The sequence below is a fragment of the Phycodurus eques genome, chromosome 2 (genome assembly GCF_024500275.1).
Source record: "Phycodurus eques isolate BA_2022a chromosome 2, UOR_Pequ_1.1, whole genome shotgun sequence".
NCBI classification, from domain to species: Eukaryota; Metazoa; Chordata; class Actinopteri; order Syngnathiformes; family Syngnathidae; genus Phycodurus; species Phycodurus eques.
The window spans coordinates 28507839-28652017 of NC_084526.1; the positions used below are offsets into that span (position 1 = coordinate 28507839).

Here is a 144179-nt window from a genome sequence, read left to right on the forward strand (position 1 = left end):
ACGAAAAACTGCACTTCAAAGCACGCGGCTGTCAAACTCCTGAAGTTTGCAGATGACACCACGGTCATCGGCCTCATCAAAGACGGTGACGAGTCTGCATATTGACACAACCTGGTGTTGAACACGCTCAAGACTGTAGAGATGATCGTGGACTTTAGGAGGCATCGTTCCAAGTTCCTGTGAATTACAGTCTCTCAGGACCAGAAGTGGGAGATCAACATCAACTCCATCCTCAAAAAGGTCCAGCAGAGGATGTACTACCTGCGGGTTCTGAGGAAGCACGGCCTGCCACAGGAGCTGTTGAGGCAGTTCTACGCAGCGGTCATCGAATCAGTCCTGTGTTCTTCCATCACAGTGTGGTTTGGTGCTGCTACAAAAAAGGACAAACTCCGACAGCAACGGGCAATCAAAATTGCTGAATAGATTGTCACTAACCCCCTACCCACCCTTGAGGACTTGCACGCTGCCAGAACTAAGACAAGAGGATGCAAAATCTTCTTGGACCCATCACATCCTGGTCACCACCTCTTCCAGCTCCTTCCCTCAGGTAGGCACTACCGAACAATGCAAACTAAAACAAGTAGACATTCCAACAGCTTCTTATGTCTTGCCATTAACGCCTTAAACAATTAACTTACAATTCCATTGCAACATGCTGTCAATGTTTTGTCTTGAAAAAATTTCTTGTGTGTTTTTGACATGGCAAATAAATGATTCTGATATGGTGTCATTCATGGTTGGCCTGAAGGAAAACAATTATTGAAATGAGCTGTCTCTCATGGCATAATAGAATATGAGAACATGTTTGCAAATCTACCTACGAGACAAGCAAGCCCGAATTGGCAAGGTCAAAGCTTGATTCCATGTAACATGCAGATTGGTTTACTATCGATGCATGTGAATGACAGCCCTCACCACACCAGATTTGAGTTCATGTTTGTGACGGTTTCTCTCAAATCTAAATTGCATTCTAAATTAGTGTACACATTTACTTGAGCCCAGGCATCCTGTTGATTTGCATGCACTGCAGCACAGACTCTTGCATCCCTATGCATAACTGATAACTGACACAACATAACTAGAAGCAATATTTCCTGGCAAAGCAAAATGCACAGATTTAATTTCAAGTCCATGCAGTAATTCTTTATTTAATAAATGGTCCTTATAGCCATTATTACACATTTATCACACATCCAAGCTGAATGTAAAATTGCACAGTCCGCACAAATAAAAGTCCTCACAGCTCTTCAATTTTCCACATTTTGTCTTGTACAGACTTATTCCAAAAAAATTATAAATTTATTTTGTCTCAAAATTCTTCACACAACACCCAAAATGTACTGCACCCCAGCTACCTTTCTCACTATGTTGGATACCAGTCAAAATTGGTAGGGTTCTTGCTTTCACATAGACAAACTGAATGTGACTTTCAGCTTGTCCCATCAGCGGTCACCACAGCGAGTCACTCACATGATTTGTTTTTACGTGAAAAACCCTTCCTGACTCAATCCACACATTTTTTTCATCCGGTCTCGGGATCGACAGTGGCTGGGTACTTAGGCACTGAACCTGTACCGTCAGCAGAAGGCAGGAGCAAGTACCGCTACACTACAAGTGTGCTTCGACATAGAAAAATAATCCCCGAAAAATATTAATTGAGATAGTGGACATTATCTTGTCATCAACATAATCATCATCAATAATGCCTATTCCACTAGTTTGTGGACAGTGGACCTCAACATTTGAGATTGCATACTTTTGTAACCGATGGCCCATGACTTCTTGAATCAACCAACACTTTCACTATTGATTTCTTGCTTCAGCGTCTTACTCTTATGTGAGAAATCACCCACTGCAGCTCTGACATAGTATAAAATCCATCGAGGCAACTGAATGCAATTCTTCACATTTGCCAAGGATAAAATGACCCATCTTGGTTGTCTCCTATGTTTATAGATGGTCTGACAAAAAAAAACAATCTCAATCTATCCACTTTGCAGTTTAAAAAATTACAATATTTTTCATGTTCACGTTTTTATTACCCTTTAACCCACTATGCTAGGCACTCTGCCACTACTGTATACATGCATTAGCAAACTTAAAACTAAACTGTAAATTGGTAAACTGTACAAACACTTTGTACAGTAACGCTAATAATACACGAGAAGAAGAAGAAGTGTTCAGGCTGGTCACCAATATTATAGACGACTAAAGTGATGTACATTACGATTCATGTAAATCATGATCTGGAGACAACATGGCAATGCCGCAGGCATTTTCTATTTACTGCATTGAAAGCCAATGTAACATTAGAATAATTGAAAAGTTTTTCTATAAGAAAAAAAAAAAACTCAATATTATTGCCCGAATAAAGAGAGAGGCATAGTTGTACCATTTGTGAACAAGATATATATCCAGCTGGCATGATGGACGACTGGTTAGCACATCTGTCACACAGTTCTGGGGACCAGGGTTCAAATCCCGGCCCCGCCTGTGTGGAGTTTGCATATTCTCCCCGTGCCTGGGTGGGTTTTCTCCGGGCACTCCGGTTTCCTCCAATATCCCAAAAACATGCGTGGTAGGTTGATTGAAGACTCTAAATTGCCTGTAGCTGTGAATGTGAGTGCGAATGGTTGTTTGTTTCTATGTGCCCTGTGACTGGCTGGTTTAGCGTGCACGGCGCACGTGACCGATGCGCTCGTGCACGGCTTTGTTGACATCAGACTAACCTATAAGTCGTCTTGTATTTGTTGAATAGTAGTCTGCAATTATGTCTTGTTAGAAGATGGCTGTGTGTTTTGGAAATTATATAGTTGTCCCAAAATTCCCAATTGCCACCCCGACCCTGGAGGCAGATATATTTTGTACATAAATAGGCTATGTATACATACAGTATATGCATATATACATACATAGTACAGTAAATCATACAATGGGAGGAAAAGGTATGTGAACCCTTGGGAGTTTCTTAAATTTCTGCATAAATTACTAATCATAAAATGTGCTGCTAATCACAAGAATAAACAGAGTCTGTTTAAACTAATACCACACAAACAATTATATGTTTTCATATTTTCAATAAAAACTCAAATGTAAACATTCACAGGACAGGGAGGAAAAAGTAAGTGAACCATTGGATTTAGTAACTGGTTGACCCTCCTCATGCAGCAAAACCACAGTCAAACATTTCCTGTACCTGCAGATCAGACATGCATGACAATCAGGATGTATTTTGGACCATTCCACTTTACAAAACTGTTGCAGTTCAGCAAGATTCTTGGGATATCTGGTTTGAATAGCTCTCTTGAGGGCATGTCACAGCATCTCAATTGGGTTGAAGTCACGACTTTGTATTTTTCTTCTTCTGAAGCCATTCAATCAGATCAACAAGTAAAACAATAAACTGAATAGCGCTAACAGGTGAGTGGTCCAGAGAAAATGTGAACATAGATGATAGAACTGATATTCTAAGATGTCTTTGTCACTCTTTTTAGGAAAGTATCTGTTTCTCTATGCTTTGTTTTATGTTTCTGTTTACAATTCCCTACAATGTTCAAAAAACTGGTGCTTACTTACCACATCATCTCAGAAAACTCACCACTCTAGTACTTATATTGACAGTTGGCAAGCCTAGTGTTTGATCATATTCAAAGACCAAAGGCATCCCTCATAATCCCACTCCACCCGCTGCCATTCTTATTTCTCTTTCACGCTTTCAGTGTTTTTGTTTTTTATCCCAGCTCGATCCCATGCACTCTTGTTAGCTGTTTGTGTTTTGAACAGTTTAAATTGCCACAATGTGAGAGCATGTAGCAGATATACACAACAGAAGAAAATTGAGCACAAAAAAAATATTAAAAATACATTTAATTAATTCAATCTAAGAATTAACCTAAGCTATAAATCAGAATGGCAAGTGAAAGCAAAGAATAAGTCTACTTATAAAAGAATAAGTCAAGGTGTCAGCAGTAATCCTTGTTAGGGTAGGGCATCGTTTGAATTCTAGCAATTCTGGTTCCGATTCTGGCTCCTCATTTCCATTCAGGTTCCAAACAATTCTCAATTGCTATTCTTTTAGGGGATGGTAAAAGTTTGCGTCGTTTAAACCAAGGGTTGTACTACACTAGGCCAACTTACTTTCAACAGTGGGTGGCAGGGCAGGAGGCGAGAAGCAGTAGTTCGTTCTCATCTCTCATTTCCTTGTTTCTAACCAATTGGACATCATTCGGGAACATGTGGCGCTGAGTACAGATTGTTCCTGTTTTGGTTCTAAATGTGGAAAGGATTCTGTTGCTGCTCAGTGCAGGAGTGAATCTATTCTAGTAGGATACAGGGCCAATGGGCACCCCGAAAATCCTGAAAATCATAGATTTTTTCTTTTTTTTTGCTTTTTTACCTTCCTGGGTGTTTTTAGATATACAGTCTTGCTTTTTTTTTTTTTTTTTTACCTTGCTGTGTGTTTTTACATATATAGTCTGTCTAAAAAAAAATAAATAAAAAAAAAACATTTTCAGGGGGTACGGAAAGTTTTCAGACCCCCTTAAATTTTTCACTCTTTGTTATATTGCAGCCATTTGTTAAAATAATTTAAGTACATTTTTTCCTCATTCATGTACACAGCAGCCCATATTGAAAGAAAAAACTGTATTAATTCTGTTTTTATTTATGTTTACCACAACGTCCCAACTTCATTGGAATTGGGGTTGTAGATGAGCTCGGGCCCATAGAAGCTGGCGGCGTTTCTGGGTGTTGTTGATAAATGGCTTTTGCTTTGCATAGTAGAGTTTCAAGTTGCACTTACGGATGTAGCGCCGAACTGTATTTACTGACATTGGTTTTCTGAAGTGTTCCTGAGCCCATGTGGTGATATACATTACACACTGATGCCGGTATTTGGTGCAGTGCTGCCTGAGGGATCGAAGGTCACGGGCATTCAATGTTGGTTTTCGGCCTTGCCGCTTACATGCAGTGATTTCTCCAGATTCTCTGAACCTTTTGATTATATTATGGACCGTAGATGATCAAATCCCTAAATTCCTTGCAATTGTACGTTGAGGAACATTGTCCTTAAACTGTTCGACTATTTTCTCACGCAAATGTTCACAAAGAGGTGAACCTCGCCCCATCTTTGCTTGTGATTGAATGAGCAATTCAGGGAAGCTCCTTTTATACCCAATCATGGCATCCACCTGTTCCCAATTGGCCTGTTCACCTGTGGGATGTTCCAAACAGGTGTTTGATGAGCATTCCTAAACTTTCTCAGTCTTTTTTGCAACCTGTCCCAGCTTTTGTGGAACGTGTTGCAGCCATATAAGTTAATGATTATTTGCAAAGAACAATCAAGTTTATTAGTTTGAAGATTAAATAGATTGTCTATGTAGTGTATTCAATTAAGTATAGGTTGAACATGATTTGCAAATCATTGCATTCTGTTTTTATTTATGTATAACACAACGTCTCAACTTCATTGGAATTCGGGTTGTCAGATGGACTGATGCAAAGTGGAAAAGTGTTCTGTGGTCCGACGAGTCCACATTTAAAATTGTATTGGGAAATTGTGGACATCGTGTCCTCCGGGCCAAAGAGGAAAAGAACCATACAGACTGTTATGGACGCAAAGTTCAAAAGCCAGGATCTGTGATGGTATGGGGCTGTTTTAGTGCCAATGGCATGGGTAACTTACACATATGTGAAGGCACCATTAATGCTGTAAGGTACATACTGGTATTGGAGAAACATATGCTGCCATCCAAGCAACGTCTTTTTCATGGACGTCCCTTCTTATTTCAGCAAGACAATGCCAAACCACATACTGCATGTGTTACAACAGCGTGGCTTTGTAGTAAAAGAGTGCGGGTAGTAGACTGCCCTGCCTGCAGTCCAGACCTGTCTCCCCTTGAAAATGTGTGGCGCATTATGAAGCGTAAAATACGAAAACGGAGACCCCGGACTGTTGAACAGCTGAAGCTGTACATCAAGCAAGAATGGGAAAGAATTCCACCTACAAAGCTTCAACAGTTAGTGTCCTCAGTTCCCAAACGTTTATTGAATGTTGCTAAAAGAAAAGGTGATGTAACACATTGGTAAACATGACCCTGTCCCAGCTTTTTTGGAACGTGTTGCTTGGAACGAGATGCAGCCATAAAATTCTAAGTTAATGATTATTTGCTAAAAACAAAAACGTTTATCAGTTTGAACATTAAATATCTTGTCTTTGTAGTGTATTCAATTAAATATAGGTCAAACGTGATTTGCAAATCATTGTATTCTGTCTTCATTTATGTTTAACAAAACTTCTCAACTTCATTGGAATTGGGGTTGTATATATAGGAGTGAAAAGGTAATAGCATTCTGATTGAGATTTTAAAGCAGGAAAAAAACATGAGCAAGTCAGATATAAATACAACAAATAATAAAAGCATTTGGTCAATGTAGACATTGACCAAATGATCCATAACAGGGCGGGACGGTGGCCGACTTGTCACAGTTCTGAGGACTGGGGTGCAAATCCTGACCCCACCTGTGTGGAGTTTGCATGTTCTCCCCGTGCCTGCGTGTTTTTTTTCCGGGTAGTCCGGTTTCCTCCCACATCCCAAAAACATGCGTGGTAGATTGATTGAAGACTCTAAATTGCCCGTCAGTGTGAATTTGACTGCAAATGGTTGTTTGTTTATATGTGCCCTGCGATTGGTTGGCGATCAGTTCAGGGTTCGAAAAGTTCGAAAATGGCTGGCATAAGCTCCAGCACGCCCACGACCCTAGTGGGGATAAGCGGTACAGAAAATGGATGGATCCATAACACTTAAGACCCCTTCATGCCACTCAACTACAGGAACATAAAACTGGTTATTTACTGATTAGCATACCATGTTGAGACTATATATAGAGACTATAATTTGTTTATATATATACTATATAAACAAATTATATGTTGGGGGGGTCAATTGGTATTATTTACATCTGAATCTATGTCAGTTTTTCCGTTTTACGAGTTTCCATCCATCCATCCATTTTCCGAACTGCTTCTCCTCACTAGGGTCACGGGCGTGCTGGAGCCTATCCCAGCTATCATTGGGCAGGAGGCGGGGTACACCCTGATCTGGTTGCCAGCCAATCGCAGGGCACATACAAACAAACAAACAACCATTCGCACTCACAGTCACACCTACGAGCAATTTAGAGTCTCCAATTAATGCATGTTTTTGGGATGTGTGAGGAAACCGGAGTGCCAGGAGAAAACCCACGCAGGCACGGGGAGAACATGCAAACTCCACACAGGCGGGGCCGGGATTGAACCCCACTCCTCAGAACTGTGAGGCTGACGCTCTAACCAGTCATCCACCGTGCCGGTTTTACGAGTTTGTAATAACTAATTTGAATATTATCATATTGAAGGTGATCTCTTCCCCCCAATTTGATAATGCCCCATTTGGGTATATTGCCTAATGCAAACAAAAATAATGAAGTAATAAATCTGGGGCTGTTTTCATTGAACACAAAGTTGATATACTTGCAGGAAGCCTGCATGACATATTCTGTTGTATGAATGGCAACAGGTGATACACAGGTTTGTTGTACTTCTTTCTACCTTGTTCATTATCTGTCACTGGCATATATAGATGAACAAAGACATATTTGTAATTAATAGCGTCTGCCTCACAGTTTTGAGGACCGGGGTTCAATCCCCGGCCCCGCGTGTGTGGAGTTTGCATGTTCTCCCAGTGCCTGGGTGCGTTTTCTCCGGGCACTCCGGTTTCCTCCCACATCCCAAAAACATGCGTGGTAGGTTGATTGAAGACTCTAAATTAGACGTAGGTGTGAACGTGAGTGTGAATGGTTGTTTGTTTCTGGGTGCCCTGCGATTGGCTGGCGAGCGGTTCAGGTTGTACCCCGCCTTCCGCCCGAAGACAACTGGGATAGGCTCCAGCAGGCCGTGACCCTACTGAGGATAAGCGGTAAAGAAAATGGATGGATGAATGGATAGAAATGTTCAGACAAATTCAGTGAAATTTGATCATTTCCGGCAGCACCGCTTATGATTTCTCACGGCACACTGGGGTGCCACGGCTGGGAATCACTGGTCTAACGGTACAGCCGTTAGACTGCTCAAATCTCTTACTCTCTAGGAATGTCTATGATTGTTTTTTACCCACCTTACAATCTAAGTTGATAGAGAGCAGTTAAATATGTGTTTCGTAACTTTCAACCTATAGTTGTTAACACATATTTGGAATTACACAAAAAAAATAAAAAAAAATAAAAAGCACGCACCCACATGGACACCAATACAGACTAATTACCACTAGATGGTGTTAATGTTTTTTTTCCCTCAGTTCTGGAGTTCCACAACAATCTAAGTTCATTAGTGAATGCCATAGATGTATTGCAAAAGTCAGTAAAACATAAAAGGAGTCTGTTGGTAAACTCCAAAAGAGTATAAGTTCTTGAGTTTTTGTATACCAAAAGAGTAACTTTAGAAGCCCCTGCACCTCAGACGCTTTACCCTACACAGTTAGCCAAATATCACTGTATAGGCTATTGCAGTGATTCTCAAAGTGTGGTACAGGTGCCACTAGTCGTAAACGGGCTGAATCAGAACCACTGAATACAATGTTCATACTGTTGAGTTGTGTATAATGTTATGTTATGCATCTTAAACTCTTAATCCAGCACAGTAGTACATCAAGTACAAGTTTGTATTTAATATTTTTATGAATGTTGTTTATAAAATTTAGGTAAAGTTTTTATTTGCAATGCATTTTAACTAAATGCAACACATTTTAATTTAATTATTTTAAAAATTAAAGGCGGCACGGTGACCGACTGTTTAGAGCGTCAGCCTCACAGTTCTGAGGACCGGGGTTCAATCCCCGGCCCTGCCTGTGTGGAGTTTGCATGTTCTCCCCGTGCCTGCGTGGGTTTTCTCCGGGCACTCCGGTTTCCTCCCACATCCCAAAAACATGCATGAATTGGAGACTCTAAATTCCCCGTAGGCATGACTGTGAGTGCGAATGGTTGTTTGTTCCTATGTGCCCTGCAATTGGCTGGCAACCAGTTCAGGGTGTACCCCGCCTCCTGCCCGATGACAGCTGGGATAGGCTCCAGCACCCCTGCAACCCTAGTGAGGAGAAGCGGCTCAGAAAATGGATGGATGGATGGATAAAAATTAAAGTACTGCACTTTTTTTTTTTATATTCCTATATTTAAATGCTGTGTTAAGGTTCAAACTGTGCAATATGTTACAGTGTCTTACAATAATATTAAATACATATTTGGGAATAAAACCTCTACCTTGTTTTTTGTTGAACACTTGGACCCACTGTGCTACTGTATTTTAATGTTTGTCATTGTGGCGGTACTTGGAGAGTCAAGTATTTTTTGAAGAGGTACTTGGTGTAAAAAGTTTGAGAACCACTGGTCTACTAGATTAGACTGAGAGTTGGATTTATTTATTTTTTTACCATGGAGCGATTGTGTGGCCTGCGATTGGCTGGCGACCAGTTCAGGGTGTACCCCGCCTCTCGCCCGAAGATAGCTGGGATAGGCTCCAGCACACCCGCGACCCTAGTGAACATAAGCGGAACGGAAGATGAATGAATGAATGAATGATTGTGCCTGTGGAGATGCACTAATACTGGGATAATGTGAACCGTGTATTTACATATTCAAATAAGCAATTACATCGCAACTGCTAAAAAAAATAACAACAACAACAATACCTAACAATAACAATAACTCTGAAATGAAAATGTTATTTTTGGTAAAGGTAGGGAATAAAGGAAGCATGATAGATGTTGTTTGCTATGTGAAAAACAATGTAACACCACCATGCACTTCTTATTGAAATACTGTATACTGCAACTGTTGTGCACACCTCCTGATGTGATGAATACAACTCATGCATATACACCTTCTGAGAGCCTACAAACATGAGTGCAGCAGTGATGGATCCATTCTCCATCTCCATTTGTTGTGATTCACCACAGAGGGAAGGCATGGCACCATTCTTGGGGGGGGGGGGAGAGTTGCAGTCTCTGTTTTGCTTACAGCTGCTTTGATATCACCTGGAGGGAAGGGGGGCAGGGGGTGTGGGGGGGGGGGGGGGGGGGTGTTAGATTTTTCAAACGGAAGACTGAAAAAAAATGTGTAAGGGAGAGTAAAAGAGAGTAAAGACATAGTGTGCTGAGGGTAAATTCTTTTCATGTTTGACAGGAAGCAAAAAATGACCTTCCATTTCCTCATCATCTAAAATACCATCCCATATGTGAGGCCCCAAATTTGTCATCTTGGCTCCCTGTCATCTTGTGTCCTGTTTTTGATTGTGACAGTTGAGCAGGAGGATTGCAAATGTCTATATGACAATGCTAACTGTCTAGGACACAATAGTCATTCAGTCATTCAAACAGTGCATCCTGCTTGGTTAACATCCAGAGGGATGGTGACTGAGCTGAACGCATTCTGTTGTTCTTTTAAATTATTGTTTCTGATTTTACAGAACAGCAAGGAGTGAACCACATGGCTAATTTCCGTAAGAAACCTGGAGAGGAATAGAGACACTGTTGTGCAGAATGCCCCTCCCACCATAAAAAAAATATTTGTGCCATTTTGGTATTTTAGGGATACACGGCATGGCATCGTCTCCTTCTGTTCTTGTTCTCCCTGCTCCTTGTGTCTCCCAATCATCTTGGGTCATTGTCAAATGTCGTTCAACGATTATCTTTTGTCATGTCATGGCACCCTTAGTCCGACACAGCCGATTGTCAGTTATATTAAAACAATTTTTTTCATTGCCTAAATACAACCAATACAGTACAAAATTGTTTTAACCTTTTTTTCGTGGCCTAAAGCACATTACACATGTATGAAATTAATGTAAATAAATATATAAAAGCTTGAACAATTTATTGAAGTTTAACAACTCCATTCAGGATTTGAACCAAGCCCTGCTGTTTTCAAGAGCGCAGCGAGCCAGTGCATGAGCCACATGGCTAATTTACATCTGATTTGCATGCTTCCTGGCGCATGTAAATTAGCCATGTGGCTCGTGGTGCTAGTCCATAACTTGCATTCAATCAGGGTCTGTTCTACTGTCCATATTTTTTTGTGATTACCCCTGATCCCCTGCCATGATTCCCTTTGCTTGGGTCCCTCCCCAAAAGTAATACCCATGACCTGACTGAGGATAAGCGGTACAAAAATTGGATGGATAGACGACGAAAAAGAATAGCTGTCGTGGGCTGTTTTCTATGTCAGAATTAGAGAATGAAAACGAGCTTTAGTGGCCAAGTATGTTACAAGACATAAGGAATTTGTCTCCGATAGTTGTAGCCACTCTAGTATGACAACAAACAGACACTATGATGAAATATATTATATAATATAATATTATATAATATGTAATATAATAATAATACAATATATATATTGTCATGGTCTGTGCCCTGCAGTTCCTTTTTTGAAACTTGGGTGGCGCTTTGTGTTTCACCGTTCCCTCTCTCTCTCTCTCTCTCTCTCTCTCTCTCTCTCTCTCTCTCTCTCTCTCTCTCTCTCTCTCTCTCTCTCTCCCCAACAATCATCACCTCCTCGCCCACGCACCTGTTATAAATCAGCACTCATCACTTCCTGCATAAAAGCCTGCCAGATCCAGGAATCCAGCGCCAGGGTATTGACGCTCGTCCGTGGTACACAGGCCGACTCTCATGATTCCTGTTAGATATATTTTAGTAGTTATCATTTATTTGCTTAGCTTGCATTAGTATTTTGCATTAGTAGCTTGCATTAGTATTTTGCATTAGTAGCTTGCATTAGTATTATGGACAATATTTAGATAGAAAGATGTCTCGCCTTCAAGAAGATGACTCAGCAACATTTGATGGAAGGGCGCCTTGACCAAGGACGTGATCGGATGTGGTCGGGGACGGGACAGGTGTCGTCTGGTCCTATGTTTTGTGTTGTGTCTTAATGCTTAGAACATTATGTCATGTAGAACCCTCCTATTTTCAAATAAATGTAGGAGCGACGGGGGAGATTGTTTAGAGCGTGTTGAGAGGCTGTAACCTGAACAATCTCCCATGCGCCCTCCTCATGAGTAAAATGACCAACGTCTTCATTCCTTTTGTGTTTATTCATTATAATGTTTGGTAAGATAAATCCAACAATTCCTTTTCATGTGTTTGAATGATTACTTGGCTACCCGCAATTGCACTGATCCTCTTGTGTTCTCCTCCGTCCCCAGTGCTCCTTCCGTGTCTCCCGCTTCACTACTCGCTTCAGCCATGCCGTCAAGCTCTTCCACCTGCTCCTGCTTCCTGCACATTACCTGTTCCGACGAACCACCGTCACTCCTCGGATATCCTACCCCTGAGCTACTACCTAATAAACCATTCTCATCGACTTCCTCTGATTCCGTCTGCTTTTGGGTCCAGTCCTATATCATACGATTACCAATCGTGACAGAATACGCTGGCCTAAAAAAGGACCCAGCAACAAGAAAGCACATAAACAGACAGGACAAAGCTCTCCGCGAGATGATGGACTCTTTAAACACTCTCTCACAAGTATCCCTCCTGTCCACCGGCAACCCTCCCGTGAGTATTCGTTCCGAGCCCGCAGCCTCCAACCAACCCCTCCTCCTGTACAAAGAGCCTCACATTCGCCCACCCGGACCCTACTCTGAGGACCTAGGTTCATGTGGTCATCCATCCATCCATTTTCTACCGCTTATCCGAGGTCGGGTCGCTTTAGCAGTAGCTTTAGCAGGGACGGCCAGACTTTCCTCTCCCCAGCCACTTCATCCAGCTCTTCCGGGGGGATCCCGAGGCGTTCCCAGGCCAGCCGAAAGACATAGTCTCTCCGGCGTGTCCTGGGTCGTCGCCGGGGTCTCCTCCCAGTTGGACATGCCCAAAACACCTCACCAGGGAGGCGTCCGGGAGGCATCCGAATCAGATGCCCCAGCCACCTCATCTGGCTCCTCTCGATGTGGAGGAGCAGCGACTCTACTCTGAGATCCTCCCGGATGACCGAGCTTCTCACCCTATCTCTAAGGGAAAGCCTGGACACCCTGCGCAGGAAACTCATTTCGGCCGCTTGTATCCGGGATCTTGTTCTTTTGGTCATGACCCACAGCTCATGACCATAGGTGAGGGTAAGAACGTAGATCGACTGGTAAATTGATAGCTTCGCCTTTTCGGCTTAGCTCCTTCTTTATCACAACAGACCGATACAAAGTCTGCATTAGTGCAGACGCTGCACTGATCCGCCTGTCGATCTCCAGTTCCATTCTTCCCTCACTCATGAACAAGACCCCAAGATACTTGAACTCCTCCGCCTCCTTCTTGTGGTCAATACCTCTTAAATTGTTCCCTTGTATTCAATCTGCAACCGCTGCGAAATGCTACTGATAAATCCAAAATCGCATTCATCATCAACCTCCTGCGCGGAAGAGCGGCTAAATGGGTAACCGCGCTGTGGCATAATTCCCCCTCAGTACTTCGACTCCTTTTCGGCCGAACTTAAGAAGGTCTTCGACCACCCCGTTCAGGGCGGGGTGCCACTCGACGCCTCCTAGCCCTCATTCAGGGCTCTAGAGCCGTAGCTTCCGATTCCATTGAGTTTATGATTCTAGTGGGTGAGTGTGGGATGATGCCCCGTTAAGAGGTATTTTTTTAGGAAATTTTGGAGAAGCTAAAAGATGAGCTCGCAGCCAGGGACGAACCCACCTCATTCGAGGAATTAATTTCACTAGCAATAAAACTCGACAATCGCCTAAAGGCAAGAGCAAGGGAGAAAGGGGTTAGAGCACGCAGTTTAGCACCTTCCGCGGGCACAGCGCCTCTAGTTATTCCGCCGCATCCTGAACCCCCGGCTGCCTCCTCATCACCCCCAACTGCATTGGAGGAGCCTATGCAACTTGGCAAGACCAGACGAGACCCTCAGGAACGTCAGCGCCGTTTCAATCAACGGTTATGCATCTATTGTGGACAACCAGGCCATTTCATCGCCACATGCTCCTTAAAATCAAAAGACAGGGCTTTCCACGAACCGAGGGCGCTGTGGTGAGCCAGACCAACACTTCGCCCAGCTCTCCCTTCCACATGACATTTTCCTCATTTATTCTTGGCTCAGATTGCAAAACTCCGGTTCCCGCCCTCATCGACTCCGGCGCCAACGGCAACTTTATTCACGAGGGCTTGGCATGTCAACTCCGGCTACCCCTCGAATCCTTCAGGTCCCGAAGAAAGTCACTGCCATGGACGGACGACTCATCTCCCCTGTCTCTCAACAAACGGCACTGTTCACACTACTCATCTCAGGTAATCACAGAGAAACTATCGAACTATTTGTCACTCCTTCCCCTGAGAGCCCATTGGTCCTCAGTATGCCCTGGCTCACAAAACACAACCCCGCCGTCGATTGGACCCACCTGTCTATCACTGGGTGGAGTCCTTTCTTCCACTCCCATTGTCTTCTCTCGCCCGTTCCCCCCTCCAGCAAACCTTAGCCACCTGCCTCACCTATCGATCTCTCCCAGGTTCTGGAAGAATACCACGACCTCTCTCCAGTGTTCAGTAAAGATCTTGCCATCTCACTACCCCCTCACCGCCCCTATGACTGCGCTATCGACCTCTTGCCGGGAGCCCCTCTCCCCTCCAGTCACCTCTTCAACCTTTCCCACCCTGAGAAATAGGCTATGGAAGACAATATCCATGACTCCATTGATTCTGGACTCTTTTTTATTGAAAAGAAAAATACCACTCTCCGCCCCTGCATAGACTTCCGTGGACTCGACATCACCGTGAAAAATAATTCCCTGTTGCCCCTCATTGACCCTTCATTTGAACCCCTCTGTGATGCCAGATATTCACCAAATTGGACCTGCGAAACGCATACCATCTCATCCGGATTTGAGAGGGGGACGAATGGAAAACTGCTTTCAATACCCCCTTGGACACTTTGAATACCTTGTCATGCACTTTGGGTTAACCAATGCCCACGCAGTTTTTCAAACCTTCATTTACAATGTCCTCCTTGATATCCTCAACCGGTTCGTCTTTGTCTATATGGACGATATCCTCATCTTATCCCCCTCTCCCGAGGAACATCACCAACATGTCCACCAATTCCTCCAACGCCTACTTGAGAACTGCCTTTTTGTGAACCAACCCAGTAGAACCGGAACCCATCCTTCCTTCCTCCTGCTTTGTTGGGCCAGCCACTTGGGAGATTGAACAAGTGGTAAAAAAGGCTCAGAGAACCCAACTGGATCCCAAGACTGGACCACCAGACCGGCTTTTCGTGCCCGATTCTGCACGCTCTGAAGTTCTTCAGTTGGCCCACAATTCCAAACTCGCCTGTCATCCCGGAATCACCCGCACCATCCAGTTCATCCAACAACACTTCTGGTGGCCCAGCCTGGTTAAAGACTCCAGAGAGTTCGTCCGAGCCTGCTCCGTCTGTACCCGAGGAAAAACTTCACATCTGCCCCCAGCTGGTCTGCTACGCCCCTTACACATCCCGAGCCACCCTTGGTCCCACATCAACTTGGACTTCGTCACCGGCCTACCCCCCTCTGAAGGTAACATCATCCGCAGCAGGACGCAAGGAACGGAGAGAAGAGGAGGAAGCAGGCCCGAGGATTGACACGCCCCCACCAGCAGCCAGAGCGCGGGACCCAGGCGCGCGCCAGCTGGCACCGCTCCAGCACCCAAGGAACATGTGCAAGTCACCATCACACCACCAATACTCCCCGGGAGGTCACCCCAGTGGTTCCCCCCCACCCCCGAGATCGGGAAGGAGTGAAGAAACTCCCGCCCCCACAGACCTTGGAATCGCAAACACAGGGACAAGAGAAGAAGATCCCCACTCCATGCATGTGTCCTCTCACCATGCAAACCGATCTAAAATGTGTGTGAAAATTAAAATTAAAATAAATAAATAGAATAATAATAAAAACACAACAAATAATATATAATTCAATTGTTTACTTTCACACTTATGAAAATAGTCTTGTTATTGTCAAATGGCACCCTACCTTGACAAAGAAATCGAAAAGTCTAGATTTAGCATGTTGAGAAAAGGTGACCAGCTATCTACGTATATATGTAATTGATTTGTTCATTCTGCTAATATATTTTCTAAAGCAATATATTGTATGATGAGATTTAGGCACTGATTGATGTTCATAGCTTGTTTGTTTTTCCAGTTTAATAGAATTGTTTTCTTAGCGGTAGCTAACGCGACAAGTAATGATTGTGAATATTTATTAGGGAGGTCGATTATGCTTAAGTCGCCAAGTATGCACAATCTTGGGGAAAGTGGAATCCTGCAGTTCAAAATATACGAGAGTTTTTGTATAACCGAAGACAAAAAGCATTGTATTGGTGTACATTCCCATATAGCATGGAAATAAGTGTCTGGGGTATTTTTAGAGAGAAGCCCATTTTATGCATAGTGTACTGAGTAAAGTGTGTTCTATGGAGTACTTTAAATTGTAGATTTGTGTTTTTTTGTCATTCTGAACATCCATCCATCCATTTTCTGAGCCGCTTCTCCTCACTAGGGTCGCGGGCGTCCTGGAGCCTATCCCAGCTGTCATCGGGCAGGAGGCGGGGTACACCCTGAACTGGTTGCCTGCCAATTGCAGGGCACATAGAAACAAACAACCATTCGCACTCACAGTCATGCCTACGGGCAATTTAGCGTCTCCAATTAATGCATCTTTTTGGGATGTGGGAGGAAACCGGAGTGCCCGGAGAAAACCCACGCAGGCACGGGGAGAACATGCAAACTCCACACAGGCGTGGCCGGGGATTGAACCCGGGTCCTCACAACTGTGAGGCTGACGCTCTAACCAGTCGGCCACCGTGCCGCCATTCTGAACATATTGTTTTTGTTTTTTTTTCTTCCCATTTGGTGATTGGTAAGTGCATTGATTTAGTACATGAAATTAATTTAGAAACTTTTGAGAGATTTATTTTAATTAGCGGGAGAAGCTTCACTATTTGCTTGACAAACTCCGGCAGTTCGAAGGTGCTCTGGAGTGTTGGTATTCTTTTTTTTTATTGCTGCTTTTAAATTATTGTATTGAAGAAAGTTTCCGCCTGTTATTTGGAATTCGTTCATCACATGTCCTAAAAACATTATTGTTAAATAGTTGTTTTAGGTGGTCAATTCCATGTTTTTCCCATGTACTAAAATGAAGGGGTATATTATTAATTTCGAAATCTGGATTATGACAGATTGGGGAGAGCATACTGAGATCTGATTGAGATCCGGTAGATGATAAACCTTGCCACCAAGCTGTTAAGTTGTGTTGATCAAATGATTTGTGGTTTTATTCTCTCTTAATAGTAAGTCTTTATGTATCCTGTTTTATATTATATTGTCTTGTAAATGTATTTTACTGCTTTTTTACATCATGGCCAGGGGACTACAGATGAAAACTAGCCTTCTGGCTAATTCTGGCTTTTTTAACCATGTGTATTTCATGTGTTTTATGAAATTGCATTGTCCCCTTTCAAATAAACTGATTAATAATAATAAGGTGGATGTGATTATTGGGTTCTTGAAGAGTTTATGGCGTTTAAGATAAATTAAATAAATGAGAATTTTGGGAGTTTAATGTTGTTGCAGTCTATTTGTTCCAATTCTAGCCAAGTATCATACTCCTCATTGTGCTGCAACCATTAGATAAGGTATTGTAATTGGTTAACTAAATAATAGTGTTTAAAGTTGGGAGTGGCCGGCACGATGGACCACTGGTTAGCATCACAGTTCTGGGGACTGGGGTTCAAATCCCGGCCCCGGCTGTGTGGAGTTTGCATGTTCTCCCCGTGCCTGGGTGGGTTTTCTCCGGGCACTCCGGTTTCCTCCCACATCCCAAAAACATGCATGGTTGGTTGATTGAGGACTCTAAATTGCCCGGAGGTGTGAATGTGATTGCGAATGGTTGTTTGTTTCTATGTGCCCTGCGATTGGCTGTCGACCGGGTCAGGGTGTACCCCGCCTCCCGCCCAAAGATAGCTGCGATAGCCTCCAGCAGCCTGCGACCCTAGTGAAGATAAGCGGTAAAGAAAATGGATGGATGGAAGTTGGGAGCATTTCGGCCTCCCTCCTGTTTACTTTTCTGAAGAGTGGATAGACTAATTCTATTTTTCAATTTTTTGAATAAAAATGTATTACAGCAGAATCTAAGGTTTGAAACCATTTGAATGTGGTCTTAAATGGAATCATTGAAAATAAATAATTTATTTGAGGTAAGGTTTTCATTTTTATTGTAGCTATTCTTCCCAGATATAGGCAAGTTATTCCACCATTTTAAATCAGCTGAAATTTTTTTCCAGAAGTAGTGTATAATTTAGATTGGTTAGCTCTGTGAGTTTTGAAGAAATATTAATACCTAAAGAGTTAATGTTTCCTGTAGGAATAGGGTAATCTGGGATTTGCAGGAGTCCATGAGTTTGCTGTTATTGGGAGTATTGTTGATTTTGTCCCATTGATAGAGTAGTCTGATATTTGTGAAAATGTTTTAATTAGATTGAAGACTGCCTGAAGAGAATACTTGGGTTCCTGTAAGATTCGACCTCTCAATACAGCTTTCCCGCTTTCCCACAACAGAAATGGGGATATGGTTGTGGAGTCGTTGAATTTAAAAAATCATCCCATTCGTTCCTCACGAAATTTTCAAAATCCAGGTGCTTCAATAGGGACGTGTTGAAGTGCCATTATAGGGGGCGGTCCAAACTTGATTCGACTTTTAGATTCTGAGAAATTGGTGCATGGTGGCTGCTGATGATTGGATGTATTTTTGGGGTAATTCTTCGAGCTGCCAAATTGTTTGAAAGAAAAAAATCTATTCTTGAGAAAGAGTGGTGAACCGACAAGAAAAATGTGTATTCTATTTTTGTGAACAAGACCAACATTGTCCATATACTGCTCTAGTATATTGGGGCTTTGTGGCTGATAGCTATTTTTGAGATTTGAGCGACATATGTCAAACTCAGGCCCGGGGGCCAAATTTGGCCCACGATGTAAATATATTTGACCCGCTAGACCATATCAAATGTGTATTAGAGCTGGCCCGCCAGTATATAGCACATGATCCACTAACATTACAAATCCCAGAATGCTTTGCTAGTGTGTTGGCCCATCAGTCTGGACCGTCAAGCGCCCCTTCCCTTTCTGTTGCAGTCTTTAGCAATTATGCTACCAGTCTCCTCGAGCAAATTTATACTTCCCCTTCCCAAAAATGGCCAAACGAAAGATGAAAAACGGTTATCTTCCAAGAGAGGTGGGAGGCAGATTGTCTGTTCACTAAAGTAAAAGACAGACCTGTTTGTCGTGTGCGGAGCAACATGGCTGTAACAAAGAATATAACATAATTGAATTAATGTTTTTTTTTTTTAATGCCCTTTTATCAACGCCGAGGCAGGGACTGTTAATAGTTTGAAGTTTGGATTTTTATTGAAGGACATACTTTTTTTTTGGGGGTTGTTTTGTTGTTGGCCTTTGAAAAAAGATTTACATCAAAAAGAAAGGTAGTTGGAGATAGATAAATAGAAGATGGAGAGACAGAAGATTTAATTTTATCTATTTAAATACATAACAACAAACAAATACCACTGATGTCTTTTATCGCAAATTTGATTTCTCTTGTTTGTAATATTAAAATTTGTTTATTCCAGATTCAGTGTTTAAGCAAAATTTAAGTTTGTTGTCATATGATAAACCTTAACGTTATATTTCTGAAGAGAAGGGAAACCTGCACATCGCAGTGATTTTTAATTAAATATTGAGTTTGGCCCGCAATGTTGTCCCAATTTTTTATTTTGGCCCACCGTGAATTTGAGTTTGACATCACTGTATTAGGGGATTTAGTGTGAGGTTAAAATCACCTCCCATGATAATTGTAGAACTGGCTGACAAGTTTAACAAGTGCGAAAAGAGCATGTGAAAAAAGGCTTGATCGTCTTTATTTGGAGCGTATACATTGACGATTGTGTAAAGCTTGTTAAATATTGTAGCCTGTATGATTATATATCGGCCTTCTGGGTCTGGTACTGTACTATTTATTGTAAAAAGTAGTATTTTAGTATTGAGACTCCTCTTTGTCTACAGTTATAAAAGGCAGAGATAACCTGAGTGAAATTAGAGTCAATAAGGCATTTTTCTTCTGACTCAGTAAGGTGCGTTTCTTGTAATAGGAGGAGGTCTGTTTTACATTTAGTGGTATAATCCATAATCTTAATTCTCTTTGCCTGCGATCGAATGCCATTGACATTCCATGACACAAAAGTTAAGTGTGCCATATAATGGGTGCGTGCATCATAATTTTAAATAGATTTGGTACTATGCATTCTTTGTTTTTGTTTTTTTGACAGTTTACGGGAGATTTTTTGGTATTGTGTTGACAAATGTTATTTAGAGAGGGTGATAGAGATGCTGTATTTAAGTAGTGCAAAGCCAGGGTACATAGAAGGGTTACGAACAAACACTGAACACCGAAAACAAACAGTGACAAGGGAATAATATGGTGTGTGGTGGTTGTTTCTAGTGTGCAAGAAGAATTCTGAGTGACTTGTGTGTTTAGTGTGTGTGAAAACAAGCAGAGCAGAAAAGCAGAGAGATAGGAGGGAGGATTCATGCTGGTGGCATGCATGATTCCCTTTTTTTGTTTGTCTAAGCAAAAGTGGAAATAATTAAACAAAATACAATACACTTTTGACAATTCATATCGACAACACATCAAAAGAAATACTTATCTAGAAGAGTTTGTGACGCTGGCATCACGAAACAGTTGGCCGTCGACATATAGCTTATCGACAACTAGCCACGCTCGTTTGCCTTTTTCATGGTGAGTCTTCATCAAGGGGTACAAAATATTACGCCTCTCGTTGATTTCCTTGGGGAACTGGTCGTTGATTCCAAACGAAGTCCCTTAGCTCCCGATCTTTTGATTTTACAAACACTTTTTGCTGAAAGTGTTCAAACTTTGCATTGATGGGACGTGGTCGGTTTCCTGGACGAGGGCCTCCCAATCGGTGGACACAGTGAAAAGTAATCTTGTTGACTGTATTTTGCTGTATCTTGAGTGCGGACAGCATACATTTTTTAATCTGGGGTTTTCCGGAGCCTTTTCTGGAATGCCGGAGAAAAAGAGATTGTCGCGCATGCTTCTTGATTTAATGTCCAATGTAGTTTCTTTCATGAGTTTATATTCCAGTCTACGAGTTTGTAGTTCTGCTGACGTTGACATCATGTTTGATCGAAGCGCAGTATTATCTAATCTTAGCTCGTTCACTTGTTGTTGCATTAATTCCAAGCTCTTTCTGAGTTTGGGGATCTCCTGGCGAAGCAAATCAAGTTCAATCGACAATTTTGTTGTCAATTGAAAGGAGGACACTCGTCTGTATCTCTGTCGAATCACGTAAATCGTCAGTTGAAGTGGAAGAATCAGCTTTTTTTTCTCTTCAGCGGCAGCTCAACGCGATGGCTCGGATCCTCCATTGCAGACGAGCGGCGTTGCCGTAGCTTCGCGGATGGCAAGTGGCTCTCTACAAGTTACCGCTGCTAGCAGAGCTGGTGAAGGAAAAGAGAAAACAAAGCGAAAAAGACCGTTGAAAAAGACCTTGTAGTAGCTGTTTTTTCAAGACTATGCAAGGGGCGCCGCCGTGTTTTTTGTCTTTGCAAATCACGCAATCTCTCACGTTGTCACAGCATGCTCCCACTCCGGTCACAGCATTGTTTCATGTCCTGTTCGTGACTGGTCAGTGCAGAGGGGAAGTGAGAGGTGTGATGGTGGTCATCGGTGGTGCGGCTGGGTGGGTGTGGCGTGTGAAACTGTACTTTCCAAATCTGAAAGAGAAGGTATTCAAGTTCTCAGCCAGTTCTTTATTGTTCTCCGCTTGAGGGTATGATCGCTTGTAGTTGGCTAGTGATTGTAATCTTAGCCAAACTGACGTAAAGTCGTAGACATGCAAACTGGTTTCCAAGATCCATCCATCCATCCATTTTCTGAGCCGCTTCTCCTCACAAGGATCGCGGGCGTGCTGGAGCCAATCCCAGCTATCATCGGGCAGGAGGCGGTGTACACCTTGAACTGGTTGCCAGCCAATCGCAGGGCACATACAAACAAACAACCATTCGCACTCACATTCACACCTATGGGCAATTTAGAGTTGTCAATTAACCTACCATGCATGTTTTTGAGATGTGGGAGGAAACCGGAGTGCCCGGAGAAAACCCACGCAGGCACGGTGAGAACATGCAAACTCCACACAGGCGGGATTGAACCCCACTCCTCAGAACTGTGAGGCAAACGCTCTAACCAGTCCCACACTGTGCCGCTGGGTTTCCAAGATTTTCTGCATAATTTCTCTTTGCGATGATGATTTCTTTTGTCAGCTGCTTTCTGGCCTGATTGTACAAGGCTCCGTCCCCACTCTGATAGGCGTCCCCTTTAGCCTGGCGAAGTTGATGAAGTTTGCCAGTGAACCACGGCTTATTGTTATTGAATGTGCGAAATGTCTTTGTTTGTACACACACGTCTTCACAGCAGGTGATGCAGAATGTAATAGTGTCCGTATATTCGTCCAAACTGCCAGCCGAAGTTTCAAAGACAGTCCAATCTGTGCAGTCTAAAGAGTCTTGTTGGGATTGCAGCCTACAAGAACTCCACTTGGAAAGTGAGAAGCAAAGAAGATTCTGTCTTGGTCTGCATTTGCAAAATGTAATGGAATAAAACCAGCAGGTAAGCCACACCACATGGATGCAAATTGCATTTCGTCCGACCCACTCCTGTTTGAGATCTTTGTTCCTCTCAGTAGAAAGGGTTTTGTAAATTCAAAAGGTGTAGGGAAAAAAAGTAATCCACATTGCATGTACAGCACTGAAGATACGTGTAAATTGGCAGAACTCAAGTTGTTTGTGAGTAATAAAAAATAAATCTACCCGTTGAAGTTCAATATAATCAAAATTATGTATCATTATATAATTAATAATCAGAATCAGAATCATCTTTATTTGCCAAGTATGTCCAAAAAACACACGAGGAATTTGTCTCCGGTAGTTAGAGCTGCTCTAGTACGACAACAGACAGTCAATTGACAGAGAACACTTTTGAGACATAAAGACATTGACAAAAAAACAGTCACTGAGCAATAAAGGGTTGCTAGTTATCTGGTAATGCCCGTACATTTTTGATTTTGATTTTTATGACAATTGTGCAAAAAGATGCAGAGTCTTCTAGCAGTTAAAAATACTAATATTGCAATAGTCCGGTGCAATGACCATTGTGCAAAGGGCGCCAAGACTTCAAGCGAGTAGTGCGATAATCTGGGACAATGTTGACTGTGCAAATGTTGCAGATACTCCTCAATCAGTGTGCAAATGGAGCAGATGCTACTCTGGCATGAGTGGCCAGTATTGGTCAACAACAGATGTGCAAATAGTGCAGCGTGCCGAGACTACTACGTGAGGGGCAGGTGTGGCGAAGGATACCTCCTGAAGTCCACAATCATCAGTCTTGAGCGTGTTTAGCTCCAGGTTGTGTCGGCCGCACCACAGCTCCAGCCGCTCCACTTCCTGTCGATATGCAGACTCGTCACCGTCCGTGATGAGGCCGATGACAGTGGTGTCATCTGCAAACTTCAGGTGTTTGACAGCCGGGTGCGTTGAGGTGCAGTCGTTCGTGTAGAGAGAGAAGAGCAGCGGAGAGAGGACACAACCTTGGGGCGCCCCAGTGCTGATGCTGCGTGTGGATGAGGTGGCCTCCCCCAGCCTGACCTGCTGTGTCCTGCCCGTCAGAAAGCTGTAAATCAACTGGCAGATGGCAGGTGAGACGCTGAGCTGGAGAAGCTTGGATGAAAGGAGTTCAGGGATGATGGTGTTGAACGCTGAGCTGAAGTCCACGAACAGGATCCTCACGTAGGTCCCTGCACTGTCGAGGTGTTCTAGGATAAAGTGCAGTCCCATGTTGACTGCATCATCCGCAGACCTGTTCACTCGGTAGGCAAACTGCAGGGGGTCCAGCAGATGACCTGTGACACTCTTGAGGTGGTCCAGCACGAGATGTTCAAATGACTCCATGACCACAGATGTCAAGGCGACAGGCCTGTAGTCATTTAGACCCGAGATTGTAGGTTTCTTGGGGACTGGAATGATGGTGGAGTGTTTGAAACAAGATGGTACTTCGCACAATTCCAGAGATCTATTAAATATCTGTGAGAAGACTGGAGCGAGGTGATCCGCGCAGACTTTGAGGCAGGATGGGGACACATGGTCTGGGCCTGCCGCTTTGTTAATCTTTTGTTGTTTGAAGATGCGTCTCACATCCTGTTCGTGGATGGTTGACGCAGAAGTCGGTGGTGTGATTGTGGTCGGTGGTGCGTCTGGGTGGGTGTGGGGTGTGAACGTGTCCTTTTCAAATCTGCAGTAGAAGGTATTCAAGTCGTTGGCTAGTGTGCTATTGTTCTCAGTTTGGGGAGATCGTCGCTTGTCTTTGGTCAACAATTGGAATGCATGCCAGACTGATTTAGAGTCGTTAGCGCTAAACTGTTTTTCCAACTTTGCTGCATAGTTCCTCTTTGCAATGTTAATTTCTTTAGTCAGCAGGTTTCTAGCGCAATTATACACGGCCCTGTCCCCGCTCTGATATGTGTCCTCCTTAGCTTGGTGAAGCTGCTTAGGTTTGGCAGTGAACCATGGCTTGTTTTTGTTGAATGTGCGAAATGACTTTGTTGGTACACACACATCTTCACAGAAACTGATATAGGATGTGACAGTGTCCGTATATTCATCCAGGCTGCCAGCTGACACTCCAGTCTGTGCAGTCTAAACAGCTTTGAAATTCCATCTTTGCTTCATTGGTCCACTTTTTCACTGTTTTCACTGTAGGCTTCGCGCATTTAAGTTCTTGCCTGTACGTCGGTATTACGTGAATTAAGCAGTGATCAGACGAGCCCAGGGCTGCACGAGGTATAGCACGGGATGTGTTATTTAGCGTAGTATAGCAGTGGTCTAAAATTTTATTTTCCCTGGTAGGACAGTCAATGTGCTGCTTGTATTTTGGGAGTTCGTGGTTGAGTTTAGCTTTGTTAAAGTCCCCGAGAATAATGAGGTGTGAGTCCGGGTGTTTTTTTTTTCAATTTCATTGACGTAATTATAATCTTTACCTGGTGAGTCTGTTGTGTTGTTTGACGTGTGTAAATAAAGTTCTTAATTTGCCTTTATGTTAATGCATATAGAAATGATTGTTCAATATTTTAATGACAATATTTTTAATTTGCATGTTCAGCATTTAGTTACACCACTCTTATTTGAGTAAATGTTTTTGCTACTCTACACACCTCTTGGCAAATTGTGAATCAACTGTTTTAAATGTTAATGACAAGGGGAAGCAAGCTACAAGAATGTCTGCTGGTTTTGGTGTGCAGTGCTTGATAGTGCCAACCAGAGGGATGGAGCTGAAAATGGAAGTATCTGGTGTGGGGTGAGCCCAAGAAAATGTTGCCTACCTTTTCTTAGTTAGCAGCGTACAAGTCCTCAAGAGTGGGTAGGGGTGTACCGAGGATCCTTTCTGTAGTCCTAACTGTCTGTTAATTCCAGTTGTTTGGGTGATAATTTTGATTTATAAAGCTAGTTGAATCACACGCCTTTCATGTCAAATTCACAAGAAAACAATTGCCAGGTTTGCAAAGCCGGTGCCATGAGCAATGTCTTTTACCTCGCCTCGAGTGGGTACACTATGTAAGTGCAGTGGTGGAAGACAGAAGAGGTTAACTTGAGATCTGTCTGTCACCATGACATCCAAGCTGACCAGAGTGAGCACTGACCAGATGTGGATAGTTTGATCAAGTGGAGCGCTATCAGACCACCCACTTGGGCTGACATAAGCTGTAAGGCCAAAGCGTATTAGGAGGCAGGGGGTCCACAGGGACCACAGAGACACTTCAGAGTAATAAACTCATCAGGGGAGAGACAGATACACCTGTTCTCTTCAGGGTAACTGTGATGGAGGGTACAGAGAAGGATGGGTTCAAGAAAGGTTGGTACAAGAAAAGTATGATGAGAACAAAAATACAGAGGCAAATTAACTCCCAACCACATGGAAAAGTTCAAGTCAAATATAGACACTTTACTAGGTCAACGATATAAATTGGTTGATTATTTTCAACGATCCTGTAACTTATTCTTTCTAAATTACCATTAATAATGCAGTGACCTATATGATTTAATCGTTTTGCTCTATTTCTACACAAAGTAGATCATGTTCTTTCTCTTTCTTTTTATCCTAAATGCACACAGTACAGAAAGAAAGTCAGTGTTGAGGCATGACTATACTGACTATCAGTTGAAAACAATATAGTGTAATAACACTGGAAGTACTAACGCAAACTGTACTTTTCATGACATTTATAAGACATGTTCAGCTGAATGTGAAATTATGAAAACACAGATAAACTAATTTCAACGTTATTCCCATGTTGCTAAAACAGGTATCCATCATTTTATTTTGACAGCAGTGATTGAAAAATATCACTAAGAACTTGTACCATTTCCAATTAATTTTTACAGTTGCTATTACTACTTTTAGTAGTTAAATCACATTAAACAGCATAATTAATATGGGATAATGACAATTTCATAGACCACATAGTTCTATATTGCTATGCTAATGTGGGTGCATTACCTGGTTAATAAACATTGATGAAACCCACCGCCGGTGAGCTGTTTCTCAAGGGACCTTTGTCACTTGGATTTACCATTCTAGCTGTAATAAAATTTTTGCTGTCATTTACCTAATCAGTGTGGAGTTTCCCGTGTGTGCGTGGGTTTTCTCCGGGTATGCCGGTTTCCTTCCACATCCCCAAAAACATGCATGGTAGGTTAATTGAAGATTGTAAATAAGCGGTATTGAGAATGTATGTATGGATGGATGGATTTACCAAAAAAATCTGAATTGGGTATCATGCCCTGCAGTATTTAAGTATTTAAGTATTTTGCTTCTGCCTGTGCCGGTTCTGTCACCACTCAGTATATGACTGTTGTTTGTACACTCAAATATGTTCTTGTATGGTGACTACACACACACACACACACACACACACACACACACACACACACAAATACTACTACTAGTACGTGCCTTCTGATTGACGGGCAACCAAGCTATGGTGCAGACCGGCTTTCATCTCAAGGCAGCTGGGATAGGCTCCAGCAGAACAGGATCAGAATCAGAATCAGAATCAGAATAATCTTTATTTGCCAAGTATGTCCAAAAAACACACAAGGAATTTGTCTCCGCTCTAGTACGACAACAGACAGTCAATTGACAGAGAACACTTTTGAGACATAAAGAAATTGACAAAAAAAAAAAAAAAAAAAAACAGTCACTGAGCAGTAAAGGGTTGCTAGTTATCTGGTAATCTGGTCATACCGGTACATTTTTTATTTTAATTTTTTGACAATTGTGCAAAAAGATGCAGAGTCGTCTAGCACTTAGAACAGTTCGAATGACTAATATTGCAATAGTCCGGTGCACTGACCATTGTGCAAAGGGCGCCGAGACTTCAAGGAGTGTATGCAGTTTAAAGTGACAAGTAGTGTGATAATCTGGGACAATGTTGGTTGTGCAAATGTTGCAGATACTCCTCAATCAGTGTGCAAATGGAACAGATGCTACTCTGGCATGAGTGGCCAGTATTGGTCAACAACAGATATGCAAATAGTGCAGCGTGGCGAGACAACTACAGTGAGTGCACGAGTAATGTATAATTGGCCCCACAGAAATGTGACAACGAACTCAAGTCAAAAAAAAAAAATTCACAAAAAGGCCCAATACATCCTCTGCTGGGCCTTTTTGAGGACAGAGTTGATGTTGGTCGACCACTTCAGGTCCTGAGAGACTGTAATTACCAGGAACTTGACGGTCTCGAAGGTTGACATAAGGCAGCTGGACAACATGAGGGGCAGGTGTGGCGAAGGATGCCACCTGAAGTCCACGATCATCTCTACAGTCTTGAGCGTGTTCAGCTCCAGGTTGTGTCGGCCGCACCAGAGCTCCAGCCGCTCCACTATATAGCATATAGCATAGTCGATATGCAGACTCTTCGTCATCCTTGATGAGGCCGATGACAGTGGTGTCATCTGCAAACTTCAAGAGTTTAACAGTCGGGTTCGCTGAGGTGTAGTCGTTCGTGTAGAGAGAGAAGAGCAGCGGAGAGAGGACACAACCTTGGGGCGCCCCAGTGCTGATGCTGCGTGTGGATGAGGTGGCCTCCCCCAGCCTGACCTGCTGTGTCCTGCCCATCAGAAAGCTGTAAATCCACTGGCAGATGGCAGGTGAGACGCTGAGCTGGAGAAGCTTGGCTGAAAGGAGTTCACGGATGATGGTGTTGAACGCTGAGCTGAAGTCCACAAACAGGATCCTCGCGTAGGTCCCTGCACTGTCGAGGTGTTCTTGGATGAAGTGCATTCCCATGTTGACTGCATCATCCGCAAACCTGTTCGCTCGGTAGCCAAACTGCAGGGGTCCAGCAGAGGACCTGTGACGCTCTTGAGGTCGTCCAGCATGAGACGTTCAAAGGACTTCATGACCACAGATGTCAAGGCGACAGGCCTGTAGTCATTTAGACCCGAGATTGCAGGTTTCTTCGCACAGTTCCAGAGATCTATTGAAGATCTGAGTGAAGACTGGCGCGAGCTGGTCCGCGCAGACTTTGAGGCAGGATGGGGACACATGGTCTCGGCCTGCCGCTTTGTTAATCTTTTGTTGTTTGAAGATGCGTCTCACATCCTGTTCATGGATGGTTAACACAGAAGTCAGAGGTGTGATTGTGGTCGGGGGTGCGGCCCGATGGGTGGGTGTGAAAGTGTCCTTTTCAAATCTGCAGTAGAAGGTATTCAAGTCATTGGCTAGTGTGCTATTGTTCTGTAATTTTTGTTCTGGATAAGCTGTATGGAAAATGGATGAATAGTGGGATTGATGGATGGACACCTTGCAGAATCAAATGAGATCCAATATAATATATGTACCAGTCTTTACCATACTGGCAGATGTTAAGATGAAATAATATTTCAGGTACCTTATTTCGCTCTACATGGAAAGGGCAAAATAGTGAGTGCAGAGTTGGTTCAACCACGACCTTTTTGTCAAACCATGGAAAAAAATAATATTAATTACCACAGATATCCATCCAAATGTTGTACTTCTCATCCTGTACAAGGTTGCAGAGAACCTCTGCCAGCTCGACATGAGGAAGTGAATACCCTGGATGCAAGTTTGACTTGCCATAAACATCAACACTGTATAATAAGTTGTCAGTACTGTGATAACATTTCAATATGGAGATAACAGTGCATATTTTCTCTCCTAAAAATAATTGTGCATGGTTTTTCATACAGCTCTTCACATGCAAAGTGTTATGAAAAATGTGTTTGAAGAATTTCTAAAATTGCCATCAGCCAACTTAAAAATACAAACTGGGTTTAAAAGTTTCTATAAGCTTTTTTCCATCCCATTCAGAAGTGCTTTAAATTTTTCATGCAGAGTCATAACCATAAATGCATTTCTGGGTTGAAATGACGCTACATTTGAATCTTGCTAGCAGTTTGAAAACTACATCCCACCCCTTTAACTAATGGTCTTTTAATTGGTGACATGGTAAAGATTTGTCATGAACACACAATTAACAGCTACAATTAAAGGAGGTATGAGGTCTTAATGATACATATTTCACTAACAAGTTGATTTTATGTATGTTTTGCTCAGGCAAATTACACTGTCAGTCTTTTACAATAATAATCCATTTTGGGGCAATTGGTAAATAACTAACCCTTTTTCATTGCCAAAATCGACACCGCCCCCCATGTCTTGGTGTGACGTCAGTGGCAGACGTGGAGACCAAAATCACTGCATAGTTGGTATGGAAAAGGAATATACTAAAAAGTAGCTGTATTTAGTCATATTTTATGATTGTCACTGTTGGGTGGAATCCTCCACCCCCAAAATGAAAACCGTTTAGGTGCCATGAGTAGAGATGCCCACATACATTTTAGTGATGATTGGTGACAGTTTTGGGACGTTACGAGGCGGCGGCTGAGAGGTTGTGATGAACAGTTTATTGAAAGGGAAATGAGGATGGTCCTTGGGATGCGCTTGCAGATTTTTGAGGCAGAGAATACAGGCAGGCAGTGATGAGAACGGGCGGCTGGCTTGACGGCGAGGTGGCAGAGATCCACTTGACGAGGGACACGTAGGATACACTGAGGACAAGGAAGAACACGAAGGTCAGAATGATGACAAGGAATTGAATAGGCTTACTTGGAGACTGGGAAGCCGTTGTACCGCTTGGAAGCTTCAATACTCTGGCCATGTTTTCCGGGTTCAGGCAGGCTTTAAAGCAGGTGGTAACAAGGGGTGATTGGTGACAGGTGCGCGGCCGAGGAAGGTGCTGGAAAGAGCGTGGGGAGGGGAGAGAGAGGGCGCAAAGCGCCCCCCAGGCTCCAACCGTAGTACTGCAGGATGGCTCATGACAGAGTGTCTATCGAGATTAAAAGGCTTAAACATCCATAAACTCAAAAATATCGGGCCAATTGTTCGGATATTTTCATACTGTCAAAGGTGTAAGTGGGCATAAATAGAAATGTCTACATAAACTTTGGTGATGATTGATCGCAGTTTTTGGAAATAAGGCGACGTTAAACTTTTGGCGGGGAGACCTCCTCTTCAGGTGTTCGTTGTGTTGACAGCCACTCGTTCCCATCAAAGTCCATGGTCAGCCGAGCCCCCTGACCGTACAAAAACCTTTTAATATGTCACAAAACCAAACGCCTGTTTAACGTCATTGTTCTAAACTCTTGTGTCAAGCATTTAAGCCTGATAAAATAGTATGAACACGACACCGTAATGGGAGGAGTCCGCCATGACACCCAGCAGCGCAGATCAGTCTACGTTTGTCACACAATGCCACTAGGCACCCTCCAGAAACGCCTATGTCATGCATCGCAACTCTTTTCAAACGTCATTTGTGATGCAATCAATTCAACACTGAGCTGACGAAACCCATTTATATATGCAGAAATTAATCTGCAAGCACACCTCATGGCTGTCTTCTTTCTTCAAGGAGGCATTTCAACAATAAAAAAAAAACAGAAAAAAACACACAAAAAACAAGCCCATTAAAATGTTTCACTATCACTATTTTCATGCACTGTTGTTTAAAAACAAAACATCCAAGCTTTCAATATAGACAAAAATTACACCACAGAATACATAGTAGCTCAATGAAGATGTCCTGGATGTGTCAGGACATAACAAGCTTATGTGTCCAAAATGTGGGCGGGCCAAAATCTGGTTGAAAATCAAATATTTCCTCAGAAAACAAGCCTAAAATTATTACTGTCTGTCTATTTTGAGGGAATTTTTTATTTCTGCAGACATCATTTGCAAGTCCAAAACTATGAGTATTCAAAGTATTGATACTGTAGATAGCTCCTTTAATGTTATACCTGGGCATAAGACACGGCCTCACTCCAAAAATGCCAAAACTGTCCTAAATAGAATTGTTTGTCTCATTACATTAGCATGCATTGCTGGATTAGTATGACCTTATATATGAATGTACAAAGAGACATCCGTTTTGGTAAAGAAGGAGCTAAGCCGAAAGGCGAAGCTCTCGATTTACCCGGTCGATCTACGTTCCTACCCTCACCTATGGTCACAAGCTGTGGGTCGTGACCGAAAGAACAAGATCCCGGATACAAGCGGCCGAAATGAGTTTCCTCCGCAAGGTGTACGGGCTCTCCCTTAGAGATAGGGTGAGAAGCTCGGTCATCCGAGAGGATCTCAGAGTAGAGCCGCTGCTCCTCCACATCGAGAGGAGCCAGATGAGGTGGCTGGGGCATCTGATTCGGATGTCTCCCGGACGCCTCCCTGGTGAGGTGTTCCGGGCACGTCCCACCGGGAGGAGACCCCGGGGACGACCCAGGACACGCTGGAGAGACTACGTCCTTCGGCTGCCCTGGGAACGCCTCGGGATCCCCCCGGAAGAGCTGGATGAATTGGCTGGGGAGAGGGAAGTCTGGGCGTCCCTGCTAAAGCTACTGCCCCCGCGACCCGACCTCGGATAAGAGGTAGACAATGGATGGATGGATGGATGGATAAAAAGAGACAGAGAAAAATACCTGACAGGCCTCCTGCATCAAAAAATAGGACACAGGAACGGTCAGTTCTTCCTTCATGAGCTGTATATCATTACTCAAACTGGATTGTGGATTTAAGATGCAAGAGTGTTTTATCTCATCCTGCCTATTACCTCTTATTTAACTTTTTCTTCCACAGGGATGCAGTAAAATACATTAACCATGTGTGGAAATTTTATTATTGAGGCTGAAATTGCCATGAACGTTGGAGGCATTTACCTCGAACAAACTTACTTGTCTTTCAAGCTCTATTTATATTCTAGATGCAACTACTTTCGTCCCTTTTCCTGTCAACAGTGCAACGCAAAAATTGTCTTTGAGAGTCGTGAAGGGAACAGAAATATTCACACCTCAAGAACAGAAATTATTTTTTGCCGTATTTTGTGTGGGTCTTATTTTTTAACTTTGAAAGAGCAATGTTTTTGCAACACCATTTAAACCACACTCTGTTTGGATGTTGTCTAAGAAGTCTAAAAATGCCTTAGCAAAGACAGCAAATGAAGAAAAAATGGAAAGGGTTATTTTATTCATGCTTACTCTGCCAATAATTCACACATCTAAACTATAAGCTTTATTTTTTTTTATATAATGTAAAATATAGTAGCCTACTATGAAAGAACAGGGAGACTTTCATACAAGGAGTTGCTCGTGATAATAAACCACGAAGAGTAAAGACTTAAAATATTCCTTGTGCCAAACTTTTATCATAACACGGGCAATAAAACATTTACACTGAAAATATCTTGCAGAGCTGAAAAGAGAGGAACAGATTCAGAATGTAAAAAAATAAATGAAAAATATGTGGGAGTCAAACAACAGACAAGTAGTCAAACAGGTGACGTTTTGCCGCAGAAAGAATATCCATCCATCCATCCATTTTCTACCGCTTATCCGGGTCGGGTCGTGGGGGCAGTAGCTTTAGCAGGGACACCCAGACTTCCCTCTCCCCAGCCACTTCATCCAGCTCTTCCGGAGGGATCTCGAGGCGTTCCCAGGCCAGCCAGAGGACGTAGTCTCTCCAGCGTGTCCTGGGTCGTCCCCGGGGTCTCCTCCCGGTGGGACGTGCCTGGAACACCTCACCAGGGAGGCGTCCGGGAGGCATCCGAATCAGATGCCTCAGCCACCTCATCTGGCTCCTCTCAATGCGGAAAAAATGGCAGAAAAAATATCCCAATGAAAATTTCAGCTGTGCTATTTTTTCTCTGAGGTGGTGGATAAATGAAATGCTCTGCACTGAGCATTGACTATCTTCATGGTTACATTTTTTGTTGAAAAAAATTTAATAAATCACAATTATCATATATATATATATACATATATATATATATAAGGGATATTATCATATATACTGTATATATGGGAGACACCACGGTGAAGGTTGGTTATCGAGTCTGCCTAGCAGTTTTGATAATCGGGATTCGAATCTCGTCTCCAGCCTTCCTGTGTTCAATTTGCATGTTTTGCAGGTTTTATGTAGGTCCTCAGGCTTCCTCCCACATTCCAAAGAGGTTGTTCACAGACATGCATGTTAGGTTAAACGAAGACTCGAAACTGTCCATTGGTGTGAACAGGCACGTGCGCAGACATTTTTGGGGGCAGGTGCTCAAGCCAAAAACAGGGCATCCATCGCCAAATGATTCATTCATGGGGCGGCTGTGGCTCAGTTGGTCGTCCAGGGACTGAAAGTTTGGGGTTTCCAATCCCGAATACAATTGTCCATTGTAGAAGTGTCTTTTGGCAAGACACTGCACCCTAAATTGCCGGCAAAGTGTGGCTGGCAACATATTGAATGGCAGCAGCTGCACATTGCTGTATAAATGTGTGAATGGGTTAATGTGATCCTGTGTAAAGTGCTTTGGTGACGGTGTAGGTAAAGCTATATATACAGTGAGTGTCATTTACCATAGAATTAAGAAAAGAACGGTAATATATGGATTTTGTATGATGTATTTATCTGTAAACAATTAACAATAATACAACTATTAACAAAGGTGAAAGGAAGCTACAATGTATGTCAAGTCTATACACCCCTGTTGAAATGACAGGTTTTTAGATATACAAAAATGAAACCAAAATAAATCCTTTAAAAACATTTTTCCACTGTTAGTTCTGACATCTTACAACATAAATCATGGTCAACAGAGAAAAAGGGCCCCATTGGCAGGTGCTTGAGAACTACTTGGGGTCTATGTGTGCACGTGCCTGGTTGTGAATATGAGTGCAAATGCTTGTTTCTTTATCTATGTGCCCTGTGATTGAATGGGGACCAGGCCAGGGTGTACCCTGCCTCTCGCCTTAAGTCAGCGATGATAGGCTTCAGCTTGCCCGTGACGCTAATGAGGACAAGCAGTATATAAATTGGATGGATGGAATAATAAATAAGACCAATGAAGTTATGGGCTAATATACAGAATCCAAGTTTGCCAGTGAACCACAGCTTAGAGATAGGGTGAGAATTCTGTCACCCAAGAGTTGCTCAGAGTAGAGCCGCTCCTCCTCTGCATTGAGAGGAGCCAGATGAGTTTGTTCGGGCATATGATTATGATGCTTCCTGGATGCCTCACTAGTGAGGTGTCTCAGGCATGTCAACCACCGGGAAGAGGCCCTGGGGGAGACCCAGGTCATGTTGGAGAGACTATGTCTCGCGGCTGCCCTGGGAATGTCCATCTTTGGACTCTTTCTCATCAACATGATTTAAAGGAAATGGGATGACTCAACTTCACTCAAGGTTAAATTGACTGATTTCCCATACAAGATGCTCATCAGATTGTAAAAACATGTTAGAACCTTGCTTGTTATTGTTGCTTATACTATTCTGGAAATTCCCAAATGACTTGCAGAGGGCATCGGGTACACATAGTGAACATATTATTATGCATCATGTTTCAACAGAGGAGACAAGACAGCATACACAATATATGCAGATAGGGACAGTGATTTGACATTTACCTTCATCACTTATCAACATTTTGACATTTGTACATCAAACAAGCTGTTTAATTATGAGTGTTCGTCACCATCAGACTAATGAATGATTCCGACACTTGTCACTGGCTTATGTCAGACTAAGAGGTTAAAAGGTTGAGATCCATGTATATACATGAGTACACTACAAGATGAATGATCAACATAACAATATCACATGAAGAATACTGTGAACTAGTTTTAAACTGCATCTTACAAAATAAATGTAAAACATAATTTATGATGATCAATCCAGGGTCCATCCTACCTCTTGCCCAAGAGTGCGGCTAGGCTTTAGCTCACTCGTGACCCTGAACAGGATATCCAGGTAAAATGGATGGGAGGATGAGCTCCAGTAACAATGATCATGCAAGCGAGAACACACCACATGGGACACACCCTCTTAATCAATATATCTCTTCATTTGGGATTCTACTACAACCCTAATGTTCTGAATTGTAGACCTTAGCAAGACATTTTGGACAACTGAATGCTTCCGTTTTTCTCTTCCGGAATGACGGGGCCACAAAGCACAAAGAGAGATCTGTAAAGGCATGGTTGGAAGAGTTCGGTGTAGAATGCCATGTAATGCTGGCGTGGATTTTGTTTAGTTTTATTTTCAAAACAGCTGTTCGATGCATATGTACCATGTGCAGGTACAGGCACCTCTGGCTGATCGTCAAGGGGGGGGGCACCTCCCACGGAATGCCGTCCTGGGCGGCTGCCCATATCAGAAACTGCCACTGCATCTCAATACTTTTGTCTGAATATGTAGGAACCTAAAGTAGAATAACGTTGATTATTAACATTAGTATGATGCAGAATGTGACGGAGAAAGAGATTATTTTGAAAAACCGTGGCCACTTGTGGACATTTGTGACTTTAGTAAACATTAAAATCATTAATGCATGTACTGCATGTATGATTGTATTGCATGAACTATTAGGTGTCCTCGTAAAGACCTCTACTATAGATTAAGAGAAGGATCACAATGTTTCAATTGCATTTATTACCTTAGAAGCACCGAGTCTGAGGCAGGAGGAATAGTATATCTCACGGGGGTAGGGAGTGTGGCACAGGCCAACAAATGCAACCTCTGACCACGGAAAATAGAGTCATTATCACCACCTACAGGACACAGGTGTAGCCTTGGTGGAGGTCTGTGCTAAGTGCCATTTTGACTCAGAAGTCTGTTTTCATTAGCATTTTTTCAACTAAGATTGGATTCTATTAGGGTGAGCACTGATGACTACAGCAAGTACTGAGGAAATTATGTTACTTTGAAGTTAGCCAAATTGTACAGCTATACTTCTTTTTGAGACCTTCCATTTCTGGCCTTGACACCGCATCAGTGGAGATACAAATTGTGTCCCTCTTTCACCGACAGCACCACACCCAACAGGAGCTCAAGCACATTTTCCAACTTTCCATTTTAGGGACATTGTGTATAAAACTGTGGACTTGACCAGTGATAATATGGCAAGCAGGAATTATTTGACAAAGTTATTGTACACCAGGCGGGGTCCTCCTTGCGCTTGCGAGGTCCCATTTTTCTCTCAATCTGTGTGACAAGACTGCTTGACAGCAACATTGAAATCAATCATCCACCTGCTCAGTATCAATAAACTTTTGGAGTTATCTGCTGGCCACGTGGTTTGTGTGGCTTCACTGATAATATAACAATGAATGCAAGACAGAACTGATGACAAGTCAAATATTTCAATGCCAAGATAATGGAAAAAATATTTGCTCTCATTGCTATGTTGTCATGCCACTAAAATTACAGAGGGTGTACATAAACTGTAGTAAATGTTTACTACAGAATAATAGAAAATCATCCAATGTGATATGGTTAAAGCCAAAAAAATAATGGTTTATTAACCCTTCTTTTAATATTTCGTATTTTCCAACTGCAACAAAATGCAAGCATAGTTTTTTTGCTGAAGAAAATACAGTAATTAAATAATATCCATATTGCACCTTTGCAGGGTAGACTCATCTCATACAGTACGTCGAACTATTGTTAGCCCAAATCATATAGTTGATGTATTTTTGTATTTTTTTTATGTACCCTTCATTTGCAAAATGCATGTGCTAAATTGTACGGATAATGCAGCATATTTGTAATGTGTCCTAAAATCTCAAGCAGATACAGTACAGTACAGTAAATAAAGATGGCACACATTGAGGTGGTCACTTGTTGCTAGGCAGAATTAATTGGGTTCAAAACTGATCTAAAGGCCAATTAAAATCTCATTTTCCAGTCATGCACACTTGTCTGTTTAAGAGGCTAAGACTAAGTCATGGCTGACAGTTTTTTGTTGCCATTTATTTGCCATAACAACTTTGGAAGATGATTCATAACAAACCTGCCTTTAGGCTTCAGGCGATGCACAGTACGTAGAGTGGATTTTGCATAGGCTTCTGTTTTCTCATAGTGTCACTTATTTTTACAATAAAATAGTGGTTTAAGTTAGTTTGTATGCCTACGTTTGTTGGTTTACTCCATCACTTTTTGTAGAGGTTAATACACAGGCACAAGCTCTTTAAGTGAAATTATATTTCCAATCCTAAAATGTGATTAGTATTATTATCATTACCCCCCTCAAAAAAGGTGTTTGGCATATTATTAGCTATTGATGAATAAAATATAGTTATTTAGCTGCATTCTTGGGGTGAATTCAGTCTGAAATTCCTAACTTCTGTCCAAAATTGTAATATGTTGAGCCGCGGCAGACTTTACTGACAATGTGAAGTAATAGAATCCCAACTAATACAATGTTTTTGTAATTAAGCTTTGAATGATTATTATTTGCGGTAGGCATCGTAGTCTTTCATCCATTCATTTCTTGATAGCACTTTTCCTATCACACAGCTATCGCTCACTCGTACATCTAAAGGTTCACTGTTTGGCAGGCGCTGTATTGTGCATTTTTTTTACCCCGTCAGTAAGGCTCTATTTAATAATCAGTTCGTGAAATGTATTAATTGATTTCGAATCTGCATCAGAATCAGAATCAGAATCAATCAGAATCATCGTTATTTGCCAAGTATGTCCAAAAACACACAAGGAATTTGTCTCCGGTAGTTGGAGCCGCTCTAGTACGACAACAGACACTCAATTTACAGAACTCTTTGGAGACAGAAAGACAGTGACAAAAAAAAAAAAAAACAGTCACTGAGCAGTAAAGGGCTGCTAGTTATCTGGTAATGCCGGTACATTATTTTTTATTTTTTTGACAATTGTGCAAAAAGATGCAGAGTCCTCTAGCACTTAGAGCAGTTCGAATGACTAATATTGCAATAGTCCGGTGCAATGACCATTGTGCAAAGGGCGCCGAGACTTCAAGGAGTGTATGCGGTTTAAAGTGACGAGTAGTGCGATTGTCTGGGACAATGTTGGTTGTGCAAATGTTGACATGCATACAGGAATAAATGATTTTCCCACCAATTTACTCACAAATAGGACTGATTATAAAAGTCCAAGGTAATTTCTGGTGCAGTTTGGGCCAAAATTACTGGTTTGTGTCACTGTTCTTCATCATCCATGTGCTGTATACCACATATACCTATGCATACTTTCCATTACTACAGGAAATGTTAGTAAGAGCAGTCCTGCTAGTACTGCTGTCAGCTCTCCTTCTCCCTTTTTTATTTCTTGTGACTGTTGGATGTTCACTTCCAGAGGATTGATGGATGGATGAAAGCTGGCATAACGGTAAAATGAACAGCTCAAAAGATTCAGTGCCTTTCATTGCCATCAAGAGCTGGTGAAAGAAATTATATTTCACGAAGGTAAACTCACCCACCCATGGTCACTTTAGAATTAGCAATACGCTCATTGCTTCTCGCATAAAATTTCCGTCGATAATTTCATTTATTTTGTGACGTTTACATTAATTGTAAACGAAACACATCGTTTAACACACGACTACTAGAGGGGGGGAAACAAGACAAAAAAAAACGTCAATCTACATTCCGGCTTTGTTCCACAGCTAATCCATTAAGATGTTTTTTTCTTCTTCTTTTTTCATTTTTTTTTAGATAAAAGGGTTTCTTTACAAATGTATTAATAGAGCGCCATTGAAATGTCTAACGACTTAACGGACATTTTCTTTTCGTGGCACACACATCTGCTGGTTTCCTGGATCGTAACAACAATGAAGCGGGGTGACCAGTGAAGTGCGTGCGTCTTTTTCTTTTTTGAAAAATAACATGAAGTGCGGGTGGCCAACGAGCCGCCCATCGTTTGTAGTCCAGGCTCGTGCTTAAATTTGAATCCCTCCTTCTTTCCCCACCCCCTCAAAGCGATTGGCTCCCTGGTGAGCGCAGACAATGTTTTAATCCAGCGTGTTCGTGCGCCTACTTCAGTGTGTGTTCGTACTCAAGACCCGTCCAAACGTCCACAACACACTTTGCAACACAGCCGAGAACTCACCGGTTCTCTTGTAACGGCACATTGAGTTGATGCAGAATGCAAACGAACTGTAGCCTCTCCGCCCTTCGGCACTTTGGATGAGGACGCCGGGCAAGGACACCACCCCGCCGCTGCTGATTCTTCTGACGTCCACTTTGGATCCTACCTTGCCGCGCATCTGGATGTCCATCCTTTTTCGAACACGGGTGACTCACAGTTAGCAGAAGGCGAGCCTCTGCATCTTAATCACACAGCAAAGAGGACTTCAGCTCATTGACATTACAGTCAGACTTTCCTGAAGCCGCTTCATTTATTTATTTACACTGCGGTGTATTGTAGCCTGCAAAGAAAAGGGATGCACATTTTACTTGTCATTTAAGGGTGTCAAACTCACCCAAACCCATTTGGGAACTGACTTTGGATATTTGTATTTTTACAATATTTCTGGATTATTATGAGAAATCATAGGTAAGTTCACCTTTTTTCTCTCTCTCTCTCTCTCTCTCTCTCTCTCTTTAAATCTGTGCGCCTGTGTGCGTGTCTGTACGTGACTGTGTTCTCTGGGTTTATGATCAATTCTGAAGGAGCATGAAGATGCAACAGCTTTTGCGGTTGAGTCTGGCAGAGAAAGACAGAGCACTGTAGGAGAGAATTACACGGTTCTGCTGATGGCTGGGAGCTCGTTTTTTTCTTTTTTTTGACTTTTTATGAGGCTCATTTTAAATATCCAGATTATGCGGATTTGTTAATGCGTGTAAGAGGCTCATTTTATACTCACTTATTCAAATAGCCGTCATAATAGGCCATCTCCTGTTGTATGCCCGCATAGTCACAAGATCATTAGTTATCTTTCATCCTTTTTTTTTCTTTTTTTCTCAGCATCATTGAATGGCCAGGTAGGGTTTAAAGGTTTAGCGACTGACTTTAAGATGCTTTCTAAACGTTACATTTATCGTAATTTAAGTAGTGAATGACATTCAAGGGGAATTAATATTTATTAGTGGATCAGAACAGTGCAGCGTCTTCCCAAGGTTAACTAATTGGAAGCTCCCCCCTTAAATGTGGAGCTGAATTACATGTGAGCCCTGTTTCAATTTTGGCTCAATGGTGGATCTTATTTCTTCCAGATAGAATTTCCAATGTTTTCTGTCTACATTCCACTGACTAACTGACATACCCATAATGTATATATTTTGTTCTTTCTTCTAGGTGGTATCATTTTTTGTTCACAATGAGTATTCAATTTGGAGAGTGGATCATGATTGCTCAAATGACTCTGAGTGCGCCGCGGAATAAGAATTAGCCGTTCAGCACCACAAATTGCTGGGAGAGGCAGAAGAGGAGCGCAACAGATCAAACACAATCCACTAAGGCAAATGTCAAGACCTCACATGATGAACAGGACTCTGCATTTGATCTCAAGTAATATTATCCGAATCTAATAAAATATCAACAGGTTAAAGGCAGCACAGAGAGTACAGAGCTTTTTGCCACTACTACAGAGTGGGGATGTATCTTTCTATTTTCTTTTTCCTCCTCTTATGGGCTCAAGCCCTGACATTGAAAAACTTGAATTACTCTGTCCCAGAGGAACAAGGTCCGGGAACAGTAATTGGAAACATTGCCAAAGATGCCAGACTTGGACTGGAACTGAATGGGCAGGGAGGGCAGGGAAAGAAAGCCAACTTCAGGGTGTTGGAGAATTCAGCACCCCATCTCATCGATGTTGACCCCCAGAGTGGACTACTTTATACAAAGCAACGCATTGACAGAGAAACATTGTGTAAGAGAAACCCAAAGTGCCAGCTCTCCATGGAAGTGTTTGCCAATGACAAGGAGATCTGCATGATTAAAATAGACATCCAAGACATCAATGACAACTCACCCGTTTTCCCTTCAGATCAGATTGATATTGACATATCTGAAAATGCAGTTCCAGGGACGCGCTTTCCTTTGACCAGCGCACATGATCCAGATGCAGGGGAAAATGGCCTGAAAACCTATCAGATAACACGTGATGACTATAATCTCTTTTCTTTGGAGGTAAAATCCCGCGGGGATGGAACGAAGTTCCCAGAATTGGTTATTCAAAGACCACTGGACCGGGAAGAAAGAAGTCACCACACTCTTATATTGTCAGCCACCGATGGTGGGGAATATCCAAGGTCAGGTACCATGCAGATAAATGTTAAAGTCATTGATTCAAATGACAACAGCCCTGTATTTGACCAGGCCTCCTATGTTGTTGAAATTCCTGAAAATTCACCTCCTGGTAAAGTCCTGATCGATTTAAATGCCACAGATCCTGATGAGGGCAACAATGGACAAGTAGTCTATTCTTTTAGTGGCTATGCCCCAGAGAGAATCCGGGAGCTGTTCTCAATAGATTCCAGAACAGGGGTCATAAAGATTCAGGGTGAAATAGACTATGAGGAGAGCCCAGTTATTGAGATTGACGTCCAGGCAAAGGACCTCGGACCCAATCCGATCCCAGGCCATTGTAAAGTCACTGTTAAAGTGCTAGACAGGAATGATAACTGGCCCTCTATTGGCTTTGTGTCCGTAAGACAGGGAGCCATCAGCGAATCAGCTCCTCCAGGCACTGTTATTGCACTGGTTCGTGTCACAGACAAGGACTCTGGCAGGAATGGGCAGCTTCAATGCAGAGTGTTGGGTAATGTCCCTTTTAAACTAGAAGAGAACTACGATAACTTCTACACAGTGGTGACAGACAGGCCATTGGACAGAGAGGTACAAGATGAGTATAATGTCACCATCGTGGCCAAAGACAATGGTCTTCCCCCTCTGAATTCCACAAAATCCTTCTCTGTAAAGATTCTGGATGAGAATGACAATATCCCCTGCTTTACCAAATCAGTTTACCTTCTCCAGATACCAGAGAACAATATTCCGGGGGAGTTCTTGGGTTCAGTTGTTGCTCATGACCCAGATTTAGGCCAGAATGGCACAGTGTACTACAGCATTATTAACTCCAATGTTAGTGGAGGTGATGTCAATACTTATGTAAATGTGAATGCTGCCAATGGAGCCATATATGCAGTGAGGTCATTCAACTATGAGCAAATCAAATATTTTGATTTCAAGGTTCTTGCCCGAGATGCTGGCTCGCCACACCTAGAGAGCAACGCTACGGTGCGCATCAGTGTTCTGGATGTCAATGATAACATACCTGTCATTGTTCTACCCCTTTTACAAAATGATACTGCTGAAATCCATGTACCACGCAATGTTGGTGTTGGCTACATTGTCACCACATTGAGAGCAGTGGACAATGACTATGGTGAGAGTGGGAGACTCACCTATGAGATCTCAGATGGGAATGAAGAGCACCTTTTTGATATAGATCCAGTGACTGGCGAAGTGCGAACAGCCCACCCTTTCTGGGACAATGTAAATCCCACTGTTGAGCTGATCATCCGTGTGTCAGATCACGGCAAGCCAACCCTCACTGCTGCTGCTAGGCTTATCATTAAAGCCTCCAATGGACATCCTGCTGATGGACTGCTGCATGTCGATGACAATCAGAACTGGGACATGTCGCTGCCTCTCATTGTAACTCTCAGTATAATATCAATCATGCTTCTGGCTGCCATGGTCATCATAGCGGTCAAGTGCAAGAGGGAAAACAAGGAGATACGAACCTATAACTGTCGAATTGCAGAATATTCCCATCCACAGCTGGGGAAAGGCAAGAAAAAGAAGATTAACAAGAATGACATCATGCTGGTGCAGAGCGAGGTGGAGGAGCGGGATGCCATGAATGTGATGAATGTGGTAAGCAGTCCTTCCTTGGCCACCTCTCCCATGTACTTTGACTACCAGACACGCCTGCCACTCAGCTCACCAAGATCAGAGGTCATGTACCTTAAACCCACTTCCAATAACCTCAGCGTGCCCCAAGGCCACGTGGGATGCCACACCAGCTTCACAGGCCCAGTCACCAGCATTACAGACACACCTACTAACCGCATGTCCATCATACAGGTAAGGGGAATTGCCCTACTCTCCTACACTGCTATGCCCACTCCCACATGACTACCTTCATAAAGCGTCCACGTCTTGTCAACATGAATTTTTTTGTAAAATGAAAGATAAAGAACCAAAGGCAGCGAGACAGTAGAGTACTGAGGGTAAAAAGGAAGGGGAGGAGAGCGCATTAGAGGGATTAAATATTCCCGCCCCCTCTCACAGAAGATCTAGTGACATCCACAAAAATTATTTGCATCTGAAATATGTTACGGCAAGCTTTTACAATCTTTTTTTCCTTCTACAATTAGTAATTTATTACTAAAATCTACATTCTCACAAAATATAACACAATAGCTTTACATTTTAAATTTTACATAATCCTCGTTCAATTATTACGAAGGTATACATCCATTTTCTATACAGTTTATCCTCATTAGGGTCGAGGGAGTTAAGGCCTACCCAGCGGACTTCAAGCGAGACAATCATTCACTCTCATGTTCACACCAATAGGCCGATTTAGAGTTTTCAGATAACCTAAGTAGCATGTTTTGGGGCGATGGTAGGGAAAAGGCGCCACGGTGGCCGACTGGTTAGAGCGTCAGCCTCACAGTTCTGAGGACCCGGGTTCAATCCCTGGCCCCGACTGTGTGGAGTTTGCATGTTCTCCCCGTGCCTGCGTGGGTTTTCTCCGGGCACTCCGGTTTCCTCCCACATCCCAAAAACATGCATAAATTGGAGACTCTAAATTGTCCGTAGGTGTGCATGTGAGTGCGAATGGTTGTCTGTTTGTATGTGCCCTGCGATTGGCTGGCAACCAGTTCAGGGTGTACCCCGCCTCCTGCCCAATGACAGCTGGGATAGGCTCCAGCACGCCCGCGACCCTAGTGAGGAGAAGCGGCTCAGAAAATGGATGGATGGATGGTAGGGAAAAGGAATGCGCAGAGAAAACCAGTATACTCAATATATCATGACATATATATTATTGTCCTTAAAAGGTCATCCTGAATGCCTTCATCCCATACAATAAGATCAAATGACAAAATCTTCCTTGTATTGTAATTTCCATTCATCAATGTCCATAAGATTTAGAATTAATAGTTAGATTTAACCACCAAGAGATTAGCTGGTTGAACATATTTTTACAGCTACTTTAAGCATCTTTGAGAGGCGTATTTAAGTCTCTAATGTGCTAACTTCTGTGTCTTTGGCCTTAAGCTCATTAAAAGTCTGTCGTGTCAGACGAGGATTAGGACCTGCTACGCCACGCAATGGTCAATTGTAGCAGATCAAGTCTTTCTTCTGATGTTTACCTTTTTCTTGTCTCGTATTTTCATGCTATATGTTGGTAGTTGTTGAAGTTATCATTTTATAACACATTTATTGAATAGGAATGGACAACCTGTGATATATTCTACAGTATTTCTACACTAAATGGTTCTAACTCGCTCTATGTTAGCTCAAGTTGATGTTTGTTGTTCTTCTTCTTATTATTATTATTATTTTTTTTTTGTCGTGTCCAATTCACCAATACTGTTAGTCTCTTACTGTAGTTAAGGTGTCTGTTGTTGTTTGTATCCCCTATATGATCTGGACATTTCCGGGTCGATGACTGTGATGAAATGAGACGTGTTCCCACCAGGAAGGAAAGCCACTGTCTGTTGTTCTCACTCTCAACCATGCTTCTATTATGAGCCAGCTGCAAAGGGCAAAGGCCAGCACAATGAGCGTTAGTAGGACTTCCTCATCAGAGGGGCAATGTCATTTCTGGCTGTTTCTTTTATAATTTAGTGATGATGAATTATACTGCATTAGACTTCTGCGCATTCATTGTGTGCTCTCTTTTCTCGTCCGACTGTCATAGGAAAAACTAGTAGGAGCAGCAGCAAAGCACTCCCTGGTATCTTGTTTTAAGTGGGTCCCCTGAAAGTGTGAGCCATGTAGGGTGCTCTATTGTATTATTCAAGAGAAAGCAATGTAGAGGGAGATGCCTAGAGGCATTAAGTTTCTTCAGAAGCTGTACAGAAGGATATTATTTTCATCTCCACCCTGTCACTGGTCTCCCTTTATGTGGACAGTAAGTAACCCGAGTCAGAGCAAAGTGGCAATGGAGAAAGATGTCAGGAAACAAAGAAGAAATCCTCCTTCATCGATCCTCAGGCCCCTCAGCCCATCTGTCACTACAGTAGCTAGTGAAGGAGAGGATAAATAGGAAAAATACATTTATGAAGTGGAAGAGCATATCACCTGCTCATTCGGTTTCACAAGGGCAACATAGTGGGGCTGCGTTCACATGCACCTGCATGCCTACTATCATCCTGCAAGTCTGCAATGAACTCACAACAATGCTCGTGGTCTCTCGTGATGTTTTAAAGCTATATCATGGTTTACAGGCACTGCTAGGTCTATTGATAGAAGAGAGGAATAACATGAACACATCAGCAGGGCTTGGATGGCCTTATCATTGTCACGATTGGGCCAGTCACCAGGCTTCATTTTATTTGCAAGGGGTATTCCTGGGATAAGTAGATGAATGATACGCACAGTAAAGATGCCTAATACTGCTTAAGGCGTTGAAGGGAATTACTTAGTGCAGGATGAAGGTTAAAACCAATCTGTTGTAAAGTTCCTCAATGCTCGCTCAGAAGGATTCATGTGACTGAAAGAGTCAGCGTTTGTCCTCTGTCCAGTAAAGGTTTCGAGTTTTATTTCACATTGTTAACCTTCAACACTTGCTGACTCTTTGGGGAAGTTTCACTTATTTCCTCCAAGCTTTTAGAGGTGCTGTTCAGTTGTCAATAAATGATCACATCACTTGTTTGAATAAATTGTAATTTTAATTTAACAGGCATTTGCCCCGATGACAGACTGTGATTCTATGGTAATGGGGTGTAGGTGGTACAGAGGCCAAGTAGGAGACTGTGACAGCTGCCACACTGAGGCAGTAAACGCTACTTTTAGATGGCAGCGCTCTGCTGTGAGTTGAAGTTTTTCAAAGATGAAAGGGGTTCTTATCCCCTGCTATTTTGGAAGGGTCTTCTCGAAGGATAAATGCACTTATAATCGTCATACCATCATCAGCATGTGAATCCATGATTTTCAAACAATATTTACAATACACTCGATCTAATTTGAATCATAAACATCATATAATGATTACAACTTTTCTCCCCAAATGAGTGGTAGCTATAACCCCTTAAAAGACATTAAGATGTGAGAATATAATGATTGGAGCTGTGTGAATTTTAGATATTGTTTAGCCCTCTTTTTATCTGTTATGGTTATGTGTATGCATGTTGCTAAAGTAGATGTTTAAAATGGATTCTTCCAGGAATGGTCTCAGTCTGCATAATTCAGGCAGATTTATGTGTGTGGGTGGGTGGGTGTAATTTCATTGTGTATTCCAAGCATAGGATTTAGTCCTTTCGAGCCAGAGCCTCTTCTCTTTTATGAGCGTGACAATCTTGCATTTGTCCAAACCTTGAAACACCCTTCCTCTGAGAAACGCACACACACTCAAGCACGCAAACACACTGATGTGCATAACAGGGTCTGTGTCTTATCACATCCTCTGCCATATATTATATTGAAATTGCTCCCACACTTGAGAGACCACTGAGGCAATGGATAAGAAAAAACACTATTTAATTTTTCTTTCGCCCTTCATCTTAAGATAGCCGTTCTCCTCTGGAGCCTCTGGTGGGATGGGATAGAATAGAAGGTGGGGGGGAGATGTGTTTTACCTGGGAAAACTAAGCACACTTTTAGAACAGACTTGGCAGCTGTTTCAAAGTCACTTGTGTACTTCCACAGTTTATTTGTTCATAACCACGGGGCTAGTGTGATGAAACTGCTTAATTTCGCTTTTCTCAAGATTCTGAAAACCCTTATGATAGATGTGAGGTTGTAGAATGTTTCTTTGGGGACAAGCGATTAATTATCTCATTGTTAAAATAACAACTTTTTTTTCAGTTCATGTTTTGTTTGTTCTGTATTATTACTGGATGTTTTTCTGTCACACTACCAGGCAAACGTGTTTTCAATGCAGATTAGGGCGCTACTCTAAGTACGGCTGTGGGAAAAAGACACGTGATATATTTACATTACCTCGCATCTCTGTTTTGTGCACCCACGACAAACATTGATCTGAGTCATATTTACACATATTCTCTTCAACTTAGTGTCTATATCTGCCTCTTAACCTTTTTTGAAGATGCATATTTCAACCTCAAAGAAAATGAATCAAGGTGAATAAAGGAATCAGATGTGACAGTGAGTTTTTTTTCTCAAAGATTCCTGCCAATCCAAGTTCCAAAATAAGTACATTAAGGTTAATATCATGTAAATATAATATTGACCATAACTGACTCATTGTTTATACCAAATCGTTTGACATTGTGAGAAGATAATTTTGTTTTTATTGTTACGGTGATAAACTGTGTATTGTAACTTGTCATGTCACGAGATATATGTTTAGATTAATATTACTGTAGCGGCACGGTGGACGACTGGTTAGAGCGTCAGCCTCACAGTTCTGAGGACCCGGGTTCAATCCCTGGCCCCGCCTGTGTGGAGTTTGCATGTTCTCCCCGTGCCTGCGTGGGTTTTCTCCGTGGTCTCCGGTTTCCTCCCACATCCCAAAAATATGCATGAATTGGAGACTCTAAATTGCCCGTAGGCATGACTGTGAGTGCGAATGGTTGTTTGTTCCTATGTGCCCTGCGATTGGCTGGCAACCAGTTCAGGGTGTACCCCGCCTCCTGCCCGATGACAGCTGGGATAGGCTCCAGCACCCCCGCGACCCTAGTGAGGAGAAGCGGCTCAGAAAATGGATGGATAATATTACTGTAATACATTTTGTCACTTAAAGGTAAAAACAGTATAATGACATGTTGGTTACTTCGCACGATTGATAGGGATATGTTTGTTGTTGATTGCAATCCTTTTTGACTAAAAAGTGTTTTGAATAATTCCAACAACCAAAGGCTATCGATTTTAATGAAAAATGATCACTGAATCTTTAGGGTGTATGTGAGTTTCTCCTCTGTCGCGAGGTTGGTTTTACCATGCGTTCATTTTGTAATTTAATTTAAAATGAAAGACCTCCTGATCTGGCAGGTTGAGAACAAAGACACTTTGTGTTTTACAAGTGTCGAGAAACAGACAGGATATGAGAACACAAGTTGGCCTCTGTGATACGCAAATGGGCCGGACGCATTAAATCAATTAGCTTAGTTCAAAAGGAAGCAGCCTATTGGAGATGACATTGCCATGATAATAACTGCATTGGCAGTGTATCCGTGGAGGAGGGGAAGTGCATTTTCAGGGCTGTGCAGCTAATTTATTGACACCAGAGCTTCAAGCCAATAACATTTGACCATTTATATTTGGTTTCAGTGTGATTACGTTTTTATTTAACAACAACATACTAATACAGCATGAATTGGTTTTAGGTCCTATTATTTTCCATTTTTTGCTGCATAGAGTGTACACTTACACTAGTTGTGTCCTTGTACTTCGTACCTACTGATATTTCACTGTTTTCTTATTTAATACAAACACCCCTGAGCTCCTGCCATTTCTTCAATTTCATACCACAAGTGACCAAATGATAAATCTTCATGTCCCCTCTACAGCTTAGGCATTTACCCTCGCACAGCTGGCATTTTGCTCGAACAAGTCAGCCAAGAAGTCAATAGCACCACCAAAGGTCACATAAATCAAGAGAACAAAACATTCACTGTGCAATAATCTTGAATTGTGCTGCCAGGAGTGTTGACATGCAACAGTATAGAAGCACACAGGTGATATCACTATCAGTGCTTTGAAGGACCAATCTTACTGGTTCGTCTAATTCAGGGGTCCCCAACGTGGTGCCCTTAGGCACCAGGTCGCCCCCAAGGACCTCATGAGTAGCCCGCGGGGCTTTTCTAAAGATTACTCACCAGTGATGTGATGTTATGATTTTCTAGAAGTATTGTAGAAGTGATCATTTGCAAATGTAAACACTGGCAGAGATTTATAGAAATAGTGTTGTATATCATTTTCCTAATTATTGTGAGAAATCATTAACATGATCAGTGTCTTCACATAAATGAATGAATAATTATTAATAATAACATTATTAATGCTAATTTGAGCAAATTAGTTATTTCAGAAGTGTGTTTCACTTCGCATTAATCAGTACCCAAGAAATAGCTCTTAGTTACAAAAAGGTTGGTGACACCTGGTCTAATTGGAATGGACTTCTGAAGGACAGCCATCCCCTTGAAGACTCTTACATCCCTCTCCAACGAGATGTTTGAGCTGCATGATTTTAGATGGGCTAAACATACAATAATTGTGCAATAAGGTGTCCAGTACACAGAAGGCCAAATATGCAGACAAAGTAGTCTTTGAACAGGCAGTAGCTGGTCCTGCGATCTGTAAATCAAACACTTTCAAAGTCAAACAAAGTGGATCTCACTCCACAGTGCTTTGGCATCGGTCCAGTGTGAGAGAGCTACACTCTGCCCTCTAGACATGTGCTACTGAAACACCATGCAGCTCGAAGAAGGAATTATGTGGATCTGTCCTCACCTTCTCTCTCATTAGTTGAAGGGAAATGATTTATCCCTCTCACCATCCTTGTCCTTGTCTTTTATTGCTAAGCACTTCTTCAGCTACATCAGTAATGTGATTAATTGATTGAATGGATGTACTGTACCATGAAAACCATCACATTTGCTCTAATTTCAGCAAATTGTACATCAAAACAAACGGTTGTAAAACAGATATTTTCGCTCATATAAAACCATTGGAAAACCATCTTATTCGCCAGAGTTGAATACTGCCAGAGTATTTTTGCCCGTTTGTTTGTGTGTTATGGGTGTTTCACAGCGTATGGTAGTAACCCTACCAATTAATCTGTTTGTTGCTTACATGTGGAGCCCAGTTTGAAATTTGACTTCCGTGTCTAAAATGCTGTGTGTGTCTGAAAGGGAATGACAGCCACTGTACTTTGCGGTGACGGTTTTGTGTTTATGGCAACAAAGGCACCTGAGTCGGCACTCACAATGGTATTGCCAAAACAAAAGGCCCACTAAGTATGGTGGCCAGGCAGAATTTGACCAACTTTTTTTTCTTTTTCTGCTCTTCGGGGTTGAAGCAATGATGGTGAATGCTAATGTAGTATGAAAATGCGATATGCCTCATTGTTTTCTATTGCATTACCCTGATGCACTCAATTTGTCCCAAACTGGGGTTATGTTTTCGGGATAATTCTTTTTCAGGGCTTTTAACATTCCGATCAATTCCTTATATGTTCTGTTTCTTAATAACTATCCTATATTTTGTAATGAAAAGCCACGTTTTATTATGTTTTGCTCTGAACTTTGGAGGAAAAAAAGGAAATAAAGAAACAATCTCTCATTTCCAAGCTCTTGTTTCAACCTTTATCCTTTTTCTCTCCCATTGCAATTGCTCATTACTGACGACCCGAACCAAATTCATAATGATGAGATTATCGTGTCAACAGTACAGTGTGTATGTCTGCCATATTGATCTCTGCACACAGTCTTAATGAATAAAGTACCACAGTAGAAGCACTGGCTCAATGTTAACTCTGAGCATATCTTGCTATTTATACGCTCTCAACACTGCTGAGATGATGAATGGAGTTGTGTAGTGCTGTATCTTTCTTTTCTTTCTTCCTTACTGCAGGTCTCCTTCCTTTCCTGTCCAGATTAGTGAGCAAAAACAGCTCCCTCACACATTGCTGGAAATGTGTCACACTGACATCTTGAGTCCATGTACTCCCAGGTGTAGAGGCATAAGTGGTAGTGTGGGTGTGCAGGGTGGGAGACGATCACGAGCGAGGCAGCCCATGTGTGTGTGTCTTTAAATGGAAAAGGTTTTGATGGTGTTATTTGTGAATTTCATTTGGTTTCTGGGGTTTAGAGACAGAGATTGTACTTGATTGTTTCTTCTATGGGCTTGCTGATTAATGCTAAAGCTGGTTTGACAGATTCTTAATGCACCACCGACACACTTAAAAGAGTCAGAGGAGAACAGGCCAGCTAACGCTTGCACAGCAAAGCATTGCCCCCTTCAACCTTCTTTGAGAGAACAGAAGTGTAAACGTCTTCTGGATTTCCTATTAGCTGAGATACCTCATCACCACTGACCCAGTACAAATAGAGAATGGGTCACCTTGAACATAAACAGGGCATAGTGAAGTCCATGCGATGTTCATAATATGCGCGTCTCTTTATTGAGTAGGAAGAAAAAGAACCCAGGTGAACGGTACGTGTGCATATTGTATGTGAATCATTGCGTGTATTGGTAAAATGTTCGTGTGCTTGTAGATCTGGCCTTGGTTCTGGGTTTTGCGGAGAAAGAGAAAATCCTTTTATTGCAGAATAGCTACGCTACAGTACATTCCAATGGAATATTTTCCTTTTTCCTGTTAACTTGTCATCTGCTATGTATTTTGTTAATGGTGAGTTTTACCACCCTGTTTATTATTATGATTTTTTATATATTTCAGACATAATACACAGTCTAGAAAAGGGGATGGAGGGTGGACAGTGATTTCATTTCACTCTAATGAAATCAGAGTGAAAGTGCCACAAACAGATGCAAATGGTAGCGTTTCATTTCAATTCATGTCAACTACTTTAAACTCATTATTGAAAGTCGAACTTACTTGACTCAGACCCTTAAAGTTTTTAAATTATGTATAATGTATGCTAAGTATGCAGCATGGTGGCCGACCGGGTAGCATATCTGCCTCACAGTTCAGAGGTCATGAATGAATAGATTGATGGTATGTTCAGTCTTTAAATTTATACCAAACAATGCACTTTAAAATATTATTTTTATGTTCATTATTATTTCATACACGGTTGCAGTCATTCATGCATGAAGAACTTGATAAGTTTGTTCCTTCTAAAGTAGCTTTGTTTTTTGGGCTGAGTTAGCAATGGTGCAAATGAGGGTAAAGCAAGGTCAGTGCTGACTCAAGAATTAAATTAACGGCAAAGGTGCACTAAGTATTGATGAGGAAGTGCAGAATGATTAGTAGCATCTTCACTAAGATTGCATGCTGTGCCCGTTACTACTTTTTTTTCACAAGGGCAGTTGAACAATTAAGCATCAAGCAGCAATTTTTTTTTCATCTACTAATCTTATCTTTATCAGTAGCGACAAGCCTTGTTTGTCCCTGTTATCGAAACCAAATGGTTGCATACTGTATGTCAATATGTTCACTTCAACTGTTTGACAGCTGTGTTTGGTATGTCAAGTTTGTTTGAGAAGTAGCTATGCCAGAAGCAACAATGTTCATTTACTCCTGGGGCTAAACTGCCACGGATGTAGATTGTGTTTATAACTATACACACGATGTGTTGTGATGCTGCTCCTGTTCGAAGCAGAAATATTTCCCTATGAACTAAGTTGGCTTGTGTTCTTGTTATCATGTTGCATTTAAACACAATGGTGCTTCAATGTGTACTCATGAAGAATAGACATTAAGATAAGGACAACTAAAGGCGTATAAGTCAAGTCCACATGAAAATGAATAGTCTATTTTATATGCTTTTTGTCCCCACAGAAACTGTGCAAGTCACTGAAAACAAGGTTTTTGATAATTACAGTACACACAAACTACAATCCACACAAACATGTCCTCTCTCCACTATCTAATGAACCACCATCCATGAACATAATTACCCGGTCTGGTAGAGTAGGGGTATACTGAATTTTGGGGGAAGTCAGGTCTCAACACTGTGAGGTGAGTCATGGAAACTTGCTCAGTATTAGGGATGTCACGATATGCACAATATCACAATATTGCGGTATTAAAAGTGCCTCGATATTGTCGTGGACTCCTAAACGTAGCCATGCCACTTTGCCAGACTAATACAGTGCTCCACTTCCTTATTGGAGTATACAGTGGGTACGGAAAGTATTCAGACCCCCTTAAATTTTTCACTCTTTGTTATATTGCAGCCATTTGCTAAAATCATTTAAGTTAATTTTTCCCCTGTACGCACAGCACCGCATATTGACAGAAAAAACGGAATTGTTGAAATCTTTTCAGATTTATTAAAAAAGAAAAACTGAAATATCTCACAGCCATAAAAATTCTGACCTTTTGCTGTGACACTCATATATTTAACTCGGGTGCTGTCCATTTATTTTGATCATCCTTGAGATGGTTCTACACCTTCATTGTAGTTCAGCTATGTTTGATTATACTGATTGAACTTGATTAGGAAAGCCACACACCTATCTATATAAGACCTTACAGCTCACAGTGCATGTCAGAGCAAATGAGAACCATGAGGTCAAAGGAACTGCCTGAAGAGCTCAGAGACAGAATTGTGGCAAGGCACAGATCTGGCCAAGGTTACAAAAAAAAATTCTGCTGCACTTAAGGTTCCTAATAACAGAGTGGCCTCCATAATCCTTAAATGAAAGACGTTTGGGACGACCAGAACCCTTCCGAGAGCTGGCTGTCCAGCCCAACTGAGCAATCGAGGGAGAAGAGCCTTGCTGAGAGAGGTAAAGAAGAACCCAAAGATCACTGTGGCTGAGCTCCAGAGATGCAGTCAGGAGATGGGAGAAAGTTCTAGCAAGTCAACCATCACTGCAGCGCTCCACCTGTCGGGTCTTTGTGGCAGAGTGACCCGACGGAAGCCTCTCCCCAGTGCAAGACACATGAAAGCCCACATAAAGTTAGCTAAAAAACACCTGAAGGACTCCGAGATGGTGACAAATAAGATTCCTTGGTCTGATGAGACCAAGATAGAACTTTTTGGCCTTAATTCATCACCTGTCCAATACAGTCCCAACAGTGAAGCATGGTGGTGGCAGCATCATGCTCTCGTGGTGTTTTTCGCTGCAGGGACAGGACGACTGGTTGTAATCAAAGGAAAGATGAATGCGGCCAAGTACGGGAATACAAGTATGGGAATATCCTGGACCAAAACCTGCTCCAGAGTGCTCAGTACCTCAGACTGGGCCGAAGGTTCACCTTCCAAAAAGACCATGACCCTAAGCACACAGCTAAAATAACAAAGGAGTGGCTTCAGAACAACTCCGTGACTGTTCTTGAATGGCCCAGCCAGAGCCCTGACTTAAACCCAATTGAGCATCTCTGGAGAGACCTGAACCTGACAGAACTGGAGATGATCTGCAAGGAGGAATGGCAGAGGATCCCCAAATCCAGGTGTGAAAAACTTGTTGCATCTTTCCCAAAAAGACTCAAGGCTGTATTAGCTCAAAAGGGTGCTTCTATAAGTGAGGGAAGAATGGAACGGGAGATTGACAGGCGGATCGGTGCAGCGTCTGCAGTGATGCGGACATTGTATCGATCCATTGTGGTGAAGAAGGAGCTAAGCCGAAAGGCGAAGCTCTCAATTTACCGGTCGATCTATGTTCCAACTCTCACCTATGGTCACGAGCTGTGGCGCGTGACCGAAAGAACAAGATCCCGGGTACAAGCGGCCGAAATGAGTTTCCTCCATAGGGTTTCCGGGCTCTCACTTAGAGATAGGGTGAGAAGCTCGGTCATCCGGGAGGAGCTCAGAGTAAAGCCGCTGCTCCTCCACATCTAGAGGAGCCAGATTAGGTGGCTGGGGCATCTGATTCGGATGCCTCCCGGATGCCTCCCTGGTGAGGTATTCCGGTCACGTCCCACCGGGAGGAGACCCCGGGGACGACCCAGGACACACTGGAGAGACTACGTCTTTCGGCTGGCGTGGGAACGCCTCGAGATCGCCCCGGAAGAGCTGGATGAAGTGGTTGGGGAGAGGGAAGTCTGGGCGTCCCTGTGAACGCTACTGCCCTCGCGACCCGACCTCGGATAAGTGGTAGAAAATGGATGGATCGATGGATGGGTGCTTCTACTAAATACTGAGCAAAGGGTCTGAATACTTATGGCTGTTTGATATTTCAGTTTTTCTTTTTTAATAAATCTGCACAAATTTCAACAATTCTGTTTTTTTCTGTCAATATGGGGTGCTGTGTGTACATTAATGAGGAAAAAATTAACTTAAATGATTTTAGCAAATGGCTGCAGCATAACATAGAGTGAAAAATGTAAGGGGGTCTGAATACTTACAGTACCCACTGTATACGCACCTGATTGGATGCGTAACCCATGTCACCATAGATATGAAGACAAGATACGCCAGCTCCGCCTGAGCAACCCGGCTAACCAACGTGACTACATGGCGGCCATGTTGAGGGGGTCAACGATCCCGCCAAAGGCAATGCACGGACATTGAAATTAAGTCGTGAATCGCTCATTTCTCAACTGATTATTATGAGGTTTACGTTTTACTCAACAGCAAAGCGTGTGCTCTCAATATATAACATTTGAAAAAGCTTACTATCAGTTCTCTTGCTTCAATTGTACGGCCTTGTACAACTTGTACGCAACCGTATGCAGCACAATGTACCGGCATCTTTTGGTTTTCTTGGCATCCAAGCACGGAATGCACTGACGATTATGACCTCCCCATCTTAGGATCACTGTAGGCATGCAGCTCAAAAGGGGCCTATTCCTATCTATGCCTGTGGCCACGTGAGCGTATCACAAGAAATATACTGATTGGCTGACTGGCCCACGTGACCAAAATGCTGCGTTGAGATGTGGGAGTCATGTGGAAAAAAAACCCCGCTTCGCCGGATGTAACTGGGCCATATAAGGCACAAACGTTACTTGCCTGATTTAAAAACACTAACAAACAAACAAAACAAAAAAACAGAGAGGACTTAATGTGAATTGTAGGACACATTGATGAAAAACACTTCAATAACCCTCAAGTCCCCCCCAGGGCTACGGCATAGCCGCTACGCCTGTCTGAGCATCGCTTCGCAATCGATTGGGCAAGTGGCATCCCTTGTAAAGGCCTCTGTCCCCGCCAAATGCAGACCCACAGCCCCGACAGGACCTCAGCTTCGCAAAAGTCCCGCCCCGGCCCGCGACGGCTGCCGCCATGAAGCCCCACAAGTTGGGTCTGGCCGGTGCCCCCCTTGCGGCGATCCAATCCGCTGAATTTAAGCATATTGTAGCAGTAACTCCCTTGAGTGGTGTAGTGAGTGTTTTCTAAAGTCGCAGGTCGCGGGTAAAAGAAAATCACACGGGGGGGGGGGTAAAATAGGGAATAACTATTCCAACTCCCTGTTACACTTGGCCTCATCACAATACCTCTCTGCCAATACCACTTTATTTATTATAGTCCCAAAAATGAAATAATAGGTCCACACCATACAAATATAATCAGTGCAAACATAAATTCCGTACTTAATTACTTACATACTTCCCACTCTTCAAATGAAATGTCCACATTTCAAATTAAAACATTATAGAGGTTGCTCAGAAAAATAAATCGTCTTGCAATATCACTCAGCGGAGGAAAAGAAACTAACTACGATTCTCATGAATGTTTTATTTATTGTTACTTGGCTGTTTGTTTGCCTTTAAGAGTGTTCCTGACTTGACTCGAATTTTTGCACAATAGCAAAGAAATCACTGTTAGTAGGCATTATCCAATTTTTTATATTCTAAATAAAATAATACAGTATGACAATAAATAGTGTTAAATTAGTGAACACAATTTTTGGACAGTTTTGTTAGTGTGAGGATAGCATGATTATTGCTGCAGCCGTAATAGCGTTTTCGAGGCATACGAATGTAAACATTGGATGGACGGGGACAGAAGTGCAGGGAAATATATATGATTTGAAGATGTCTTTTTCACAAAAAAAACGGATAGAAACTACTAAAGCCTCTTGAGAAGGACTCGGCCAGCAAGAAAAAAAAAAGGTTTTTCGGTTCTCCTGTGTTCTCAACTTAGCCACACCTGTACCGTCAACCTTCTTGAAATACTAATATAATAATTATTGCAATCCCGTGAGTGTTCCCACAATATCGCAATATTTATCATACAGTGAGCTTAATACCGTGATCAAACCAAACCATGAGATCTAGATATCGTTACATCCATATTGGTCAACAATATATTACTACAACTGTGGACATAATAGTAAAATAAAGTAACCAAAACTATTATTCACCCCCCAAAATTTTATGAACATAAACATTTTGGCAGTGCAATATAACGTTTGGTTGAAAATGTGTTTTTTTTTTTTTTTTTTGTCTGGCACATTTGTGTGATTCATTATTCATTCTGTGAATACATGCAAGAGAGTTAAAGCATTAAAGCAGATTATGCAAATGCATTTTGTCATGTCTAGTAAACAAAGTATTATTAAAAGATTACATATTAAGTTGAGACTTTTGAGCTATTTTGACTCATGCAGAATTCAGTTTAACCCCGAATTTGATTTTTCATGGAACATAAAATACCCCCTCTAATATTTTGTTTATGTGTGTGTTTGTACTCCATAGATTGGAGGGAGACGTACAGAGAAAGATGACGAGTTTAAGGGTATTCACTCCTAGGAGGTCTTCATTTCATGATTTCTACGCAAGTTGATTCTCGAGACAATAATGACGGGCTTTGTTGACCAACTCTCAGACTCAGTTCTGTTTATCCCTTAAATGTTTTCTTTTCATATAGTTGAAAGGTAATTTAGTCTCTAAAATTAAATGACAAACATTATGACAAAGGATAGATGCACTCCCACAAAAACAGTTCAATAATGTTGTCTTTCCAAGCAGAAATATATTTTGCTTCGAGATACCTTAAATGTGACTAAAGTAGTAATTTTTGATCACAGAAAAACAGTGTCAGATTTTTCACCATGAGTATCCATCAAAAGGACTATTTATGTAGCAGTAAATGTGGTTTGAAGGAAGTCAGCAATAATGTCTACTACAGTATGTTTTGTCATGTCCCTATTAATGTTGATACAAATATGCACAAATAAACTTCATCCCAAGTGTGGACTTGTGGATAACCTCCTTATCTTTGAACATATGGATGAGGTGCTTTGCCAAGTTAGCACGTGGTAAAGTGTTTCAACTTTCATTTGCATACTATTTTGAATGCCTCAGGATTACAGCCTGAAGCCTTTCATTTTTCCGTTCTGTTATTTAGTTTCTTATAAATGGGATTTCTTGAATGTCACATACATCTTATTCAGTTTTTTTTTCCAAAACTTTTTTTATTCAAAACTGTTTTTATATAATTCAAGTATTATTATACGTAATATGACACAAGCTTACTTAAATTGTTAACATGTGAAGTTCAAGGAGAAATCATATCCACAAGGACAAAAGAGAGGTCACACCACCATACTTTTTTTTTGTATTATTTAAACTACTAAATAAACAGTATTGATGGGTTATGCTAAAGTCAAGCAATAGAGTAACAGAGTAGAGTAAAAGAGTAATTGAATAATGAAGACAATTATTGTTTAATTTCATTGACTGTGTCCTACACATACTTGTACATGTTATTCATTACGTGTATGGTACTTTATATTAGTCATTTTATATCATTAAATATTCTCAAGGACAAGCATGGTTTCATCTGGATGAATAAACTGTTTTCTATTCACTTTTATCAGGAACCTTGATTAAATTGGTGTGAACTCATTTGGGCCGGACCTCTGAGGTTATGTGGAAGATAGGCAGACAGTAGACCCTGACGACTTTCAGTAAACTTAAACCCATTGATTGATTTGTCTTTCATCTCTGAGATGTGTTTGACCCACTAATTAGATTTGCTCACTTACAATTGCTCTGAAGTCGCCAGGCAATCAATGTAGTCTAATTATTGCCCAGTGTCCCTACCACCTTGTTTTCTGTAAATATTTTATCATCCTTTTACTCTACTCTCCCCTTGTTGATTAATCCCTGCCAACACACACACACACACACACACACACACACACACGTTTATTTGTGCTAACCTCAATTTCTCTGTTTTATCCTTTACCAAGTCTTCCTGTTTTGGTTTGCTTGCTTACTTTGACAGTTTTCCAAAAGGAATAAACAAGAGTCCCCTTGGTAGAAACAACCTCTCTCTCTCTCTCTCTCTCTATCTCTCTCTCTCTCTCTCTTTCTCTCTCTCTCTCTCTCTCTCTCTCTCGCTCTCTACTCTCTCTGTCTCGCTCTGTCTCTCTCGCTCTCTCTCTCTCTCACACACACACACAAACGCAAACACACGCACACAAACACTTTGGCTAACTGACAAAGTTTGATTTGAATCCACTTTCGAATGTGCTCATGCAGACAATAAAGCATTATACCCTGTAGAGTAGATGGAAGGTGTACCTTTTTCCTTTGAATGAACTATCACAGTTCAATCATGGATAAAAGAGAAGTTTCCATTTATTCTACTCACTGACCATTCCTCCGACATCTTGAACTCACACGCGTACGTACACACTTCTGTATACACTCCCCCGGTGAAAATGACCAAAATGCAGCAACATAGCCTGAGAGTGAAATAACAGTCTGATGTGCTTGTTCCATTTGTCTCAATTGTTCCTCTGTCTGCTTGGTCAGTCTTAGGGCCTCAATGGGAATAGAGAATGGAGTGCAGCTTTTTACACTGTACTCAGTATCACTCTGACCTCTGTGCCCTTGCTGCAGACACTAGAAACCATCATTTAGAGCAACACACTTCTGCAATTCTCAACTGTGGCTGCAAACAACTTAAATTCCCCCGATACCCATGTGAAGTACAATGACCAAGACCCACTGTTTTTTTTTAAGGTATATTACTTGTGGCAAGTATTCATGTATTTCCATGTCATTTATTGTGTAATCATTGCCAACTTGGTATTGAGCCATTAATGGAAAAATGTCCCCTTCGGCGAAAGGGTTGGACAGAAAAGACATCCAGTAAGAGATGGAGGTTTAAGATTGAACCGGACCCGAGTTAGCAAGAAAGAGGTTTTTACGTAATGTCATTGTGTGCTTTTTATTTGGTCATGTTGCTACAGTTACAGACCAAAGGCTACCAATTTCTGTAAACGGCCTTCCATCCTGATCAGATTCAGGTTGAGTCATGTCTCGCTGATTGAAAACTATGTCCAAGGATGAGTCCCTGGATGGCTACAAAAAGTTAATCTCCATTTTTTTCAAAACTTCACAGTGTTTTCATTTCAATGCCAAACAATTTCAAACATCCATTCTTCCTTCAATGTCCAACCAATGATATATTGTATGGGTGCTTTCTCTGAGTAATTCCTGTGGCGGAATGGAGTGTTCTGCGTAGTGGTAAAAGTGTTAGCGTAAGCATGGAAAGTTCAATGTATTGAAGTTTCCTCTCTGACCTTCAAACGCTCTTTTTCATACAGAGCCACCACGGAGCACAGATTGAAATATTCTATCGACTGTGAGCCAAGCTGTGCATATGAAAAACCTTAGCAAGTGAGACATTACCCTCTGAATGTTTCACTGCTATCAGTTCAAGACAAAATCGTAGCTATTTGTGTTAGTGTGATGAATTTTCACTACTGCACTCAGATAATTACACAATTTTTATAAACCCTGTAATCGCGTTCTTATTTTCTTCTCCCTCTAAGTCTACACCATCCTTTTTGATTGCTTTTAAACTTAAGTTGTTTTCATGTTTAATATGGGTGACAGGTATTTCTCTAAAGGCCAGTCAGCACTGCAGGATAATAGTGACCTTTTATATCAATTGACGTGATTAAAAACCCTCACATAGCACACTTTCCTATAATTAATGACAGAGCGTGGCAGGCGTTGCAAGTCGACAGTACTGCGGAGGAGTGAGTTTAGAGTTTATCGTTTCCAAGTCATTTGCACCATGTTATTTGGTTTCTATGAGTGAAGGTATCCAATGCAGTAAGGGCAGCTTATTTAGCGTGTGTTTTTGGGTATGTTGTTTCTATTGAATCCCATTGCATTGAACCCCCCGCCACCCCAGCGCAACCCCCACCTACATTGTGAATGATCAGGTTGCCTGTACCCAGCCAATCAAAACACCGCATGTATCGGCACATTCAGATGTCACAGCTACACATTGGGAGGCTGTGCATTTGGTAACTGGGCCTTTAATGGAAATTTACCCGACTTGATCCACCTCTTAATACCACTTCTATCAAGTCACAGTTGTAGAGACCATCAATACTACACAAAAACACAATATAACAGCACACAACTTTGCCACGCACATCATCTGGAGGAGTTCAGACTCAATAGTCATGACATCATGACTAAACAAATAATACAAAAAAAATACATCATACTCACCAGATAAGCTCACTGTTAACTGTATTAATGTGTGCAGATCGCTACACATTTTTCTAGTTGAAGTTGCCTGGACCAAGTTTTGCTCTGAGCAACCGATCAGAGGACCGAAAAATGCTGACTTCATCGAGGGCTAGCTCACTGGCCTTGTAGGATGAATTTGAAATCTGTTTCTTTGTTAATATAGTTTAAGTTACATCGGCCAGCGCAACTGATTCTAAAGGCCCTGGGCAGATTAGGTTGACTTGGGAGCATATAGAGACTAAACTCTGGTTGGAAAAATAATCTAACTTTACACATACTACAGCCAAGAGAAATGCTACAAAATGATTGGAATAGACTGTTAGGAATAAATTAACATAATTTCATAGAATAAATATTGGAATTTCGTCTGTTAATGTGGGTCAGTGCTTCAAACCATGGATAGGTCCAGCAGATAAGCCTTGCTGGCTCTGACTGTTCACCACTGCATCTCTGCGATGTATAAATAATGGATGGAAAACATGGTGTCAAACCAGCTTTTCCATAGAGATGGTTTAAAAAATATTGTGCAAATTAGGATTACTTTGGTTCAATAATGCTATAACTGGTGGTGACTAAGCTCAATATCCTATTAGATTTCATATTTCACATCTTACTGTCTGCCACATTTGATGTTCTGCACAGTGATGTAGCTTATCGTCACTAAATTTCCCAATTCACACGTGTAATGAAATGGTCAAAAATTCTGATTCTTCTCTTCACCCAGTCTTTTTTTTTTTACACCATTTTCCTGTATTATTAATCACCTGCAGATCTTGAATGGTTTCTGTTGTGTCCAGTACATACCTTTTTTTTCTTCTCTTTCCTCCTCAGACGGATAGTTTCCCCACTGAACCTAATTACATGGGAAGCAGACAACAGTTTGTTCAGAGGTAGGTGGTGGGTTCTGCAACTATTACTGCATGTTAAACCTTATTTTCCTTTGCTCTGTTCATCCTACCACAGCACTGCAACAACAGATATTTATGAGTCATAAATGGCATCAATTCTCATTCACTGCATACAGGATGAACACGGGATTCAGGACCGCCAACGCTCTTTTGTTGTTTGTCTTTCTCTAGTAGTTCCACATTCAAAGACCCAGAACGAGCGAGTCTCCGAGACAGCGGCCATGGTGACAGCGACCAGGCTGACAGTGACCAGGACACCAACAAAGGCTCCTGCTGTGACATGTCTGCAAAGGAAGCGCTTAAATTGAAGGCTACAGGTGTTAGGCTGCCTCCGTTGGAACAAGGTGAGCCGTTGTGCTTCAGATTTTTTACTCTGCATAAAGTACAAGGTTTAACCCACTGTCTCAGCCATTGTTATATGTAATAACTGTTGTGCAACCGGGCTCTCTGATTGGGCGCAGTTCAGTTTTCATGTTCTGGGTCGTAATTTTCTTTTACCTTTTCTGCACGTTTTCTATTCGGTGTGTGTGATGTGAGTGTTCGATACAATTTATCAAAGACGACAAGCTCATTATGTTTTTATAAGCCCAACTACTTCAGCCTCTCCATTTAGCGCCTCAACCCTGAACGCATGTCTCTGAAATTTTTATAATGGAACATGGAAAATAACTTAGTGAGCAGCGAGGAATGTGGCGCTGTGATGAGGTGATGAAATATGAATAATTATTCTAAGCGCTGTGGGTCGGGCAGATTACACATGACATGTGTTGAACAATAACTCCCTAGATATGAGTTGTTTCAGCATTCCTCACTGCAGCCACCTTGTATTATTCTTGCATATTTAGAAGCGCCAGGGCAAAAAGACTTAAATAGCCTTCATAGCACAAGTTGTGTGCTAAAGTCTCACGGTAGCTCCAAACAGCCTTGTACCTCAGTGTAAGTCATTGCCTGCTTGGAAAAATAGATATTTCCAGAGAAATCCGCTCATGTGATTATAGCAAGTAATAATCCTTCTAACGGGATTCTGAACTACAGTACAATATAGTGAACATGGATTCTTTGTAATGGCGCTATTAATCCAAGGAACAGAAGGGCCGTTTTACTCCTTGCGGAAGGACAATGATAATTTGTGCAACATTGCATTGCAATATCCATGTCTGACGAGATAGTTATTTTTCTTCATTTACATTGGTTTTGCAATTAAATTCCACACGTTGAAAAAATAAATTTGTTAATTAAAAAGCGCCATATTTTCAACATTTATTAGTGTGCTCCCTTTTTATTGTCTGTGATGAACCAAAAGAAGCCAAATACATATGACAAAACAAAGTACTAGTGTGTAGTCAATAAAATCGTCCCCACCTATGCTTGTTTAATGCTTCTGCATTCAAGATCCAAACTCAACCACCTCACCCAGCTTTCTTTGTGTTGTACTGAATACTCTTGAGGCACTTCAATAAGACATTGCTGCCCCCATGCATCAATCAAACACACGAGTGCTACAAGTCTATAGACTGCTTTTCACTCTACACTGTGCTCCCAGTTATTGTCCTCCTCTGCTGTGCCTTCACCCCCTCGCCTCTATGACTTTCACTCCTTGTTTAGGGAAATTGCTTGATGTGAGATTAGACAGTTAACTTGCTGCAGCTGTCTCTGTTTAGCCAATAACATGATCTTATCCAAGACGTGTGTGCGTCTGTGTTGGGGGTTGAGGTCGTGAAAGTAAGACTAAGGTACAAAAACAGTTTTGAGCAGTGAGGTTTCGGTGTATCTTATTTCAGGATGTTAATCTTCTGCCTGTTAAATGACAGTATAATCATCAGAGAGGGGTCCAGCTTCATATTTTATATCCTACTGTCAAGGATAAATATCAAAATGATCACCTTGGGCCTGTTTAAGTAAACAATTTTTTCAGGCAGGCACACTTATGTACAGGGAATATATTATCACACTTGAATACCAAATTAATTAGGCTGAGTAAGAGGAAAATGACGAAGAAATAGCAACATGAGGTGCCAAAGCAAATAAGGTATTCCATGTTCTGCATTTGCCGGCACGGTGGCCGACTGGTTAGAGCGTTAGCCTCACAGTTCTGAGGACCTGGGTTCATTCCCCGGTCCCGCCTGTGTGGAGTTTGCATGTTCTCCCCGTGCCTGCGTGGGTTTTCTCCGGGCACTCCGGTTTCCTCCCACATCCCAAAAACATGCATGAATTGGAGACTCTAAATTGCCCGTAGGTGCGAATGGTTGTTTGTTTGTATGTGCCCTACGATTGGCTGGCAACCAGTTCAGGGTGTACCCTGCCTCCTGCCCGATGACAGCTGGGATAGGCTCCAGCATGCCCGCGACCCTAGTGAGGAGAAACGGCTCAGAAAATGGATGGATGGATGTTCTGCATTTAGTTGCAATAATCCTGTGTGCACAGGAGTATGCATACCAGCAACCACCGGTGCATCTATACTTTCAGATGGGCAAAATCGAAATTTTGACTTTGCATTGGCACTGCAAATGAAGGCTTTTTTTTTTTACACATCTCAACAGTTTTACAGTTTTTATGTTGGTACGTCTGGCCATTACATTGTGTCATGCAGTCACTCTTTTTCCACACAAACAGCTTTCACACTTTTTGCCAATATTTATTTTGTCATTCATCCAGAAGAACTTTTGTGAGGTTAAAGGTCACCTATGTAGGATCTGATGGCCCACAATGTCCATTCTCATTCTTTCCAAATGTGTTTGATGTGGTTGAGGTCAGGGCTTTAAAGATTTCTTCCACACCAATGTCATTCAGCCATGCCTGGATGGGTTTTGGTTTGTGCACTGTCAAATATTTACTGCCCAAAATTGTCCAAAATTTGTGTGCCAAGGCATTTGTCTGATTGTGTATTAGAGGGGGTTTACAACAGAATTAAGTCGGAATGCATCATAGATTATCACTAACGTATGCCGACACATTAGTCATAATTATGGGAAATATATGTATGAAATACACTTACAGGCAATAAATATAAAACAATCAAATCAATTTGATGGCAACTGTGTGTGCCTCCTTGTGCTGTGTCGCAACTGTAAATTAATACCTTGACTTACTTTATTTCATTCCCTGACCAAACTTTTAAAGCCGGCGGTGTTTCTGATTGTTGTTGATATATGGCTTTCTTTTTGAATGGTAGAGTTTTAATTTGTATTTGTAGACGTAGTGACTTGCTTTGTTAACTGAAAATGGTTTTCTGAAGTGTTCCTGAGCTCGCGTGGTAATATTCTTTATACAATGATGCTGGTTTTTAATGCAGTGCTGCAAGCGGGATCGAAGGTCACGGGCATTTCGTGTTGGTTTTCGGCTTTGTCGCTTACGTGCATAGATTTCTCCAGATTCGCGAAATCTTTTGATTAAATTATGGACCGCAGATGAGTAAATCCCAAAATTCCTTGAAATGGTACGTTGAGAAACGTTCTTAAACTGTTGGACTATTGGTTCACACAGTTGTTCACAAAGTGGTAGACCTTACCCCATCCTTGCTTGTGAAAAACTGAGCCTTTTTGGGATGCTCCTTTTATACCCAATCATGACACTCACCTCTTTCCAATTAAACTGGTTACTTGTGGAATGTTCCAAACGGGAACACAAGTGCCCGCACAATTTTTTTTGTGCATTCCTCAACGTTCCCAGTATTTTTCTGCCTCTGTTGTAGATTTTTTGAATGTGTTGCAGGAATCAAATTCAAAGTGAGAGAATATTTGCAAAAAACAATAACATTCATCAGTTTGAATATTAAATATTTTGTCTTCGTGTAGTCAATTGAAAATCACTGTATTCTGTTTTTATTTACATTTTACACAACATCCCAACTTAATTGGAATTGGTGTTTGTAAAATATAAATATAGTGCATATTATATATAAGTGTAGTAAACATAATCAAATAAAATGTAAAGAAATAAATTCTGAAGAATAATTCAGCCGAAAGTCACACACAATGTAGTATTCGTGTTCTAATGTGTGCCTTTAAAGGGCGTGGCCAAGTGAGTGACGTCAGGAGCTCTGGCTCCCCCCCTCACTTTACTCAAGCGACGGCGTAGCTGAAGCTTACTTGTTAAAATTTTCAAGTAGGGTTGCACTACACTGTATATATTTTGAGCATCGTGATGTTCGTTTGAGCAATAGCCACATCGTAAGGTTTTGCAATGTTGGTGTGCTGTATTGTTATGTAGTGATTCAACTGTAATATTAATAAATGGCCAGCAGATGGACCTGGTTGGACATGCTAATAAGATTAGCATCGATGTTACGGTAAATTTTAACCCTTTAACTAATACACACGGAGATGCTGAGAGTATGACACTGTAACCATTAAAGAGGGCATGGGGAAACAGTTACACACCTGCATTTACCAAATAGCTCTTCAGTATGTAAAGAATGAACGTGTGTCGCAACAGATTACACTTGGTGGGAGAGGGGACTCGGAGAAGAGCTATTACGGCATTGAAGGATCAAACTTCAGGTGTACACAATGATTTGTTGATCAAACTAATGCACTGAAATAAAGAAATACTGATGCATATTATGTTCAAATGTGTAAAATAACAGATTGATTAAAACAAAAATAAGGTCAAGAATGTGCTAATGACCACCGTAATTTCTCGTGTATAATGTGCACCCATGTATAATACGCACCCCCAAAGTTGAACTCAAAATTCTGGAAAACCCATCTAACTATGTATAATGCATTTTTACAATGCATGATTTTGCTTCTACCCATATGATCAAAACATGGAGTATTATCTGTATTTTGTTTGTTATTTCAAATAATTATTCTGAAGTTAAGCACTTTATTTGAATACTTTCTTTTTATTTACTTGCTCTTATTTGGAAATTCACAGCCCTACTTTTATTTAGTAAATGAGAAAGCACACAGTTGTGCTCATAAGTTTAAATACCCAGCCAGAAATTGTGAGATGGGTACAATTCTTTAAAGAATACATGAAGGTACAGGCGAAACACATTTTATTATTTATTTATTATTTTAATGGGATTCAAATTAAACCGTCAAGCATTTCAGAAAACCTTGATAATTAAAGAAAACATAACCATGAAGAAATTAATTATGGTCACCATCCATCAAACCATCCATCCATCCATTTTCTGAGCCGCTTCTCCTCACTAGGGTCGCGGGCGTTCTGGAGCCTATCCCAGCTACCATCGGGCAGGAAGCGAGGTACACCCTGAACAGGTTGCCAGCCAATCGCAGGGCACATACAAACAAACAACCATTCGCACACGTATTCACACCTACGGGCAATTTAGAGTTGTCAATTAACCTACCATGCATGTTTTTGGGATGTGGGAGGAAACCGGAGTGCCCGGAGAAAACCCACGCAGGCGGGGCCGGGGATTGAACCCCGGTCCTCAGAACTGTGCTCTGCGCTCTAACCAGTCGTCCACCATGCCGGCAAATGGTCATCAGTCGTATCTTTAAAAATAATATTTCACAAATTCTGACAGGGTATGTATGAGCACAACTGTACATGTTAACCCCTGTCAAGTTGGAATGAAAGTGTAGGCTACACTTTTTTCATAACCTCTAGGTGGCGGTGGCATATTTGAATGAAAGTGTACACCTTTCTCGTAACCTTGAGGTGGCGGTTGCATATCGGAATGACAGTGTTCCGGTTTCTCATAACCTCTAGATGGCGGCATACATTTATACAATGTGAAAGTTATTTTTCATTTTCCTCTATACCTATGTATAATGCGCACTATTGACTTTTGACAATTTTTTTGGGGGGGGAAATGTGCATTATACACGAGACATTATGGTATATACTGTAGTATAACTCGGCATAAAAGGAAATTATTTTAACTTCAAGATTGGCTGGACTGTTACCTGCTCAATACTGCAGTGCAATTAAATACAGGTAGTAAACTTAATACAAATTACTCAGTATATTTTTGTGCTCTACTGAACATAGTTTCTTTTCTACTGAAGCTGTTACAAGTTATCCAAATAATACAGTTTTTACATCATGATTATGTTATTCTGTACTTTCTTACATTATGAATAGTAATAATATATATTGCATGGTTTAAAAAAAATTGCAATGTAAACTTTTTTCCCAATATTGTGTACACCTACTCCTAACACAAATAAAATAATTTAAAAAAAAACAAAAAAAACTTAGCGACAGCTCATAAATTGGGGCACTTTTAATTCAAGGTACCACTGTACAAATTACGCCATTGTGCAATTAGTTATTGTGCACCATTCATACCTTTGAAACCTTGTATATTGTGAAAGTTGTAAACCAGTAACCTCTTGTGTATCTCGCGCCCCACCCTGTTATGTTTCACCTGCAAAGATACTACAAACCGTTCAGTCTGTAAGGGGGAACAAATCTAGTGTGCAAAACGTATTTCCAATACCCAGGCCAATTTAAGTTTATAGCCATAGAAATCGGGTTTTTTCTTTCATGAATATTTCCATCCATCCAATCTATTTTCATACTGCTTGTCCTCATTAGGATCGCGGATGAGCTTTAACTTATCGTTATCTTATCGTACTTGACTTTGGGTGAGAGGCGGGGTCCACCGCAGACTGGTCAATCACAGGGCACATATAGACTAACAAGGATTCACACTCACACCTTCAGTTGACCTAAAAGGCATGTTTTGGAGATTTGGGAGGAAACAGGAGACAACTCACACAAGCACGGGCATAACATGCAAACAAATGGGCCTGATCCGAGATTCAAACTAAGAATCTCTCAACTGGGAAGCATATATGCTACCCACTATCTCCCCTGTGTTGCTTCGTAAATATTTCCCCTCAGCAATTTTCCTCCAGACGTACCCTTATAATCTGGAGATCACGGCTCATTTTCAAAATTGATTAATTAGCCCTACAAAATTAGTAGCAATGTATTAACTAAGCTGAAGTTTATCAGTTATAATTAGAGAATAATTGATGCTCCAACATGCTTTCAACAGACGTCGATACAGGCTTGTTTGGCTCCAGCAGTGTGGCACCCAGTGTTTTTCTCGCCTCTGTAGAAATGACTGCCCAAGACGCTATCACAAACAGACAGGCAGCACTGGTTTAGCAAGATCTTACCCATTGATTGCACTCTTCAAGGAAATGATGAGCGAGAAGAATGAGAGGAGAGGAGGAGTTGGGAGGGACAGAGGTAGTGTGACTGTATCAGAGGACCTATCCTAATTAGCTATGATGGTAGTATGATAATAAACTGCCTCAGGCTGCGTTTTAAAAGCATGTTTGAGAACGAGTGCATGGATGTGAGCAAGGTGACAAAACGGTTTCCTGGATATGGGTAAGGGAAGACTGTGATATGTGCACCTAAAACAGAGCACATGAAGTGCAATGACATCGACTTTATGGTGTTATTTGTGGCCAGGGTGAATAATTTCCCTCCCTAACCCTAACCCACACTCTATTCTCAGCTTGTGAATAGATACAATAAGAGAAATGTCATGCTTTGTCAATGGGTCTCACTTGCATCAATACACAATCTATGATGTAAAGAAGACACACACTGATATTTAATATACAACAATGGACACAGAAAAATTGTGTCAGTTGCTTATTTAATTTTAGTCGCCCAGCATTTATTAGGTTATATGCTGTGCAAGGATTCTTTTGAGGTGCAATTTGTGGTTTGAAGTTCTCTGAAGCTTGATGCATGTGTGACACATATTGTATCTAAAGCGTTTGTAATGTGTGAATATCTTAAAGCATGTTGTAAGAAACCAAGAGTGAGCCTCTGGCCCTGTTAGGTAACGTCTATGTAAGCTTAGCTAAATCCGTCATAATCAGTAAGGTGTGAGGTTCCAGGTCTAAACATGAAGTAAAGGTGATGCTCATGGGGAATGTCATTAGCATTACAAAGGATAAATCTATGTATTAGCTACATTTAAATTTTGACCTTATGCTGGCACGAGATGAATGTTTTCTCAAAATATCATCGTAATTCATCCAGCAGCTGCTGGTATGTACAGTATCAGACTCCAGACTAGGGGTGTCAACCCCATTTCTATTGCAAGCCACATTGGCGTTAGGATTGCCCACAGAAGGCCAGTTAAAATTGTGAAATAATATAAATCTATAAACTCATCATCATATTGTTACATAACGGACTCTGCATTTTATTGTTAGCTTTCACCAGCAAACAAATGGATAACTACCGTATTCTCACGACCATAAGGCGCGCTTAAAAGTCGTAAATTTTCTCCAAAATGGACGGGGCGCCTTATAATGCGGCATACCTTATGTGTGCACCGAGTTCCAAAATCTATCAATGTTATTGTGTGATGAGCGCTCCGCTTGACTGACTGGGAGCATTTCCTGCCGACACGCCGCTTATACAGAGGAAAAGCGGACGTGGCTGAGGACAGACAGCATGCGGACGTAAAGGGGGAAGGGTGCGCGTGAAGGAGGTCGCTAAAGGCACGGCCCCAGTAGGTATATAGCGCCGATCAAGCCAGCCTCCACTCGTAAAGTAGCAATCAAGCAAGCCGCCGCTAATTTTGTTCATACTAGGCATTATGGTAATAGGTCGCCAACTCGCGGCGAAAGCCACCTTCAAAATAAAAGCTTTCCAATAATACGGACGTCAGTGCTCTTCGGTTACGGAATGCAACCAGCAAAGTTAATTTGAATCTTGAGATACATTAAAAAATGTAGTTTATTTGATATATTAGAAAAATAAATGGTAAATGGACTGCACTTATATAGCACTTTATCTACATCACAGTGCCCAAAGGGCTTTACAAAGCCTCACATTCACACACACATTCATAAACCAATGGGCGACTGCTGCCATGCGAGGCGCTGCCAGGCCCACTGGGAGCAAATTATAGTTCAGTGTCTTACCCAAGGACACTTCAACATGCGGACAGTCGTAGCAGGGATTCGAACCTGTTCTACCTACTGAGCCAAAGCCACCCCAACATAATCCCATTGGTATCGCAAGATCTGTGTGACAGACCACCAAGTACTCCACTAAAAGAGGTTTGATGAAGATCTGATATTGTATTTCAATATGAAAGTCTCCGAAAACTAATAAACTACATTTTGTAATGCATCTCAAGATTTTAAAAACATTGTTTTAGCGTGCATGCATGCTACCGTATGCTTTAAGATAGCGTATGTTTTACCATGCCTGCACCCAATAATACGGTGTGCCTTATGTGTGTGTGTTAAATACAGAAATAGACCCCATAACTGAGACTGTGCTTTTTAATAGGGTGCGCCCTGTGGTCGTGCAAATACGGTAGTTTTAAAATCCTAACTCAATGATAAGTAAGGACAATGCTGATAATCAACGAAACATTTATTTGACATTTCAAGAGGGTTGTGCAACAAAAGCATTTGCATGTAATATCTTGATGCATCAAATAATCTTAATTTTAAAAGTGGAGAAAAAGAAAGAAAAATGCAAATTTAGGTAAAATCTGATAAAATTGGAAATAAATAAAAAAATGCTTCTATTTTGCAGTGTTTTATTCTTCTGTGTGCAGCCAGGTCAACATTGCAAAAATAATCTCTTCTCAATTGCCTTACCTGGATAAATAAAGGTTGGTTAAATAAATGAAAAATAAATAAATAAATAAGGAAAGTTGCCAACCGGGCTTGATTTGGATGAACAGACTTATTAGCCTTCCACCCGCAAGTGTTTTAGAATGGACTGAAATGCACTCCTTTGTGCCTATAAAGGGCAGGGACCATCAAGAGGTTTATGTGCAGCCCGGATGGGACATTTTAGCGAGTCTCAAGCACTTTTAATGCATACTTGAATGGTGGGTCCTATACGACTGTATATTAGTGCATACAGTTGCTATTTAAATGTAAATGCCAATAGCTACGGTTATGTCTTTTGGCCGTGTCTGATTTCAGATCTAGAGGCTTCTTAAAAGCAAAAGTTGTTGGACTCACGTTTTCTTTTGTCTTACTTAGGCACGGTGGGCGACTGGTTAGAGCGTCAGCCTCACAGTTCTGAGAACCTGGGTTCAATCCCCGGCCCCGCCTGTGTGGAGTTTGCATGTTCCCCCCGTGCCTGCGTGGGTTTTCTCCGGGCACTCTGGTTTCCTCCCACATCCCAAAAACATGTATGAATTGGAGACTCTAAATTGCCCGTAGGTGTGAATGTGAGTGTGAATGGTTGTTTGTTTGTATGTGCCCTGCAATTGGCTGGCAACCAGTTCAGTGTGTACCCCACCTCCTGCCCGATGATAGCTGGGATAGGCTCCAGCACGCCCGCGACCCTAATGAGGAGAAGCGGCTCAGAAAATGGATGGATGGATGGATGGATGTTCGACGTGTTTCCAAGGACAGACCGCACAGCTATCGAACAACACTGACACACGTCGTCGTCTGATGGATCACTTGAAACACCATCATTGTTCTACTCCTCAAGAAACCTGAAATTTTCCCTTGATTTGAATGAACCCGGTGGGTCTTCTAGCTGCTGTCTGTCATCTGAATTTGCTGTGATGACAACTTTTCTTCTTCTTGTGTTTTGTTTATTGGCGGATGACAAACAGTTTAAGGTGCATTACCGCTACCTGGCTTGGAGAGCAGATACTGGAATGAACTGAGGCATATTCGTAGTATGACTGCACGCACCAAACCATAACGTCCTTACGTTAACTGTTGGGAACGAATACTAGTACCTTTAGACCCCTATTAAACATACAACTCACCATTACGTTAAATGTAGTTGTGGAATTAGTGGTAGTCCTGGGCTTGTTTCTCTTCAATGTGTTGGTCCAGTCCTGGGGTCATTCCCCCCCCCCCCCCCACACACACACACACACACACACTCCCTTTGGCCCGTTTCCCTTTTTGAAGAAGTTCTCCAAATATGCTTTTTTTTTTTTTTTTTTAACTCATTTTTGCTAGCTTGTGGGCTTTTATTCTGTGAGTGATTGATATGAGCATTTTGACAGCTGCTTCGGTGTATGCACCTGATTTTCAAAATAAAACTTTTCACACTCTGATTTTCAATAAAACTTTGTTCTGACCGATTGTGCCTTGGCACCCACGGGAATGGCCCCATCCTCTTTCCCCCCAGTCTCTTCCCCACACACGCAGCGCACTCCTATTTGGCCTGCTGCTGTGCAGCAAGACCAAGAAGCCCCGTTTGACCCAGCTGTCCTCCCACTTAGCCCGCTGCCTCATCAGCAAGCACTGAGGTTCTCAAGCCCTATTTCTCGCTCTGCTCATTAAAAAAAAAAAAAAAAAAAAAGTTTGCTCTGTCTCTCTGTATCAAATTGGTTGCAACCAGTGGTTGGCAAACCCTGCTTGAGACCAAAGTTGTTAATAAGACCAAAGTCTTACATTACCATTTTTTATTCAGTAAATCAGACAGTATTTGTCTCAGGTGCAGTGGAGTCAATAAGCCCTTCATTGTAGAACAGTCTTAGAATTTAATGATTTCATTGGACTCTATTATATTTGTCGGTTTCATACAGGAGTCTAAAGAAAACACTTGGTGTGAATTGTGGTGTTTGTGGTGTTTGATTTTCATCCACAAAACAGTTACATTAAACACATCAGTCACAGAAAATGTGAAAACCAATGACTACAGTGAAGTAGAATGAGGGTTTGTATCATACTTTATTTTAAATGTATGCTCTAAATGTTGACTTGGAATGCTAAAGCTCCCTGTGACCTTACTGCAAACAGAAACATCTGTATATAATGTATATTATTCCTCATTACCATGAATATTCTCATATCTGCCAAGCTGTTTTCTTCCAGCTCTCATATTCAGTCTTGTACTGTACTATGTCTTGTCTTCCTTGGCTGTCTTAATGCCTTCAATCATACTGTGACATCATGAATGATGCAGGATGCATTATGAGTGGTAAAAAAAAAATCTCTTGTCATGCAAAAAGCACTGTAATCAGCTTTCACAATGATTTTTATTTTCTTTTACTTTGGGGTTTTCGTAGAAGAATACCCTACTCCGTCTATAATTAGGATTGCTCCTTCTCAAGCGTTTTGAGCACATTTGACCACAGTTGAGCAGAAAGCAGACTCAGTAATAGAGCGAGAGACGTAACATACTGTATACGATGGACTTGACATGCAAAGTTTTTGCATGCAATATTTCAGTTAAGTATTAAGTTATTTCTTGCTGACTTAATTGCTTTTTAATCCTGCCTGATCTGACTTGCACTGTTTCCTAGAGAGCTCTGATTTATTGATGTCCATAAAAGTAGTGTGTTGAACTTGCACATTCATTGTTTAAAATAAGATAAACAAATTATAGGTGCTAAAATGTCTGTGTTTTTTTGTGTGTGTGTTTTTTTTTTTGTTCTGTTCACCTATTAGGACAACCAGAATGGAGGATCTGTATCCCTTTTATGCCGGAACAGTTTTACTGTGTCACAGTGGAGTTTTTAAGCTCCCGCTGTGGTTTATTGAGAATCAAAATCGATCAGTCGAACAGAACCAAGTTTCTAGAGAGGAGAGAGGAATGAAGACAGAAGACAACTCACTAATTGTAAGCAGGATGAGAAAAGTAAATCATTACCTATCTAAAACAATGAAACATTAGATATGAGTGTTGCATGGGGCTGTAGTGCTACACCCTGTGAGGGAAGGACAGGACAAGCTAGAGCAGGACAAGGACAGGAGAAAAAGCATGCAGACAAGGGTCGTGACCCGGCTCTACAATTGAAGTGTGGTGGGTTTGACAATGTAAATTATAAAAGTCTATCGGACGAGAGTTTGAGTGAGGGGCTACACAAGCAATTTGCATATTCATGGGTTATTTGTCACAATAAGTCGGTATTGTAATTGGTTAGCTTAATAATAGTGTTTAAATTTGGGAGCATGTCCCCCTCCCTCCTGTTTACTTTTCTGAAGAGTGGATAGACTAATTCTATTTTTCTTATTTTTTGGATAAAAATGTATTACAGCAGAATCTTAGGTTTGAAACCATTTAAATGTGGTCTTAAATGGAACCATTAAAAATAAAAAAAAATTTTGAGGTAAGGTTTTCATTTTTATTGTGGCTATTCTTCCCAGTCGTGACATAGGCAAGTTATTCCAGCGTCTTAAATCAGATGATATTTTTTCCAGAAGTGGTGTGTAATTTAGATTGGTTAGCTCTGTGAGTTTTGATGAAATATTAATACCTAAATAGTTAATGTTTCCTATAGGAATAGGGTAATCTGGGATTTGATCTGCAGGAGTCCACGAGTTTGCTGTTGTTGGGAGTATTGTTGATTTTGTCCAATTGGTAGAGTAGTGTGATATTTGTGAAAATGTTTTAATCAGATTGAAGACTGCCTGAAGAGAATACTTGGGTTCCTGTAAGTAAAGAATAATATAATTAGCATATAGATTGATTTTGTGTTCTGTCACTAGTGAGCAGATACCTTTAATATTAGCATTCTGACGTATAGCGGGAGCAAGAGGTTCGATGAATATTGCAAATAGCATTGATGAGAGTGGACATCCTTGTCTGGTTCCTTTTTGTAAAACTGTGAAGTAATCCTATTTGTGGTGTCTTTTTTAATGCGTTATATAATTCTGTGATGGTTAAAGGAACATCAAGGCTGTCTTTAATTTGTATATTTAATTGAGGAATGTTTAGGTCCTTCATAAAAGTTTCAATTTCTTTTTGGTCTGGGTTGTTCGAAGATGCATATAAGTTGCTATAATAATTGTAAAAAAACATTATTTATTTCGAGCGGTGACTGTGTACAGTTGCTGTTTGAATCTTGAAAGGATGTAATTAATGATTTTTCTTTATTGCGCTGAAGTTGGTTCGCAAGAAATTTTGCTGATTTATTATTTTACTCAAAATTAGAGTATCTTAACTGTTGTTGCAGAAAATCTGTTCTTTTTGTTTAATTGATGTTTTGCCTTTTGAAGTTGGTTTCTAACGTATTTATCTAAGATATTATATTTATTGTCCTACGCTTGAATGTCGATGTTCAATATACATACTTTAGAATGAAGAAATCTACTTGAATTATTATGCTCTAATATCATTATATTTGTGGCATATAAAAATGTTGATACTATCATTTATCTACATAGTTTTGGTGAAAATATATCGTCCGAAAATATTTGCTAGCATGATAGGCTTATGGATGGATTGATGGATGGATGGATGGACGATGGATAGATGGATAGATGGATGGATGATTGGGTTTGTACTGCACTTCAGGTTTTTAATCCTACAGAAATGAAAGGGAATAAATAGAAAACAAATTGTAAATTGTAATTGTTCACTATCACTAATATTATGTCCATTGATGTGATATTCATAAAGGACCTAATCCTCCCGTTCGCACGTAAATCCATTTTTACGTGCCTGGACTTGTGCACTTTTAATCTACGCTTATTCTCACCCGTAACGCCAAAGAGGTGTGATTGATTGACAGCTGAGGCTTCGTGGAAATCCTGGATGTGTACTTTTCCTGAGATTTGTGAATGTCACTGAAATCTGTGAAAAAGATTAAGCACTTTTTAAATTTGAAAATGGCTTATGTAGTGGATTTGGAGTCGGCCAGGCGGCATGGGTGGACGACTCCGGCTTCACTTACACCTTGAAGGAGAGCATGAAATGAAGCCACTAGAACTAATTTAATCAGAATACTGTGTTTATTTGGCAAGCCATCAATAAAAATCGGGGTCTCCCAACCGTAATGTAAATCAGCTGTCGCCAACATTTTTTTGTGACACGGGCAGGTTTCACATAGACATATTTTGACAGACCGGCATCTAAACAAATAAAACCAAATAATTACATTATACAACTCACTATTACGCCATGACAATGAATGTAGTTGTTGTAATAGTGGGAGTCCTACACATGTTTCTCTCTGGGCGGTCCCATCTCTTTTTGTTTGAAAAAAACTCATCATAACTCATCCATCCATCCATTTTCTGAGCCGCTTCTCCTCACTAGGGTCGCCGGCGTGCTGGAGCCTATCCCAGCTATCATCAGACTGGAGGCGGGGTACACCCTGAACTGGTTGCCAGCCCATCGCAGGGCACATACAAACAAACAACCATTCGCACTCACATTCACACCTATGGGCAATTTAGAGTCGTCAATTAACTTACCATGCATGTTTTTGGGATGTGGGAGGAAACCGGAGTGCAAGGAGAAAACCCACACAGGCACGGGGAGAACATGCAAATTCCACACAGGCGGGATTGAACCCCGCTCCTCAGAACTGTGAGGCAGACGCTCTAACCAGTCTCCCACCGTGCTGCCACATCATAAACAAGCTGGCAAAAAAAGTCCTCTAGCACTGATATAACGGCGTCAATAAATATGATAGCAAAAACGCTGTAACTGCTGACTCAGAGCACCTCCTCAACTCAGTGACGTGTTTTTTCAGTCTCTGTGGCAACGCATGGTGGTTTGGGACCCTGCTCTTCATCATTAGATTATTTGAATCAATTAGCTTGTTAACGTTAAGGTCACAGCTGACCCTTAATTTCAATATACAGTATATTTATTGAGAAAAATTGTGGCGTGTTAAATATTTATTTCAGCTGCTGTATCTGCCTTTTCCCTCTTAACCACATTGTATAATGTCCAAACAAAGCACATTTATAATATGTGATAACTATCCTTTAGCTGTATAATGAAGGCCCTTAATTGCAGTGCAGAGTAAAACCTCATGCCTCATATTGTGTTACAATAATAAATGCAACGCAATCATTTTCGTATTGATTCACGCATGTATGACAAATGCATATTTTCTCTTCCATTAATCCCAGAATTTTTTCCAGCTGAATTGTTAATGCTTGATTCTTGCTGAAGTCATTGTTCTCCACGTTAATGGATAAACAGCTGCTGAGAGAGCATCATAATTAGCCAGTTTACAAATATTGCTTTAAACAGGTAGCATATGGACGAGTCAAGGTTTTATGAGATTCTATTGCCTCTGTCAGGTTAAAACATGATTAATTGAAGAGTGCGTTCACTCCTCCTTTTCAAGCATACGGATGCAATTGCTGTCATTGAGCACACTGCCTTACTGTATGATTCATTGTTTTTTTGGGTGGGGGTCGCATGGCCATTTTATTTTTGGAATTCATTTATGTTTAAATCCCTGACTGGTGAAGAATCAATCAAAAACAGTGCGGAATTGCTTTGTCGCGTAGATAAGAAAAGAAAATCAACTTCTAAAAAACAGCATCCAGATGCTCATGTTTCTTCTATTGGACAGAGGATTTGTCTCTGAGCCCTTCATCTGTCCACACCCCTCATCTTCGCAGCCGTCTGTGGCCTGTCCCTGGCTAGGCCGATACCCTGATTCATGGCGGCTTTGCTCGCTACTTTACTAGGGGTGGGAAATGGGAACCATCAGCAATCTTGAATTTTCCACAATGCATACCTCATAGTCAAATAGTGTGCCCACACACACGTGCCAGATTGTGTGGTCACCCCTCTCTTCGAGGATATGGTGGTATCACACAGTAGTGAGGAGATTTATGGTTAAGCTAGTTGAATCCTGTGGAAATCCTAAAATCTTGTGGGGTGACGGGATGGAAGGTATCACAGTCTTAGGATTCCTTCTCTCTCATTATGGAAGATTTAGATGGATTAGTCTACTTTTCAGAAATACACAAAGATGTTTTCAATTCTATTGTTGTGATTGCAGTCCATGAAGGTTAATGTTCAGCATTTCTTCATGTTGTGTGTGTGTGTGTGTGTGTGTTTGTGTCTGCGTGCGCATGCGTGCATGCGGGTGTGTTTTTGGCCTTGGCTGACTATGGGGGCTGTTTTAACCTTTGAGCCTCAGCAAGCATGCTTGGAGGCTCACCCCATGATTCTTATTCAGCCAGTGGAGCCACTCTCAAATACTGTGGCACTGCAGTGTTGGGAACAATTGATGGATGCCTCAGACTCTTACTGCGTGAGCTATAAATTTCTGGCATTATCCTTTCTTCTAGGTCACTGCAGTGAATAATTACAGCGTGTTTATGGAAACAATTAGTCAAAAATATGTCTTATTTCACTGTGCACCATTACAACTTCATCACTACATGATTGTATCTGTCAGCTAAATTATTCTGGTGATAAAGTGTAGTTGTGTTGCTTTCTTTTCCTGCACTTTCAATGCAGGTTGATAATTATTTTTCCTCACATACTTTTTATCTTTAATAGTAACATTAAGTCACTGATGGTGTAGTGGTACACTTGCCTGACTTTGGTGCAGGCAGCGTGGGTTCAGTTCCCACTCAGTGGCGGTGTGAATGTGAGTGCAAATGGTTGTCTGTGTCTATATGTGCCCTGCGACTGACTGGCAACCAGTTCAGGGTGTAGTCCCCCTTTTGCCCGAAGTCAGCTGGGATAGGCTCCAGCGTCCCTAACCAGGATAAGCGGTGTTGAAAATGGATGGATGGATAGTAGTATTACAGGTTATTAGATATCACTTTTTTGTCCATTCCAACACATACCTAATCAATTTTGTCCATCTTGCAATTTGAAATAACTTCCTAATCTTTAGAGGAAGGTCCATCTTACAAACACTGTAAATAAATAAAGCCTCTTTCAATTGTTCGCTGTGAAGGCATACCTTATCGTTTGTGAGTGATTGACAGCGACAGTGGTAATATGTTGGAAAAAAATAAATTACTAAATGATAAATGTCCCCAAAATACGGTCATTCTTTTTTTATTCCTATAAACATCCCTCATTGTTACCGCCTAATGTCTGTCCTAATGATTTACGTAAACATAGGTAATAATAGGTAAATTATAGTTTTGATTATTTGCAGCTACATTTGGTTTTACACAGTGCGTTGTATACACAGTGTAGAGACATGTTACAGGTTTAACTTTAAGTATTAAAAAAAAAAAAAAAAGGAACACTCTGAACATATCCCACTTTTTTCTCCTGTCTGTCATCTACTTATAAAAACTGACAGAAACAACAATTGTAAGTGCCCCAGGATTGCTCAGCAAAGGACTGAGTGTATGGGACATTTTGGTTATGTGCATTTGCGGTCCTTGTGCATGTTTCTGTCCCACATTAAGGAAATTACTGTGAAATATTATCTTTGAAATTACCTTTATTTTTAGATTTCTGAGGGTTGAATGTCACAGCGTTTATAGAGCTATTTAGCTTGTTGTTGCAGCCCCCCACAAGAGATAGTGTGAGAGAGTAACAGAAAAGCTGTTCTAGTTTCTGCTCTCACTGGGTGAAACATGTCCAGCGCAGCAGTAGGGAGGATACTATGGGGTAGATTATAATGATACAGAACATCGTCACTTCCTGGACCCGGGCCACTCGGTCGCCATCTGTCCTCTGTCCAAAGACAGCCGGGCATTTGTGCATGTGCATGTTTGTGTGTGTGGTGAGTTTTGGGATTAATCTAGATATTTACCGCACTCTTTTACATGCAATCTTTTTGGCTCTATACAGCGGACCCTCACATATTTGCAGTTCAGTCATCGGGAATTCACCTTCTTACGGATTGTAACGTGCAAAAACAGTCACTATTTTCAAGGCAAAATACTGTCTCTACTACTGTATTTATGATTATTGTATTTTATTTCTTTGACTGAGAAAACAGTTATGCTGTAACAACGCCCAAAAAAACACCAAACTCAATGTCCACTCAACCACACTGTGTGTCTATTTTGTGTGTAGGCAGAAATACCACTTACACACACTTGCTCATTCAATCACAAATCGAGCAGCAGGAGTGTTAGATTTGTGATTATCGTGGCAAAAACAAAGTCAGACTGTTTTTTTCATGGCAGAATACAATAAAATAGTCTACAGTATGTATATTTATAGTATTGTAGCATATATATAATGAGACAATGAACGGCTACTGTTGGCCATAATTGTTGTCCACTCAACCACACTTGTTGGGTGGGGAGGCGGGAGCTCCATCTACATACACTCGCTCATCCAATCCATCCAGCCATTTTCTGTACCGCTTATCCTCACTCGGGTCGCAGGTGTGCTGGAGCCTATCCCAGCTATCTTGGGGCGAGAGGCGGAGTACACCCTGAACTGGTCGCCAGCCAATCGCAGGGCACATAGAGACAAACAACCATTCGCACTCACATTCATACCTATGGGCAATTTAGAGTCCTCAATCAACCTACCACGCATGTTTTTAGGATGTGGGAGGAAACCGGAGTACCCGGAGAAACCCCACGCACGCAGGGGGAGAATATGCAAACTCCACACAGGGGAGGCCGAGATTTGAACCCCGGTGCCCAGAACTGTGAGGCAGATGTGCTAACCAATCGGGCACCGTGGTTGTTTGTTTATATGTGCCCTGCGATTGGCTGGCAACCAGTTCAGGGTGTACCCCGCCTCCTACCCAATGATAGCTGGGATAGGCTCCAGCACTCACGCGACCCTTGTGAGGATAAGCGGCTCAGACAATGGCTGGATGGATCGTATCCTAGGGCATTGTTTCCCGTTGTTAAACTGCATCAAGAACCAGAGAGAGCAATGGCCCTAGTCTGTCCAAAGAATTTCGACTTTTTCTAACTAACTAGTAATGTCCTTTTATCTACAGCTTGCTGTGATTTGGATAGTAAAGAAACAGACATTCTAAAGCAAGGAAACACAGTATAACTGGAATCAGTTGATCAATGAGTGGATAGATCAGTGGTTGGATAGACACCAGGCAGGCTTCATGAGGAGATGGTTTAAGTAGCATGGTGCAAGGCTCCCTGCTGTCAGTACAAATTTAAAAGAAAAGCCTTCCAACAATAGACACCCAGCCTGCTAAGGCACCCTTTAACCAGTCTAAGGCTCACACACCGTTACTGGCATAGTTACACATACTGAGGTGGCATAAATAGACATAATTTAGCTGCCCCCTATTGCTGTTTTTAAAGTGCATTTTAGCAGTTGCCGAATAGCTGTGTGGATTATAAATGTCCAAAAACTGTGATTTGAATTTTATTACATACAGTATCAGTGACAAACTGTATGCAGCTCTGTACTACACATTAGCCCCTTTTATCAAGGTTATATTCTGAGAAATAATGTGTGTAGTATTATGAAGGATGCAAAGATATGAACAAGGAATGTTTTTGTCAGATAACCTCAGTTGGTTACTTTTTGATCCTGCTAAATTAAGATAAGGGACTTGGTTAATTAAACTGTCACAAGGCAATCCCTAGAGGAATTGCAAGGCCAACACAACTTTAATTGGGTGACTCATATTGTCCCTGTGTTGCCTCCTTTCTCAGGGTAGCAGCCCCTGAGAGAGAAAACGACACCCTCATTCCTACTGGCAAATGTTGAAGGGAATGTCAAGTGTGAACATTCGAATAAAGAGGGCTAGGGCCAAGATGTTGATGCCATATAATTATCAATCTGCTCAAAACAAACTAAATTTAGTCTTAACCCAATCAATAAATTAAGTACAAACATGCTGCATGGCAACATGGGAGCAACTCAAATTTACAAATAGTTTTAATTGGTGTTTCTGTCTTCATGAATGAGTATTTTCTTTCTATTTGTACATTTGACTAATCTCTATGGTTGCAAGATAGGTTGCCAAAACCCCTAGGACTTTTAGCTAGTTGAAGATGCAGCTGTAATTACCAACAGCCAATTAATGCATGACCTCTCATCCAACCACAAACCACAACTCAGATCTATTATGGAGATTTCGGAGGCTGGCTGCACAACTATGTGCCAGTGTTCTTCATGTACAGTGCTCTTGGATATGCTTTTTGTTTGATTTACACACACACTCACACACACACACACACACACACACAAACACACACGAACAGTCCTCACAAATGTTCACGTATGTATTATCAATTATCAAGTGTATTTAATACAAAATATTAATCACCTATATTGCTGCAATATTGCAGAAATAAAATGATGTATTTTCTTTATTAGTCAAATGCAGCACTAATGTGCATGCTTGACATAGGCTATTACATATCAGGCACTGTATCAGTATGTGCTGTGGACTTTGACTCATATATATTACTTTTCAAAACACTCCTGAGATTAAAATGTTTCTTCAAAACACAGTGTTGTTGTTGTTGCTGCAGTATGCATCCTCGATAGCATCGTCTCCAGTGATGTTTTGAAAACAGCTGTCCATCTGGCCCCGAAGGTGATCGAAATCTGTCTTGATTAACAAGTAGGAAATCTGGGTGATGGTGCCCCTGCCTCTTATCAGCTTCCAAGAGGGGATCAACTGGGATGAAGTTTTCAGCTGTGGGATAATCTAGTTCCCTGGATTGTGATAATGCTGCTCAGGATGATCAAGAGGATGAGATAGGGTTTGGGCGCTGCTGCTAAAGGGGTCACAAATGCCTGTGGAAGCGATACCTTTTGTTCCTGCAAGTTCGTGAAGAAGCAAAAACACATTACAGTGAGCTAGTGCACAAGTAGCGGCACGGTGGACGACTGGTTAGAGCGTCTACCTCACAGTTCTGAGGACCGGGGTTCAATCCCCGGCCCCGCCTGTGTGGAGTTTGAATGTTCTCCCCGTGTCTGCGTGGGTTTTCTCCGGGCACTCCGGTTTCCTCCCACATCCCACATCCCAAAAACATGCATGAATTGGAGACTTTAAATTGCCCGTAGATGTGAGTGTGAATGGTTGTTTTTTTGTATGTGCCCTGCGATTGGCTGGCAACCAGTTCAGGGTGTACCCCGCCTCCTACCCGATGATAGCTGGGATAGGCTCCAGCACGCCCGCGACCCTAGTGAGGAGAAGCGGCTCAGAAAATGGATGGATGGATAGTGCACGAGTATACAAATTGATGGAGAACATTTGCACTCTTGTGGTTGTTGTATCAGGGAACCACATCAGAATTCAGGATATAACAAGCAACAGGTAATTAATTATTACCAGTGTCTTCCTACTCACTTTGCACTGCAAAACTATGACAACTGGTGCCAAAATGTGAATGAATACACACATATCAATCGATTTAGAAAAATCCGAGGCTGAACACTGCTATTCATTTATCTGGTACGACTGTACACACTTAATATAATTCAATGTATACCCAATGAAATGTCTATGTGCATTCTTTCTGACCTTTGCATATCTCTGGTTTCTGAAATGACGGTGAATTTAAGATACTCAATCTCTAGTTGTAAGACCCCTGCTGTTCTCCAAGGTCTAGTCACACCTTGTTCTCTTTCTGATGTTGGTGGCCAGCTGTTTCATCAACATAACAAGTGATTCAAGAAACTCCCGCATTGTTCCATGACCAATTGCAAACACACCAGGATGCACTCTACAGGTGTTTTCTGCCCAGTGGTTTGCATTTCTCCACACCAATGATTTGGTGCAGGGTATGTGGGGTGGTGTATGGGTGGCCATTGGGGTAGAAAGGCTCCTCACCACTTGGATTAGGCTGTCTGTCTGTGTCGAGATTAAATGCAATAGAATCACTGTGCATTTTCACATTGGCTGAATTTTGCATGTGGAACATTTGTGTTCACCTCCATCAGAGAGGTTGTGTTTTTATCGCCAAAACTATTTGGGAGATTTCAAAAACGTTTTGAGAGGGGTATGGAATATGATTAGGAAGAACCCTTTGCATTTCAGAGCAAATGTTGACATTTTTCTTGCCATTTGTAAAGTGATAATTTAGGATGTTCTAGGTACTGTTGCCCTCATCATATCATGGTTTACTGTATATTTCATGGTCTCACTGTATCGCAGAGAGACGTCAAATTTTATATTGCAGATGTTTAAAAATACTGCGGGATTTTTAATTGATTTTTCCACACCAACCGTTACTGCCGACTCTTGTAGCAATTAGCACAAGCCAGAAGAAAAGAGTCCAAAAAAGAAATCTTTAAAAAAGAATATAAAATTCAAAGTGTCTACTGCAAAGCAAAAGTGACTTACAGAACTGCATGCCTACGGTAAAGTAAGCTTTGTCATCGTAAGGTAGTTACTGAATTATCATAATTCCAGCAAGTGTTATTTTGCTGTGGATATTGACAATTGGCGTCATAGCTGTAGAATTTTGGTCAAAATATCTTTACCTGTTGTGAGCCAATATAGCTGCAGTCATGCTTTTGTGATCACATGGGCTCTGCATGCTGGATCCAGGCACTGCTAGATAGAAGTGCTGGAGCGGCGCCTGAAATGGACTGCTTGTATCCGATTGCTTATATCAGATGTTTTAGCTCCATTCCAATTTAATCCAATACTGTTTTTGTCCTGACATCGGACCGCTAGCCGATATCAAATATCGGATCCGGACACCCCTAGGGGTATCATAAAGCTTAAATATATATATAAATACAGTAATAAAATAAATATATGATCATTACTTTGCAGCGCTATCGCAGGGGCTTTTCAAACTTGACCCCCCAGGATAAACGAGGGACTTCTGTATATGGATGAGCGATGGGTGAAGAAATAGAATTTGGTCCTACTACCTTTTTTTTGTCCTGTTCGGCTGTTAGGTCAAGCAGAATGGAAAATCTGTATCCCTTTTATGCCGGAACAGTTTTACTGTCACAGTGGAGTTTTTAAGCTTCCGCTGTGGTTTCTTAGTATTATAATTGAGGTTTATTGAGAATCAGACTTGATCAGTCGAACAGAACAACGTTTCTAGAAGGGAGAGAGAAACAAAGACAAAAGACAAAGCACTAATTGTAGCGGATGAGAGAAGTAAATCATGACATTATCTACAACAATAAAACATTAAATATGAGTGTTGCATGGGGCTGTAGCGCTACACCCTGTGAGGGAAGGACAGTACAAAATAGAACAGGACAAGGACAGGAGAAGAAGCATGCAGGACAAGGGTCGTGAACTCGGCTCTACAACTGAAGTGTGGGGAGAATAATTATGTAAATTATAAAAATCTACAGGACGAGAGTATAAGTGAGGGGATACACAAGCGGTTTGCATATTAATGAGTTATTTGTCGCAGTAAGTGCGTGAACCCACACCAAGTGAAAGAGTCCTAGGGGTGTGTGCCTGCGGATACATCTCAGTGAATTGAATCAGAATCAGAATCAGAATCATCTTTATTTGCCAAGTATGTCCAAAAAACACACAAGGAATTTGTCTCCAGTATTTGGAGCCGCTCCCGTACGACAACAGACAGTCAATTGACAGAGAACACTTTTGAGACATAAGGACATTGACAAAAAACACCGTTTTACATGCACAAAGACTGACAGACGTGTCCTGTAATTTCTGTGGCCGCACCGTGGGGGCTGAGAACCCCACCCAATCAATCCAGGGGCGGGATCAGGCCCAGGGGTCCGCCCGAGAGCAGCCCGGCGGACGGGGCACGTCCCACACTGAGGGACCTCGGTCCGCCAGCCCCACCGAGGCGCCCCGACAACTGGCCACCCAGTGGGGGCCGCAGGGACCCAATGCCACTCCCCCAGCCAAACCTGACCCACACGCCTCGCCACCCCCCACCCCTCCACCCCCAGGAGAGCCAGACGCCCCCCAACCCGCAGGGCCCGCGATGCAGCCAGTCCCCGCCAGCCCGAGGACAGGAGAGTGTCCCTTGTTTGTTGGAAAGGAGGGCGGGTGGGGGCACCCGACAAGGGAACGATAAGGGTGGGGGGGGCCCAAGGAGGAGCCACGGGCCAAGAGAGGTCAGCCCCAACACCAAGCAGTCATCCAGCCCGGGGGGGGGGCCAGCCTCAGGATCTACTACTGTTGTTTTAATTGAGCTTGGAGGATAGCTTCATATGTATGCAAGTGAGTTGGGTGTGTCATTAGCTGGAAAAAGGCCGTGCCGGAGAGAGAGGCTCCAGCCACCCCACAACCCTATGGATAGGTGAAGAAGCCGTGCTGCTTTTGAACAACCCTTTTTCAGTTTTAGCAGTTGCCTTATTTGGAATATGCTCTTATGTAGCCTTATGACGTAGTATGTTCAGTATCATACCAAGTTACATGACGACATTTACTCTTTGTGCTACTTTGCAGGCCTTGATTGTGAAACTTTTCAGAATTGTAATAGTGGTGTGTCTACGTGCTTGCGCACGCGTGTGTGTGTGTGTGTGTGTGTGTGTGTGTGTGTGTGTTTTCCGGGCCTCTCTGGAGTCCATTAATCCCAAATCTAACAGATTTACTGCATAGGCAGCCTTTGATGTGTGTTGAATGCCTCTCTGGAATATTGGATGCAGTTTCCAGAATATTCACTACCCTTTTTCTTGTCAGGAATAGATTGTTTAATTTTTCCTATCCACAACACTATGACTGCCCAGCAGCACATGCAGCTGCCATGTTGTGATTCTAAATCCAGGTGTGCTCTCACCACTGGCCATCTGTAATTTTACATCACTGATCTCTTTTAATCCCATTCTTATTTTATGTAAACCTTGTAAGCTTTGACCCTAATCTTAAACCACCACATAGAACTGGGCAGCATGAAAAGAAGTCAGCTGTTTTTCTCACCTTACCTCTCAAATTACACACAGTCAAATTCCTTGCATTCATTCTTTATTTGGGGCTTCTTTTCACAGGCTAGATCTGAGTTTATTACTATATATTTCGTGTATTGCTATTTCTATTACAGCAGCCAGGATTTGAACCCTACCTCTTTTAAAGCCACCCATCTCCAGAGTAAAGCAAGGTGGCAAAGAAAGTATAAATTAGATAGTGAGATGGAAAATACATTTCTGTTTGAAATGATTATCTCCCCTTGTGGGTAGACTAATAGACCATTATTGCATTCCTGTGCCTTTCTTTTAATCTAATCACACTTCTAAGCAGACGAGTGAGTCTTACTGTGAGTGTTTTATGTTTATCCATTCAGAGACTCATTGCAACCAGTGTCTAGACTGCAAACACCAATTTGGCTGTGGCACAGAGGAACATCAATGCTAAAGCAATGTTGCTAAAACACTAGGCATGTTCCTTAGTCTTTTAGAGAGTGGATAGTGCAGTGACAGACAGATGGCGATAGGCGGAGGAGGAGGAGGATCAGATAAAGACAGGTTGGCAGAGCTCACTGTGGCTAATACATCCAAAGTGTGTCAGTTAGCTCTCTAAATGTGTTAGGCCCCAGGGTTGAAAAAGCCAACACCATCGACTCAATGTTCCTCTCGCCACCTTTTCACTTAACCTCTTTTGTAATTCAGTCAATATCCTTAAGGGACCCACATTCCTGTTCATTGGCACAAGTGATCAAATGCCAACTTACTAGTGTACTGTTTTCTTATTACTGGTCGTCTCATGAGGATGTGTGCTGTGTGTGTGTGTGTGTCTTTTCTGTATGGCAGGTAATTTTTTTGCATTGTGTGCAATCTAAAATGTTTAGTCGCACAGTATTCAGTATTCACTGCTGTACATTAATTCTCAAGATATCACACAAGCGGTAGAATATGTTGAAGGTACAACAAAATCCGCTCTTACAAATAATTAAAGCGACATGTCTCAGGAAGTAAAATGACCTTCTGAAAATTGAAAGATTAACAGTGTAAACATTGGTTGCCCAAATGTTCTTGCAACTACATAACATGTTTTCTTGTTTTGTTCTAGCCTTGTATGAGGAATGTTGATTGAATGTTGTACCTTAGCCTTATTAAACCTTTTACAGGCTTGACATAGTGACTGGGAAGTAAAACTATATGACATGCATTAATAAGCACACACAGTAAAACTGATTTATTGGATTTATCTGTCTGGTGTAAAAACATGTGTGTCCTTAAATATGCAGCGATAGAAGCATTATTTTTTATTTTTAAGTTATTCTAGCACAATTCATTCAAACCAAGTACATATAAGAAATGTGTGTCCTTGTAGTAAAAATATGATTTGTTGTGTGGTTAAATTATTATATATTTATTTTTCTGCTTTGGCCTTTTCTTATCTCATGTTAGGCTTGAATATTGGTCACAAACATGATATGTGTATGTTCTTCATTGTTCTCCATTCACTTGACGGTTCTAAAAAAGTACACCATAACACAGAAACTTTATGCTCCATACAGTACGTACAGTATGTCGTATATGTTCAATCCCTGCTGAAGGTCATGTATTATACGAAGCAATATTGATACTTCCCCACTATATAATGTACTGCATGTATGTGGTGTTACATTACAGTGGTGATTCTGAGACTGAGAATATGAAGCACTCCTAATCTAAAGCAGTACACATGGGTATGATTACTTGCACAAAGCCATGGCACCCCGAGTTGTTCAAATCCTCTTGTTCAAAAGAGAGCGACAAACAGAGAGGCAGACAGGGAACAAGTATAAAAGAAAATGATTTAATACACTCAGTGTGACAGGATTGCATTTCGTCTGGTAGAGCTTCATTTTGTCTGGATTGGCTGAATAAAGCCCCATGCGGAGATTGTAAAACAGACAGATGTGCAGTATAGTTTCCTGTTTCATGCTTGGTCCATGCCTAGCTCTCTCTTCCTCAAGTATCTTTTGTCATAGACTGAAATAGTTTGTTTTTAGGTGGTGTAAAGGGTTGTGATATGACTGACAGCATATTTGATTTTGCTAAATATACCCATTTTCACTATGAGGGTGTCACGCAGCGGAAGCAGCAAAAGAAAGTGCTCTCCCATTTACATCTGTAAACAGTAGTACTGAGAAATAAATCATGATGCAGGCAAGCTGTGCTGTTTATGTTACTCATGAGTGAACACGCTGAGCTGCACACAATAAACACAAGGCATGTGCACACTTCCTATATTAAGATTACAATCTGCCATAAACTCAGGCTAAAGGGATAAATACACAAAAAATGGGGGAAAAAAGCAAGGCGGTCCAGAAGCATCCCCTGTCACAGTGCAATCCCCCATGTCCTAATTACACAGGCTTAGAGGAAGCGACGGATTAGCTACTGATTCACCACGCTTCTCGCCTCATATTTTAATAAATCCCTTTTTTTGTCCTCTTGTTGTCATCCTTAGTCCCACCCTCATTTCTTTCCTCAGGTAAAAGTCACAGGTTACAATTAACCTGCTGCTTTTTTACAATGTTTTGCTGTCTTCTTATATTCAATATTTACACATATCCAGGCCAATAACCTACAAGGGGGACCTTCTTAGAAACATGCAGGCATGAAAGCTCAAAACAGCAGACAATGTAAAATCAACCGTCAATGTCAACCACTGCTACTATTAAACCATTTAAGCATTTCACTCAGTCACAATTTAAATGACAAAGCCATATCCGATTAATATCCCAACAACAGAAAGACTGTAACACTTTAAAGGTTAGGTGTTATGAAACATAAAAAGAAGAAAGACTGCTTTACAACACATTGATGTTTTTGTGCGACTTTTAGAGGCGTCGTTTAACCAAATGTGTTTTCTTGCCAGATGTTTGGCTTTACGGATTAGTGCACTTTGAGATAACTGACTTATTTGCATTCAACATCAAAGTTAAACCAACTATAGTTTGATAATGTTTGATAGCAGCAACATTGCGCCAGGAGAAACCTTTGGTCCTCTCAGACATCTCCAGCTAATAGCTTGCCTGTGGCCGCTCTACTGAAATTGCTGCATCATTAAAACACTGAAGAAGTGAGAGAAAAAAGAGTTGAAAAGTGAGCTACGGCCTGAGGAAATGCGAATAATAACTGTCTTTTTCCATCTTGTGACGTAAAACCTTCTACTGAACTGGATGAGGTAACAGCCTTGCTTGACCCTGCAACTTTTCCTTAACTTGGCTCCTGAGATAAGGTCAAAATTAATCTATCCACTGTGAATTGTGAACACTATAAGATCCTCTGTGTGCATGAATCGTTCATGTTGCTTTGAACAAATTTCATTTGTTGTGTTCTTATGTTCATGTTTGTGAAGCATCTGGATGCTACTACGACACATGCGGACAAAAATTGTTGTGAGACTGGAATTTGCCAAAATGGGTAATGACAAGACACAAAACTTCTGTGCTTTGGTCAGATGATTCAAAACTGGATCTTTTCGGCAAGGCACATCGACTCTATTTTTATCAATGTAAAACTAAAGCATCCAAAGAAACAAACACTGTTATCTACTGTGAAACTCACTTATATTCTGGGGCTGCTTTATTAAAGAGTATCTTGAATTTGTGCAAGGTGCAATGAAATCTCAAGACTAGCAGGGGATTTTGAAGTGAAATGTGCTGCAAAGTATCAGAAAACTTGGTTTGAGTCGCAGGTCATGCGTTTCCAACGTGACCCAAAACACCTAACTTAAAAACTTTGTGTGCGGTCATGCGTCTGCCTGGCACCGTTAAATTAGTGAAATGGAGTCAAACATCTCTAGTGGTTATGTTAGATTGGTGAAATACTCATGTGACAATGTCTGAGGCTGAAGTCTCTCTGACAATCCAAAATAAATAGATTGAACAAGCCATGATAGGTAAAAAAAAATAAAAGTAACCAGCAAAATCTAGCTCAATGTAATGGAATAAAAAAAACTTTTCTTTTTAACAAAAATACTCAAAAGTAAAAAGTATGTGTTGCATTAAAACTACTCTGAAAAGTACAATTTATTGAAATAGTCTCTTAAATAATGTAACAGAGCAAATGTAGCTCCCCAACTCTGGTCCTGATCTAAATCCTACTGAACATCCGTAGAAACCTGAGACAACTGGAGCAACTGCTCTCGAGAAGTCTGCCAAAATTCCTGTCTTCAGGTGAACAAGTCTCATTAAAAGTAACTACTACTACTTCAGCAACTGTCTGATTGCGGAAATTGCCACAAAAGGCTGTGCAGTGAATATTAAGTCAAGAATACTATCATTTTTGTCCAGTTTTAATTGTGTGTTGTTAGTAATTCTGTTGGACCACCAAAAAAGCAATGCCTCAATTTAATTTTGGACTCATTTGTAATAGTCCGTGTTTTTTTATTTTTTTAATATTACCTCTGTTAGTTCCAGGTTACTTCTGGGACCAAGTAGAGATTTTCCTTCTTGACCAACAATTTACTCCTCATGTGCATGTCGTACAAAAAAATCAGTGGGAATTGTGGGTGTGTTATCACACATCACTGATGTAATTTTCTGATAAAGACTTATTTTTCCTGTTCCCAGCCTTGTTCAGCCTTGGACAATTTCCCATGGTTATCAAACCAGTGTGTGAACATTTCTGTTCTTCCACCTTGGATTGTCAACTGATAAGAAAACAAACTGACATGTTCCCCACTTTTTTTCATCCATTTCACACCCTTCATAATTGACAATAGGCAATCGTCATGATGTACAGTAGTGATTCATTCATGTTTTAATGACATATTTTGACGTAATAATAATGAAATCATTCCCTATGCCTTTCTTGAACCAGAGCACTGAAACGGAGACACATTTCACATTCATTTCCTCTTAATTCAGATGCATACAATATACTGTATTCAGACGCACACATACCTCCCACAACAATTTTGTTGGCAACAAGGAAACAGTATTTGATTTTCAAGGACCGCATTGTGCTATTAATACTGTCAATCGTGGTTGGTGCAAAACGGAATGGGCTGTTGTATCGCAATAAACCCACCCGCAGCACCTCCCCACCCCCATCTGCACAACCAACAGACCTTTCCCGCCACCCACAGCAGACAGCGCTGCTTGCTCATCATTGACTAGGCTTTGTGTGTTTGTTTTTGTTTGAACATGAGCTCCCGCTCCCTGTCCTGCTCCTCTTGAGTTTGTTTCCCTCGCTCTACTCTGCATAAATGCTCTCTCTTCAGGGTGTTCTTTGAACAATTTAGCCAGGCATTAGCTGATGGAGGGCCCTGTGGTTTGTGCAGGAATGCCTGATGAGAGGACATGTTTGATCCTGCGATATATGTCCTTGGTTGCGTTTCAGTATCACCAACCACCAGGCTCCCCTACTGTTGCTGCCAAGCATTCCCTGCTATGCATCACCATTCTCTTGCCTCCCACTGAGATAAAAGCTATTACACCGGAAAAAATTATCCCTTTCTTCTTAATTCTTGGCGAAGCCGCCCACAGGCCTATTCTCCCAATACTTCACCACATTCTCTAGGACTTTGGAATGAGCAATTGTATGTTGTTAACAAGCAGGTTCTCATACAGTATTTCATTACACAAATATTGTGTACATTTTTACTTTTTTTACTTACTAATGTACTTGTGTACATTTTTACTTTGCACTTCGAAAGAGTAAAGTCTGAATTTCTTAATATGAATATTTAAATGATGTATTTATTTGTAATAGGTCCTGACTTAACTAAAAAAAGACAGGTCCCTGTTGAAAACACCGAAACCGCAGCTTTGCATATATATATTTGTATGACCTCAAACAAAAAAAGAGCACCAACCTTATTTACACTTCTGTAGTGAAAAATAACAGCACTATCAAAGTGGTAGTACTTTCATAGTACTGTAGTAATATAATAACTTTCACCTCCATTTAGCAAAACTAAACTTTGCAATAGCTTCATACACAGTCATTGCATGGGTTTGTGTCAGCTGTATTCCTTTTTGCATAATAGGATATATTCAGTCATTTAGTAAAAAAAAATCAACAGTATATGCTGTACAAATGGACTTCTTAAAGCTTTGCGAAGAATTTGGACTTTTAGTCTATGCAGTGAAATGATGTGTTAGGGACCATGATCTAATCAATGTTATGCTAACTGCTCTCTAAAATATAGTTTGCAATAGGCCTACAAATTACAATCATCCTTATTTCATCAACTGGTGAACTGAGACCCGTTATCTAGTGACCATTCTGTTTAGACTTTTTCATCTGTGCAGTTCAAATATTTAGTTATCTGATTGTTGGGAGCACAAGAAGAGGGGCCTGCATGCATCAGATGGGCTAAACAGCAGTTGGCAAGGAGATTAAAAAGACAATAATACACACACACACACACACACGCGCGCGCTCAGTGGGCTCCCTCAGGTGAGCAGGTGCATATGTGGTCTGTCACAGATGCTCTCAACAATTTGTCAGCTGCCGTTCCTCCTGTCCGCCCTGGATTGTGAGGGAGGGGTGGGAGTTGGGTGGTCGGGGTTAGGGTTGGGTGGGGGGGGGGGCAATATTTCATATGACGCTTTACTATAACTCTCTGCTTTGGGATTAAGATTACAGCACTTGTATGTCAGACAGGCAAACAGATTTTTTTGACTATTTGATTATTAGGGTTAGGGTGCTCTTGTTGAGTCTGTTTTCGTGATATTATGATAAGAGTAATATTATATGATAAGAATAATATTTTCTTGTAAGATTTTTAGTTTTTGCAGGGCATTTTCTGACCCATACTTTTTAAATAAATCAATAAAAAGTATGAACACACCGTATGTTTTCATAAGATACTTCATGGAGACATTTCATATGGTATCAGATCCACTGGGCAAAAACTATTTGCTATTCAATTAGCTAGCGATCGCTCAAAATGCCTAATTAGCTTTTTAGATAATAGCTATGCAGTACGCACCATTACAAGCCCCTGCATGGATTATTTATGATTTAATATGGATTTGGTGAATGGCAAGTCACCATCTAACACACGTCGGCTCCGTATAGGCCAATGTGTGGCAAGAATAAAGTACATGCGAGGTCTTCTAGTGACTTAGTTGCAGTGTCTTTTTTTTAATTGCTTCACTGGGGATTGCACACACATTGCACTGCGCTCGCACAGGCATGACAATACTCATGGTGATAGAAAACAGTAATTTTGCATGTTTAACCTTTCATACAATTTCCTACTCAATACTTGGGAGAAGACCATGATTTTGTCCCATGCTCACCTTGTTGTAACACACTATAAACAGTTTCCTTCCACCCTCACCACACAAGAAGCACTGTGTGTGACGGAGGTACATTAATCACAGGGATGGGTAATAACACGAAGAGGTTTGGAGAGGAAGGACCATGGTGGCAAAAAGTGTGGTGAGGGAAATCACACGTTGCTTTATGACACACACGGATACACAAACAGTTTGATACATTCACTGGTTGATGTGCACAGGCTACCTGCACTATACTGAGCTTCATTTGCCTGGGTGGGTTTTCTCTGGGCACTCCAGTTTCCTCCCACATCCCAAAAACATGCATGGTAGGTTGATTGAAGCCCCTAAATTGCCGGTAGGTGTGAATGTGAGTGCGAATGGTTGTTTGTTTCTATGTGCATTTCTTTTCTGACCCATTTAGATTTTTTTAATTATTATTCCTAATATCAACATCATACAATTTAATGTGGGAATAGGTTGTGAGATAAAAATGGGTTAAAAATGGATAATAATTGAGATTCACAAAACAGCTCCCCGTGGTCTTGGTCTGAAGGACTACACACACACACACACACACACACACACTACAGAAAGAATGAAACTATTTCATTTTAAATTGAAAAGGTAAGCCAACAAAGAGAATTTCAGAAAACTACATGGTCATTGTGAGAAAAATATTGCTTTGCACTTATAAAATGAATATATTCTGTTCTTTTGATCATACTATCATATCAGAATCAGAATCAGAATCAGAATCATCTTTATTTGCCAAGTATGTCCAAAACACACAAGGAATTTGTCTCCGGTAGTTGGAGCCGCTCTAGTACAACAAACAGTCAATTTACAGAACACTTTGGGGACATAAAGACATTGACAAAAAAGAATTGTGCAAAAAGATGCAGAGTCCTCTAGCACTTAGAGCAGTTCGAACGACTAATATTGCAATAGTCCGGTGCAATGACCATTGTGCAAAGGGCGCTGAGACTTCAAGGAGTGTATGCGGTTTAAAGTGACGAGTAGTACGATCATCTGGGACAATGTTGGTTGTGCAAATGTTACAGATACTCCTCAATCAGTGTGCAAATGGAGCAGATGCTACTCTGGCATGAGTGGCCAGTATATGCAAATAGTGCAGCATGGCGAGACAACTACAGTGAGTGCACGAGTAATACATAATTGGCCCCACAGAAATGTGACAACGAACTCAAGTCAAAAAATTGCCAGCTTGTTGTAATGGAATTATAGGTTAGGTGTTTAAGAAGTTGATCGCAAGAGGGAAGAAACTGTTGGAATGTCTACTAGTTGTAGTTTGCGTTGATCGGTAGCGCCTACCTGAGGGAAGGAGCTGGAAGAGCTGGTGACCGGGGTGCAGACGGTCCGAGAGGATTTTGCACGCCCTTGTCTTAGTTCTGGCAGCGTGCAAGTCCTCAATGGTGGGTAGGGGGGTACCGACAATCCTTTCAGCAGTTTTGATTGTCCGTTGCAGTCGGAGTTTGTCCTTTTTTGTAGCAGCACCAAACCAGACTGTGATGGAAGAACACAGGACCGATTCGATGACCGCTGTGTAGAACTGTCTCAGCAGCTCCGGTGGCACGCCGTGCTTTCTCAGAAGCCGCAGGAAGTACATCCTCTGCTGGGCCTTTTTGAGGACGGAGTTGATGTTGTTCGCCCACTTCAGGTCCTGAGAGATTGTAATTCCCAGGAACTTGAAGGTCTCGGCAGTTGACACAAGGCAGCTGGACAACGTGAGGGGCAGCTGTGGCGAAGGATGCCTCCTGAAGTCCACGATCATCTCTACCGTCTTGAGCGTGTTCAGCTCCAGGTTGTGTCGCCCGCACCACAGCTCCAGCCGCTCCGCTTCCTGTCGATATGCAGACTCGTTACCGTCCTTGATGAGGCCGATGACAGTGGTGTCATCTGCAAACTTCAGGAGCTTGACAGTCGGGTTCGCTGAGGTGCAGTCGTTCGTGTAGAGAGAGAAGAGCAGCGGAGAGAGGACACAACCTTGGGGCGCCCCAGTGCTGATGCTGCGTGTGGATGAGGTGGCCTCCCCCAGCCTGACCTGCTGCGTCCTGCCCGTCAGAAAGCTGTAAATCCACTGGCAGATGGCAGGTGAGACGCTGAGCTGGAGAAGCTTGGTTGAAAGGAGTTCAGGGATGATGGTGTTGAACGCTGAGCTGAAGTCCACGATGAACTCTAGCTCTAGTGAAGACAAAAAAAAAGATCATCTTGCTTCTGTCTCCTTGTTTCTCTCTCTGATTCCCAAGTTTTGCAAAACATACAAAACATAATGTTTGGAAGAAGCTGCGTCATGGCAGGAGATAACTGCCTGATTCAGTATTGTATATATGACTATACGTAACTGGAATAGGGAAGCACTTCCTGATTTGCTCTCATTTTAATTGTACTCAGCACATTCTTTTTAATCTATTTGTAAGTAGTATTGAAGAATTCATTCAGACTTATCATAGCGGTGTGAAAGTGGTTAGTACGTCTGCCTTGTGGTCAAGAGGTTTTCAGATTGTATCTCGCCTTGAAACTTCCTTTGTGGAGTTTGTTGGCATGTTGTCCATATGCTTACTTGGGTTTTTGCTGGTAGTCTGGCTTCCTCCCACAGTCCAAAGGGGAAAAAACCCAAAAACACCCGCAACCCTAATGAGGAAAAATTTGATAGAAAATGCTTTGATGTTTTTCTGTTTGTGCTATGAGTGAAGGTCTACATGTCTATGTTAGCTTCCTGCGCTCACTAGCTAGCCAGCAACTGGTTAATCATCACATGCTTGACATTTGGGAACAAGAGATGTTTTTCTTACATTAGTGGTCCATTTAATTGTATACTTGTGTGACAGTTTACCATTAAAAAAAGATAGCTGTGATACCCTTCTTCAATCGTCATTAAAAGTATAGGCGTGTTCAGATCAATACTAATTAATACTTCTGTCTAAAGGTAACCAAAACCAAATTTGACCAACGTCACAAACCAGTTGTGTTGGGGCTATGAGATACTACTGTACAGGGGCGAGTCTAGGTTGAGTACTTTGGTTAGGCTGAGCCAATGACCTAATTTTGGAAAGTACCCTTCTGAAATTTGATCAAACTTTTTAGACCTTGAAAAAGACCATTTGGTGGACTACCCAAAATAGGGATAGCCTCGCCTGTGTGGAGTTTGCATGATCTCCCCGAGCCCGTGTGGGTTTTCTACGGGCACTCTGGTTTCCTCCCACATCCCCAAAACATGCACGGTAGGTTAATTGAAGACTCTAAATTGCCCCAAGGTGTGGATGGATGTTAGTTTATATGTGCACTGCGATTGGATGGCGACCAGTTCAGGGTGTACCCCGCCTCTCGTCCAGAGTCAGCTGTGATACGCGCCACCATGCCCGCAACCCTAGTGATAAGCGGTACGGAAAATGGATGAATAATAACAACAATAATAATAATAATAGCGGCATGGTGGCCGACTGGTCTGAGTTTGAGTAACAGACAACACTGTTGAAATATAGTACAAGTATATACAGTATAACAACTACACAAAAATTAAACGAAGACAAACTTATTATCATGCAATAATGTTTTTTTGTTTGTTTTTTTAGTCTCTCACCTGCACCTGGCTGAATTCTTTGAAAAAAAATAGCATGTGTCCAGCTATTGAAAAGAAGACATTTGCAAACTGTGTTTCATAAGGTGTCCTGTCGTAAACTAGGATTTAACTAGATTTAGCACATGTAGTCAAGGCTATGAGCGACCTGATACTGCCAGTGTTTTTTTGGTTTTTTTAAACTGAAAATGAATACACACACTGCAAAAACTCAAAATCTTAAAAAAAAAAAAAAAAAAGACTCATCACCTTGTTTTTAGACTATTTTAACTTGTTTCAAGCTATTTTTTACTTGAAATAAGAAGACGAAAGATTTGCCAGGGGAGTAATTTATTTTAATATATATATATATATATATATATATGTATATATATATATATATATATATATATATATACTATATGCTACTGGGAATTTTTTTTTTTTTTATGTAATTAATTTTAATTAGTTTTGACTAGAAATATAATTTTCTTGTAAGATTTTTAGTTTTTGCAGGGCATTTTCTGACCCATACTCTTTAAATAAATCAATAAAAAGTATGAACACACCCTGTTTTCATAAGATACTTCACGGAGACATTTCACATTGTATCAGATCCACTGGGCAGAAACTATTTGCTATTCAATTAGCTAGCGATCGCTCAAAATGCCTAATTAGCTTTTTAGATAATAGCTACGCAGTACGCACCATTACAAGCCCCTGCATGGATTATTTATGATTTAATATGGATTTGGTGAATGGAAAGTCACCATCTAACACACGTCGGCTCCGTATAGGCCAATGTGTGGCAAGAATAAAGTACATGCGAGGTCTTCTAGTGACTTAGTTGCAGTGTGTTTAAACTTCTGGTCTGCTTTTTATTTTGTGGGTTGCTGATGGATTGATGATAACTGTATTTTGTGGTAGGAATATTAGAAGAGTGTTGTATTACTGACAGGTTTGTCAGAAAACCTTTTTTTTATTCAACATGGAACATGTTTATAATTGTTTTCTTGTTGCGTTACGGTGCTAATAAACACAGGTACACCCATAAATGTGGGAAGCATTTTGAGTATTTGCAGATGCATGCACTCACCTCATACCATTTGGCTGTAGCCATCTCAAACTACCCTGACCTTTACTTTTCAGCCCACCTTGTTTCTTCCTCAGATGACTGCTTCAACATGGGAAATGTCAGGCTCCCTTTGCTTGGGCTGTTTGGCTTCTTCAATCATTTGCAAATTGTTAAGATCGCCTCTACAGCTTAGGAGGCAAGTCTCTCAGGACTGTAGGCTGCTGACCCACTACACAGCAAAGATAAGCCTACCATGTGCGCTCACATTCACTCGGCATCACGCCAATAAAAAAAATTGCATTAGTCCCATGTTTATGTTTTGGTACTGTAAATGTCTATATATTGCAAAACGTGATTGATATAAGTCCACAATATTCCATTTGTTACAGAATCATTAAGGAAATGCTATTAAGTGATACCACGCATGAGGGACCCAAACAGGCTTTTCACAAAGATCCGCAATACTAATTTTAACAGGAACCAATGTGTCATGGCGTAGACTGTTTTAAGACGCTGTTTTTTGGACCATAAATCTTCTTTGTCGTGTTCCGGTATTGTTGGGTCCTAATTATACCGTTGAGAACATAATTATCAGTAATTCAAACATGGAATATTTTTTTGTTGTTGTATTTTTTAAGGCGGCACGGTAGACGACTGGTTAGAGCTTCGACCTCACAGTTCTGAGGACAGGGATTCAATCCCCGGCCCCGCCTGTGTGGAGTTTGCATGTTCTCCCCGTGCCTGCGTGGGTTTTCTCCGGGCACTCCGGTTTCCTCCCACATCCCAAAAACATGCATGGTAGGTTAATTGACAACTTTAAATTGCCCGTAGGTGTGAATGTGAGTGTGAATGGTTGTTTGTTTGTATGTGCCCTGCGATTGGCTGGCAACCAGTTCAGGGTGTACCCCGCCTCCTGCCCGATGATAGCTGGGATAGGCTCCAGCACGCCCACGACCCTAGTGAGCGGCTCAGAAAATGGATGGATGGATGAATGTATTTTTTAACACAAGCAAGTATTGCGTTGTAATAATTACCTTATATACAAAATAAAATGCAGTTAGACTCAGACACACAAAACATCCTCATGTGGATCAGCAGCAAATTGCACACCTTCATAGGTATGTTCCTGTATGAGCCTCATACCGGTCTGCGCAAATCTGGGTATTCTGGTGCAATGAGGGTTTGTTCTTGGCGATGCACCCGGCTGAGTGACAATTTGGTGGCAGAAAGTCGGTCTCAACTTAGCTTAGACCACATCTAACTGCCGGTGAAAACTAGAACTCGATTTTGCGAATGTGATCTGGGCACTGGCAGACATACCGAGTTCAGCGGACATATTTAAGTTAGAGTTTATCACCAGCTCATTCTGTATTTAATAAGGGTACCTGTTCACATTGTCTGTTGCCACACCGACCAAGAGCAGTGGCAATGCTCCACTCACACACGGATGGCTGCGATTATGCATCATCGTCTTCCGTACAGAGATGTCTCCAGGTGAGATCTTGCGAGAGTCATTGCGCCATATTAAAAGGGAATGACAAGAGCCGCTTTTCATTGGCGGCGAATTAAGTCGGCTGCAAACACTCCCACATTGGCGCAGCCCACCCACTCTCGGATCTGTCGGGCTGCGCTGGTCTACGAAATTAACAGCACCCGTCTAACCCCCCACGGCAGACAGTTACACTGCCCAACGCATCAGATTTACTTAGTTCGTTAAACTGGGGCCCGTGGTAATATAAATGTTCTGTAGTTTTAAAACGTTAATTTGTTTATCAGTAATAATACAGACCTACATTAATGACAGGGCTCCGTTGTGTATACTAATAGTGAAACTGATGAATGCCTTATAGGATAGCAGAAAAAAAAACCTGTTAAGACATTTAGTCCATCTTGGTACAAGACGTGAAGGAGCAATTACAAAAAGATACAATTTGATTTTTACACAACCACGCAAGGAATTCATTCACTTACAGTATTTACATCCTTCTATCTTTCTATCCCATCTCAAAAACATTTGTGGGACACCATCTGTTTTTTCTTCTTCTATTTTTCACTTTATGCCAAGCAGGAGAAACTAACTGTTCCTTTTCTGTTTCTTTTTTAAAATGTTATTTTATTATTGGATTCATTTGACACAGGCATGAGCACTCCCATAATCAGCCAAAGTGTGCATCCTTCTGATAGAGATAAAAGAAAATAATATACACTCGTACACACACACACACACACACACATCACCAAATTGGGAAAAATGCGAGCCATTTGGCACCGGGTTTCTGTCAAGGGAGGGCTTCAAAGCCCACTGACATGAATTTATGATAACGGTACGATGCCTTTGCCAAACCTCAACAGTTGTTGTTTTTCTCTCACTCCATCCCCATCACGCCTGTGTAAACTGCCATCTCCTTGATCAGAGCTTTGGAAAATGGTAGCTAGTGCCCCCTTCCAAGTGTGTTGGAAACGTGTGTGTGGTGACATCCTTTGCTGGAACTTTTTGACTTAGCAAATTTTGCCTCCATCCGTTTGTGTTCACATTAGTTTAATAAGAACACACTCTTAATGTTGCGGTTTACCTTACCATACGTTAATTCTTCTCCACCTTTTCTTTGCAGATGAGGAGTGTTTGAATTGTACTGAGGAGTGCCGAGTACTGGGTCATTCTGACCGCTGCTGGATGCCACAGTTCTCTGGTGGAGGAAACCAGGCAGAGGGTGTTGATTACCGCAATAACATGTTTGTGCCAGTAGGGATGGAAAGCGTGCCTGAGACGGAGACCTTCGAGACTGTCAACCCCAATGGCAAAAAAACATTCTGCACATTTGGCAAGGAGCGCCGTGATCACACCATCCTCATAGCAAACGTTAAGCCCTACTTAAAGGCAAAACGGGCCCTCAGCCCATTGCTCCAAGAGGTTCCTTCGGCATCAGGGAGTCCAGTCAAGGGGTGTTCCACCACATGTTCCTCAGTTAAAAGTCCGGCTGACGGGGCTGAAGGCAAACCTCCTCTTGCCACCTGCTCCGGCTACTACGGCCCTCCTGATGGCCAGTACCTGTCGCCCACCAAACAAAACAGGGAGCAAGGGGTCTACCCACCGTTGCCTCCTTCAGACCCAGTGGCCAAAGTGCTTGCCGAGGCCCGCACCAGAATCAGTCAAGAAAACAGAGGAGAAATGGAGTGTGTGCTGGAGCAGGTGGAGCCTGATGTGAGTCGTGATGGAATGGATGCTGACCAGGTGGTCAGAGACATTGACAAGCTTTTGCAGGACTGCAGAGGAAATGAGGCCACTGGCACACTGAGGAAGTGATACAACAGACAAATTAAAAGGAAGAAAGAACATTGAGTGTGGAATAAGAAAGACTCTCATGCCAAAACTGTCACCAAAAGTAATACAAACGTTTAAATTTCTCATGTTTTTCTCATGGTATGCAAAAATACCAACCCTGAACTGACTATGAGAACATTTATTATGAGTCATTTGAAAGCAGTTCAAATGACAAACTCCTTACCAAGAAAAAAATATCTATACTGGGACATCTGAAACCTGCTGAAATTCTATGTTCCTTGTGTTTCTGATTTTCAAGAAGATAGCAGAGGATTGAGCCTCTGGCATCTTGCAAGATATTATCGAAGTGCCCACCAGCTCATGAGTTTGTTTTTCAAAGTCTCTCGTGAAATCCTACATATGTGTTTGTAGGTGAATTTCTTTTATGGGACGGCCATAGACAATGGAAAAGGAAAGGACTTTATAATGTCAGACATAGCAATCTACGTGATGACAGACATGGATTCTGATATTGGGACAGTAACTGGCCAAAATACACAAAACAACCTTATGTTTGGTGACTTTAATGTAGGTGTTTAACGTGATGGATTATGTGTGTAAACCCGAAGGGATTGGAAATCAGGGCTTTGATGGAAAGATTGTGATCTTTTTGGACTGGTTAGGATTAGAGGGGACTAATGCGCCGCTGAACGAGAATTTCAGTGTAACCATGTTTTTCAGCTACCATTTGTAGCCGCGTGTAAGCTTTGTCTGTCTCACGCTTCTATTCAAACATTCATGATGCTGACCAGTGTCGTCGCACGCACCACTTCTATACGCCGACACGCTCACAAGCACTGACTCCCTACACTACAGACACTGATGCACACACACACACACACACACACTGGCCACTTGTGTAATTGTCGTATACATGTACATCATCAGTTTTCAGTCCTTTGTGTACAGTGAATTTCCATGTGTGTGGCAATGCCTTCAGGCAATCACAAGTTGTATAAAAAGGGACATTTTTCCTCAACTGTAAAAAAAAATCTATATGATTATATAGATACCTATATGTAAGATTCCATGTATAATGTCCTAATAACAAAATATTTATACATTTTTATATATATAAAAAAAAAGAAAGAAATGAGGAATCTCAGCAAAAAGTGTCCTTGAGTTAAGGCCAAGAGTGGGGTAAGAACTCAGAACTACAAAGGAGACTGCCTCTGTTTTGATGACAAATATTCAAAAAAATAATAAAGGAAATGTCCCTTCACATTATCACTATACATACTATCATTATATGTGAAAATGTATTCAATTTAGATGTGTCGACATCAAAAAAAGACATATTTTTATTCATTTTATTACAATTTATGTGCATTTGAGCCAAATTGTTATGTGGACAAAAGCTATATTGTGTATTTTATGAAATTAATATATAGTTGTGTTGCAAAATACATGGGCTTATATTGTATTTGGCAAAGGTTGCCTTAGTAGCTGTCGAACTCTGTGAGTTTGCTTTAGTTTGGGAATTTGTTGGTGTTTTGTTTTCCTCCCTTTTCTGCATCTTTGCCGACTGGCTTCAGTGCTTTTGAGATGTTTTCCCTGAGATTCAGCTGTATTTACCACAATAACCTTTGAAAGCTTAATGAGCCAGCTAGCAGATTTACAACACAACACAAAACTCACCAACAACAATAACACAAAAAAAGCAAAGACCACAAAATAACTATTGGTATTTTTAAGGAGCCGATTTTTTACAGGGCAGCTATTTACTTTAACAAGAGCTAGTATGCAAATTTTTGTGTTCAATATGTTTTTTACTTTCAATTCCCAAAAAAAAAAAAAAGAAACCTGCCATATGGAAAATAGTGATTTTCTTAGTGCTCATCAAACTGCCTTACTGTCTCTGCGGAGAGCTTTCATTATATGTGGATCTTATGACTGCTTATGAGACCCTGGTCTACCAGAATGTGCATTTTCTATAAAGGACCAAAGGAGGTCCCCCTTCAGCAGTCCCTGTTAGTAATGTATGTACTCCTTCTCAACACATGCTAGAATTCTCCTAGAAACTGGACATCTGAAATGATCTGCTCAGAACTCGATGTCTTAGCTATTTAGGTACATCATAGTATATTCACATTGAGGCTTTCTTAAAATATAGACACATACATTTATTTTTTTCAAATCTTGGCAAATTTTGGCCACTCTGTGAAATAACAATGAGAGGTGCTTTTTCTAATGTTCTTTGACGGTAAAATCAACCCAACAGTAGGCATATGTTTTAACCACAAATCCATGTATGATGCACCCCTGAGAGGGAACAGTGACTTACTGTATATTCATTTAGCTCCTGATGTGTTGTACTGGGAAATGTGTAATGTGAGTCTTGACAGCAAGAATAATATATTCCATCTTGCATGACAAGCCACATCAGAGTACATTTCTTTTCATGTCACGTTTTAATGACGTTGCTGGTTTTGAACGTCCTTGTGTCACTCTGCCTTCCTCACATGAAGTATTTCTCTTTTTGTTTGCATATGTTGTCCTTCTGTTCCTGTGTTTGTTTTCTTGGCAATGAGTAGGAAATTATCAATTGCATTTGAAACTCTTTTTGGTCTGTAAAGTATTGATTTCTGATTTACTTTGCTGTTTGCCTCAGAGATGGCAGTAGCTGCTTTCGAGTAGGCTTGGAGGATTTGGCTTAAGGGAGAGTATTTATGGTTACTTAAAATGGGAGGTTTATTTTCCTCTCTTGATTAATCAAGTGAGCCTGACACTTGCATCATACACACAGTAGAAACAGTTCAAATGTGCTGTTCAAAATACCCCTGCACAAAGAAGCCACCACTTCAGCAACACACTGCCTTCCATTGACATGCAAAGGCCCTTAAAGGTAAACTCAAGGGTGAAAATTAGGACAAAGCACTACCTAGAAAACTGTGACACTGCTTGTGAACTTGTCTTTGTGTTATTTCTTCTTTTTAGCGCATTGTGCCCCATCTTCATTCAGGATCAAGCATTGTTTTCGCCATATTCATCTGCTTTATTTCATTCCATGTCAAGTTTAACAAAACGTCTATTTTTTTGCTGTTAAATGTGTGATATTTAATTTTAATGCTACATAAACCTGATTTTCCTGCAAGTCGTGTTTGGGAAATATTGCACGATTTAATCATTTTTTAATAGGCACAGCTGAGTGCTGTCCCCTCTAATGGTGTTTCCCTGGCGCCATGAACTGTCTGTTCATGTGCAAACCTAGGCCAGAAAGGAGCTGGTTCTTGTGTATGGAAGGAACTCTTTAAAGCCATGGCTCCTCTCCTGGGCTATTTGCTGTCTAATAGTGCAAGGCCTGATGCTGAGGTCAGCACATAATAGGAGATGGAGCGTGATGCGAGGTCTCTCACATTATGCTATCATTCACAGCTGGCAGTGTATTTTTCTCAAATGTGAAATGGGCTATTTTAGCACACTGTCTGGTTTTACCAAGTTTTTTGGACAAGGCCTTGTTGAATGTGGCTCACTGCCATATTTACACTCACACCGTTGCAGGTACAAACACACCCATAACAGGCTGCTTTTTCAGTCACAACAAGCATCCAGTGTTTGTCAGTGTCATCTTCCCCCTTCCCCCAAAACTGCACTGCACAGAATATTGCTTCACGCTACAACAGGCAACTGGTCAAGACCAGAGAAATCCACATGGATTATTTCAACCGCTATTGTCTAAAGGCTTTGTTCATTGTGAAAAAAAAGTTCAAATAAAAACAAATTAATAATAATAATGTTCTCTTGTCGTCACTGATGGTGCAGTGGTACATTATCCAGACTTGGTGCAGGGAGCATGGGTTCAGTTCCCACTTAGTGATGGTGTGAATGTGAGTCTGAATGGTTGACTGTCTCTATATTGTGCCCTATGATTGACTACCGACCAGTCCGGTGTGTAGTCACCCGAAGTCCGATGATAAAGGCTCCAGATTCCCGTGACCCTGAACAGGATAAGTGGTGCAGAGAATGGATAGTTAATGTTCTCTTGTTTTGAAGCAATGTTTCAACTTTCCCTAGTTGATAACTAAGTTGTTTTGCAGTGTCAGCTTCATTTTGGCAATGATACTGTCCAGAATTAATTCAGTTAATTTATATGCCAAATGTGCAGTATACACTGTATATCTGCATCTTCCCAAACATAGGTTTTATAAGAAATTATATGAACCAAGGTTGTTTCTTTCTGCATAAGCAGGTCGGGAATCAAATAATGGATAGCAGAAAAGTACGCTTTAAAGGCACAATCTCATATGAACATTCATAGTAACACTACCAGAAGGCAATCTTTGCTTTTTAATGATGGCGAATATACAGCATATTGGTGCTAAAGTGAACAAATGTTGTTCTATTGAAATGGGAAATGGAGAGATCTATTAAACTTAGAGGATCGGGAGTCTTTCATTGGTGACAGTGTTTCAGAATGTATACGGCTGTGGTGTGTGTGTGTGTTTGAGAGAGAGAGCGGGATAGAAAGAGGCTCACACAATAGGAATTGGAGTAGAAACACTGATTCGATAACTAAAACTACCATGGTGTGGGCCTGTATGGATGTTGTTGATGGTTCTCTTGCATCAAACAGAAGAAGAAATGGTGACAAACCATTGTGACTAGCTTCCCCATATACCATATATATGCAGTTAAAAAGACAATATTAAAGTAGAACAAAACAGACCAAACTGTGTTGTAAATTTGACACATCGCAGAAAAGTCTTGTTCACAAAGCCGGACAATGAATTAATGAATAAAAACATTGAAACGTATGTGAAATCAGGCTTAAAAATGGTCAAGAATTGAGACATTCTTTCAGCTTGCAGATGCTGTGGGCATGTCGCTGAATAGTCTGAAAACCCGGCCTCCCCGAAACTTTCAGCTGTCAATCAATAAGTGCCTTCTCTTACGGCTCCTAAGCGGGGAGAGGAGAATTCCAAGTGACCCACATTGCACTGGCTCTCACGGGCTGAAGAGAATCAGCCTCTGACCTGGCATAATGACCATAGGCCGCGCCGCCCGTACAATTTGACATACTTGGAAATTCAGCGGGACAATACGCTTCTGTGGCCGCCGAAGGGTGCGCCATAAGTGACTACGGCCGCGCACTGGTGCCCCTGGATGATTTTTTTTCTCTCCTCCTGCTCGCCCCAGGATGTGCGGCCAGCAACTGTGAGGCCGACGGCCGTAACGCTTCATTGGCCTTTCCAACCGTTGTTGGGTTGGCAATGGGCTGCAGAGTTGAAAATCCGGTCCGTTTTGCTGCTGCCTCTCAATGCATGTGGAGCTAGACAGCAGAGACATTGTAGCCCAAAGAAAATACACATTACGCTTCAGGAAAGATACATTTCTTGAATATATTTATAATTCTGCAAAATGGCCACTGCATGGAAAATAAGGGAGCTTGGTGTTGATGTAGTGGGGGAGGGGCTCATGCTAGAAAGTATACGGCTCAGCCTGTTCATGTCACGGGGCTAGTTTTTGGCTCTGCCCAAAATATCCGTCCAAAAGTGATGAAGAAAAACAGTCTTAAGCTATAGCTCAACAATTCAGCACTATATTGTTCTCGGTCTTTACACGTTTTCAGCACTTACCTTCAAACATGTTTAATATATTTAGAAACAAAACACAACAATGAGTGTAGTTCAAATCTAAACAAATTATTTCATGAAAATTCTTAATTTTACCTTTGTGTGCTGTGTCAAAAAAATGTACAACTTTTTCTCTCTTTGATTGAAATATTTCAAGGAGATGGTGACTGTGAGAATTTATTCAGTCAAACAATTCTTAATAATAATCATAAAGTTTATTTATAACAAACTTTACATCAAACAGATTATCTGAAAGTACAACAGTGAAACATTGAATGAGATAACACTGAGGTACATCATATAACTTGGAAGCATTGAAAGAAAAAAAGAAAAGAAAAATGTTGTCCACAAAAGAAACACGAACCAAAAGCTTTTCTAAAAAGGTGCATTTTCAAAGCTTTCTAAAAAACATCCACAGTCTGCCCTTGGATGGTCAGGGAGAGTTTTCCACAGACTAGGCATGGCAGAGCAGAAGGCGATGTCACCCATTGTTCGGGGACTGGTCCTCAAAGGCTGGAGAAGGTTGGCCTGTCAACACCGTAGGTGGCATGTCGAGGAATTGGGGGTGAGAAGTTCTTTCAGGTAGAGGTGGGTAATGCCATGGAGGCACTGGTGGGACAGCAGGGAGAATTTGCATTTGATCTTGCATTGGACAGGAAGGCAGTGGAGGGATTGGAGGATGGATGTGATGTGATTGCACCTCCACATTCTCATCAGGATCCTGGCAGCACTGTTCTGTATGTACTGCAGCTGCTGGATGGTGTTGTTGGGGATCCCTATGAGAAATGTGTTGCAATAGCCCAGCCTGGAGGAGACCAAGGCATAGACAAGATATTTGGCATCAGAGGGAATGAGTTTTGCGTGGAATTTTGCAATGTTCTTGAGATGAAGACGGAGGTCTTAGAGAGGTTTTTATTCTGAGTCTCAAAAGTCAGGTAAGGTCCCATTTTGACATGCTAATTGCTAAGCTATTGTATCAAGCAGTGCAAAACGTGTGAAACAATGCATTTTGTCACATAGGTCTCGCTGGAACCGCGTTTTCTCGGAGAGTAACCAACTTTGAACAACAAAATAACAGGCCAATTAATACTTATGTAGAGATATAAATGTAAAATGAAAATTAATTAGTACGTCACTGCACACGTCACTTAATAATGTGGGCAGGTTAAAAGTATATAACTCATACATATTTGTAATATAACCTTTATTAGTCCCACAATGTGGAAATTTGCATCATTTCAGCAGCAGTTGTGGATATAGGAAATATACAGTAAATATGTATTATAAATAGCATGCAAGAGAAGATGTAATTACATTTCTTGTACGTATATAAGAAGTACATTGCACAAAATAGAATCCCAAACTATCATCCATACATAAACTATCCAATTAATTCTATCAGCAATGTTATTTGTTTCTTTGGAAAAATAGAGTGCTGAGTTCTCATTTGGGCCTTTGAGATCTGATTAATCTGCTTTAATTGACTTGTGTTGAAAACAGAATTGGCAAAGATGAATTAATCCATAGACAGATATTTTTGATGATGGAATGTCAAAATTTCCTATACTGGTACTGTGATTCATGAAGCAACTGCCTCCACCATTACAAGGTTGATGTAATAAAAACAGTAAAATGACAAGTATTGTGTCCACAGTTTATTAACAATTATGATGATGACTGTTGCAGGGAAAAGTTATTGACAACATTTTGAAAATATGGAAATTAAGACACATTTGGACAAATCGTTCTGGAAGTGAATTTTTAGAAGTTGGGAGGTCTGGAGTGGTGTCTGTGAAAAAGCAGAGTGGCTGAGTGGTCCTGGATAAGGGGTCAACAGTTGTGTTTGTGGGGGCAGAGGCGGCAGAAGGGCTGGAGAGGATGGCGAGTGGGGTGGGAGAGTGTCTGGAAAGTTGGGAGCAGATATTTTCCACTTTTGGAATAAGTTAAAAATATTTGACTGAATAAGTAGATGAATCTGTTACACCACTCCTGGGAAGTGTCTGGGTGTAGGGGCCTGTGGGTTGAGGAGATGATATATAGTAGAGAAAAGTTGCTTGGAGTTTCCAGAGCTATTGTTGATGATGTGGGAGTAGAACCAGGACCGTGTGTCACTGAGGGACTGAAGCCCTTCTGAAGTTCACGGTTGGCTGATTTGTTCAAAGTAACTCCCGTGTGCTTGAACCCCCTCTCAAGGGCACTTCCCAATCTTTTCATTTGTTGCAGCTCGGGTTTGGTGTACCAGGCGGCAATCTGTGTGAAGGTGAATGTTCTCGACTTGACTGGGGCATGGTGGTCCAGGAGGCTGCTCAGTGATGCATTGTAAAGATCCAGGTAGTTGGTCACTGATGGGTGGGGTTGGCAGAGGAGAGATGCTGGAGGTCAATGATCAGAGAGTCTGTGTTTATGTTTTGGAGGTTCTGGAAACTGACTGTTTTGGGCTTACTGAGGGGGGGACAAGTTTGCTAGTTCCACAGAAATGACCTGGTCAGACACACCAAGATCGTATACCTGGAGGTTAATGATAAAGGCAGAGTTTTTGATGACCAGAATTAGATTGTGGGCCCAGGTGTGTGTTGGGACAACAATGTGCTGGGTGAGATTGAGGCTGGTCAAATGAGAAAACCATGGACAGAGTGGGAGGAGGGGGTGTTTAAATGAATTTTAAAATCTCTCTGTATGATAATATTGCCTGCAGTTCTGTAATGAGTGGTGAGGCGGTCATGTAGTTCAGGTATTAAATCCGTCAAGTTTGAATCAAGGCAACTGGACTGTTCTTGTCTGTTGAAGATGTTTCACCTTCAATCTAAAATGCTTCTTCAGTTCTAAAACTTTAGGTATAGTGTCTCCCTATTATTCCTTGGTGGGCGTATTCCTTGGGGTGGTCAACAATAGGTTGTCGTTGCCCGGTGTGGTTAGTGAAACACCAGTCCTGTATACAGTGGAACCTGGATTTATGAACTGAATTGGTTGTTGGATGGGGTTTGTAAATTGAAAAGACTGTAAATTGAATAGAATTCCCCCATTAGAAATAATGTAAACATGAATAATTGCTTTGCACACTTTGAACACACTATAAAGCTATACAAAACGATTTCAAACATGAAAAATCAAAGGAAAGGAAAAGAACAATGTGTCATGGGGTAGAGAGGTACAGTGTCTAACTCTAAAAAACAGGGCAGCGTTCATTGCTTGGCTGCAGAGGAGAGACTTGCATTTTGATGCGAAGAAGAGGACACTCAATGCGGAAACACAGACATCACAAACATGAACAAAATGTTATCTTTTTGTGTTTTTTTTGTGAAATAACACACACACACACACACACAAACACACAAACAATTTAAATTAAACAGTCCTTTTTGCATCACAACATCAACACATAACCTAACAGTCGTGATGGGTCAGGCAAAACCAATGCGTCGACACATGTGCCGAGCTCAGAGGACGAAACATGGTGTCGGTACGTATATCACTTTCAGAAAGTCACGTGACCGATGCAGCCGCTGCTCATAGCTGTCACTGCATGACGCCATCCCAAACTGTGTCCATAAGGAAGCGCATCTGTCTAAGGCAGTGATTCCCAACCAGTGTCCCGTGGCACATTAGTGTGCCATGAGCCCTCTTCAGGTGCGTGGGAATTTATCAAATTTTACTTAATTGCTCAAAAAATTATATTTACAATAAATAATGTATATTTGTTCATCTATTTATGCCAGTGAGGCATAGTGACAGACAGAACAAATGAATGCTCTCCTATTAGATGGCAGGAAGTACATACAGTAATTCATGTATCCACTTTTTGTGACATTTTTGTTTGTTGGCGTGCCATGAGATTTTTCAATTGTGAAATATGTGCCTTGGCTCCATAAAGGTTGAAAATAACTGGTCAAAGGGATGCGTCTCTGCCAAAAGAATCACAGCTCTTTTGAAACACAATTATTTATCTTTAAGCCATTGTGATACAGAACCCAAAGGAAAATTGGTTTCATATCGCCCCAATAGTATCGGCAAATAAGGTTTTTGTTTTCATTTCCTTCTTTCATCCTGTTCCTCTCAGTTTCCGCTTGATCCATCAGAATTAAAATCCATTTCAAAGTAACTATAATTTAAATGATTCACTTTATTTCATAAAGGTTAAATGTTCTATTTGTTCGACTGAACCGTCCTAAGTAAGTACAAGCACCTCCTCGCACAAAGAGATTGAGGCATGGAAAATAAATTATAAATACACTCTGAAAAAACACAGGTGTACAGACATTTTTTTTTAAGTTTGTGCAGAAAATGTTGAGATATAGTAAAATTATATTTATATGTTTATATATATATAATTTAATGTGTGTGTATACATATATATAAGCCTCTTTCGGCTGTCACGACGGTTTTTAGGCACACAAGCCCCATTCAGTGTGTTGTGTGAAAGAGAGTGCTCCAAAGCTGGAGAAGTTGCTTTAAAAAAAAAAAAGAATCACACCTGAATGGTACACTTGAAAATCATTTTTTTTTTTTTTTTTTAAATAAATGTATGAAAAACTATTTTAAAACTTTCTGGCTCAAATAAAACTACATAAGCAATATCACACGCACAATCCCAACACTTTCACTCTGATTTTCACGTTATGACACGTTTGTAATTTTTATTGACTGTATATTTTAAATATATACCAATGATATTTTAAATTTAGGATTAAGACAATATAACTTACAATAACCGAAATAATATTGTACACTGACGGTTGTCTGCAATAATATTTAAGATCCAGCTGGTGTCTGTATTGAGCACAGTACCGACACAGTATCAATAAAGTTTGCCCAATGTGCCGCAACGCTTCACGAGGCCTCATCTACCCATCACTACGTGACTTCACGAGTCCTTCGCAGCCAGTTGGAAATCACAAAAACCCTTAAAGTGCCAGTAAACAGGCCCAAAAAATGGCATGTAAATTCGACACAGCACAGAGAATAGTAACGTTAACAAGCCTGCCAAATTTGAATTAATTGCCCGTAGGTGTGAATGTGAGTGCGAATGGTTGTCGCTAAGTATATAAAATTGGGCTTCAAAACTTGAAGAATAAGTGCCACCTCTCAGCTCTCAGACGCTGCGGGCGTGTCAAATGGATGCGCCAAAGGGAATCAAACATACTGAGGGGGTGATAGTTTATACGATGTAAAATTACGTTAGGAGGCTCAACTTCAAAATTGAATGGTTATTGTGGACCATCCATCCATCCATTTTCTGAGCTGTTTATCCTCACAAGGGTCGTGAGAGTGCTGGAGCCTATCCCAGCTATCTTCGGGCAGGAGGTGGGGTACACCCTGAACTGGTTGCCAGCCAATCGCAGGGCACATACAAACAAACAACCATCCGCACTCACATTCACACCTATGGGCAATTTAGAGTCATCAATTAACCTACCATCCATGTTTTTGGGATGTGGGAGGAAACCGGAGTTCCCGGAGAAAACCCACACAGGCACGGGGAGAACCTCCAAACTCCACACAGGCGGGGCCGGGGATTGAACCCCAGTCCTCAGAACTGTGAGGCAGACTATTGTGGACCATAACCATAAAAATAAGCACACAAGTCAACTTAACCTCGTTGTTGGTGACATAATGTCACAGCCGAACACGGCACCTGACGACAGCAGGATGGTAGGAGGAAGCCCAGGTAGTTAGACAGTCTGTACTGCCCCATTCACTCGTATCAAGTGGTGAAAGTCTACAAAACTATCCGTCGTAAAATGTGCACTGCAGAGTCGGCTGGTGGTGTTGATGTTCAGCTCACCATCTGCTTGTGCCTTCAAAAAGTCAATCCATTGCTTTTTTTAAGTCCCTCATTTTTTAGGAGCTTAAAAAACATCACCGAGCTGTTCTGTAAATTGAGGCATCCAGCGAAGATGCATTTTGTAGCCATCGTTAGCTTGTTAACTGCACGCTGGAGTGGTAAATGGGCTTTGTTATGGCAGCTAAGCACAGCTAACTCACAACTGAGCAACGTAGCCAAATGAAACAACATCACTTTGTCGTTATATAGTGGGGGAGGGAAGTCGCGCTAGAAAGTATATGCCCCAGCCCCATGAGGTCACGTGGCTGAATTTTAGCCCCGCCTTCAAAAGCAGGAAAATTCAAACGGTGAAAAAGATGCTTAAGCTATATCTAGCTCAACAATTCAGCACTATACTGTTATAACTCTTTGCATATGTTTTCAGCACTTATCTTCAAACATATTTTAATGTATTTAGAAACAAAACACGGATATCTGCTTAGTTACACTTTAATTTAAACAAACAGGATGCTGCAAATATGAGGAATAAAAAAACTTCACCTTGACTTCTTGGCTTGCAGCTTTGTTTCTTGACAACAAGTCATTTAAGTGCATCGCCTCCTCGCAAATGATAGTCTCGGAAATGCTATCACTCGCTAGCTCTTTTTCATTTCTCTAAAAGAAAAACAGCTTTTCCACTCGGTACAGAAGCTTTGAAGATACTGTAATTAACTCCCTTGGCCATGTCAGGAGCAACAAAACCATCCTTTTTTTTAACACTAGTGGAAATTGTGGACTTATTTCTTCCATACTTGGGAGCAAGCTCTGCAATGCTTGTGCCATTGATATACTGTACAGTACTCCTCACAGATCGTCTTTGTTAAGTCCACAGTGAGTCCCTCTTGCCACGCATGTCTGTTGCTTTTCTTTGATACATATTGAGGAAGCGAAACACAAAAATAAAAGTAGAAAATAAAGAAAAGGCGCACTGACGCACTAACCAAAGTAGTGATCGACCGCGACGATGGAGCAGCTGAGAGTGATCCGCCTCCCCACAATGGGCGCACCGCCCGGCACAAGATGGATGAATAATATGTTCGCCCACTGCGACACAGTTTACCCAGTGGGCAATATTTTTGTTCGTTGTAAATCCAATGGTTTATTTAATTTGTAAATTGGGTTTCTAAAGTACTAATCCGTCATTCACACCTTTTTTTGTAGGACAGGTTGTTAGAGCCTCTTTTCCATCTGTCTGAGGGGCACTCCTTCCTTGTGAATTTTAGGAAGTCCATAAATGCAAGTTATCGCTTCTCTTGGAAATTGGCAGTTCCCTGTATTTGAATCTCAAGAAGAACAGACACACCTTCGAGGAAAACAACCTCCAAATTCTGTATGAGGAGGACCGCTGGTTTGAAAGTGGTGTAAAGAGAAACCATCTATGGAAAACTAGAAAAGCCACCTCGAAACAGAGAAGGTTTTTAGACATCACCCATTGTCTGCATGTAAGAACTTCCGGACATCTAATACTAAAAAAATCAATACTAAAAAACCACAGCGGCAGCTTAAAAACTCCACTGTGACCCAGTAAACTGTTCCGGCATAAAGGTTTTACAGATCCTCTATTCTGCTTGACCTAACAGCCGACCAGGACAAAAAACAAAACAACATCCTGACATCTCTCCGCCCAAAGGTTGCCTCAATGAATGGGAAGAGTGGCCCTAACAAGCTGTTTTGTAACAAGACGTGTGAACGATGGATTGGAATGCAGAATGAATGAATGAAATCCATCAATCCATTCTCTGTTGGAGCCTATCCCAACCTGACTTTGGGCGAGAGGCGGGGTACACCCGAAACTGGTCATCAGCCAATCGCAGGCACGAATAAACAAACAACCATTCACACCTATGGGCAATTTAGTCTTCAACCATGCACGTTTTTGGAACGTGGGAGTACCTGGAGAAAACCCACGCAGGCACAGGGGAAACATGTCAACTCCACCCAAGAAGGCCGGAGCCTGGATTTGAACCCTTCCTGACAGTCACATCCTTGAGCAGCAGTGTGTCATGTGGCCATGTACTGTATTTCTTACCAAACAAAGACTAAGAAGCTGCAAAATAATGTCTCTCGACAGCATTTGTGAAGGCCCTGCTCAAATCAGTGAGGGGAAAAGGTGGATGAAAATGTCCATAAGGAAGACAAGATATTTAATAAGAAGTATGTATGAATTCCATCTTATGGATTTGTGCCCCAGGTAAGTGCAAGAATGACTCCATCCATTTTCTGAGCCGCTTATCCTCACAAGGGTCACGGGAGTGCTGGAGCCAATCCCAGCTATCATCGGGCAGGAGGCGGGGTACACCCTGAACTGGTTGCCAGCCAATCGCAGGGCACATAGAAACTAATAACCATTCACACTCACATTCACACCTACGGGCAATTTAGAGTCTTCAATTAACCTACCATGCATGTTTTGGGGATGTGTGAGGAAACTGGAGTTCCCGGAGAAAACCCACGCAGGCATGGGGAGAACATGCAAACTCCACACAGGCGGGTCGGGGATTGAAACCCAGACCTCAGAACTGTGAGGCAAACGTTCTAACCAGTCGGCCACGGTGACGCCGTGGCCGACTGGTTAGAATGACTGGTGTTACGAAATCAATTAATAGCTAATGTCTGAATGGTTGGACATAAAAGCTGAAAGGACATTTCACTAAATGCCACCACAACTTTACAACCAACTTTATTCAACTTATATTTGTCCTATTATCAATGAACTTTTGAATCAATTCCAAACATATCAGATATCAATGCAAATGCTGGTACGTGCCTCACCAATATTTGATACATTTGATTGACATTTTAAAATTTGTTTAAATTTGTGACTTTGTCTATTATTATATTGTGGATATAAAGGAAATTTTAAAGGAAACCCAAGACTATGGACCCAGATGGCGCCTACCAGTGTGGTCGCTTCGGTAACGCGCTCTCTAGAATTGTCTTTGTTTTTGTGTTTTTCGTCCGTCTTTGGAGACCTGACACGACTCACTTACACAAGGGGAGACCTGCTAACCATCAAGGAGGCTACTCCGGACTTTCTGTCACCAACTTTCGAATATCCGCTCAGTTTTTCCCCCGAGTTACTCACCGGAGCGGCGTCCGCGGTTTTCGGCGCATGGAGACGGAAGCGGCGCCACAGAGGGAAACGAGCCGGCATTCAGGTGAAACTCCGCAAGAGAGGACACAGATTGGCGTTCTCGTCGATCCACCTCGCGAATGTACGCTCCCTACCCAACAAAATGGACGAGCTTCATCTTCTGTTAAAGACCAGTAAAGACTTTGGACGTTCCGCGGCCATGTGCTTCACAGAGACCTGGCTTTGCGACGCTGTACCCGATGGCGCCGTCATGCTTCCCGGCTTCATCATTCATCGAGCGGACCACGACATGGAAACATCGGGGAAAACAAACGGCGGCGGGATATGCCTCCATATCAACGAAAAATGGTGTAAGGACGTCACGGTGCTCAGCACACACTGCAGCCCGCATTTGGAGTCGCTATTCTTAAACTGTAAACCATTCTACTCGCCACGTGAGTTTGCATCGTTCATACTGGCTGGAGTCGATATTACGCCTCAAGCTAACACGAACGCCGCATTGCTAACGCTCGCCGAAGGAGTCAACGAAATTGAAAAAAAACATCCGGACTCACCCCTCATTATTCTCGGGGACTTTAACAAAGCTAAACTCAACCACGAACTCCTTAAATACAAGCGGCACATCGACTGTCCTACCAGGGAAAATAATACTTTAGACCACTGCTACACTACGGTAAAAAACGCATACCGTGCTATACCTCGTGCAGCCCTGGGCTCGTCTGATCACTGCTTAATTCACTTAATACCGACGTACAGGCAAGAACTTAAATGTGCGAAGCCTACAGTGAAAACAGTCAAAAAGTGGACAAAAATGAAGCCAAGATGGAACTTCAAAGCTGTTTAGACTGCACAGACTGGAGTGTCTTTGAAAATTCAGCTGGCAGCCTGGATGAATATACGGACACTGTCACATCCTATATCAGTTTCTGTGAAGAGGTTTGTGTACCAACAAAATCATTTTGCAAATTCAACAACAACAAGCCGTGGTTCACTGCTAAACTTAAGCAGCTGCGCCAAGCTAAGGAGGACACATATCAGAGCGGGGACAGGGCCCTGTATAATCGAGCTAGAAACCAGCTTACTAAAGAAATTAACATTGCAAAGAGGATCTATGCAGCAAAGTTGGAAAAACAGTTTAGCGCAAACAACTCTAAATCAGTCTGGCATGCATTCCAATCGCTGACTAATTACAAGCGACGATCCCCCCAAGCTGAGAACAATAGCACACTAGCCAACGACTTAAATACCTTCTACTGCAGATTTGAAAAGGACAGTTTCACACCACACACCCACCCGGCCGCACCCGCGACCACAACCACACCTCTGACTTCTGCGTTAACCATCCATGAACAGGATGTGAGACGCATCTTCAAACAACAGAAGATTAACAAAGCGGCAGGCTCCGGGCCTGGATGGGGACCATGTGTGACCATGTGTCCCCATCCTGCCTCAAAGTCTGCGCGGACCAGCTCGCTCCAGTCTTCACTCAGATCTTCAACAGATCTTTGGAAATGTGCAAAGTTCCATCCTGTTTCAAACATTCCACCATCATTCCAGTCCCCAAGAAACCTGCAATCTCTGGTCTGAATGACTACAGGCCTGTCGCTTTGACATCTGTGCTCATGAAGTCCTTTGAGCGTCTCGTGCTGGACCACCTCAAGAGTGTCACAGGTCCCCTGCTGGACCCCCTGCAGTTTGCCTACCAAGCGAACAGGTCTGCGGATGATGCAGTCAACATGGGACTGCACTTCATCCTAGAACACCTCGACAGTGCAGGGACCTACGCGAGGATCCTGTTCGTGGACTTCAGCTCAGCGTTCAACACCATCATCCCTGAACTCCTTTCAACCAAGCTTCTCCACCTCAGCGTCTCACCTGCCATCTGCCAGTGGATTTACAGCTTTCTGACGGGCAGGACACAGCAGGTCAGGCTGGGGGAGGCCACCTCATCCACACGCAGCATCAGCACTGGGGCGCCCCAAGGTTGTGTCCTCTCTCCGCTGCTCTTCTCTCTCTACACGAACAACTGCACCTCAGCGAACCCGACTGTCAAACTCCTGAAGTTTGCAGATGACACCACTGTCATCGGCCTCATCAAGGACGGTGACGAGTCTGCATATCGACAGGAAGCGGAGCGGCTGGAGCTGTGGTGCGGCCGACACAACCTGGAGCTGAACACGTTCAAGACTGTAGAGATGATCGTGGACTTCAGGAGGCATCTTTCGCCACAGCTGCCCCTCACGTTGTCCAGCTGCCTTGTGTCAACCGTCGAGACCTTCAAGTTCCTGGGAATTACAATCTTTCAGGACCTGAAGTGGGCGACCAACATCAACTCCGTCCTCAAAAAGGCCCAGCAGAGGATGTACTTCCTGCAGCTTCTGAGAAAGCACGGCCTGCCACCAGAGCTGCTGAGACAGTTCTACACAGCGGTCATCGAATCAGTCCTGTGTTCTTCCATCACAGTCTGGTTTGGTGCTGCTACAAAAAAGGACAAACTCCGACTGCAACGGACAATCAAAACTGCTGAAAGGATTGTCGGTACCCCCCTACCCACCATTGAGGACTTGCACACTGCCAGAACTAAGACAAGGGCGTGCAAAATCCTCTCGGACCCTCCGCACCCCGGTCACCAGCTCTTCCAGCTCCTTCCCTCAGGTAGGTGCTAGCGATCAATGCAAACTAGAACTAGTAGACATTCCAACAGCTTCTTCCCTCTTGCGATCAACTTCTTAAACACCTAACCTATAATTCCATTACAATAAGATGGCAATTTTTTGACTTGAGTTCGTTGTCACATTTCTGTGGGGCCAATTATGTATTACTCGTGCACTCACTGTAGTTGTCTCGCCATGCTGCACTATTTGCATATACTGGCCAATCATGCCAGAGTAGCATCTGCTCCATTTGCACACTGATTGAGGAGTATCTGTAACATTTGCACAACCAACATTGTCCCAGATGATCGCACTACTCGTCACTTTAAACCGCATACACTCCTTGAAGTCTCAGCGCCCTTTGCACAATGGTCATTGCACCGGACTATTGCAATATTAGTCATTCGAACTGCTCTAAGTGCTAGAGGACTCTGCATCTTTTTGCACAATTGTTTTTTGTCAATGTCTTTATGTCTCCAAAGTATTCTCTGTCAATTGGCTGTCTGTTGTACTAGAGTGGCTCCAACTACCGGAGACAAATTCCTTGTGTGTTTTGGACATACTTGGCAAATAAAGATGATTCTGATTCTGAAGACATCAAAACTTTCTGTCATATTTTAAATGTGCATACCTTCTTTATCAGCTGCTGTTTACTTAAATTTACAAAGTATTTATTTAAAAAATAATAAAAATAAATAATAATAATAATAATAAAACATTATATCTGACTTTGTTTACTTGCTTATGGGGAAAGCCATTTTTAGGTCTTTTCACTCTTGCGAGTGTGCAAATTTGCGATGTGATGAGGTAATATATGTATTCACCGGTTCCGGTTTATTATGCAGCTTGTTTTTGGATATTGTCGATGTCGTGTCCTCCGGGCCAAAGAGGAAAAGAACCATCCGGACTGTTATGGACACAAAGTTCAAAAGCCAGCATCTGTGATGGTATGGGGCTGTGTTAGTACCAATGGCATGGGTAACTTACACATCTGTGAAGGCACCGTTAATGCTGAAAGGTACATACAGGTTTTGGAGAAACATATGATGCCGTCCAAGCAACGTCTTTTTCATGGACGCCCCTGCTTATTTCAGACGTCTTCCATTTAAGGATTATGGAGACCACTGTGCTCTTAGGAACCTTAAGTGCAGCAGAAATTTTTTTGTAACCTTGGCCAAATCTGTGCCTTGCCACGATTCTGTCTCTGAGCTCTTCAGGCAGTTCCTTTGACCTCATGATTCTCATTTGTTCTGACATGCACTGTGAGCTGTAAAGTCTTACATAGACAGGTGTGTGGCTTTCCTAATCAAGTACAATCAGTATAATCAAACACAGCTGGACTCCAATGAAGGTGTCGAACCATCTCAAGGATGATCAGAAGAAATGGACAGCACCCAAGTTGAATATAAGAGCGTCACAGCAAAGGGTCTGAATACTTATGGCTGTGTGATATTTCAGTTTTTCTTTTTTAATAAGTCTGCAAAAAAATCAACGTTTTTATGGGGTGCTGTGTACATTAATGAGGGAAAAAAATGAACTTGAATTATTATGAATTACTTTTAGCAAATAGCTGCACTATAACAAAGAGTGAAAATTGAAGTGGGTCTGAATACTTTCCGTAACCACTGTATACACTGTATGAACAAACAACCATTACTGTATCAACAAACAACCATTCCCACTCACATTCACGCCTATGGGCAATTTAAAGTCTTCAATTAACCTACCATGCATGTTTTTGGAATGTGGGAGGAAACCGGAGTACCCGGAGAAAATCCACGCAGGCACGGGGAGAACATTCAAAGGCGAGGTTGGATTTGAACCCGGGTCCCCAGAACTCTCTCTCTCTCTCTCTCTCTCTCTCTCTCTCTCTCTCTCTCTCTCTCTCTCTCTCTCTCTCTCTCTCTCTCTCTCTCTCTCTCTCTCTCTCTCTCTCTCTCTCTCTCTCTCTCTCTCTCTCTCTCTCTCTCTCTATATATATATATATATATATATATATATATATATATATATATATATATTTGAATAATGCAGCCCTATGGGGGGCACAAGCCAGTGCAAACTGTAGGCTGGTCCCAAGCCCGGATAAATGCAGAGGGTTGCGTCAGGAAGGGCATCCGGCTTATAACTTTGCCAAACAAATATGAGAGTTCATCTAAAGAATTCCATAGCGGATCGGTCGTGGCTCGGTTTAACAACGTCGCCCCCGGCACCATCACCCTGCAGGGTGCCGGTGGGTCAAAGACGAAGGAGAGGTGGAAAGCGGGTTCCTTGGCAGAAAGAGATGAGGAAAGCACAGAGCCTAGAATTTAATGTAGGGACTTTGAATTGAAAATGATTCAGAGTTCAGAGCATCCCAGACAGAGAGTCGTGATTGTTGCAGATTGTAATGGACATGTTGGTGAAGGAAACAGGGGTGCTGAAGAAGTGGTGGGTAAGTACGGCATCCAGCAAAGGAACTTGGAGGGACAGATTGTGGTAGACTTTGCAAAAAAGATGCAAATTGCTGTAGTGAACACTTTTTTCCAGAAGAGGCACGAACATAGGGTGACCTACAAGAGCGGAGGTAGAAGCACCCAGTTGGTTTACATCTTGTGCAGATGACGTAATCTGAAGGAGGTTACAAACTGTAAGGTAGTGGTAGGGGAGAGTGTGGCTAGAAAGCATAAGATGATGGTGTATATGATGACTCTGGTGGTGGGGAGGAAGATTAGGAAGGCAAAGGCAGAGCAGACAACCATGTGGCGGAAGCTGAGAAAGGAAGAGTGTTGTGCGGCTTTTCGGGAAGAGGTGAGACAGGCTCTTGGTGGACAGGATGACCTTCCAGAAGACTGGACCACTACAGCCAAGGTGATCAGAGAGACAGGCAGGAGCAGCCTTTTTTTGTCTGTATCTTCTGGCAGGAAAGGAAGGAAGGATACTTGGTGGTGAAACCTCACAGTACAGGAAATTGTACAAGGAAAGAGCTAGCTAAGAAGAAGTGGGACACTGAGAGGACCGAGGAAAGGAGAAAGGAATACATTGAGATGCGACATAGGGCAAAGGTAGAGGTGGCAAAGGCCAAACAAGAGGCATATGAAGACATGTATGCCAGGTTGGACACTAAAGAAGGAGAAAATGATCTATACAGGTTGGCCAGACATAGGGATAGAGATGGGAAGGATGTGCTGCAGGTTAGGGTGATTAAGGACAGAGATGGAAATGGTGCCAGTAGTGTGCTGGACAGATGGAAAGAATACTTTGAGGAGTTGATAAATAAGGAAAATGAGAGAGAAGGAAGAGTAGAAGAGGCAAGTGAGGTGGACCAGGAAGTGGAAATTATTTGTAAGGTGGAAGTTAGAAAGGCATTAAAGAGGATGAAAAATGGAAAGGCAGTTGGTCCTGATGACATTCCTGTGTATGTATGGAACCATCTAGGAGAGGTGGCTGTGGAGTCTTTGACTCGCTTCAAAGGGATCAGCCCTGAGCCCCTTCCTGTTTGCAGTGGTGATGGATAGGCTGACAGATGAGGTTTGACTGGAATCCTCGTGGACCATGATGTTTGCAGATGACATTGTGATCTGCAGTGAAAGCAGGGAGCAGGTGGAGGAACAGTTAAAAAGTTTGAGGCATGCACTGGAAAGGAGAGGAATGAAGATTAGCCAAAGTAAAACAGAATATGTGCATGAATGAGAGAGTTGGAGGGGGAAGGATGAGGTGACAGGGAGAAGAGATAGCAAGGGTGGAGGACTTTTAATACTTGGGGTCAACGGTCCAGAGCAATGGTGAGTGTGGTAAGGAAGTGAAGAAACAGGTCCAAGCAGGTTGGGGCAGGTGGCGGAAGGTGTCAGGTATGTTATGTGACAGTCTCTGCTCGGATGAAGGCAAAATTTATAAGACAGTGGTGAGGCCAGCCATGATGTACGGATTAGAGACAGTGGGACTGAAGAGACAGGAAACAGAGCTGGCGGTGGCAGAAATGAAGATGTTGAGGTTCGCTCTATGAGTGACCAGGTTGGATAAAATTAGTAATGAGCTCATCAGAGATACAGACGGCCAAGGTTAGATGTTTTGGAGACAAAGATAGAGAGAACAGACTTCGATGGTCTGGACACATCTGGAGGTGAGATAGTGAGTGTATTGGTAGTGGAGTTGGCAAATCAACCACAGCCTGGATCTTGGCTGGATCGGCACGAAGCTGGCCCTTCTCCACGATGAACCCCAAAAACTGTACCAACTCCGCACGGAACTCACACTTCTCAGCCTTGTTGTAAAGACGTTTTTCCATCAAGCGCTGCAACACCATGCGGACATGTTCGCGATGTTCATGTAGATCACAGGAAAAGATTAAGATGTCGTCCAAGTACACAAAACAGAATCAATTTATCATGTCCAGCAGCACATCATTAATAATAAAACACTGAAACACAGCGGGCACATTCGTGAGTCCAAAAGGCATGACCAAATACTCAAAATGAACTAATGGAGTATTGAGCGCAGTCTTCCACTCATATCCCTCCTTCATCCTCACCAAGTGATAGGCATTGTGCAGATCTAATTTTGTGTACATCTTTGCAGACTGCAAAGGGGCAAACGGTGAGTCCAACAGTGGGAGAGGATACTTATTCTTTATTGTGATGTCGTTGAGACCCTGGAAATCGACACAGGGTCACAGGGTCCCATCTTTTTTATAAAAAAAAAAAAGATAAAGAAAAATCCGGCACTAACTGGCGAAGGACGAATCAACCCGGCAGCTAGCGAAGTCGAAATATAATTCTTTAATGCCTGTTGCTCTGGCTTAAAAATCTGATACAGCCTCGCAGATGGTAGTGGAGCCTCGGGAATCAACTCTATGGAACAGTCATATGGACGATGCTCCATTTGCACACTGATTGAGGAGTATCTGTAACATTTGCACAACCGACATTGTCCCAGATGACTCGTCACTTTAAACCGCATACACTCCTTGAAGTCTCAGCGCCCTTTGCACAATGGTCATTGCACCGGACTATTGCAATATTAGTCGTTCGAACTGCTCTAAGTGCTAGAGGACTCTGCATCTTTTTGCACAATTGTTTTTTGTCAATGTCTTTATGTCCCCAAAGTGTTCTGTAAATTGACTGTTTGTTGTACTAGAGCGGCTCCAACTACCGGAGACAAATTCCTTGTGTGTTTTGGACATACTTGGCAAATAAAGATGATTCTGATTCTGATTCTGAAATCATGGTACTCAGCCGGTACATTAGCCAAATTGATGTGCTCGTCTTGAACACAGGGGGTTGTCGTCAACATGGCAGACTGCAGACAGTGAGAATGACAAAAACTGCTTCAATTCACAATCTGTAGTTGATCCCAATTAATATCTGGAAGTTTTATGAAGTTTTAACGACGTTAATCCCAGCACAACTGGAGCCGATTGACAGGGCATCAGAAAAAATCGCCGTGATTCGATAGGGTTACCTGAAAGCTTTAAACACAGTGGAGCTGTAAAATGTGTTGTAACCACCAGGAGACGCCCATCCAAATCAAGCACTTTTCTAGGTTTGCTTAGTCTGTACAGTGGACAATTTAGAGTCTCTACCACACAGGAGTCCACAAAACAATCATCAGCTCCGGAGTCAATTAACGCGGAAACCTTTACACTGCCGCCAAACCCTGATACAATTGAAGTCTGTTGTTGTTCGATCCAGTTCTCAATTCACTAGGTAGCATCTCTTCATCAAAATACTCACATGATGAGACGTTCTTTCTGTAGGCAGAAGGCGCTGTCACCACCACATGGCCGGTTGGCTGAAGGTCTCGCCATGCAGGTGGATACCATGTGTCCTGGTTGGCCGCAGTACAGAGACGCCTCCGCTTTCATGCGTCTCCGACATTCCGTGTCCGTCAGTCGCCCCCCGCCGAGTTGCATCGGCTCCTCCACGGCCAGGCCCGGCTCCCTCGTCGACACCGAGGTGAATGGGGGAACACAGGTGGCGTCTTCCTTGGGGGATGAAGAATGTCCTGGGGAAGCAGACCCCAAAAAAATGCACCGTTCAGCCGCCAGCGCTGCCGTTCCCTCAGTCGATTGTCCAGTCTAATGGCTAGTCCGATCAACTCGTCCAAATTAGCGGTCTCGTCCCGGGCAGTCAACTCATCTTTGATGGCAGGACAGAGTCCCCGACAAAAAATGCTGCTCAACGCAACATCGTCGAATCCAATCTCTGCTCCCAGGATGCGGAACGTAATGAATGGAGTATCCAGCCACTGATAAGTTCCCCTGGGAATGGTCCAACAACCGGCTACCGGCCTCCTTGCTCTTAACTGGGTGATTGAAAACTCTCCTCAGTTCAGATACGAATGCCGGGAAGGAGGAATGTAACGCTGGGTTGGCGTTGCTGACCGCCATTGCCCACGATGCTGCCTGACCCATAATTAGACTAATTATAAAAGCAACCTGAGTCTTATCCTGGGCATATGTGACCGGTTGTTGGTCAAATACTAGGGTACATTGATGGATAAATTGACCACAGCCACCGAGCTCCGCAGCATAACGAGGTGGATTTGGGAGACAAGCTTCCCTGGCGGGTGGCACCGCGGCCAACGCGTTGGTGGCGGGTGCTTCTGTCAGAACCGGAGGTGATCCAAGTGCACACAACTGATCAACCCGAGAACTCAGCCTACTGAGATGGGTCGTTAACACAGTAAGAACCTCCCTGAGCTTGTGTGATGATGTCTCGTGTCTTCCTACCAAATATCCCTGACTTGCCAACACGTGACGAAAAGAGTCTGAGTCTGTGGGATCCATTTTGGTCAGAATATTCTGTCACGGACGGCAATGCCATAAGGGCAGATCCCAAAAAATAGACTCTAGGTAAGAGGTCAGAAACATTGTAATTCAACGACAGAGCATGTGATGGCGAGACATACTAAGCTCACAACCAGTGAGAATAAAAAAACAGATAACGCAGGAGGACACATATAATCATAGAGAACCTAAATTGGGACAGAGGACAGACGTCGACGGCAAACATGGGGCAAAAACGAGTGAATATTCCGATGCCCACACACTGTCACGGTGCCCCCTAAAAAGGCTGATGATTACAATTCATGACAGGTGCGTCACCGATGTCAACGCCCACCTTCGCTCACCCAGACACTACAACACAAAGAAAAACTATTGAAAACACAGGGCCATGACAACATAAGACAGCCGACAAACTGAAGGCACCTTTTCTTTAGATAATGGCGGGAGTAAATACATGTACTTTGGCCCTTGAGAGACTTAAAAAGGTGTGTCTGACAGGAACCAGCTTGCAAATTCTGTGCCTGATGATGACAAAATGAACACAATAAGAGGGCGTAAATAACAAACTCCCTCGAGACATGTTCTATACAACAAATATGTCTCAGTTTTGGTCTTCACATTTTATTTCAATTCTGTTCGACATGTATTTATCCATCTACTGTAGAATTTTGCTTTGGTGTGTTTTTGCTTTTTCTGTCATTAGACATGCCCCTTCCCAAATCAGCGAATGGGAACACCACATTATCTGAATATAAACTGTAGCGAATACCTTCCAGTTGACTCGAACCTGTACAAACGGAATGTATTAACTTTGATGCCACAGATGAGCTTCTGGAGTCACCATGAAATCATGTTAGCCTTGGGTTATACAACAAAAAAAATGGTGTTCCATTTCCATTTATGTCTCTTTCTGTCACTCTTTTCATGTTTCTGCCCTTCAGACATCTTGCTCTCGTTCTGCCTCTCCTCCCGTTTCTTCCGGACCACCCAGCCTATCAGCACATGAGTGTGTGAGTGAATGTGTCGGCGTGCATGTGTTGTGCATCTTGGCCCGTGTCATAGCGCATATCACAGCCCAGTGCACATCTGAACACCCTCTTTTCAAGTGTCAGTTCTGTGGCAGAAGAACAGTGACAGTGCTGTGTCAGATCATGTGCCTGACACCATTTGACAATAAGCTTTCACTTTGCCATGAAAGAATGTGAAGTTGGGTTCTGTCACACAGCCTTTGTCTGACAATTGTGCATGTTCTGACCGCTTTCTTTACTATCAATGTATTGATCTGTTGCCTAACCTACAGATCAAGCAATTGACGAAATGCATGATGCCCTTGTCACCAATTTCAAGGACTGAGGAGATGTATGTTTCATGTCAAGATGAGAACGGAATACACATTTTCACTGCATAAAAATATAATACTGTAGTTTATAGAGTAATTGATTTGCTGTTGCCGAGGGAAGTTTCTGCTTGCACTCCTCACTCGGTAACAAAAGGGAAAAGACATAAAGGATGATTAACCCTCATATGGTAAAATTTTCATTGTGATCATTATATGTAAGAAAGTAAGTAAGTACTTAGAGTACAGTATATATTTACTTAAGGAAGGAAAGAGGTAAGTAATGGATTACTATGTATTCCATACAATATTGTTAGAAAATGTACTTCATTTCTAAACTATTTGGCAATCCCGTTCAATGAAAATAAATGCACCAGATGGTTCAGCACCATCTTATGTGAACCATTAAATTCCAATCGGTTGTAAGGCGTGTGTGATATGTAGACCATGTCCATCCCTGATGGCATCAATACAGAGGTAACGCTTGACGCACAATGACAATCCCTCTCGATGTAAGAAGTAACAAATTCAAACAAAACCACACGTACAGAAGGTTAGACATTATTTTTTTAATTCAATGTGAAAATATTCTGGTTGCAGATCTTTTATCCTTCTCTGTCATTACACATTATTATATTTAATGGACACCATCTTAAGACTTTCATTTTTAATGTGCCCTGAGATATGTTTTCTTTATTCATTAGCAAAAAAGGGACACATTCAGAGGGATACGATTTCCATTGTGAATATAGTAAGCATGAAAGGTTTACTGCTATGAGCTTATTAATACTATCCATCCATCCATTTTCTGAGCCGCTTCTCCTCACTAGGGTCGCGGACATGCTGGAGCCTATCCTAGAGCCTCATGCAGGAGGCGGGTTACACCCTGAACTGGTTGCCAGCCAATAGCAGGGCACATATAAACAAACAACCATTTGCACTCACATTCACACCTACGGGCAATTTAGAGCTATCAATTAACCTACCTTGCATGTTTTTGGAATGTGGGAGGAAACCGGAGTGCCCGGAGAAAACCCACGCAGGCACGGGGAGAACATGCAAACTCCACACAGGCGTGGCCGGGGATTGAACCCCGGTCCTCAGAACTGTGAGACAGACGCTCTAACCAGTCACCCACCGTGCCGCCTTTATTAATACTATTATTACATAACTTCAATTTTATCAAATTGACAATAATTTCAATGAAATGTTCAGACATTATAATAAAGAAAACATTAGCAGAAGAATATGTTTACTCGTTGTGTATTATACTTATGCAAATGTTTTGACCCATATTCAGTGGAGATCTTTAAGCGCTTCTCTCACCTAGTGGATCAACGTCCCCCGTCCCATGGTGTTTGGTTGCAAGGATGAGTTTTCAGTTTTCATTTTATTCAAATGCTAATTAGCCAGTAGAGATAGAAATACATGTTCGTGGGTGGGAAAAAAACATTTTAGAAACACTAAAAAAATTATGTTGTTAATGTAGATGTTAACAGGCAGAGTCAATACCCTGCTGCAATGAACCAATTCTACTTGGCCAAAACCTTAAACCTTGGTAGATATGATAAAGTAATTGCTTATCAGCACAATGCAGAAAATAGTTTATGTAATTAGGGTGAAAGACCTTGAATTTCTTTATTGTGTGTGTGTATGTGTGTGTGTGGATGTGGATGTGGATGTGTGTGTGTGTGTGTGTGTGTGGGTGGCTGTGTGTGGGTGTGTGTGTGTGTGTGTGTGTGTGCATGCGTGTGTTTTTCAGTGAATCAACTGAGGCACATTTAACATGCGGAAAGTCCTGCCAGAGTTAGAGGAAAACAGGACTTCCGCTTGGAGACCAGACAGCGCTCAACAGACTAACTGCTTGTTGTCACACATAAGTAATGTAGGCCAAGATATGCAGACTGGCAAATACAAAGGAGAGCACTCAGTGCCACCACTCTAAAAAAATTCATAAATACTGCAAAGTGATGCTTTGTCTTTCTGCTGCACTGAACCTACTCTCGCTTACAAGACAGCTGTGCTTTGGTGATGTTTCCAAGACCAACTTCGAGCATACATTCTGACAGCTCCCATATATTCTGATGTATTGTTGTTCATGTTTAAATGCTTTTACAGCTAATAAAAACATAATAATGTACTTCCCCACTAGTACGAGATGAATAAATCAAGCAATACATCCATCCATTTTCTGAGCCGCTTCTCCTCACTAGGGTCATGGGCGTGCTGGAGCCTATCCCAGCTGTCATCGGGCAGGAGGCAGGGGACACCCTGAACTGGTTGCCAGCCAATCGCAGGGCACATAGAAACAAACAACCATTCAGACTCACAGTCATGCCTACGGGCAATTTAGAGTCTCCAATTAATGCATGTTTTTGGGATGTGGGAGGAAACTGGAGTGCCCGGAGAAAACCCACACAGGCACGGGGAGAACATGCAAACTCCACACAGGCGGGGACGGGGATTGAACCCCGCACCTCAGAACTGTGAGGCTGACGGTCTATCCAGTCGGCCACCGTGCCGCCTCAAGCAATACAATGTTTCTAAAATAGAAGTGTGATTGAATAGACTGTAAAACTGAATAATCTTGATATGTGTTAAATTTTAGGATTCAGCAATTTAAAAATAATGTCCAATGTCCAAAGATATAGGTTTCAAAACATTTTATATATGTTAAACTATAAAGCTCTAGCAGGGAAGTGATGACTGTGCTAAGCGCTTTAAGCTCACAGCAGTTTCAACAAGTGGTGACTCATTTGCCCGACACGTGATTAACAATATAAACTCCTTTGCAGAAGATGAGGTGAAAAGGTGCTAGTTCAAAATCAAAAGTCTGCTTTTGACAGGCGAATGTCGGTGGGGTCTCAGCAAACAGCACACAGCCTGACACTTGTTTACATCGTATGCTCAAAGCTGCCCAGCTTACTACCTGATGTGACTTCATATTTGGATGACGGTAAGAGCACATAACGTTTATTTGCATAAAACCTTTGATTTTGGGCACAAGTCTCCTTGTTGAGATTAGAAGAGTTTATTTATCCCATTAGTCAGATTTAGCTTTGTTGGTGTCAGTTGCGAGTGGTATGAGCAGGGTCTGAGACATGCAACAAGGAAAACCCAAGCATTTGATGTATGCGCAGAACATGACAAAACAAGAATGTGAAGACATGCATGCCCGTTGCCCCGAAACATAATACGATTCAGTATAAATGCATGGTTAGCATGGTTAGCACCCCCTGCGACCGGTATTAACCAGGGAAACAGTGAGACATTACACAGGGGGAAAAAAAATCTCTTTCTTCACCCTTCGAGGGGGGCTTGACACATCAAGGTATGTCCAAGCAGCCATGTTTGACGGAATCCTTTTTTCCTTCAGATTACTAGCTACAAGGCTCTACTGACAGCTGAAGGTCTGTTGTGACTAAGTAGGGCTGTGGAATTAGATTAATTGCCAATGGAAGGCTTCTTTCGAAAGCGCCATGATCTGTGATATCTGTACTCAAACAAAATTACTGCTTGAAAAGCCCAAAAAAGAGATAGACAATATGGTGAACATACACGTTCTCTAAGCCTTCCAGTGTAACCATGGTGATTTGCTGGCTTATCCAACATACCAAAATCGTAAAGGTCACAATGCAACATATAAACAAAATAGGTAACCAGCAGGTGCTTAACAGGTTCAATTGCTTTTCTCTCAGTTAGGCAAGTTGTGCACACAATTTGGTCACCAGTCATTGTGAAGGTCAAACTCTGCTGCCCTCAAAGCCATGGCTACATACAGTGATTTTATTTATTTTCAAAAGCATACTGTATAATATCTCTATTTTTATTCTTGGCATTTGATTTACATATACATGAACAGCTTTTTAGGTCACTGAAATCAAAACTCTAAACTAGTGGTTCGTAACTGGTGTTACCTTAAGACCCGCAATTCCCTATTTTTGCAAAGTTGGGATCCACTTTTATATCATCATCAATCAATATGAATATACTTATGTGTTCAAGGGTCAATTCAGAGCACATTAAGAAACAATTAACATAATTATATGGATAAAAACCAATTAAAATTAAATGTCAAAATTTCACTTTGATATCATCAATAGTTGTCCTTTTTTTAACAACAGTTTCATCAGGTTGAATGACTGTGCTTTAAAAACACCAATTGGAGCTGTTGCTGGAAGTTGTGTTTCCCCTACCCTAATATTCTTTTGTTGTGCTGCTCTGATATTCATGTTCACAAGATGCTGTTTCAAACAAGTTTGACTTACTGTCAAAAACTTATCACGAACCATAATGTCTGCTAGCTAAAGGCTGAGCGGGATTATATTTTTCTATGGAGTAAATCAATGGCTAGCGCACGAAGCAGTTACATTTCCTGTCTCTTTCTTAATGTAATCCTTGTGGGATCAAGAAGGTAGTGAATAAGGGTTCAATACGCCTCTGCACCGTCCTGTAAAATACAAATACATATACTGTACATGTTACCCCTACAACAATTTCTGATGCATTCCTGTTGTAATAATGTTTTTTTTTTTGTTTTGTTTAAAAAATTAAAGCCAAGACTAACCTGGGATGCATTTATACATATTTCACAGTACATGGGATACTCAGTTTATGACGTACAAATACAGGTACAGTGCCGTGAAAAAGTATTGGCCCTCTTCTCAAATTCTTATATTTTTGCATAGTTTCCCCACTTTAATGTTTATATTTACATTCAAACAAATGTAAATATCAAAGAGATCACAAGTAAAGATAAAATGCTGTTTTTAAATAGGGATTTTATTTATAAAGGGGGAAAAAAACTATTCAAAGCTACCTGGCCCTGTGTGAAAAAGTAATTGCCCCCTTCTTAAATCATGAATTAATTGTGGCAAATCACATTTTATGGTTCATTTCCACTGTGCACACACAAGCCTGATTACGTCCAGACCTGTTCAATGAAGACATTTCTTACATTCACGTTAACCTGTTTGACAAAATGAAGTCAGCCAAAAGATCTCAAAAAGCGGCAACAAAATGCCACAATCCAAAGAAATTCAAGAACAGACAAGAAATAATACAAGTATAGGCCTGTCACGATGATTACTATATCGATTTATTGTATAATAACTAAAATGGATATGATGTTTTTCCGGACTAGATAAATTGTCATTGTTGTGGTGAGCCGGCGTGCAGATCATACAGTGAGCCGACAGAGTTGGACGCCTGTTTCATTCACCGCTAGTGGGCTCATGCAACGCCGGCGGGCCGGGACCCTCTTGGCGATGTTGGCACCGTCCAATACTCCACACTCCATGGCCTTGCTCCATATGCAGTGCATAGATTCATACAGCAGAGGCACTTAAGCGAACGTTAACTGTTAATTGCCATGCGCCAACGAGCTAGCTGCTAACAAGCTAGGATATGAGCTAAAGAGTTGAGCTAAACAGCTCACTCCACCGCGGCGATACCGTTTAAAACATCAGCGATTTGCTCGGAGTTGTGTGTGATAGTCCCCAATTAACACAAATACGGAAACGTTAACTGTTTATTAAGCATCACCTCAGTGGCACATGTTTATACACACACACACATATATATATATATATATATATATATATATATATATATATATAGTCGGGTCGCGGGCACGCCGGAGCCTATCTCAGCTATCTTCGGGCGAGAGACGGGGTACACCCTGAACTGGTCGCCAGCCAATCGCAGGGCAAACAAACAACCATTCGCACTCACAGTCATGCCTACGGGCAATTTAGAGTCGTCAATTAACCTACCCTGCATGTTTTTGGGATGTGGGAGGAAACCGGAGTGCCCGGAGAAAACTCACCCAGGCACGGGGAGGACATGCAAACTCCACACAGACGGCGCCGGGATTTTAACCCCTGTCCCCAGAACTGTGAGGCAGATGTGCTCACCAGTCGTCTACCGTGCCGCCTATATATTCCTTTCGTCAAGGTAATTTGTTGGCAAACCCTGCTGAGAAATTGGTATTGTATGCGTGTACTCTTCTTTTTTCTAGACACAGTAGTCTCGTGAAATGTGTAGTTGAGTGGGTGCAGTTAAAAAAATATCACGTTCAGGTGGTTCTTGTAGAAACCTATTTAGAAGGCTAAGCTGTATATTAGCAGTCGTTGGGACTAGACAACTTCAGTCCTCTTTTCCTCACTTAATCATTCTCTTTTCTCTCTCTGTCTCTTACTCGCTTTCTTTCTCTCTCTCTCTCTCACTTTCTCTCTCTCTCTCTCTCACACACACACACACACACACGCTAGAGCTAGCAAGTCCTCCTTTCACTAGCTGTCAATTATCTGCATTACCAAATTATAAAGTAACCTACATCCATCACGCATCCCTCTGCACCCGACAGACCCGAATGTACTGTATAATGCATTAGGCAAAGCCATCATTCATTGTCTTTTTTTCCGCAGCCTGCAGTGGTTGATTAAAAAACTCAACATGTAAAAAAATATATATCCAACATGCACCAAGTGAAAACTATTAGATGGGGCGCACATTGTGTATTTGTTAGGTATTTTTACACAATTGGTCAAGTGGGTGCAGTTATTTTGAATGTGGCTAGCCATACAGGTGAAAGTTTATTAATTCAACATACCACAGAATGGATGCTTCAAGTGTATGCATTATTCTTTGCTCCTCGTTTTAACTTTCCCTTTTCGTTATTTCTGTCTCTGCTCTGACTTCACATTCTTCTATCCTCTTCTTCCCCACATCCACATTGCCCTTTCACACAACCCAGTCACCATTAACTCCCGTGCCTCATGGACTGCTGTTCTCTGAACTGAATCACATCAACTCTTTCAAACATATGTGGCAGGCCTCAACATTTTGTTGTCAGTCAAAGCTGCAAGCCTTCACTCATCGCAGGTGTTGATGAGAAAAAGGCTCTTGCCTCTATTCTCATACAAACATCCAGGAACCCCATCAATCCTCCTCCATCAGCCTCCCAGAGCTGTTATAACACAAAACGCTTCAAATGAAAAATGGAGGTACATCAGCAGTCTGCTCACATCATTCTCTATCCGCACAATGACACAAAAAGAGGCAAGGTGATGTTATGAATAATGAATCGTGCTTCCATGGTTACCGTATATTTTCTTGAGCAGATCCACATGTGCTTTTTTTTTTAACTTAATACAATAACACAACCATTTGTGTGCCATTACTATATTTTTGTTCTTCTGCCAGTTGTTTTCTAGCTGAAAGCTATCACCCACACAAGGTTTTGTGTTCACCTATGAACAGTGTCACGACTTTTTGTTGGCATGAGTGCTGCTCCCCTGGAACAAAATTGTAGTTCAGCACTTTGCTCAACTGCTCTCATGATCATAGCTATTGAGGATCAGATTGTTATTCACCCACCATTTTGTTGTCTTTCCAGATCTGGCAAATCTTCACACAGATTTTTTTTTTTCCCCTTGCTCCTTGCTGCCACTCAAGTCAAGAGTGCAACTCCAAGAAAGCTATCAAAGCTTGTTTTGAAAAGCACTTTCAAACAAAGTGCCAAGTAATAGCAAATTAGGTTACCAACATGGCTGGTGGCGGTAGCCCAGCTAATACGAGCGTATTTGTTGGCACATCAGCCTTATGTCTTGGTTTATGAACATTTTTTACTGATTTTATTAATCGCCACTATTGCAACATTCAATGGTGCCAAATTGACAGCAGTGTGTGTTTCACTGAAACCAGTGTCCCAGGTAAGTGGTAGTAAAGAGCGAGTTGACTAAAACACAATCAGATGTGCACTGTACGTAACAGAATTCCGATAAATGTGCAATCTAGTTCCGTCAAAGTGACCGGGACAAAAGCAGCCTAAACATCTACAGTCTTTTTTCCTTTTTTTTTTTAAAGCACAAAATGCCACCTCAGAGCCACCCAATGTGACATATATATATTACACCATTTTTGTATAAATAAATGATACACAGTACATATATTTAACTTTGGACCGAAGGCACCAGCCATAAAGAAAACAAAATTTTAGCAAATTTGACTTCAAAAAATCATGGAGTCATGCTCGTTAGCGTAGCATACTCAGGAATTCAGCTATCCCATTTTCCGGGTTTGGTGACGTTCCGCGGATTGGTAGTATTGTATTGAGTTTTTCAGTACTCGGTTACCAGCAAGTTTGTTTGGGTTGGCATCTGGGTTTGTATCTACGTTAGCCCTGAAATGCAAAAAAAATAAAAATGGAAAAACAAAACAAAACAAGAAGGCAAATAAAAAAACACAACAGCAAATAAATAAACATAACAGCAAGTTAAAAAACACAACAGGAAATTTACTAAACACAACGGCAAGTTAAAAAACACAACAGCAAAAAACTAAACAACGGTAAATTAAAAAACAAAACAGCAAATGATTAAACGGAACAGCAAATAAAAAACACAACAAATAACTAATCACAACAACAAATAACTAAACACGACAGCAAATAAAAAAACACAGCAGAAAATAACGAATCACTACGGTAAATTAAAAAACACAACAGCAAATAACTAATCACAACAACAAGTAACTAAACACAACAGCAAAAGACATTAAGCTAACAGAAGAGGTAAGTACTGGTCGGGGATGAGACTCATTAGTGATTGGACGCTTTGACCATGAAGTTATTCCACCTCTAGCGTGGTTTTTGAAAAGAGCGTTACAGGTGATTCAAATGTAGCTGGTGTTATCAAATAATTTTGTAATTTTGACACTGGACATAACCTGTCTGATTTTGTGCCTCTGTATTACATAACTGCTACGACGCTTCCTGCGCGGTCGACCACATTGAGTTTCGAACCCACGCTCCCACCATTTCATGTATTGGGAGGTGAGTGCGGGCCGCTAACTCAGCGGCCAGCAGCATCTTTTAAGGATTTGGGAGTGGCGTTTCTTAGCGTACTTCCGGACCGCCAGACTTGCTCCCATTACACATACATATGAGGTGATAGTGGATAGATATGCTCAGGACTAAATCACGACATTCAAATAAGTATGCGCTCACTGACGCATTTAAAAGAGGTTGGGTTGCACAACGTCGTCCAATCAAGTCGTCCCCATCCTCCAATCAGCGATGTCTTATCTCCCTCACCATTACCTACCTCTACCTGTAGGTTTGTCCAATCAGCGATGAGTCTTACTCCCGACCAATACCTACCTTTTACGTTAGCTCAATGTTGTTGTGCTTTTTTATTTGCTGTTGTGTTTAGTTACTTGTTGTTGTTATTAGTTATTTGCTGTTGTTTTTTTTAATTTGCTGTTGTTTTTTAATTTGCCGTTATTAGTTATTTGCTATTGTGTTTTTTAATTTGCCGTTGTGTTTAGTTATTTGCTGTTGTGTATTTTTAATTTGCTGTTGTGTTTTTTAATTTGCTGTTGTGTTTAGTTATTTGTTGTTGTGTTTTTTGAATTGCTGTTGTGTTTAGTTATTTGCTGCTGTTATTAGTTATTTGTTATTGTGTTTTTTAATTTGCCATTGTGTTTAGTTATTTGCTGTTGTGTTTTTTAATTTTCTGTTGTGTTTAGTTATTTGTTGTTGTGTTTTTTGATTTCCTGTTGTGTGTAATTATTTGCTGTTGTGATTAGTTATTTGTTATTGTGTTTTTGAATTTGGCATTGTATTTAGTTATGTGCTGTTGTGTTTTTTAATTTGCCGCTGTGTTTAGTTATTTGCTGTTGTGTTTTTTTTTATTTTGAATTTGTGTTTAGTTAAAGTCACTGATGGTGTAGTGGTGCACTCGCCTGATTTTGGTGCGGGCAGCGTGGGATCAGTTCCCACTCAGTGACGGTGTGAATGTGAGTGCGAATGGTTGTCCGTGTCTATATGTGCCCTGCGACTGACTGGCGACCAGTTCAAGGTGTAGTCCGCTTTTCGCCCGAAGTCAGCTGGGATAGGCTCCAGCACCCCGCGACCCTAACCAGGATAAGCGGTGTTGACAATGGATGGATGGATGGATGGGTGTGTTTAGTTATTTGCTGTTGTGTTTTGCACTTCAGGGCCACTGTATGTATCGAACTAATCTCAGCCCAGCCATGTCATCCAGGGCACCCCCCTAAGTCACCACTATCTGGTATAAGTTGCCAGACCACTGACTTTGCCGGACTCCTGAATGCTGCTGTACATTGCTAGTTAAGACAAGGCCAGAGCAGACCAGTCAAGCAGCCAGAGAGTCATTTCTGAAAACCAGATAGCTCTGTTAACCACAATATTCTCCATTGAAAATCATAAGATTGTTCTCGCCATGTTCAAATGTTAAAATTCTAGGTACAGTATGAGTTGTTGTTTTTTACAGCTCATCATTTACCATTTAACATCTTACATTTTTCATTTCTTTATGTCGAGAAAACAATTTCATAGGATGCGTATATTGTAGTTTGCAATGCCATTGTTTCGAGGTACAGGGTATGTCAGTGGTAGTATACAATCTATAAAGCCAAGAGCTAGAGCTCATGGGATCAAAACCCATATCTGGACTGTACATTTTTGTCAGTATTCTAGTGTTTGCGGTTCACCACCAATTTATCTCACTACTAATCAGTGCTTTTCATTAGGACACTCTGCAACAGTCTTCTGCTGTCTTTCTATCAGTTGTGATAGAAAGACTATGAGCTACTCAGTTGTCAGTAGCTCATAGTGTCACTTCACAAAGCAGCAAGAACAGTCCCATTATCGCTTCAAGTGTTTGTAAAGTAAAAGAGCTTTTGAGGGTGTTTCATAGTATCACATACAATAATTCAATTTATGTGTCCCTATAGATAATTTCCATCCATCCATCCATTTTCAGAGCCCCTTATCCTCACTAGGGTCGCGGGAATGCTGGAGCCTATCCCAGCTATCTTCGGGCAGGAGAAAAAGACAATAAACCAGACTAGCTCACAGGAAATGGGGTGGATTTTGGCCAAAGACTAACAAGCATACCTGCTGATATTTTATTTTTTTAAATGTTTTTATGTTGTTTGTTTTTGTGTAGGAACAATGGGAATCCTACAATTATGTCTTTGTTTTCAAGATGACGTAGGACATAATTCAAACAGAAGTAAAGCGAGGCAGACTGCAATAACTGCCGGACTGCTGCATTTCATATCTGCAGTAATGAATCCATCTCTCATTTTTATAACATGGGAATGTCACATACCACAAGGCTATGTGTGTTGGAGTCAACATACTTTGCCTTACCTGTCAACACATCCCATTATATAAGCAGCAGGTTGGTTTACTTAGAGGGGACTACTATGAGTCAGGATTGTTTGACTGCAAGCATACAGCTTATGAAAATCCATCCATCCATCCATTTTCTGAGCCGCCTCTCCTCACTAGGGTCGCGGGCGTGCTGGAGCCTATCCCAGCTGTCATCGGGCAGGAGGCGGGGTACACCCTGAACTGGTTGCCAGCCAATCGCAGGGCACATAGAAACAAACAACCATTCGCACTCACAGTCATGCCTATGGGCAATTTAGAGTCTCCAATTAATGCATGTTTTTGGGATGTGGGAGGAAACCGGAGTGCCCGGAGAAAACCCACGCAGGCACGGGGAGAACATGCAAACTCCACACAGGCGAGGCTGGATTTGAACCCTGGTCATCAGAACTGTGAGGCAGATGTGCTAACAGTCATCTGCAGAATTTTTATTCATTATTATTTTTTTTTTTTAACCTCCCTTCACCACAATTTTTACATGAGGGGAAATGTTATAACTCATTATGATTGGTGGCTCCTCCACAAAAAGAGATTCTGTTCGCTGCAAGAAGACAATAAATCAGACTAGCTCACAGGAAATGGGGTGGATTTTGGCCAAAGACTAACAAGCATACCTGGTGATATTTTATTTTTTTAAATGTTTTTATGTTTTTTGTTATTGTGTAGGAACAATGGGAATCCTACAATTATGTGTTTGTTTTCAAGATGACGTAGGACATGATTCAAACAGAAGTAAAGCGAGGCAGACTGCAATAACTGCCTGACTGCTGCATTTCATATCTGCAGTAATGAATCCATCTCTCATTTTTATAACATGGGAATGTCACACACCACAAGGCTATGTGTGTTGGAGTCAACATACTTTGCCTTACCTGTCAACACATCCCATTATATAAGCAGCAGGTTGGTTTACTTAGAGGGGACTACTATGAGTCAGGATTGTTTGACTGCAAGCATACAGCTTATGAAAATGTCTTTGAAAAAAGATAGCCCGAGCCAGGTATGCCATGTAGTTAAAACCCATGAGATTTCTGTTCCGATGGAAATAAAAGTCATCTTTGCCATTTGTAAAGTATGTTGAAGATTGCATGCATAATAGAATTGAATGCAGATTCTTCTCAAGCTAAAACAGATTGTTTTATGGGCACTTATGTTAATCAAACCGTACTTTATGGTGGAAGCAGGGTTTGTGTCAGTCCTGTGTGCGATGTTGAAGATTCCATCTTCCACTTTACAGGTTAATAATATTACTTCTGATCACTAACAAACAGCAACCACGGTTGCCTCATGATATGAACTTTGCAGTTAGCTATAGAGTGGAACTGCGATAGAACGGACTAATAGGGGCAGGGTTCGTCCAATATAGCCGATTGTCTGTTACATTGAAGCACTTTTTTTTGAGGCCATATGCATCCTTATTGCTGTACAGTACAAAATTTGTGTTACAAAGTTATTGTAAACAAATCGCTATCATGAGCCGCAAGGAATTAGTGTGTTTCCTGTTTCCAAATTCATTGCCAAAGGCGAACGACTTGGCAAAAAATCTGTTATTGTACCAAAAATAGCATGATCCAGACACCAAAGACATGATCTGTATTCCTCAGAGCCATGCCGCTCTCTCTCTCTGCCAGCGCTCTATGCACAATAGAAAACAGATGGCCGCAACGTCAGATGGCCGCAACGTCAATGGCTCACATTCAACATGGCCGTCACCTAGGCATGGGAGGTACGTCTTTTGGAATTGTATCTAGTCATACAACAGTGGCCAATTCTTGAACTAATAGACTTTGTCACCGGCAGTGTAAGTAACATATGTAAACTATTTTTGGACACATTGTTCAGTCCTGGTAGTCTGTTTTAGCCATTATCTGTTTTTTCAGGGTCCGTTTTATCGAGGTTCCACTGTTTTATGAAATTGTAATCATGTTTCATCCTACAGTGGTGCGCAAAGCTCCGGTGCTGCCCGGGGCAACGTTATTTCATGCCCCTGCTAAAAGGGATCGTCAACGGCAGGCTGGGACTGGATCGAACTCTTGCGCCTGCAAAAAAACAGTCGTCAACGGGGAGGGGGTGGGCACAATCGATGCCAACAAAAGCCCGTTTGGTTTCTCCCCTCCAGGTCGATGCCCCTCCCCCAACTTTGCACGGCGCTGCCATCAATGCATAACATATGGAACACTAATATCTATCACAGTCACAGTTGTCCAATTACTTTCAAACCATCTGTTCAGAAGTCCAATCCGCCGACTCTCGTGTCTGTTCAATGTCTGTCATTAGTTTCACCTGGTTTCATTTGCTTGCCCTTCCCCTTTTTTTTCACATGCAATCAGCTCCTTACATCCCTTGTGTCCTGCTCAGCTGTTTGGCCCAGCAATTAGTCAGCATGTAGTTACTTCCCCCTTTTCTGTTGAGTCTTGAACCATTGTCCTGACATTTGTTCTGTCAAGGTCCTGTTTGTTCCTTTTGCTGCAACTTTAAGTATGCTGGCGCCATAAGAATTCCAATTTATTGTGTTTTCCCTTCTACCCTCATCAAGATAAATGTAGAGGGATCTTGCGATTTTGTTTTCACCAGAAAACTGTCAAACCTATTCTTTGTTGTTTGCATCTGGCTTTAAAAAAAATGCATACAAAATAATTATATTTCTGCACAATGTTTCAAATCAATATGAGTTAAAAAAATGCTTTTTTCACATTTATCCAATTTATATCACTCTTAAATTAGATTAATAATACAAGTGTAATATCAACTGCAGTAATAATGCTTATCCTTCTCTGAATGTAGCCAATGCAGGACCCTAACCAGAATACATTCTTATGCATCATGTATAAATGTATAATTTTGGTTGCCTACTATAAATGTGTCAATTTTGTACAAATTATTACTCAAACGAAATATTGAAGAAATCTGCATTCCTTTTCACGATGACTTTAAATGAACACAAAATCAATAATGTATTTTATTTACTGTATACATTAATTAAAAGTATGTATTGATTGTATTTAGCATAAACATACGCATAAAGTTAGCATAAACCCTAATTAAATAAATCATTGATGATTAATCGCATGAGAATGTTAAAATCATAAATATCATTTTTATTGTTAGCCATAAATTTACAAATGTAATATTTTGCAAAAAATAAATAAAAAATGTAGTGAAGCCTATTAGTATTTCTTGATTAAGCTGTGCACTTAGTTGTGTATTTATATTGCTAAACAGAAAGAAAAAAAATGTTTTAGTGGGTGTATATTATGCTTAATTAATGTCTGACTTCTCAGAAAAAGCCCAGTTTGGGACTAAAATCTAGGTATAAAAAGATAACTTTGAAATGTCTCATTTCTGTTCAAACTGGTATAATGTTCAGAGCCCTGAAAATGAAAATGTCTGTTTTAAAGCATTTCATGATAATGAATGGGCTCTTCTTGGCTTCATGACATGTGGCGCAATAAATTTATTTAGCACATTTGGCAAATAAGAATAACTGCAGTTCTTAGAACAGCTGTGCTTAGCTCCCTCTTGTACATCATCCATCCATCCATCCATTTTCTGAGCCGCTTCTCCTCACAAGGGTCGCGGGCGTGCTGGAGCCTATCCCAGCTATCATCGGGCAGGAGGCCGGGTACACCCTGAACTGGTTGCCAGCCAATCGCAGGGCACATACAAACAAACAACCATCCATCCATCCATTTTCTGAGCCGCTTCTCCTCACTAAGGTCGCGGGCGTGCTGGAGCCTATCCCAGCTGTCATCAGGCAGGAGGCGGGGTACATCCTGAACCGGTTGCCAGCCAGGGCACATAGAAACAAACAACCATTCGCACTCACAGTCATGCCTACGGGCAATTTAGAGTCTCCAATTAATGCATGTTTTTGGGATGCGGGAGGAAACCGGAGTGCCCGGAGAAAACCCACGCAGGCACGGGGAGAACATGCAAACTCCACACAGGCGGGGCCGGGGATTGAACCCCGGTCCTCAGAACTGTGAGGCTGACGCTCTAACCAGTCGGCCACCGTGCCGCTTCTTGTACATAATAGGCTGGAAAATACAACTTGAGCCTCTTCGAACATATGTTAATATTCATTCAATACCAGCAATTAATGTAAAACAGGATAACTGCACATGAATACAAAAACAGATTTATTATTATAAATAAGTGATGTCTCTATTTCCTACTCAGAATATTAGCTATACTATTATTTGTCAGTGTTGCAGCAGATATGCACCACATAAACTGGGGTTAAACAAAAAGAAGGAAAAAACAAATTTAGGGATATATTGCTTAATTTGAGAAAACTTACTGTATCTGCCTATAGAACAGGAACATTTGACTTGGCAGTTATCTTAAAATAGGTAAATATAGCAAGCCTCAAATCCCCCCACCAATGTATTAAAAGTAGTATTTTATACTACTTGCACATAGAATTATGGCAATTATTC

The 144179-nt window shown here is 41.7% G+C and overlaps 1 protein-coding gene across 2 annotated transcripts; it reads left to right on the forward strand.

Annotated features, from left to right (window-relative positions):
- Positions 1-39546: 39546 nt before the first annotated feature.
- pcdh17 (protocadherin 17) lies at positions 39547-106991 on the forward strand. Of its 2 annotated transcripts, none has more exons than XM_061670203.1 (5): positions 39547-40048; positions 40790-43585; positions 62607-62665; positions 62855-63027; positions 102584-106991. In XM_061670203.1, exons 2-5 carry the CDS (start codon positions 41090-41092, stop codon positions 103273-103275), a joined length of 3420 nt encoding a protein of 1139 aa, XP_061526187.1. In that variant the 5' UTR covers positions 39547-40048; positions 40790-41089; the 3' UTR covers positions 103276-106991. The 2 variants fall into 2 exon arrangements, with proteins under 2 accessions (XP_061526187.1, XP_061526188.1); XM_061670204.1 differs by having other exon boundaries at positions 40790-43375.
- Positions 106992-144179: the final 37188 nt, after the last annotated feature.

What these genes read in the sequence shown, in the direction of transcription:
- pcdh17 (XM_061670203.1), top strand. Translation starts at nt 41,090, where the DNA reads ATGTATCTTTCTATTTTCTTTTTCCTCCTCTTATGGGCTCAAGCCCTG. An exon ending in ACCGCATGTCCATCATACAG is followed by an intron (nt 43,586 to 62,606) that starts GTAAGGGGAATT and finishes TTTCCTCCTCAG; the next exon opens with ACGGATAGTTTCCCCACTGA. An exon ending in AGACAACAGTTTGTTCAGAG is followed by an intron (nt 62,666 to 62,854) that starts GTAGGTGGTGGG and finishes GTCTTTCTCTAG; the next exon opens with TAGTTCCACATTCAAAGACC.